The 136,497-nt window shown below is 44.1% G+C and overlaps 1 protein-coding gene across 1 annotated transcript; it reads left to right on the forward strand.

Annotated features, from left to right (window-relative positions):
• Positions 1–6,305: 6,305 nt before the first annotated feature.
• SCARF1 (scavenger receptor class F member 1) lies at positions 6,306–74,728 on the forward strand. The gene is made up of 11 exons (XM_040338386.1): positions 6,306–6,613; positions 21,922–21,983; positions 26,206–26,307; positions 36,438–36,963; positions 39,260–39,478; positions 42,955–43,083; positions 48,471–48,574; positions 58,321–58,438; positions 64,149–64,273; positions 64,440–64,577; positions 73,537–74,728. The coding sequence occupies exons 1-11, from the start codon at positions 6,501–6,503 to the stop codon at positions 74,589–74,591; spliced, it is 2,691 nt and encodes an 896-aa protein (XP_040194320.1). The 5' UTR covers positions 6,306–6,500; the 3' UTR covers positions 74,592–74,728.
• Positions 74,729–136,497: the final 61,769 nt, after the last annotated feature.

Raw genomic sequence — 136,497 nt, forward strand, 5'->3', positions numbered from 1 at the left:
GTGGACAGCCTTCCCAGCAGAGTTGAAGTTGTTATAGGTGCAAAGGGTGATCCAACTCAATATTGAACCCTACGGACAAAGACCGGGATACCATTAACCACTTCCATACCGGGCCTATTTTGGCACTTCTCTCCTACATGCATAAATCACAATCGTATCTTAGTTGCATATTTACGCTGGCCGCTAGGTGGCGCTTCCTTATATTTACGAGTCGAATATGCAAATTAGGTAGATACGCCGATTCAGAAACGTACGTACGCCCGGCGCATTTTTTTAAGTTGTTTACGTAAGGCTTTTTCCGGCGTAAAGTTACCCCTCATAAAGCAGGGGTAAGTCATGTTAGGTATGGACGTCGGAAACGTACGAACAGCGTCGTATTTTACGTCGTTTGCATAAGTCGTTCGTGAATAGGGCTGTACGTAAGTTACGTTCACGTCGAAAGCATTGGCAGTTTGCGGCGTAATTTGGAGCATGCGCACTTGGAAACGTTCACGGACGGCACATGCGCCGTTCGTAAGAAACGTCAATTACGTGGGGTCACAAGTAATTTAAATAAAACACGCCCACATCATCCACATTTGAATTAGGCGGGCTTACGCCGGCCCAGTTACACTATGCCGCCGTAACTTACAGCGCAAGTTATTTCTGAATACGGGACCTGCCGATGTAAGTTACGGCGGCGTAGTGTATCTGAGATACGCTACGCCCGCCGAAAGATACGCAAATGTATCTGAATCCGGGCCCTTATTTTTAAAAATGGAGTGACACTATTTTCAAACATTTTGTTGACTACAGTGAACCACGCCATTCCACTAATCCATGCCTGAATAATGTTGATGGATGCCTAGGGCAGCACCCTAATGAATTAGAAGGTGCAACTGGTAGTGATCATTGACTCCTCAACCACTACATTGGTATTACTTTAAATAAAACCTGTTTAATCTTTTAATCTTTTGAGCATTAACCATTAATTATTAAACATCACATTTTCCCATTTGCCCAGAGATCCACAGTGGGGCAGATTCAGGTACCGCTAAGCACTCCTTACGGAGGCGCAGCGTCCCGTTTTTGCCCTGCGCCCCCGCAAATGAACTGCACTACGCTTCATTAACAAAGCAGTAGCCACGTAATTTGCGTGGGCGCTCCTCAAAAATGCCCGGCATAAAGGCGCCTAATGTAAATGATCCCGTAGGGGGCGGGAATAATTTAAATTAGGCGCGTTCCCGCGCCGAGCGTAGGGCGCATGCTCCGTCGGGAAAATTTCCCGACGTGCATTGCGGCAAATGACGTCGCAAGGACGTCATTTGCTTCAAAGTGAACGTAAATGGCGTCCAGCGCCATTCACGATTCACTTATGCAAACAACGTACAATTTAAACTTCGCGACGCAGGAACAATGGGTATACGTAGCATTGGCTGCCCCTGCTATTAGCAGGAGCAGCCTTACGCGAAACCCGACGGACGGAAACGACGTAAACTGCGTACGCAGGGCTCGTGTAACGTTGTGAATCGGCGTTAGTATGCAATTTGCATACTATACGCTGACCACTACGGGAACGCCCCCTAGCGGCCAACGTAAGAATGCAGCCTACGATATGACTGGCATAAAAGCCTTATGCTAGTCATATCTTAGGCTGCCGTCGGCGTAACGAGGTTCCTGAATCAGGAGCATTCGAAACGCCGGCGCAAGTAAGCAATTGCGCTGCGTAACTATGGTTACGCAGACGCAATTGCTTCTTGAATCTGGGCCAGAGGTCCCAATTTCAGCAATGACTTGGAACTCTTGTTCTTTCATCATATCCCAACCACAGCGGCCAATAATGTGTGCTTGTGTAGGTTTGTGGGATGAAGAGGCTTGTACCTATTGGAATTAATCGGCATCTTTGTTGCTAGTCAATCGTGAATGAGGTTACTGACTCACAAGAACTCTTAGGCCGCGTACACACGGTCGGTTAAAACCGATGAAAACGGACTGAAGGACCTATTCATCGGTCCAAACCGATCGTGTGTGGGCCCCATCGGTCAGTTATCCTTCGGTCAAAAAATTTAGAACTTGCTTTAAAATTGAACCGATGGACGCCTAATCGATCGGTCAAAACCGATGGTTAGTATGCAAAAGCATCGGTTAAAAATCCACGCATGCTCAAAATCAAGTCAACGCATGCAAGTCAACGTTTTTTTCAGCACGTCGTTGTGTTTTACGTCACCGCATTCTGACACGATTGTTTTTTTAACCTATGGTGTGTAGGCACATCAGACCATCAGTCAGCTTCACCGGTTAACCGATGAGAATGGTCCTTGACTGTAGTGATGTAAGGTAGGGTGACCATACATCCCCGGTTTCCAGGGGCCGGTCCTTGATTTGAGGACACTGTCCCTGGACCAAGTCTGTCCCCGGTTTTGTCCCCAGATTGGATTTGAACAGGGGCTGGGGCAATTTCAAAGACAGTCAGTTCAGAATAATAAAAAAAAACACTCTTCCGCTCCTACTAGCTTAGGGGAGTATATTTTTTCCATTATCTGTGCCCCTTTCTGATAGTCATGTGCTGGTCGGAGCAGAGGGAAAATTTCTTCAGGTTTGAGTATATGCCCATTTAGCTCCGCTCGCATGTTCTTCTGCCTTGGCTCAAGTCCCGGCCAGCCGCCTGCCTGCTTATCTCCTTGCTTTCCCTGGCGGAGTGATCTTCAACTGTTCCCCACCCAGTAGTAGCCAGGGCCTGGAAAGTGAGACTTGACTGCGGTGGTGACGGGCAGAGAGTTGCTGATTGCCGTCATTACTAGTAAAAAAAAAAAAAATATGTCCCCGGATTTCATTTAACAAATCTGGTCACCTTAATGTAAGGGCCAACAGAAGTAACCTCAGAGCACAGCATGGGGCCAGGAATCTTACACATCTGGAAGTGTCAGAGTCTTTGGGTGGCAGTTTCCTTCTGGTACAGCGCCATTCAGCAGAAAAAGAGGTGAGCATTTACAATCTTCTTTCCGGGCACACTTTCTTAAGCAGTTTTATTATAGTAACAGAGTTTATTCTTTCAGCCAGAACATGACAGAACCATGCCACCTCCAGCACTGCCCTGTCCTCTCAGACTTTCAGTTGTCATTGGTAAACACAGAAGCCAGTAGAGAAAGTTTGCTGTACTACTCACTTTCTCTGCCGGTATCTATGGTTACCAGATAAAATTAATTATATTGCTACCAGTGGCGGCTGGTGTATTTTTTTTTCTGGGGGTGGCAAACAACCACCCCCCAGCCCCTGCTCAGTCTAGTCACCCACACCACCCCTGGGTGTCCAGCGGTCGGTCATCCACTTACCCCATCTAGGTTCTGGGCTGGCAGCATGGCGGCGGATGGGCCTCTTCTCCTCCTTTTGCATCACGGTGGCTTCTGCCATGCGTCTTCACCCTCCTCCTCCTAGGCATTGAATATGATCGCCTGTCCTTTCAGCCAATCGAGTGACGGGTCTCAGCACCCACTTCCTTTTTGGTCGGGAGGAGGATCAGTGTGAGAATAGTGCACTCCACAAATCTGGCCTTTATAGAAGAATGGCAAGAAGATGTGGGGGACACAGCAAACATGTGGAAGAAGGTGCTCTGGTCAGATGAGACCAAAATTGAACTTTTTGGCCTAAAAGCAAAACGCTATGTGTGGCAGAAAACTAACACTACACATCATTCCGAACACACCATCCCCATTCTCTAGATGTGCAAAACCGGTAGAGACATCCCCAAAAAGACTTGCAGCTGTAATTGCAGGGAAAGGAGGTTCTACAAAGTATTGACTGAGAAGGGCTAAATACAAATGCATGCCACACTTTTCACATATTTATTTGGAAAAATTATTGAAAATCATTTATCATTTTCCTTCCACTTCACAATTATGTGCCACTTTGTGTTGGTCTATCACATAAAATCCAGATAAAATACTTTTACGTTTCTGGTTGTAACATGACAATATTTGGAAAATTTCAAGGGGTATGAATACCTTTTCAAGGCACAGTATATCGACTGTGAGTCATTGCCTCAAACCTCTGGGTTGGAAATTTCCTGCTACGCCCACGTTCTAAGAATTTTATGCTAGAATTAATGAGATCAAGATGGCGGCTAGACTGAATAATATGCTTGATAAATATAATGAAATCTGGTGGCTCTGAAATACTCATACTGCTCAGAACTAATTAGCCATCATTGGAGAAGCCTTCCCCCTTACATTTCTCTATTTTGTGGAGAGGCATGCTGCTTTTTCTTTGGGACTGTCAAGCAATTATCTGGCTCTGCTTTGAATGCCTTGCAAATGTTTTGGACAATATGGGACTTGACCTAATTGCTATTGATTATGAGCCCTTAGCTTTGTCGCGTGTGTCCTCCTGGGTTCTCCCTATCTGGGTCTACTGGCCTGCACTGCATAGTATCCCACAGTATTGTATAACCTTGTTTTTGATAGGTATCATTCTGTATTTATAGTTCTTAATTATGTATGCTCTGCACCTTTGATGTTTTAGATATTAGGAGAGCCTGGTGCGCTGAGTCAACCCTTGCTTCTTGTTTTGGGGAACCCAACAGTGAGATTTCTCTTTCATAACTCCTGACTCTTGTATACCTAAAAGTTTTATGTGTTCCTGTTTGTTCAACTTTTCATGTTCCAGCACCACCTCTTGTATTCTTCATAAGATACATTTATCAGTGTAATAAACAAAGAAGCTCCCCATCACTATTACCCCACCCCCCCCAGTCAAGAATAATGGATGTGTAACACCTAACACTAATAAAAGGTGCCTATGAACTAGTGCCCAACACTCATCTGTTAAAGTATAAACACTCGGATATTAATAGTAGTAGTTAAATGGACCATTCACCCAAAACTGATAGTACAGGACTAAATCACCTTCTAGCTTCTTTCATCCTTTGGGGACTTCGGCACTAAGTAAAAAAATGTTTGGTTGTTTAAGGAGAATTTGTCTCCCATATACAGTATACTCACCTCTACCGTGCTCTCCTGCCATCACAAAATGCCTGTGGTTCCAGGTATGGGGAGGGGAAACAAGACCACTTGCCATGATGCAGTGCACAGTCTTAAACTTAAAGTAGTGGAATATTCAAGATTTTGAGTTATCCCTGGAACAGGAGGTGAATTTAAGTTGTTTTTAAGGACGTGTTCAGGGCATAAATATCTGAGTGGGGATTACATGTCATTTACTGTTGTGTCTACAGAACAGGAGGCAAAAGGAACATCTCCCCATTGAGACACAATACTCTATCCTAAACAAAACAAAAAATCCAAGTTTTAGCTTTAGCTATACTTTAATTCTCTAGCATAAGTTCCCCAAAAATGACAGAGTTTCCGAGTTGACAGAGCCTTTAAATAGGGGGATACCAACACAAAATATGTCAAACCCCATGCAAACTTTTTTTTTTAATTTCTGTGTACTTATATACCGTATATACTCGAGTATACACCGACCCGAAAATAAGCCGAGGCACCTAATTTTACCACAAAAAATGGGAAAACTTATTGACTCGAGTATAAGCCTAGGGTGTCCATCTGCATGCCTCACTGTGCCTCAATTTGCCTCACTGTGCCCATGCATCACTGTGCCCATGCCTCACTGTGCCCATGCCTCACTGTGCCCATGCCTCACTGTGCTCATGCCTCACTGTGCTCATGCCTCACTGTGCCCATGCCTTACTCTGCCGATGCCTCACTGTGTCAATGCCTCACTGTGCCTCACTGTGTCCATGCCTCACTGTGTCCATGACTAGACTTACGTTTAACATGGGATTATATAGAAGGGGTGCCCGGCTTTGAAAAATCGGTGCTTCCCGGCCATAGGTCCCCCAAACAGCAAACTTTGCACACTTGTAGAGGAGAATTGGAGATACATGTGTACCAAGTTTCGGTCCAGGGGACCTACGGCCGTCCGGTAATGGGTCCCCAAAATATGGGAGATTAGGAGCAAATAAGCCAAGGGGGTCATTTTCAGCACACAAAAATGTGCTGAAAAACTTGGCTTATACTCGAGTATATACGGTAGGTATAATTCAAATCATTTTTAACATCTGTTAAAAAGATTTGTTCAAAGGTATTCCTTTCTAAGGAATACATTACAAAGGGAATGAATCTTTCTTCTATGTAGATTTCCTGTACAAAACACAGCTACATCACAATACATACACAAAAACGTATCAATCACCTTAGCATCTATTCATATTGTTGTGTACTGGCATTTAGGTCTTTACTGCACTTCAGATCCTGTGTGTCATTGATCCCCCCCCTCCCACTGTTGGGATTCAATGGCAGGAATTCTGCATCCCCTCCTATACTTCCTCAGGAAAAATATGAAGAAGGAACTTGATCCCAGGGTATTCAGTGTGGGACAGTGTACGGAAGAGACAACTCTGCTCTAAATATGGTTCAAGAGTTCCAGCACAACCTCTGTCTTCTCTATCCCTATGGTGTCTAGGATCTTGAGTTCTTGGCTTTACATTGACTCCATGAACAGGGACCATGCTCCTTCACATCACAAAGCTGAGGCTGATGGTATTATTGTGGACTTGGCTGCCTGGATTGAACTCTCAGGATCTGGATCCCAGTGGGAAAAATGTCTGTATATCTGATGGGTAAGCATTCATTACTCCGTGGCCCCCACTTAATGTTTGTTCCTGAACTGGTGCTTCATTCTAGGAAAAGAAAACTGCATTTCCAGGAAAACAGATACTTCGTACAGTCTTTGGTTTTTCATATGTGGAATAACTGAGCATTGCAGAGTGTTTAGTATAATTAAATGCTGCTGTTATATGTTTCAGAAGTAGACCTCATTACCCTAATTGCAATGTACAATTGTCAGTACTTTTTCCAGTTATTTATTACAAGAGTCACAAACTTCTCTTGGCCTTATGTAGGCATGTATCTTGAATCTTTATTTATAATCTGGAAGATATAAAAAAAAAAAGAAATCTAAGGACTTGAAAGACATGAAGCACTGTACTTTTTTTAAAATGGAAAATGATTAATCATGAAATATAATGTGCACTTCAAAGCACCTGTGGAGTTCTTTATGACTCACAGAAACATTGAAGATTGTACGGAGTGTATAGAATATTAAAATAGGGCTGTTGTATGTTTCAGATCCAGACATCGTCTGGGCTCATTATCGTTATATAATTGCCATGTATTATTGGTAATATTATGTCTAGTTATTTCAAGAGCCATTGTGAAATCTGTAAACTTCTCTTGACCGTATTTAAGTATCTTTTTTTTTGTCATTTGAATGATAGAACAAAAAAACTTAAGGACCCTTCTGATATGAAGGAGTGCACATTATTGTTTAACTACCTCAATTCAGGGCACTTTCACCCCTTACTGCCCACAACATTTTTTGCTAAAAAAAAAACAACAACAAAATAAGACTGAAAATGTTGCAAAAAAAGTTTCTTTTAGTTTCTGTCAGTAAATTTTGTAAATAAGTAATTTTTCTTCTTCACTGTTATGCATTGATGAGGCTGCACTGATGGGTGCTGATGGGCACTGATGAGGCCGCACTTATGGGCAATGATAGGTGGCACTGTTATGTGGTGTGGCACTGATGAGCACTGGTAGGCGGGACTGATGGGTGGCACTGGTGAGCACTGATAGGCAGGGATGGACTGGCCATTGTGACTACAGGGAGTTTCCCGGTGGGCCAATGTCTCAGTGGGCCGGCTTCAGTGACAGCGGACCGCCGCCCCCCTCCGCTCCTCTTTCTCTCCCTTCCCGCACCGCTCACCTCCTCTCCCTCCCCGCACCGCTCACCTGGGGGGAACAGGGAAGCAGAGGGAGGACCAGAGGAGCAGGGGAGACGACAGAGGAGCATGGGGGGAGGGGACAGACAGCTGACTCAACAGCTATGGCCTGGTAGTGTCTCACTTCTGCCTAATCTTGTCCCATAAGGGGGGGCACCGAACTGATTCTTAGTCCCGGGTGAAATAATGCCTAGCTTCCCCACTAGTACTGCCTATAAGAGTACCAGTACCAGCTGTTCTACTCTAATAAAGTAGAATGGCTAGTGGCTAGTGAAGGGGGAGAGGGGGCTTGGTTGGCCGGGGGGGGGGGTGCGGGAGTTGTCCGGCCGCCATGGGAGAGACCCGTCAAAGTGGGCCAGTCTGGATGAAGTCCAGGGCCAAATTTTTGTCCCAGTCCAGCCCTGCTGATAGGTGGCACTGATGGGAACTGATAGGCGGCACTACTGGGCACTGATAGGTGGCACTGATGGGAACAGATAGGTGGCACTGGCGGGCACTGATAGGTGGCACGGATTGGCAGCACTGATAGGCATGAATGATGGGCACTGAAAGCCAGCACTGACTGGCATCACTAATGGACACTGATTAGTGGCACTGGTGGGCACTGATTGCTGGCACTTCTGGCGCCTTACCGTAATTAGTGGCCTGATTACATCTCTTGCTGTCCCCTGGGAGGAGATGCCGCTGATCGTCTCTCCTCGCCAAACACACTCTGTCAGTGTGAGGCGATAAGAGCTGATTACCGGCACTTCCACATTTATATGTGACCGGATGTGTTTGGACACAACCGATCACTTGGTTAAAGAGCCACGTCAGCGGCTCTTTACAGAGACCGGGTTTGCGCCGTGTCCTAGCAACACGGTGCGGCTGCAATCACCGTGCCAATGCGAACCCCTGGGGGCATGTGGGAGCAGCCATTCGGGTACGCCGTCATATGACATCCACCCAGAACGAGAGCCGCACCATCCCTCCGTCGTGTAGTTAAAGTACTGCTAATAGCAAAAAAACTAAATTAATTTTGCATAGGGAGGGTTATAACCCCTGTCAGTTCCTTTTTTGCCATCTGTGTCACATTAGATAGATATTGCTTTACTTCCTGTCCCAAAATCCAAGCAGGAAGTGAGAGAAAATCCCCAAAAGTTAAAACCTTGGTTGTCAATAGGGCCATCAGAACTAGTGTCACGATTGGAAGATTTCCCTTCTAATACTATTTTGGTGACATCCCAAATTTGGGATTTTATTTCAGTGCCACTTTCAGTGATAACGGTCACCAGGACAAAAAGAAAGGGTGAAACTCACAAATGGGGACTGCAAAAAAATCTAACAGGTGTTCTAATTCGCCTCCCCTCGTTCTAAAACTAAAAGAAGTTTTGCCTTTAGGTATACTTTAATTGAAAGGTGCTAATCATAAGAAGTATATTTTGAAATTATGCATCTTTGTGAAAGATTTATACAGTATATTGAAACCAGAAGTGTATCATATTGCAGTTTACTAATCCTTAAAGCGGAGTTCCACCCCAAAGTGGGACTTCCGCTCATCTGATTCCCCCCCCCCCCTCAGGTGCCACAATTGGCACCTTTTGGGGGAGGGGGGACAGGGTACGTGTCTTTGACAGGTATCTTTTCCCACTTTCAGGAGCCTCACCCGCGAGTGGTGATGTCACGGCTGGGGGTCTCTCCTCCTCCCTCCCCCGGCCACCGGGGCCAGTAGGAGAGAGAAGCGGGCCTCACGCATGTGCAGTAGGGTTTCCGGCGTGAAGCCGAAAGGCTACACTGCCGGGTACCCTTACCCGCAATGGTGGTGGCAGCACCCGACAGCTGATGGAAACATCAGCTGCGGTGCCGACATCGCTGGACTCCAAGACAGGTAAGTGTCCTATAATTAAAAGCCAGCAGCTGCAGTATGTGTATGTATATGTTTTTTTTGGGCGGAACATCACTTCCTGTCTTAGGGTGACTCCTGTATCTATGGAGGTCAAGTTGTGCACAATATTCCTGGTTGCAGGCTAAGTGTCATGCTCCCTCTGCAGAAGTACACACTCTTTTCCCTGCCTCAAGTGACAAGATAATTAAGTTGAGTGTCCAGCTGGAGATGGGGCTTGGGCAAAGAACACCAAATATCAAACTCAGCTGGCTCACCTTCACCTGCCCTCTACACCTTTTTGTAGGCCACCAGCTATGGACATCATCAATAATGTCCATCATGGCTGACCAACAGGAAGGTGAAGAGGGCTGGAGGAGTTGGGCCAAAGAGTGGCGACAATTGATGGCACAGTGGCTGCATTTGATGGCATGGCACAGTGGCGACAATTGATGGGCAACGTGGCGACAATTGATGGCACAGTGGCGACAATTGATGGCACAGTGGTGACAATTGATGGACACAGTGGCTGTGTTTGATGGCACAGTGGCGACTATTGATGGGCACAGTGGCTGCATTTGATGGGCACAGTGGCGGCAATTGATGGGCACAGTGGCGATAATTGATGGCACAGTGGCGACAATTGATGGGCGCAGTGGCGACAATTGATGGGCACAGTGGCTGCGTTTGATGGCATGGCACAGTGGCGACAATTAATGGGCACAGTTTCGACAATTGATGGCACAGTGACTGCGTTTGATGGCATGGCACAGTGGCGACAATTGATGGGCACAGTGGTGACAATTGATGGCACAGTGGCGACAATTGATGGCACAGTGGTGACAATTGATGGCATGGCACAGTGGCGACAATTGATGGCATGGCACAGTGGCGACAATTGATGGCACAGTGGTGACAATTGATGGGCACAGTGGCTGCGTTTGATGGCACAGTGGCGACTATTGATGGGCACAGTGGCTGAATTTGATGGGCACAGTGGTGGCAATTGATGGGCATAGTAGCTGTGTTTGATGGGCACAGTAAGGCTGCAATTGATGTTTTTTTTTTTCGTTTGCGCCCCCCCAAAAATGTGGCATGGCACAGTGGCGACAATTGATGGCATGGCACAGTGGTGACAATTGATGGCATGGCACAGTGGTGACAATTGATGGCATGGCACAGTGTCGACAATTGATGGCATGGCACAGTGATGACAATTGATGGGCACAGTGGCTGCATTTGATGGGCACAGTGGCGGCAATTGATGGGCACAGTAGCTGTGTTTGACTGGCACAGTGAGGCTGCAATTGATGTTTTAAAAAAAAGTTGAGCACCAGCCGCCACTGGTGGTATGAGTCATTGATTCTGGATACACAGTTGGCTACAAGTGGTATAATGAAATTGTTTGTGTAGCTATACCAACTATTGTAAAATTATACTTAAACCCTTTAAATGTGTGTTGGCAGTAAAGACATGTACTTTCTGTTTTAATAAGTCAATGCTGCATAAAACAATGGTAAAGGTTAAAGGGGCAGAGCTTTTAGCTACAAATGGAATGTTGCACAAAGCTTTAAACACAGTGAGCAAAGGTTAATTTATTGCAGACTGGCATGTGCTTTCATTAGTATGTATGGAATAGTTTACAGATGTGTGGGAGGTCTACAGCCAAACTTGTCCCAATCCAATCAAATAATACTTGTGTTTACTGTATACTTATTTATGTATGGTAATGGTATAGCATACACATAAGATAAGACTATAGATATTAAAAGTGTCTCCAAAAAAATTCAGATCCTATATTAGTTGTTAAACATGTGCATCTGGGTCTCAAAATCATATGTATTTTTTAAAGCCGAGCATAAATGTTTCCATTGGGGCTGGTATCGGTGGTAATACAAAGAATTCCTACTTATGCAAATGCTCCAATACCTGAAAACGATACTTTTGCAAAGAATCCATGTGATTTCAACAGAAATGCAGTGCGATTCCTGTCCGAATCACTTGCGGTTTACCTCACTGCTCCTATGTGAACCCAGGCATGTCATAGTGTCTTCAGCCTGGGTTCACACAGGAGCGGTGCGGGAAAGCACATGTAATGTGGGGTGTTTGTAGCAGCAGCACCCTTAGGGCTCGTTCACGCGTAAAGCTGGGGGATGGTAAAACCTTGCGGTTTAGTCATTATTTTTACCACCCCCAATCCCTACCCCTTTTAGCTGCTGAAGCAGCAGTCAAAGGTGTACACATGCCACAGCAGGACTTAAGCCCCCTGTTGCTTTTGGTGGGTGCCACTACCTGCCAATCACGACCCGTTCAAGTTAATGGGGCCACTCTGCAAGCACCCCGCAACTGCATGCTTCTGCGGGGTCCAAGGGGTTAAAGCAGGTGGTGAGAAAGCAACACAAGTCAACGCTGCCTGCTTTAATCCCTTGTTTGCTGTACTGCACAAGGTTGCAGGGCGCTTGCAGAGCGTGCCTTTTCACTTAACGCGGTTGTATACCCTCGGAATCTTTTGTTTTTGTTTACCCCTGTAAGGCAAAAGGCACCGCATCCTAGCTCATTATGAAATACTTACCTTAGAACGAGGCGTCAGTAACTCACCTGTTCCACCCCGAGGTAGCTAACATGTTTCCTTGGCGTGTCTTCCGGGTATCGCGGCTCCAGCCCCCTGAGTGGCTGTAGCTGCGATGTTGTCACTCCCGCACATGCGCGCGGGAGATTTCTTTACGGCAAGGTCTGGCGTCTGCCCGGCTTTTCAGCCGAGAATCCCCTGTGGGCATGCATATTTTTTTTACCTACAGGTAAGCCTTATAGGCTTACCTGTAAGTAAAAGTTAAAAAAGTGACTATACAACCACTTTAACTAGGTCATGCTTGGAGGGTGCTACATCCACCAACTATGACAGGGCATATAACTCCTGCTGCGGCTGCGACATGTGTACACCCCTGGCCAATGCAGCTAAAGGGGGTGCGGTTGGGGTAACTGAAGAAACTTTACCCAACCTCAACTGTTCTGTTACCACATAGATTTCTGAGGGCTGGTGCTTATGGCTGGAGTGTGCGCTCCCAAGGCATCAAACCATAAAAAATTATCCGGCAACACGGAACGTTCCAAGTACCAAATTATTTATTAGGCTACATTAAAAGCGGTGGAGTAAAATTTAGAGGCGCTAGCTGATAGTGTATGTACACTAAATAGATAATAAAATAGATAGATTGTATGCATCAAATAATCAAGTATAAATGAGTGAATAAATCAATAATATGTGAATAAATAGTGACCCCATCTACTCTCCCATTTACATCCACGCCCTCAACCTCAGTGCCGGGGCTAGGCACCCCATCAAGCAAGAGGCCATTTGGCGTTTGTTTTCTCTGTTTTTACCCAATAAAAACAATATTATTTTATGGCGATTTTCTCTCTTTTGCTTTAATTATCCCATGTGGCGTGGAGTATTGTTCTATCAAGATTACCGTGACTGAGGGATCTGGGTCTGGAATAATATCTTTATCTGCCTGATTGACCTCTTTTTAATTAAAGTGGTCCATTATTTGCGGTAAGGTGCCATCCATGAGCACTTTTGGTGGTCTTTCTTTATCTTGGTGAAGGTGGAAGATCCTCTGTCTATGGTTTTGAAGACTCATCACATATATATATGGACTTTATTTTTAGTTTTGGCACAATTATTCTTGTTTTTCTTTTTGTGCACATCCACATTTTGAATTTCAAATATTATTGTGGTTTCTTTATATATATGGTCACTATTTATTCACATATTATTGATTTATTCACTCATTTATACTTGATTATTTGATGCATACAATTTTATTATCTATTTAGTGTACATACACTATCAGCTAGCGCCTCTTAATTTTACTCCACTGTTTACAATTGCATTTATGCAATTTCACAGAGAGCAGCTTGGCTATTTACATATTGTTAATTTATTTATTTTGTTTATATTGGCGCGAGATTCCATTTCCATACATTAAAAGCGGCACAAAAGTGAATTGAGTTTGGTGGTCTCAGCCCGGCTCCCGGTGGGTGTGCTATGCGAGGTAAGCCTGCGCTTAGTACGCCCACCCCCCTCCCACAAAAACCACCACACTTACACGCACTCGAAATTGGGTTAACATGCACGCACTTTGACCGAGTGGTCTCTAAAAAAGAGAGGCGAAGGACCAACGGGGCTGGTTGAGTGGGCTAGATCCTCTCACTCCCTTATAGGGAGTCCCTCTGCCCTGTTGGGCTTCAAAGCGGAGCAGGTAGGGCGGGCTGTGTGGGAGGACCCGCTCACACACCCGCCATTGCCACCCGGGGCATGGAGAAAGGTGGCAGATTGCCTCTGGGGGAGGCCTGCCTACTCCCAACTCCTGCAGTCCGGCTCCTCTCTCAAGTACACGCACAAAAAAAATATACCTAAAAAAAAAAAAAAAAAAAAAAAAAGCGGCACAAAATAGCTAACATGTTTTGGTCGTGACAGCCTTCTTCAAAGTGGTTGGAACGGGGGTGATAAAAACATGCCTTAGCTATGGGGTTTTACCACCCCCAAACTGAAAATGATGAAGCCTTACTGTTCTGAGTGCAGTGCATCTGCAACTTTCCTGGGTTAGCTGCGCTTTTCCCTTTAAACTTCTATTATATCCTGCAGGTGTGGTGCACCTTCTGACAGCCCATCAAAATTCCAGCTTTCAGAAAAGGCACCAAACCCACAGGACATAATAGAAGTCTATGGCTAAGCGCAGCAAACCCACAGGAAAGTGGCAAGTACACTGCACTGCACCAGAGGTGTGGGTTAACCACAGAGCATCAGTGTGAAAGCAGCCTTAGGCCCTGTACACACAGGCCAGAATCTCGTCAGGAAAAAAACGTTGTTTTTCCTGATGAGATTCTTGGTAAGAATCTCTTGCCGCCCGAGTGTACAGACACTCCTTTCAAAAGAACCGCGGTTCTTTTGAAAGGCGAGAACGCAGTGACTTTCAGGTTTCTCATCAAGAAAACTGCCTAAAATCTTGACGAGAAAAATAGAGTGCCTGCTCTCTATTTTCTCGTTGTGATTCTCGCCAGTGTTTTCCTGCAGAGAAACCTGAGAGTGCGTATACTAACCTGTCACCATGGAAACCCGCGCATGCTCGAAATGACTTTGACGCATGCGCGGTAGCTTCCTAGGTATAGGTAGGGTGCAGAAAGATGGCGGCGACGGCATCGAATGTGACGAGTGCCTGCTCTCTATTTTCTCGTCGTGATTCTCGCCAGTGTTTTCCTGCCGAGAAACCTGAGAGTGCGTATACTAACCTGTCGCCATGCAAACCCGCGCATGCTCGAAATGACTTTGACGCATGCGCGGTAGCTTCCTAGGCATAGGTAGGGTGCAGCAAGATGGCGGCGACGGCATCGAATGCGATGAGCGCATGCTCGTCGTACGCGATGACGTCACCGCGTTCTTGCCTTTCAAAAGAACCGCGGTTCTTTTGAAATGAGTGTCTGTACACTTGGGCGGCAAGAGATTCTTGCCAAGAATCTCGTCAGGAAAAATTACGTTTTTTTCCTGACGAGATTTTGGCCCGTGTGTACAGGGCTAGCAGCTTTTCTATTTTTCTCAATGGGATTTTAGGCAGTTTTCTTGACGAGAAACCTGAAAGCCTCGTACACACACTCGGTATACTCGGCAAGAAAGCTCTGCCAGCAGTTTTCTTGCTGGTTCTTGCCCTGTAATCTGAGCGTGTGTACGAGGCTTTATGCTTCGTATACACGACCAGTTTTCCCATCGGGAAATTACAGCTTTTGGCCAGGAAACTGGCCGTGTGTATGCTCCATGGCAGTTTTCCCAACAGGAAAACCGCCGGGAATCCCAGTGGGAAAAATTAGAACATGTTCTCTTTTTTCCTGCAGAGATTTCCGGCGTTTTTTTTCCCAGCAGTTTTCCTATGGAAAACACTGGGGTGGAGCATACACACGGCCGAGTTTCCCAGCCAAATCTTTCATGGCAGTGTGTAGGGGGAAAAAGCTGCCGAGCCGGTTCTCGGCTTTCCCCTCGGTTTTCCCAGGAGACTTTTTACCGCCGGGAAAACCGATCGTGTGTACAAGGCATCATAGTATAATGCCTGGTTTATTGCTTCACACTGACCTGCAAATCTCTTCTTTCCTGCTGCTGGCACCACTCTGGAGACCACTAGCTGGGATAAGAGGTGGAATGTAGTTGGCAATTGGCATCACTCCGTATGGGACAGGAGCCAGCACTTAACCACTTAAGCCCCGGACCATTTTGTTGCTAAATGCCCAGGCCAGGTTTTGCGATTCGGCACTGCCTCGCTTTAACAGACAATTGCGCGGTCGTGCAACGTGGCTCCCAAACAAAATTGGCGTTCTTTGATCACCTCTGCGGTTTTTATTTTTTGCGCTATAAACAAAAATAGAGCGACAATTTAAAAAAAAATGCAATATTTTTTACTTTTTGCTGTAATAAATATCCCCCAAAAACATATATAAATTTATTTGTTTCCCTCAGTTTAGGCCGATACGTATTCTTCTACCTATTTTTGGTAAAGCGTTTATCGGTTGGTTTGCACAAAATTTATAGCATTACAAAATAGGGAATAGTTTTATTGCATTTTTATTAATTTTTTTTTTTTTACTACTATTGGCGGCGATCAGCGATTTTTTTCGTGACTGCGATATTATGGCAGACACTTTGGACAATTTTGACACATTTTTGGGACCATTGTCATTTTCACAGCAAAAAAATGCATTTAAATTGCATTGTTTATTGTGAAAATGACAGTTGCAGTTTGGGAGTTAACCACAGGGGGCGCTGTAGGAGTTAGGGTTCACCTAGTGTGTGTTTACAACTGTAGGGGGGTGTGGCTGTAGGACTGATGTCATCGATCGACGTCATCGATAAAAGGGATCACTCGATCGATGCAGCCGCCACAGGGAACGCACGGGGAAGCCGTGTTTACATACGGCTCTCCCCGTTCTTCAGCTCTGGGGAGCGATCGCGACGGAGCGGCTATAAATGAATAGCTGCGCCGTCGTCCCGGATCGCTCCCCGAGGTAAGCCGCACGCAGCGGAGGGGGTCCCGATCGGACCCCCGACCCGCGGAAAGGCGGGGACGTATATATACCCCCATCTGCCTGTCCTTGCCATTTTGCGGACGTAAATAGTCGTGCGGCGGGCGTTAAGTGGTTAAAGAGGAGGTATCGGCTTACGCAGCTCTCGCTCTCTACTACAGCTCCAACTTTACAAGTAGTTCCTCTGCATTGCACTCTGTTTGATGCTCTGGGATGATGGATCAGCAAGCCCAGACTGTGATCCACCAGTCACCTGTCATCTACAGGTTGCTGACCCCTGCCCTATATTATTGACATGGTTTTGTGATCCATGTCTTCCAAAAAGCTCATAAGTGTGTTCAGTCTTTTAAGTCATATACATTGTGTACTTCAAAGATAGTGTAGAAGATAAATAGAAAAACAAGTAAATAGATAAAAAAATAATGATGATAATAATAATCCTATTAGGTAATTTCCAGTACTCCAGGTTTATACCGTCTGATAAAGTTACAGCACATTGTAGAGATAGCTTTTCTCTCTGTGATAGAAGCAAGGGTCAGATGAGTTAACAGTTGTTCAACAGACAATTAACTCAGATATAATTTTCAGGAACTGGCTCAGGACATGCTTATTTAATTGGATTATTATCTGTAAAAGTATCAGGCTGCCTTAAACAGGAAAACACGGAGGAAATCTAAACACTTATAATCAGCTCCATGCTGAATACCTCAAAGAGCCATTGGGGTCAGTAAAAGTTCTACCTTCAGTCTCACTTCATTTGTTTCATTCATGTCGGTTTGTGATTCTGAATGTATTGGAGCCAGAGACAGCCAGGCAACAAACAATTTCAAAAGATGATCAGTAATATTTTACCAAGTATTTATTTTGGGTGTAATGGAGGTAACGGCCAAGGAGTCAACACAATAGGTTGCATACAAAACATTTTTTTTAAATGTAAACTAGAGAGTTAGCAATTTAAATAAGTAAATGTGCTGGAAGAAACTGTATCACAAGCAAAAAAAATGGAATTCAAGAGTCATTTTCCATTACTTGCAGGTGTATCCCTAAGAGCAAGCTTAAAGCGGAGCTCCACCCAAAAAAGGAAACTCTGCTTGTCTGTCTCTCCCCCCCTTTCTAGTGCCACATTTGGCACCTTGTGGGGTGAAGGGAGGAGCGGGTACCTGATTTTGACAGATACCCACTCCCACTGAGTTCGCGACGAGGAACCCAACCAGAAGTCTGGCTCTCGCGGCAGCCAGCCTATTGAGAAAGCGCAGGGTGATTCACACATACACAGTAGGAAACCAGCTGTGAAGCCACAAGGCTTTACTGCCGGTTTACCTTACCCAAGATAGCGGCGCCAGCACCCGAGAGCCGATTCAAGAATCAGGTTGGGTGAGGATACCGCGGGATGCCGCCCTGGACAGGTAAGTGTCCTCAAAGTAAAAGTCAGCAGCTACAGTATACGCTGACTTAAACATTTTTGGTGGGGGGGGGGGGGGCTGAAGCTCCGCTTTAATGACATTCTCCTGCATACACAGTCCCAGTCCAGCAAGCAGTAACTATATGGGTTAGAAGAGACACAGAAAGGCAAAGGTCCCCTGACAAAGATGGATTAGAACACCTGTCAGGTTTTTTTAAACTCCTGTTAGGGAGATTCACCCTCTCTATTTCTTCTGTTTACTATTATAAAAGAAAGTGAAAGTAAAAGAAAATCCCAAAATTTGTGTTGTCCCCAGAAAAGTAATAGAGGGGAAATCTTCCATTGGGAACACTAGTTCTGGTGACCTGGGAGCCCCAAGAGATTTCCTTCATTTACAGGAATTTCTTCTTGTTCCTGATTTAGCCAGGACAGGAAGTGAAATCTCCACAATGTGACACAGATCGCAAAAAATAAACTGACAGGGGTTATGACCCTCTTTTAGGCTCATGTACACTAGAGCATATAAAGTTTAGGAGCTTTTGCCGTTTTTTTTTGCCAAAGCTCCTAAACTCAACTCTATAAAAGCCTATGGGGCAGATCCACAAAAGAATTACGCCGGCGTATCTATTGATACGCCGCGTAATTTAAAATTTCCCGCGTCGTATCTTTGTTTTGTATCTACAAAACAAGATACGACTGCATCTCGGATCGATCCGACAGGCGTACGTCTTCGTACGCCGTCGGATCGTAGATGCATTTTTCCGCCGGCCGCTAGGTGGCGTTTCCGTCGAATTCCGCGTTGAGTATGCAAATTAGCTAGTTACGGCGATCCACTAACGTACATCCGGCCGGCGCATTTTTTACGTCGTTTGCGTTCGGCTTTTTCCGGCGTATAGTTACCCCTGCTATTATGAGGCGTACTCAATGTTAAGTATGGCCGTCGTTCCCATGTCGAATTTTGAATTTTTAACGTTGTTTGTGTAAGTCATTCGCGAATAGGAATTTGCGTAGAATGACGTCACCGTCGGAAGCATTGGCTTGTTTCAGTTTAATTTCGAGCATGCGCACTGGGATACCCCCACGGACGGCGCATGCGCCGTTAAAAAAAAACATTGTTTACGTCGGGTCACTACGTATTTACATAAAACACGCCCCCATCACAGCCATTTGAATTCCGCGCCCTTACGCCGCCAAAGATACACTACGCCGCCGTAACTTACGGCGCAAATTCTTTGAGGATTAAAAAAAAAAAAAAAAGTTACGGTGGCGTAGTGTATCTTAGATACGCTACGCCCGGCGGAATAATGCGCCGATCTACGTGGATCTGCCCCTTTGTGTCCATGTACACATAGGCTTTTATAAGAGTTTAGAAGCTGCTGCAGTTTGGGGAAGTTCAACCTCCCTTAACCCCCCTCTCCTGAATGCAGAAGAATCGCGTTCAGGATAGGAAAGTTTTGACGCGCGGCAAGCGGTCAACTTAGTTTGTGTGTACATGAGCCCTTTTTTGCCTGTAGTTCTGCTTAAGGCTGGGTTCAGTCTGGGGCAAGGAGCAGCTCACAGCAGGGGTCAGTTGCATCTCCATTCACTATTTTAGGTCAGATTTCAGTCCAAATTTTGGGCTGTATTCAGACCTATAATGGACCAAAAGACACCCAGGACTCCTGTGCAATTTGCGCCGGAGCCGCTCCGGAGATGTGTGAACCGGCTCCATAGAGAGCCAGTCACAATCTCCTGCTATGCACATTGGGGGGGGAACTTGCATCCAATTTGCAATATTCAGGAGCATTACGCAGACTTGGGGAAGGGTTGATTTGATTAATAGTATTAGGTTATTTTATCAAGTCTAGCATTTTCATTGTCTATGTGTCAGGGGAGCAAAAGACAGGAGAAGAGGGTGATTTAATAAGACTTGATTATATTTCTGCCTGGTTTAGCCTGATTTATGAATGCCTCCATAATAACATAGGCTGCCACTGCTAACCTTCTGAAAAAGCTATTTTCCCTGGCTGTAATGCTGATCCAGTGACTGCAGTACTTTGAAGAGTCACCAACTTTAAACATTTATATAGAATAGTAGCTCTGACCTAACTTTTTGCATTGTTCATAAACGACCTGGAGGATGGGATGAACAGTTCAATCTCTGAATTTGCGGACGATACTAAGCTAAGCAGGGCAATAACTTCTCCTCAGGATGTGGAAACGTTGCAAGAAGATCCAAACAAACTAATGGGGTTGGCAACTACATGGCAAATGAGGTTTAATGTAGAAAAATGTAAAATCATGCATTTGGGTGTCAAAAAAATAAATGCAATCTATATACTAGGGGGAGAACCTCTGAGGGAATCTAGGATGGAAAAGGACCTGGGGTCCTAGTAGATGATAGGCTCCACAATGGCATGCAATGCCAAGCTGCTGCTAACAAAGCAAACAGAATATTGTCATGCAATAAAAAAGGGATTAACTTCAGGGATAAAACAATACATTTTCCTCTCTACAAGACTCTGGTCCGGCCGCAACTGGAGTATGCTGTCCAGTTCTGGGCACCAGTCCTCAGGACGGATGTACTGGAAATGGAGCGAGTACAAAGAAGGGCAACAAAGCTAATAAGGAGGACTGGAGGACCTTAGTTATAAAGAAAGCTTGCGAGCACTGAACTTATTCTCTCTGGAGAAGAGACGCTTGAGAGGGGATATGATTTAAATTTACAAACACCGTACTGGTGACCCCACAATAGGGATAAGACTTTTTGCGGTAGGGAGTTTAACAAGACATGTAGACTCTCAATAAAATTTGAAGAAAAGAGGTTTAACCTTAAACTATGTAGAGGGTTCTTTACTGTAAGGCCCCGTACACACCATAGAATCCATCCGCAGATAAATCCCAGCAAATGGGTTTCAGCGGATAGATCCTATGGTGTGTACACTCCAGCGGATCTGTTTCCGCGGATATATCTCCCCTGGGATGGATTCCAGCAGATCGAATATTCCCTGACATGCACAACATATCCATCTGCTGGAGTCCATCCCAACGGATGGATCCGCTGGTCTGTATAGACTCACCGGATCCATCCGTCCGAAGGGATCCCCCGCATGCGTCGTAATGATTCGACGCATGCGTGGAATTCCTTATATGACAGCGTCGCGCACGTCACCGCGTCATAATCGCGGCGACGGCGCGACACGTCATCGCCAGAGGATTTCGGCGCGGATTTCAATGCGATGGTGTGTACACTCCATCGCATGAAAATCCGCCGAAATCCCCGAGAGGATTTATCCGCGGAAACGGTCCGCTGGACCATATTCGCGGATAAATTCTATCATGTGTATGGGGCCTAAGAGCGGCAAGGATGTAGAATTCCCTTTCACAGGCGGTGGTCTCAGCGGGGAGCATCGATAGTTTAAAAAACGATTAGATAAGCAACATACAGGAATGTACAATGTAATACTGACATATAACTTGATGGACTTGCATCTTTTTTCCACCTCACCTACAATTTAACTATGTACTTTGAAAGTGTTGCATCAGAACGATAGCCATTATCAGAAGAAGTTCAGCAATGGCATCTTGTATACTTCTCTCAGTGCAAAACTATTTTTGAAAATCCCTAGTCTGGTCATTTTAGTGTGCGGTGTTCTGTATGTGGCATCTGTGTGAGTACAGGGCCCCTGAGAAAAGGGAAGTGAAGGAATATAGAAATATGCTTATAATAGTGTTCAATGGAGCATCTTTCTTTTCCTCTGACTGGACTTTAATTCCAGGATGTCATCAAAACAAAATGGTGAAACTAATCTATTTCCTGCTTCTCCCTTCCCTTAGTGTCACCAAGGCCTTAGTGTGCTGCCCCGGCTGGAAACAGGAAGGGCGAGTGTGTACAGCTGGTAAGTAATGCAAATCTTAGAAAGTGAGCACAATAATGTGAGAAGATAGGATGCCACTAGCAATGATGACAAGAAACAAACTGTTCTGGACCACTGTGCACTTTACAGCCAATCTCAGTGTTCTCTTTCAGAACAAAGTATGTTGATATGAAGTAGTAATATACTATATAGTTCAGTGGTATGTGAATATTAGTAATAACAGCAGATCTAGAGCTAATGCAAATGTTGTCATAAAGGGTATTGTCTTCATAAAAGAAAATTCCATCCAAAACCAGAAGGATGTGATCAAGCTGAATAATTTGCTAGCTTCTCTTATGAACATTGGTGTACACACCATCAGACCAAAATCCCCGCGGACAGAGAACGCGGTGACGTATACGACACCGACGTTCTCTGATGCGGAAGTTCAATGCTTCCACGCATGCGTCGAATCAATTCGACGCATGCGCGGGATTTCGGGCTGCTGGTTATACATCATAACCAGCGGACATGTCCGATGAGTCATACTGACCATCGGACATGTCCGACGTACATGGTTCCAGCGGACAAGTTTCTTAGCATGCTAAGAAACTTTTGTCCGCTGGAAACCTGTCCGCTAGCCCAGGAATCCGGTCCGGTAGGCCCTACACACGGTCGGACATGTCCGCGGAAACTGGTCCGCGGACCAGTTTCAGCAGACATGTTCGGTTGTGTGTACGAGGCCTTAAGGGTCATTGTCCTGCTGGAAGGTGAACCTCGATCTGCCCCAGTCTCCAGTCTTTTGGAGGCTCTAACAGGTTTTCTTTTAACCACTTAAGCCCCGGACCAAAATGCTGCCTAAAGACCCAAGGGGTTTTACAGTTCGGGACTGCGTCACTTTAACAGACAATTGCGCGGTCGTGCGACATGTTGGCGTCTTTTTTTCCCCACAAATAGAGCTTTCTTTTGGTGGTATTTGATCACCTCTGCGGTTTTTATTTTTTACGCTATAAACAAAAATAGAGCGACAATTTTGAAAAAAATGCAATATTTTTTACTTTTTGCTGTAATAAATATCCCCCAAAAACATATATAACATTTTTTTTTTCCTCAGTTTAGGCCGATACGTATTCTTCTACCTATTTTTGGTAAAAAAAATCGCAATAATCGTTTATCAGTTGGTTTGCGCAAAATTTATAGCGTTTACAAAATAGGGGATAGTTTTTTTGCATTTTTATTTATTTATTTTTTTTTTACTACTAATGTCGGCGATCAGCGATTTTTTTCGTGACTGCGACATTATGGCGGACACTTCGGACAATTTTGACACATTTTTGGGACAATTGTCATTTTCACAGCAAAAAATGCATTTAAATTGCATTGTTTATTGTGAAAATGACAGTTGCAGTTTGGGAGTTAAACACAGGGGGCGCTGTAGGAGTTAGGGATCACTGTGTATGTGTTTACTAGTGTAGGGGTGTGTGGCTGTAGGAATGACGTCATTGATCGTGTCTCCCCTATAAAGGGGATGACGCGATCGATGCGCAGACACAGTGAAGCACGGGGAAGCCGTGTTTACACACGGCTCTCCCCGTTCTTCAGCTCCGGGGAGCGATCGCGACGGAGCGGCTATAAACAAATAGCCGCGCCGTCGTCCCGGATCGCTCCCCGAGCGGACCCGACCTCCGCATGTACCGGGGGGGTCCCGATCGGACCCCCCACCCACGTCTAGCAGAGGACGTACAGGTACGTGATTGTGCCTGTCCGTGCCATTCTGCCGACGTAAATGTACATGAGGAGGTCGGGAAGTGGTTAAGATTGCCCTGTATTTGGCTCTGTCCATCTTCCCATCAACTCTGACCAACTTCCATGTCCCTGCTGAAGAAAAACATCCCCACAAAATGATGATGTCACTACCATGTTTCATTGTGGGAATAGTGTGTTCAGGGTGATGTGCAGTGTTCATTTTCCGCCACACATAGCGTTTTGCTTTTTGGCCAGATAGGTAAATTTTGGTCTCATCTGACCAGAACACCTTCTTCCACATGTTTGTTTTATCTCCCACATGGCTTCTCAAAAACTGCAATTGGGACTACTTATGGCTTTCTTTCAACAATGGCTTTCTTCTTGCCACTCTTCCATAAAGGCCAGATTTGTGGAGTGCACTACTAATAGTTGTCCTGTGGACAGATTTTCCCACCTGAACTGTGGATCTCTGCAGCTCCTCCAGAGTTATTATGGTACCTCTTGGCTGCTTCTTTGAATAATGCTGTCCTTGCCCAACCAGTCAGTTTGTCAGGTGTGCCATACTCTTTCCATTTTCGGATGATGGATTGAACAGTGCTCCGTGAGATGTTCACAACTTGGGATATTTTTTTATAACCTAATCCTGCTTTAAACTTCTCCACAACTTTATCCCTGACTTGTCAGGTGTATTCCTTGGCCTTCATGATACTGTTTGTTCACTAAGGTTCTCTAACAAACTTCTGAGGGCTTCACAGAACAGCTGTATTTATACTGAGATTAAATTACACACAGGTTGACTCTATTTACTAATTAGGTGACTTCTGAAGGAGATTGGTTCCACTAGATTTTAGTTAGGGGTATCAGAATAAAGGGGGCTGAATACAAATGCACGCCACACTTTTCAGATATTTATTTGTAAAAAATGTTAAAAACATTTATAATTTTCCTTACACTTCACAATTATGTGCCACTTTGTGTCTATCACTTAAAATCCACCTAAAAAACATTTACATTTTTGGCCCAGTCAAAGTCCAGATCTAAATCCAATTGAGAATCTGTGGCAAGACTTGAAAATTGCTGTTCACAGACGCTCTTCATCCAATCTGGCAGAGCTTGAGATATTTTGCAAAGAATGGACAAAAATATCACTCTCTAGATGTGCAAAGCTGGTAGAGACATCCCCAAAAAGACTTGTAGCTGTAATTACGTTTTTGGTTGTAACATGACAAAATGTGGAAAATGTCAAGGGGTATGAATACTTTTTCAAGGCAATGTAGATGCACACCAGTATGGAAACAATTTAAGCATGTGGTCTCAAAACCCTTTCTATTTACTTCCTCTCTCTGGGGTTTCTAATCCAGCCACACAGAGACAGGAAGTGATGTTCATAAAAACCTTTGTGACATTAAGCAGCACAGCCACTTACAAATACAGACAGCAGAAGGCAGTAGATCCCTACAAATATAGAACATCTCTTTATACCCTTGTAAACTGAGGGCCAGATCCTCATAGCGAGTACGCCGGCGTATCTACTGATACGCCTGAGTACTTTCAAATTACCCGCGTCGTATCTTTAGTTTGAATCCTCAAACCAAGATACGACAGCATCTGGGTTCGATCCAACAGGCGTACGGCTTTGTACGCCTTCGGATCGTAGATGCAATACTTCGGCGTCCGCTGGGTGGAGTTCGCGTCGTTTTCCGCGTCGGGTATGCAAATTAGCTTTTTCCGACGATCCACGAACGTACGCGCGGCCGTCGCATTCTCTTACGTCGTCTCTAGTCGGCTTTTTCCGGCGTATAGTTAAAGCTGCTATTTTGCGGCGTATAGATAGACTTGCCATGTTAAGTATGGCCGTCGTTCCCGCGTCTAAATTTTTTTTTTTTTTTTTTTTTTTTTTTTTCGTAAGTCGTCTGTGAATAGGGATGGACGTAAGTCACGTCTAAGTTAAAAAAATTACGTCGTTGCGACGTCATTTCGCGCAAAGCACGGCGGGAAATTTCTAAACGGAGCATGCGCAGTTCAATCGGCACGGGGACGCGCTTCATTTAAATGAATCACGCCCCCCTAATCGCCGATTTGAATTCCGCCGCCAGAAATACACTACGCCGCCGTAACTTACGGCGCAAAATCTTCCTGGATTCGACTTAAAGCCAGGTAAGATACTGGCAGTAAATCTTTGCTCTTTAGAATGCAGGCCTACCTAGCAGCAGAAAAAAAATGTTAGCTGTAACAGAGTATGGTGCTATAGTAAGACCTAACACTGAAGTCCGAAGTGATAAAGTCAGCAGCTGACTCAGTCCAGCAGATCCAATTAATAACTGTAAATGTCTTTGTGTTTTTTGATACTTTCAGTATTTTTAAGGAATAGAGATTAAAATGAAAAGTAACAGCATAATTGTAGACAGTAAGACATGTTTGTTTATTTGATTTATACATTTTTTTGCTATTCTGCTTTATATCACAGTAATGTTTATACAGGAATGTGTTTTTAATAATGTCTAATGCTTGCTCTTAGCTATCTGCGAGGGAGCGGATGAATGCAAGAAAGATGAAGTCTGTATTAGACCAGGAGTCTGTCGCTGTAAGCCAGGATTCTTTGGAGCTGATTGCAATTCACGTGAGTACAGCCACTTCTTTTAGAGCGAAGTTATAACGGATTGGGACAATTTCTTTCTAATGTTTTTATGTTTGTTGTAGTATATCTTTATTTACCGTATTTACATACATAAAATGGATACAGCGCCCAGAGGCGATTCAGTTCGCATGTGTTGCGCTTTACAAGTCTCTCTCTCTCTCTCTCTCTCTCTCTCTCTCTCTCTACATAAACGTTTTCTTACAAAATAACCTGCAGAGAGCACCCATGACACTGATGTCACACTGATGTCATAGTGCATTATGTGTTTTCTACAGAAGTTGTTTGCTTTCAAACTGTCTCTCTCTAATTGAATTATTCAATGTACAATTCAAATAAAGAATGAAGAAACCGATGCAGTCAGCTAAAAGGGAGAGCTAAATCATTTTGCTCTCTTTGCAGTTTGCGTTGTAAAGGCTGTATTCAACAATGAAACTATAAACCAAAACTATATGTAATAAGGTACAGAGATGCTTGTTGGACATGGCAGACTATTAAGAGGAAGCTGTGGTGATTAAAGTAACCCTTTCTATGGAGAAACAAAAAGGTTGCCACTTCTGGCATTATTCTGAAAATGCTATTTGCCTGGCATTTGTTGACCCTCTGACTTCAGTACTTTTGAATTACACACAGTAAACAAAATAAAATAAAACACAAAAGAGCACGCTATATGGATGGCCAAGCTTGAATAAATGGGTGATATCTATACATGTTATCTCAAGTCCATGAATGGTATCAGATATCAATTAGATTGGAGGGCTTGGAGAACACCAGCACCATCTGCATCTCTCCTCCAGAAGCAAGATCTGGGTAACCCTTATCCCCTCACTTGGGGGATGTCTGCCACCTACTGGACAACTTGATATGTTGTCCAATTGTGTACCCATTCCATGTAAGTGCATTTGTTTTTACCTTTTATGTTGGTATAAAAAAAAAAGCTACTATTGTACACTGAGATAGTGGTGCTTCTCTCTTCTGTTTATTTTGTCTTTACATAGTACTTATTAGAATTGTTTATTTATGTACTTGTTCCAGGTCAGTTTCTCAAAGAATAGAAGATGTTTGGCTTGACAGCTATGTAACTAGGTAGCTAATGCAGCCTCTGGGCCAGATTCACATAGAGATACGACGGTGTATCTCCTGATACACCGTCGTATCTCTGAGTTGTGCCGGTCGTATCTATGCGACTGATTCATAGAATCAGTTACGCATAGATATGCCTAAGATCCGACAGGTGTAACTGTGTTACACCGTCGGATCTTAGGCTGCAATTCCAGGCCGGCCGCCATGGGCGTAGGAACCGGGGGGGACGGGTGGGACGCATCCCCCCCAGGAAATAATGCGGGGGGGACAAGTATGGTAAAATCCCCCCCAGGTTAGGATAGGGAGATCGTCCCCGGATCGCAGGCAGGGGCCGCAGAGTCCAGCTGCGGTCACTGCTTTTCTCCCCCTTCAGTGCCGATGTAGTGCCGATCCAGCCCCGACCCCTCCCCTCCCGAGCGGCGCACAGCTGATTGCACACAGACATGCATAGCTGTGCTGGTCGCTCTGCTGAATGGGAGAAAGGAGCAGGAAGGGGGCGGGGCCCAGACTGACACTCGTGGCCACACTACACCCGACCAGCCTGCAGAGCCAGAGAGACTAAGTTACATGTGATGGAGAGCCAGAACGACACAGTTGAGGTACAGGGGGGAGGAGGTAAATGTTACAGAGAGGGGGGGGGTGTTACAGTTTACAGAGAGGGGGAGGTATAGTATTCAGAGAGGGGGGGGGTGTTACAGTTTACAGAGAGGGGGAGGTATAATATTCAGAGGGGGGGGGTGTTACAGTTTACAGAGAGGGGGAGGTATAATATTCAGAGGGGGGGGGTGTTACAGTTTACAGAGAGGGGGAGGTATAGTATTCAGAGAGGGGGGGGGTGTTACAGTTTACAGAGAGGGGGAGGTATAATATTCAGAGGGGGGGGGGGGGTGTTACAGTTTACAGAGAGGGGGAGGTATAGTATTCAGAGAGGGGGGGGGGGTGTTACAGTTTACAGAGAGGGGGAGGTATAATATTCAGAGAGGGGGGGTATGGTATACAGGTACTAACCTGGCACTGGATAGTCATAGATTCATGCTTTTAGTGCAGCTGATGGAAATGGGGAACAGGACTCTTATCTATTCATGTCATGTATTTACTCTGGCACCAGGGCCGGTGCAAGGATTTCTGCCTACACAAGCGAAGCTCCATTTTGGCGCCCCCCCCCCCCCCCAACGGCCACCCACCTCCCTTGCAAAAATGTTTCTTTCAATAATTTTTTTATATAAAAAAACACACTAATTTGTGCTTTTGTAACCACGCCACACCAGAAATTCTTAGTATAATATACACCATACTACTAAATGTAAAACATACTGGACCCCTTTACATTACACAGCACCATACACCACTGGACCCCTTTACATTACACAGCACCATACACCACTGGACCCCTTTACATTACATAGCACCCTGCACCTCTGGACCCCATTACACAGACACCCCCAACAGTTCAGACCCCCCAACAGTGCAGACCCCCACAGTACAGACACCCCTATAGTGCAGACCCCCACAGTACAGACACCCTTACAGTGCAGACCCCCACCCGACACAGTACAGACACCCCTACAGTGCAGACCCCCACCCCTATAGTGCAGACCCCCACAGTACAGACACCCCTACAGTGCAGACCCCCATACCCCACAGTACAGACACCCCTATAGTGCAGCCCCCCACAGTACAGAAACCCTTACAGTGCAGACCCCAACCCGACACAGTACAGACACCCCTACAGTGCAGACCCCCACCCCTATAGTGCAGACCCCCACAGTACAGACACCCCTACAGTACAGACCCCCCTATAGTGCAGACTCCCACAGTACAGACACCCCTACAGTGCAGACCCCCGCAGTACAGACACCCCTACAGTGCAGACTAGAGGTAGACCGATATGGGTTTTTCTCTGGCCGATACCGATGCCGATATTCCAAAATTGGGGCGGCCGATGGCCGATATTTTTTTTTTTTTTTTCATTATCTCAGAAAATCTAGGTTGGGGAGGAGGTTATTGTTTAGGGTGGAGAGGTAAAGTGCAGCCTATCAGTGTCCAACAGTGCCACCTCATTAGTGTCCACCAGTTCAGCCTGTCAGTGCAACCTCATCACTGCCTACCAGTTCAGCCCATTAGTGTCCATCAGTGCCACCTCATTACTGCCCACCAGTGCCATCTCATAATTATTAAAAAAGAAAAAAAAATACAATCTTAGTCATTTTAAGGAGGGGGGTACAGAGAGGTGGTTGTGGAGGAGGGGGGTACAGAGAGGTGGTTGTGGAGGAGGGGGGGTACAGAGAGGGCTATAAAGCTACTTCTCTGTGCCCCCTCCTCTACCGCCACCTCTCTGTACCCCCTCCTCTACAGCCACCTCTCTGTACCCCCCTCCTCTACAGCCACCTCTCTGTACCCCCCTCCTCTACAGCCACCTCTCTGTACCCCCCTCCTCTACAGCCACCTCTCTGTACCCCCCCTCCTCCACAGCCACCTCTCTGTACCCCCCTCCTCCACAGCCACCTCTCTGTACCCCCCTCCTCCACAGCCACCTCTCTCTGTACCCGCCTCCTCCACAGCCATGTGTTGTGGAGAGGGTGGATGGTGCTAGGCGTGGGTGGGGATGCATTGTGGAGAGGGGTGGGTGGGGATGCGTTGTGGAGAGGGGTGGGTGGGAATGCATTGTGGAGTGGGATGGATGGTGCTTGGCGTGGGTGGTGATGCGTTGGAGAGGGGTGGGTGGTACCCGCCTCCTCCACAGCCACCTCTCTCTGTACCCGCCTCCTCCACAGCCATGTGTTGTGGAGAGGGTGGATGGTGCTAGGCGTGGGTGGGGATGCGTTGTGGAGAGGGGTGGGTGGGGATGCGTTGTGGAGAGGGGTGGGTGGGGATGCATTGTGGAGAGGGGTGGGTGGGGATGCATTGTGGAGTGGGATGGATGGTGCTTGGCGTGGGTGGTGATGCGTTGTGGTGATGCGTTGTGGTGATGCGTTGTGGAGAGGGATGGATGGTGCTGGGTGTGGGTGGGGATGTGTTGTGGAAAGGGATAGATGGTGCAGGGGATGCGTTAGAGAGGGATGGATGGTGCTGGGTGGGGATGAAGATGATTGTGTTGCATTGTGAAGATGGATGAGGATGACTCTGTGGGGATGAGAGTTACATTGTGAAGAGGATCTCCACAATGTAACTCTCATATCCACCCAGAGTCATCCTCATCCATCTTCACAATGCCAGCCTGTCAACCTCAGCCAGGTTTCCCTTTAAACAGGAGTTTAATTAAAGTCTGCAGGGGGGGGGGGGGGGGGCACAGTAACACACACAATTTCTGTGACTTACCCTCCATCCATGCTGCTTCCTAACATCAATAACATCATTAGCATGTGACAAACCCGACCGTGGCCAGCACTAGCTAAACTTCTCTTCTCTTCTCTCCTGCTGAAGGGAGCATGCTGGCTGCTTGTAATTTTTTTTTTGTGATGGACGCTGATGAGCTGACCAGCCAATCTGCATGCACCTAGCCCTATCAAGTGCCTGCAGATTGGCTGGTCAGCTCATCAGCGTCCATCACAAAAAAAAATTACAAGCAGCCAGCATGCTCCCTTCAGCAGAGAAGGAAGAGAAGTTTAGCTAGTGCTGGCCACGATCTCCTGCTGGGGGGAGTTACTAGTCAGGCAGCAGAGACTCGGTTTGTCACATGCTAATGATGTTATTGTTCTTCTGCAACAGCTCGCCGGGGGAGGAGGCGGGGCAGTGCGGTGCCAGTGAAACTTTTTCTCCCTCCCTTCTCCTCTACAGACGCCGTTCCTGCAACTCGAGCCCTGGAGCGGGACACCGGGCGCCGGAGGGCGGCGGCAACTCCGGACAGTAAATAAAAAAAAAAAAAAAGGTCATCTTTCCGCCCCATCCCAGGCTGCGGACCTGCCCGCCCCAAGCGGCCGCTTGGTCCGCCTGGTGGTTGCGCCGGCCCTGTCTGGCACTACCACTCTAACCTGGCACTACCACCTAACCTGGCACTACCACCTAACCTGGCACTACCACCTAACCAGGCACTACTGTATACCACCTAACCTGGCACTACTGTATACCACCTAACCTGGCACTACCACCTAACCTGCCACTACCACCTATCCAGGCACTACTGTATACCACCTAACCTGCCACTACCACCTAACCAGGCACTACTGTATACCACCTAACCTGGCACTGCCACCTAACCTGGCACTACTGCATACCACCTAACCTGCCACTACCACCTAACCTGCCACTACTACCTAACCTTCCACTTCCACTTATCCAGGCACTACTGTATACCACCTAACCTGCCACTACCACCTAACCTGGCACTACTGTATACCACCTAACCTGGCACTACCACCTAACCTGCCACTACCACCTATCCAGGCACTACTGTATACCACCTAACCTGCCACTACCACCTAACCAGACACTACTGTATACCACCTAACCTGGCACTACCATCTAACCTGGCACTACTGTATACCACCTAACCTGGCACTACCACCTAACCTGCCACTACCACCTAACCTGCCACTACTACCTAACCTTCCACTTCCACTTATCCAGGCACTACTGTATACCACCTAACCTGCCACTACCACCTAACCTGGCACTACTGTATACCACCTAACCTGGCACTACCACCTAACCTGCCACTACCACCTATCCAGGCACTACTGTATACCACCTAACCTGCCACTACCACCTAACCAGACACTACTGTATACCACCTAACCTGGCACTGCTGTATACCACCTAACCTGGCAATACTACCTAACCTGGCACTACCACCTATCCAGGCACTACTGTATACCACCTACCCTGCCACTACCACCTAACCTGCCACTACTGTATACCACCTAACCTGCCACTACCACCTAACCTGGCACTACTGTATACCACCTAACCTGGCACTACCACCTAACCTGGCACTACTGTATACCACCTAACCTGGCACTGCCACCTAACCTGACACTACCACCTAACCAGGCACTACTGTATACCACCTAACCTGGCACTACCACCTAACCTGGCACTACTGTATACCACCTAACCTGGCACTGCCACCTAACCTGACACTACCACCTAACCAGGCACTACTGTATGCCACCTAACCTGGCACTACCACCTAACCAGGCACTGCTGTATACCACCTAACCTGGCACTACCACCTAACCTGGCACTACTGTATACCACCTAACCTGGCACTGCCACCTAACCTGACACTACCACCTAACCAGGCACTACTGTATACCACCTAACCTGGCATTACCACCTAACCTGGCACTACTGTATGCCACCTAACCTGGCACTGCCACCTAACCTGGCACTGCCACCTAGCCTGCCACTACTACCTAACCTGGAACTATTGTCAATCACCTAACCTGCCACTACCAGCTAACCAGTTAATTTTTGCTAATGCCATGTGGGTTAATTTTTACTAATGTCATGTGGGTTGGTTTTTACTAATGCCATGTGGGTTCATTTTTACTTATGCCATGTGGGTTAATTTTTACTTATGCCATGTGGGTTGATTTTTACTAATGCCATGTGGGTTAATTTTTACTTATGCCATGTGGGTTAATTTTTGCTTATGCCGTGTGGGTTAATTTTTACTTATGCCATGTGGGTTGGTTTTTACTAATGCCATGTGGGTTGATTTTTACTGATGCCATGTGGGTTGTTTTTTACTAATGCCATGTGGGTTGATTTTTACTAATGCCATGTAGGTTAATTTTTACTAATGTCATGTGGGTTAATTTTTACTTATGCCATGTGGGTTAATTTTTACTTATGCCATGTGGGTTAATTTTTACTTATGCCATGTGGGTTAATCTTTACTTATGCCATGTGGGTTAATTTTTAATTATGCCATGTGGGTTAATCTTTACTTATGCCATGTGGGTTAATTTTTACTTATGCCATGTGGGTTAATTTTTACTTATGCCATGTGGGTTAATTTTTACTTATGCCATGTGGGTTGATTTTTACTAATGCCTTGTGGCCCACAGGGCATTCGTAAAAATCAACCCACATGGCATAAGTAAAAATTAACCCACATGGCATGTGGGAGTCCGAGTTTACTGAATAAGAATTTACCTGGCGAGTAAAAATGCTGTCCCCCCCCAGATTTGTAAGGGTTCCTACACCCATGCCGGCCGCTAGGTGGCGTTTCGCTTTATTTACACGACGATTATGCAAATGAAGAGATACGCCGATTCCGAAACGAACGACCACCCAGCGCTTTTTTTTACGTCGTTTTTTATGCCGTTTGCGTTCGCCCTTTTCCGGCGTATAGTTACCCCTACTTGTATGAGGCGCAGCCAATGTTAAGTATGGCCGTCGTTCCCGCAATGAAATTTTAATTTTTTACGTCGTTTGCGTAAGTCGTTCGCGCATACGGATGGACGTAATTTACGTAAACGTCGAAACCAATGACGTCCTTGCGACGTCATTTAGAGCAATGCACGCTGGGAAAATTTCCGGACGGCGCATGCGCTATTCGATCGGCGCAGGAACGCGCCTGATTTGAATAGTACACTCCCCCTAGTCGCGGAATTTGAATTCCGCCGGGGGATTTACGATACGCCGCCGCAAGTTTTGAGGTAAGTGTTTTGTGAATTACCCACTTGCCTCAAAAACTTGCGGCGGCGGATCTTAAATCACATAGGTTACGCGGATCTAAAGATCTGGCCCTCTGTGTTTTTCTTATGACCAGTATGACAGATTTTCAGAAGTGACTTAAATTAGATGTAAACCCAATCACTAAAAGTCTCATATATACTTCAACATGTTAATGTGATTTCAAAAAGTTTAATCCTTTTAAATCAATCGTTTTAATCAAAATAATACCTGGTAACCTACACCCAAAAGTACATGAAGGTACTTGTGCTGCACTTCCAGTTGAAGAACTCTGTTTATATATGAATGTGAGTTAGGGACCTTAGATTGTAAGCTCCTTGAGGGTAGGGACTGATGTGAATGTACAATATATATGTAAAGCACTGCATAAATTGACGGCGCTTATAAGCACCTGACATTAATAATAAATAATGACCAGATGGTGCTTCTGCAGGTACAGTATGTGCAGGCACCTCTAGGTGGAGCAGTTTTGTTTTAACTTTCCCCATAAAGGAGCTCCTCAAAATAGTTTGTGTTCAACCACAAACAATGGAATTAGAGCTCATTCACGCCAGCCTGCATGCTAAAATGTGAAAAAAATTGTTGACCATTTGCCCTTGCATTGAACCTGCTTCAAAGCCGAACTAAACTGTATCTGATCACGGCAAAGTGAAAATGCTATTTAATTCATATTTAATATTCAGATTTTCAAAACAAACTCACCCATCCATCCACTGTTGAGAAATCACTTTAAAAAAACACCATTGTGAATTTCAGTACATAGTTAGAGGGGTTGTAAAGGTACAATTTTTTTCCCCTAAATAGCTTCCTTTACCTTAGTGCAGTCCTCCTTCACTTACCTCATCCTTCCATTTTGCTTTTAAATGTCGTTATTTCTTCTGAGAAATCCTCACTTCCTGTTCTTCTATCTGTAACTCCACACAGTAATGCAAGGCTTTCTCACTGGTGTGGAGTGTCGTGCTCGCCCCCTCCCTTGGACTACAGGAGAGTCAGGATGCCCACTAACACACAGCTCCTTTCTCTATCTGCAATGTAGAGAACTTCCTGACTCTCCTGTAGTCCAAGGGAAGGGGCGAACACGACACTCCACACCAGGGAGAAAGCCTTGCATTACTGTGTGGAGTTACAGACAGAAGAACAGGAAGTGAGGATTTCTCAGAAGAAATAAGGACATTTAAAAGCAAAATGGAAGGATGAGGTAAGTGAAGGAGGACTGCACTAAGGTAAAGGAAGCTATTTAGGAAAAAAAATTGTACCTTTACAACCCCTTAAAGTCTAAAGTAGCACACAGAAGTCATTTAATTGTATGGACATTTATAGGCCACTTTTACATAAATTGTGCTCACTGCTCAGTCTAAAAAATCTACTTTCAACAGTCGAAAGCTTTACAACTATTTATGAGCCCTCCATTCAACTTATAACCAACTGCACATTCTGCATGTCTCAGTGCCAATCAGGCAGGGAGTGAAGGCACTTCCCCTTGCATGGAGCAAGTCCAGGTCTACATGCTAATGGGAGGAGATCCCAGCACTTACATTTACAGTATTGTAAATGACCCCTATGTCCAACAGGGCTTCTGTGCAGCTGTACAGTGTTCATAAGTGGCATGTCTGCCCCTGCTCCATTCTCCAAAAATTATAACTACAGTAAAACCTTGGTTTGAGGGTAACTTGGTTTGAGAGCGTTTTGTAAGACAAGCAATTTTTTTTATAAATGTTGACTTGATATACAAGTGATGTTTTGATATACTAAGAGTAGCGTCATGTCACAACTGAGTATAAAAGAGAAGAGAGGCGCCTCTAAATGTAGCAATATGGTTACATTTAATGAAGGTACAACATTTAGCAACTTCTTGCTCCACTTAGAGGCGCCTCTCTTCTCTTTTATATTCTGTAGCTCCTACTGGATTTTGCTTCTAATCCCCTTGTGGAGGCTGCCATTTGTGGATAGACATTTTATGGTTACACAACCTGGTCACATTGGTATAATCTTTTTATATGGCCTGTTAAATCCGATTTGGGGGTCTTAATCAAGACGATCAGATGAGATAGTAGATCCAGATGATAAGTAGGTGCTTTAATTATACAAACATTGCAATGGAGAAATACAACACAGATCTCGGCTACTATAAGCGAGTAAAAGTGAAAGTGTTTCTGAGCTTACAACTACGGGGTATACAATTTATACGTATGAATATTCATAAGATATGGGTATGTATCAAGTGTATTCTTTGGTTATTTTCTATAAGTTTTAATAATGTATTGTCTCCCTTTAATGTATAAAACTGCACAAACTGTTGGTGCTATATAAATCCTGTATAGTAATAGTTTGGCAATTAGTATTAATTAAAAGTGAAAAAATAACGTAAGTCTTTCCTCTTTTTTTTTCAGCTTGTCCTGACCAGTATTGGGGTTCAGACTGTAAAAAGAGGTGTTCCTGCTATCCCAATGGGAAATGTAATGGAGTGACCGGACAATGTATCTGCTATCCTAATCGCTGGGGTCTGGATTGTCAGCATACCTGCCACTGCAACCAAAGGGGAACTTGTGACCCTGTCACTGGATCATGTCAATGTGAGCCAGGCTGGTGGGCCCAGCATTGCACTAAGCAATGTTTATGTAACTTAGAAAGTTCTCACTGTAACCAGACGAATGGTCAGTGTGTATGCAACAGCGGATGGTGGGGCCAGAGATGCGGTATAAAATGCAACTGCAACAAATCACCTTGTTTGCAAACCAAAGGAACCTGCAAATGTCGAGAAGCATGGCATGGTCCCAGATGTGAATTCCACTGTGACTGTGTGCATGGGAAATGCAGTCCAATCAATGGTGAATGTGATTGTTACATCGGCTACCAAGGAAAGAGGTGTGCAGAACCTTGCTCTTCTGGAACTTATGGACCTAAATGTGAAAAGAGGTGAGTCCTGTGAGAAAGTCTAAGCTACACATAGACCTCCAAAAGAGCTGGGATGTTAGGCAGGAAAGATTCCACCTGATGCATAAACATATATTTGGAGCCCAAGAGTACACAGGATAGGCACCCACCACTTCCATCTCTTTAATGTCATGGTGAGCACTTAACTGTCAGAAAGAAATGTCCAACCAGTGCATTTAAACCATCATGATGGTGACAGTCTGCTATATCTAAGGGAAGACATACTGCCTGGGCATATCTGGCAATTGTTTTGAGGCTGGAAAAGGTAACAGGATTCTAAAGGAATTCTACTGGGCTCCTGCTTGAGTGAGACCCTCTTTTCCACCGTTCATCATCTGGGATCTTCTGTAGGACAGGGGTGGACTGACCATTCGGCCACTCGGGCACTGCTCGAGGGCCCCATGCCACTAGGGGGCCCCATCAGGGTTGCCAGCCTCAATAAAACCAGGGATAGTATGTAAAAATCTGCTTTTTATTTAAATAAAATAAGATTATAGCTGCCCCGCCTCTCCAGTACCTTTTCAGTGCGTGTATGTGTATGTATACTGTGTGTGTATATTGTGTGTCTGTGTATGTATGTATGTGTGTGTATACTGTATGGCCCCATAATCTATTGCCCCGGGGCCCCATAATCTCCTATTGCCCGGGGGCCCCATGAGTTGTCAGTCCGCCTCTGCTGTAGGGGTAGCAGTTCCAAGGAGGATGCTTTACAATTTAAAGCATAATTGAAGTCTACAATTTTTGTTTTGGACAGAGTGAAAAGTTTAAAGCCTCTGTCAGGTTTTAATTGCTGTCTGTGTTGCCATTGAGGAGCTTTTTTCTCACTTCCTGCCCCCCTCACTGAGGACATCTCTCCAAAAAGAAATATAAAACATTAATAGACACACTTTATTTGTTAGTAGAGTGCCGAAACTCTGTCAGGTTTTCATTGATGTCTGTCTTAGTACAGGGGAGCCTTCTTCTTGCTGCTGTCCCAATGACATGAGTAACAGGCTGTTAATGGGACAGGAATTCAAAAGAAACCTGCCCAATTGAGGATACAGGCAGGAGACTGGAGTTGGCCTTTAAGAGCTGTGTATTTGGCTTTGCTAGAGTGCTGGTGATGTCAGCTAGAGCAAATGGATTAATGATGACATATGGCAAGCAAGGCTGCTCATAAGGCAGTACAGCCGGCCCTCTTGTAGAGGCCCAGCCCTCATCTGTTCAAAAGGGGGGCCAGGGCACCTGCTGAGCAGGAAGGCCAGCTGTAATACCTTATTGCTGACACTTGTGGCTCTTGTGAATCCCCCTGCAGTGCTTCCGGCTTTTACTCCTCTTTCTCCCTCCAGCTGCCCTGCAGGAGGTATCAGTTCTTGGATCTGCTCCCCCTTGCACCTGCTCTCCTTCCCCCCTCCCCTGCAGCACCAATGGCTTCCCGCCTCTCCTTTCTGGCCGGAAGCTGCTTCCTTTCCTGAAGAAACACAGTGAGCAATTGGTACCATTCGCTCTTGTGTCCATTCATCAGTGAAGCATAGTAAACTGTGTGTGATCAGAAAGCCTAAGAGTGCTGCAGAAGCTGAGGCTACAGAGAAACGGACTGATGAATCTCTGACATCAGTCCCTTTCTCTGTTTCAAATGTGAAATATTAGGGTTCTGTTTATATATTTCACCAAAGCCCCCACCCCCACCCCCTTCCAACAAAGTAGGGCAATATATATATATATATATATATATATATATTCCAAAAACTATATGTAAAATAATTTTAAATTCTAAAAAAGAAGCTCCTAAGAGCAGTCAGCATTTGGATTTCTCTTCAGAGAGCATTTGACAGGTGGTGAAGAGGCATGTTATTTCCTTACCACCTGCTTTATCCCTGCACTAGCTCACCATGGCTGTGGGGTGCTTGCAGAGCAGCTCTATTCCGTTGAATGGGTATTGATCGACAAGGTTATAATTTCTGCCATGGCTGCAAAGCATAGCATTGTGGCCATGGATATTTGGCAAAAATATAATTTGATATTTTCGGAGAACAGGGTGGCCCTGTCGGCTAGGCTGTACCCTGTGATTTCTAATGGCGGGCCTGGTGAAAAACAGGTGGCTATAGATGGCTTATCCTGCAGCTGATTTTCTTACATCATGCATCCTCCATAGTCTGACTTACATACTGTATAACATGTATACCGTAGAGAAAACATTTACAAATCTGTTTATTCATTATGAATATATTTACATATGACAAAGCAACAAATTTGAAAATCACCCAAAATGTGCACATGTATTAAATCTTTTCTTTAGTTGTGGAAGATGTAAACAAGGACAGACATGTTCCCCACTGGATGGCTCTTGCCCATCATGCGAACCTGGCTGGAATGGTACAAGATGCGATACGCCCTGTTTGCCTGGATATTATGGAGAGGACTGTGCACAGAGCTGCCCGAAATGTCGCGGAAATGAAGTATGCAGCCCAGGGACAGGGACCTGTCAGAACTGTGATCCTGGGAAGATGGGACCCCGGTATGTCTTTTAACTGAACACAGCAACAGGTAACCTACTGTACTTATACAGCTCCAGAGGCATAAATGCAGATGATGGTGCCCCGTTTCAGAGTTATTATAGAGCCCCTTGCAGGATTGCCTTCCCAAATTCAAAATGTCAGGAATATAAAGGAGGGGCAAGAAGTGAGCATGGCTAATCTAAAACGGCATATTCCTAATAGATGTGTCACATCTCAGCCATGGCCCAAATTTAGGTTCCCTCACCCTGAACAGCCAGAAGTATATTTTTTACCACTGAGGCCAGCAGGTGCATTCATTTGGCGTTGTAATTAACACCCCTCTGCTGGGATCACCTTTTCTGCAAAAAACATTAGTTTTTAGGTATTTAGGCGCTATTTTTAGCGCTATACCGCCTGAAAAACTCCTCAGTGTGAAAGGGGCCTGCTTTCCTGGACCTCACCTAGCTTATAATATGGTGGCAATGGAGGTGATTTACTCAAGGCAAGTAGGCTTTTCACTTTCAAGATAAAGAGTCTTATGCCCCATACACACAAGCAGAATTTCCGCCAGCAAAAGTCTGATGTGAGCTTTTCATCGGAAATTCCGACCGTGTGTAGGCTCCATAAGACTTTTGCTGTCGGAATTTCCGCCATCAAAAGTTTGAGAGCAGGTTCTCAATTTTTCCAACGGAAAAAAATACTATCCCAAAATCCGTTTGTCTTTATGGAATTCCGACGGGAAAATTCGACGCAATTCGACGCATGCTCAGAAGCATTGAACTTCTTTTTCTTGCCTCGTCGCAGTGTTGTACGTCACCGCGTTCTTAACGCTCGAACGTTCAGAGAACTTTTGTGTGATCGTGTGTATGAAAGACAAGCTTGAGCGGAATTCCGTCGGAAAAACTATCCAACTTTTTTTCCGACGGAAATTCTGCTTGTGTGTAGAGGGTATTAGTGAAAGAGGGAAGGTTCTGCTGACCTCCATAATCCAATCTTGTTCAAGCTATTTTTTTCTTGTACGTGATTGGGTATTTTTTCAAGATATATTTTCATATCACTAACTAAGCTAAGGAAATTTTTCCTCGCAGCAGTATTCTCTGCACATTTGCCAGTGATGCTGTATCTCCTCTTTTCTTGTCCATGGAACTGCATGCATTGCTCAAGTGGAAGAAAATGTAATGTGCACATTACCTTCTGAATCGTTGCCTCCTCACTTAGAGGTTGATGGCATGAACATGTGCTGTTCTAGTGAGCCTGTGATTGATGCCCAGCAGGCCTCTTCTGAGTGCACCCTGACAGTAAAATAAGTGCCAGGGCTGTACCTTGGAACAATGATGCTCTTTCTCCTTGTTTACCCAGCTTCCTTGCTACAAAGGCTGGTGCCATTCTAAATCAGTAAAGCTGGCCATACACCAGTAGAATTTTTTTTCGAAAATTTGCATTTTTTTTTATTTATTTAGATTTTCTAATAGCTAGCAAGGTCAAATAGATGATTATTTTCGACTATAACTATGAGAAAATTTGAAGGGACAGGATGAAAATTCGTTTTCGCTTCTATTCTGAACAATGTTTTAACCATGATTGTAGTTTAAGTTATGGAAAAACAATAACTGTTGTAATGCGCATGGGTAGGTGCAGTGTGGTGGCAGAAAACACTCAGAGTTCAGGTGCAGAGAACAGAAATATATTGTAATTGAAGTTCAGCAATCCACAACAAGCCCGAAGGGAAGACAACCCAACCGGGAGCACTCACATGATGTAACAGCGAAGTGTCAGTAGCAGAAGATCACAGGACTGCCGACAGCGAGGAGCAGAATGTGCCCTGGCCGGTCCGTAGCTTCCAGGTAGGATGGAGTGCCTCTGCACTTTTCCTACTCCTTAGGAACCTCTCCATGATGCTAAGCACAGTCCCTGGCAGATGAATGACCTGTCCCTACTCTAACCACATGCAAAATGCACGCCAAGCCCAGGGGCCAGGGTCCTTAATAGACTCTGCCTGACCCAAGGTTGCCATTAGAGTCAAATGGACATAGGGCCAGATTCACAATCAGCGGGCGCAACTTAACTTTTCCTATTTAAGTTACACTGCCGCAAATTTTCTGCCTAAGTGCCCGATCCACAAAGCACTTACCTGGAAATTTGCTGCGGTGTAACTTAAATCTGTCCGACGTGCATTGCGCTAACTGACGTCACACCGACGTCATTTGCTTAGACGTTAACGTAAATGGCATCCAGCGCCATTCACGGACGTCTTACACAAACAAAGTTGATGTTTAAATTTCGACGCGGGAACGACGGCCATACTTACCATGGCTTAAGAGAACTAGGGCTAAGCCCTAGTTTTACGCAGCGTAACTTGACGGAAACGACGTAGATTTAGATCGACGGGCCGTTCGGGACGTTCGGGGATCGCCGTAAGTCTTCATTTGCATATTCTACACCGGCCGCAATGGCCTCGCCACCTAGCGGCCGGCCATGAATTGCATCCTTAAGATCCGACAGTGTAATTCAATTACACCTGTCGGATCTTAGGGCTAGCTATGCGTAACTGATTCTATGAATCAGTCGCATAGTTAGAAACAGAGATACGACGGCGTATCAGTAGATACGCCGTCGTATCTCGTTTGTGAATCTGGCCATAAGTTCCTCTTTACTTCCTCTCCCCCTGCAATGCTTCTGCGGTTGAGCGTCACCTACAGTGGAGAAAATAGACTGCACCTGCCTACACATATGCGGTAGGCAAAAAAGGAACCTTTTTATTATGTCTGAGATCCCATTCAAGTAGCAGATATGGATACAATTTTAAGGGCATTCAAACTAAATTAGTTGACTCAATGGTGGCAAGATCAAATACTCTGAAGAACATGCTTTCAGAATTTGGAGCAAAACATCAAATGAAATTCTACTGGTGTATGGCCTTCATACTGTATCGATAAATCATAATGTGTAATTATGCCTCTGAACAGACCATGATAGAGTTGTATAAATGTATGATAAATTCTGTATGTAAGAAAACTGGAGCGCTATATTTTAATGACCACTCCATATAACTAGTATCTTGGACCTCATTGATGCAAGGCATAATTGCTAATCAATTTAAAGTGCGGCGCTCATAAAACAAAATCAAAACAATCTCTGCGTAATAATATGGAAGTATTCAACATTATCATGCAGAGATTTATATGAAGATTATCTCACCTAGATTTTACGGTGGAGTTATTATCTTTGCATGGACATTTTAAGATAGATATACACTGGGCTGTTTTGATTTTGTTTTATGGGCACTACACTTTAATTGGGCTTACGTGTTTTTACATTTTTTGTGCTAGCTGCTAGTTTTTGGATTTCACCCTTTAGCGCAATTTTTTAATAATTGCTAATCATTAAGCCACAATGCAAACAATAAGTGTGGATGTCAAGTGTTTTTAAAACAACCATCTTTTTTACGACAATATTTGTCTAAAGGAATGTATAGTAATTGCGGTGCATTTTAAAGGTGTGAATTCAGCTGCCCAGAGGGAAGTTATGGGGAGAGATGTCAGCATCTGTGTCCACTGTGCATTCATGGGAGCTGTGACCCAGTAACAGGGGACTGTGTCTGTGACTTGGGACACTGGAGACAGAGGTAAGAGACTGATTGTTCATACAAAATCAAGTTAGGATGTTTGTAGGCAGGTGCAGTTATTCTATCTACCTGTAGGTGGCCTTGTGCTATTATTGCATGGGAAGGGCAGTCTCCTAAGGAAATTTGTCGCTGATGCCCCGTACACACGATCCGAAAATCGTACGAAAAATTAGGCTTTCGAATCGATCGTACGATAATCGGATCGTTAGTACAGAGCTTCCGAGAGCTGATCAGGACAGTTCATCCGATTTTATTCTATCGGACATGCACGGATTTTTTTTTCGTACGATGCCAGATCGTACGATTTTCGTTTAATCAGTACAGCTGTCGTTCGAAAATGCAATACAAATGCATTACAACACATGACATCACTTCCGATTTTTTATTCTGCCGTACGAGAATTTTCGTGACTTTAGTAAACTTGTCAGATTCGACGTGAGATTAGCATACAAAAAAAACGAACGATCATTCGTCCGATAATCGGATTGTCTGTACCGGGCATTAGAGATATTATACAGTGGGGATTATTTACGAAAGGAAAATCCACTTTGCACTACAATTTAAAATATTTTTTTTTGCTAGAAAATTACTTAGAACCCCAAACATTGTGGGCCATATTCTCAAATAATTTACGCAGGCGTATCAGCAGATACGCCCACGTAAGTCCGATCCTATGTTTAAGTGTATTCTCAAAATGAGATACACTTAAACATGCCTAAGATACGACGGCCTGCGCCGTTGTATCTTAGGCTGCAATATTTACGCTGACCGCTAGGTCGCGGTCAGCGTAGAATATGCAAATGACTAGTCACGCCGATTCTCTAACCTACGCTTGCCCGCCGTAGTGTTTTAACGTCGTTTCCGTAAGCGATACGCGGCGTAAAGATAAAGATGCCCCCTAGGTGGCGTACTCAATGTTAAGTATGGCCGTCGATCCTGCGTCGAAATTTGAAAATTTAACGTCGTTTGCGTAAGTCGTCCGTGAATGGCGCTGGACGTCATTTACGTTACAGTCAAAACAAATGACGTCCGTGAGACGTCATTTAGCGCAAAGCACGTCGGGTAATTTACCCGACGGAGCATGCGCATTACGATCGGCGCGGGAGCGCGCCTAATTTAAATGATCCACGCCCCCTACCAGGATCATTTGAATTAGGAGGGCTTGCGCGGGTGGACTTTACGCGACGCCGCCGCAAGTTTACAGGTAAGTGGTTTGGGAATCAGGCACTTGCCACTTAAACTTGCGGCGGCGTAACGTAAAGGACATACGTTCCGCCGCCTCAGATCTATAAGAATATGCCCCTATGTATTTTTTCTTCAGACACCCTAGAGAATAAAATGGCAGTCGTTGCAAAACTTTATGTCACATTTTATTTACAAACGCATTTTTTTTAATACACTTTTTTAAATAGAAAAATAAGAAAACAGTAAATTTAGCCCATTTTGTGAAAGATAGTGTTACACTGAGTAAATTGATACCCAACATGTCTTGCCTCAAAATTGTGCCGCCGTGGAATGTCGACAAACTTTGACCCTTAAAAATTTCCATAGGGGACGTTTAAAAATGTCTACAGGTTGCCAGTTTTGAGTTACAGAGGAGGTCTTTTGCTAGAAATTATTGCTCTTGTTCTAACAATTGCGGCGATACCTCACATGTGTGGTTTAAACACACATATGCGGGCACGACATGCATATTTTTACACTGTCCCCTTAACCACTTAAGACCCGGACCATTATGCAGGTAAAGGACCTTGCCCCTTTTTGCGATTCGGCACTGTGTCGCTTTAACTGACAATTGTGTGGTGGTGCGACGTGGCTCCCAAACAAAATTGGTATCCTTTTTTTCCCACAAATAGAGCTTTCTTTTGGTGGTATTTGATCACCTCTGCGGTTTTTATTTTTTGCGCTATAAACAAAAATAGAGCGACAATTTTGAAAAAAAATCTATATTTTTTACTTTTTGCTATAATAAATATCCCCAAAAAAGATAAAAAAAAAAAAAAAAAATGTTCTCAGTTTAGGCTGATACGTATTCCTCTACCTATTTTTGGTAATCGCAATAAGCGTTTAACGATTGGTTTGTGCAAAATTTATAGCGTTTACAAAATAGGGGATAGTTTTATGACATTTTTATTAATATTTTTTTTTTTACTACTAATGGCGCCGATAAGCATTTTTTTCGTGACTGCGACATTATGGCGGACACATCGGACAATTTTGACAAATTTTTTGGACCATTGTCATTTTCACAGCAAAAAATACTATAAAAATGCATTGTTTACTGTGAAAATGACAATTGCAGTTTAGGAGTTAACCACTAGGGGGCGCTGTAGGGGTTATGTGTGACCTCATATGTGTTTCTAACTGTAGGGGGGCGGGACTGGACGTGTGATGTCACTGATTCCCTTTCCCTATATCAGGGAACAGACGATCGGTGACACTGCCACTGTGAAGAACGGGGAAGGTGTGTTTACACACATCTAGGCACTTAAAGGGGACATACAGGTACATGCCTGTGCCCAGCCGTGCCATTCTGCCGACGTAAATGTGCAGAAGGCGGTCCTTAAGTGGTTAAAAAATGTTGGATCACTTCTATTCCTATTACAAGGAATGTAAACATCCCTTGTACAAGAAAAGAAAGCATGACAGGACCTCTTTAATGTGAGATCTTGGGTCAAAAATACCTCAGATCTCACATTTACACTTAAATGCAATAAAAAAAAAAAGTATTCCCCTTTAAGATCATTGGGCACAAGTGATGTTTGACGTTGCTTCTATCATCCACTCGACTAACAGCCTCTGAGGGTAAAGGACCGGATCGCTATCGGCGGCTCCAGTAAGCAGCGGAGACGACCTGAACGGAATGCGGCAGGAGGGGGGTAGGTACCTCTCCCGCTGCCGATAAAGGTGATGTTGCGACGAATCCGCAACGGAGACTACTTTTAACCTTAAGAGGTCCGCCCACCATTTCAGAAAATACCAGGGGTATGGCAGCTATCTGCTGCCAAAACCTGCCGTAGGGTTGTCCCGATACCACTTTTTTAGGACCGAGTACAAGTACCGATACTTTTTTTCATGTAGTCGTCGATACCGAATACCGATACTTTTTTTAAATGTCATGTGACAGTTTTCAAACCACAATACAGACTAAGGATATTTTCTTTAGAATTATGAAGAACTCTAACTCAAGACATTATAAAAGAATAAAAATGAGTAAAAATGAATAAAAATGTTTTATTTGCTTGTCACGCAGTAGTAAAAAACTCAAAGAATTTTCATAGAACATGTTGATAAATACAAAAAAAGTATTCTATTTAGGTATCGGGAGCATTTGCGCGAGTACGAGTACTCCCGCAAATACTCGGTATCGGTCCCGATACCGATACTAGTATCGGTATCTGGACAACCCTAAACCCTGGTATTCTACATCAAAGTACCGATGTAGAAGGAGGGCGGTTTGCAGGAAGTGGAACACCACATAATTTTGGTGTGATTCTGGTGAGTGTGTAGTAGGCAGAGGAACTCCCTTGTGAGTGACAATGCTTAGAACATGGTCAGGTTCCAGACAAGGAAGGATAGCTCAGAGAAGGCTCTTTCTTCACTTCATACGCTCCGCTGAGCGGTGCGGAGGCGTGGAGCCAGTGCAGGTTGCAGGAACATCTCTGCCTATTCAAAGAAAGGGATAAACCCCCCAGTAACAGAAGCCATTCTCTGGTAACATATACTGTAACCACTAACATTTTATATTATCTAGATTGCTTAGCACTGTGCCATTAATTGTTACCACTGTGCCATCAATTGTTACCACTGTGACCAGCAATTGTTACCACTGTGCCCAGCAATTGTTACTACTGTGCCCATCAATTGTTACCACCGTGCCATCAATTGTTACCACTGTGCCATCAATTGTTACCACTGTGACCAGCAATTGTTACCACTGTGCCCAGCAATTGTTACCACTGTGCCCAGCAATTGTCACCACTGTGCCCATCAATTGTTACCACTGTGCCATCAATTGTCACCACTGTGCCCAGCAATTGTCACCACTGTGCCCAGCAATTGTCACCACTGTGCTCAGCAATTGTCACCACTATGCCATCAATTGTCACCACTATGCCATACCAAACGCAGTCACTGTGCCATCAATTGTTACCACTGTGCCCATCAATTGTTACCACCGTGCCATCAATTGTTACCACTGTGCCATCAATTGTCACCACTGTGCCATCAATTGTCACCACTATGCCATACCAAACGCAGCCACTGTGCCATCAATTGTTACCACTGTGCCCATCAATTGTTACCACCGTGCCATCAATTGTTACCACTGTGCCATCAATTGTCACCACTGTGCCCAGCAATTGTCACCACTGTGCCCAGCAATTGTCGCCACTGTGCCGCTGGCTCTGATAGGCACTTCCACAGCCGCCGTTATTCAGATGGCCGGCGCTCACCAGGGGGCCGGCCATCTGAATATTCGGCGGCAATACATAGATTCATGCAATGCAATGCATGAATCTATGTATATTGTGATCAGTGGCGTGTGCGGGAGCCAGAGGGGGCGGCGCTCCAGCGCCCTCTATACACGCACCGCCACTGGAGAAGTTCTATGTTTTCGTTTAGGGTTGTCCCGATACCACTTTTTTAGGACCGAGTACAAGTACCGATACTTTTTTTCATGTAGTCGCCGATACCGAATACCGATACTTTTTTTAAATGTCATGTGACAGTTTTCAAACCACAATACAGACTAAGGATATTTTCTTTAGAATTATGAAGAACTCTAACTCAAGACATTATAAAAGAATACAAATGAGTAAAAATGAATAAAAATGTTTTATTTGCTTGTCACGCAGTAGTAAAAAACTCAAAGAATTTTCATAGAACATGTTGATAAATACAAAAAAAGTATTCTATTTAGGTATCGGGAGCATTTGCGCGAGTACAAGTACTCCCGCAAATACTCGGTATCGGTCCCGATACCGATACTAGTATCGGTATCTGGACAACCCTATTTTCGTTGAAGCCGATCTCCAAGCAGATATAAAATACACAAATGAATGAACTTCTGTTTTCATTAAAACATCAGTCATTTTTTATTTCAAAATTATGCAGCATAATTACCTAAATTTACTTGGTAGCATCCTCTTGTAACCCCCGTACAGCAGACTGAGAAAGGGGAGACAGCAGAACTGTGAACTCATGGTAAGTATGAGACCAATAATACCGCACAAGCAGATTCCTCCTAATGATTTCTATGTGCATTCATTATTAACACTGTAGATAGCAATGGATTTCTCCATGTTTAATACATGAGAATTTCATGTCAAAGTGGTATTTCAATTCTCAAAGACAGTATAATATCTTTGTGTTTTATTATACTTTAGCTGCAATGAAACATGTCCACATGGCTTTTTTGGATTCAACTGCTCAAGTGCTTGTGAATGTGATGGTGGTCCTTGTAACCCACTCTATGGAACTTGTCTGCTCAGTAAGTCTTTTTTCCCGCTATATTATTTTTGTCTTTATAATTACATTATATATGGGGGTGCATCTTCTGTCATTTCTGAGTTCTTTCAAGGAGTATGCATATATAGTGTAAAGTACAATTCTTTAAAGTATTCAGTTTATTAACCATTACTTTGTAAAAGAAGCCATTCAGTTTAGAATAGAAATGAAACGCAAAGCATGTACTGTATATACAACCCCAATTCCAAATAGTTGGGACGCTGTGTAAAATCTACATAAAACCAGAATGCAATGATTTGCAAATCTCATAAACCCATTATTTATTCACAATAGAAAATAGAAAACATTTCAAATGCTTAAGCTGAAAACATTTAATAAGTTCACCTTTTGGAACATGATACATGTTCTACCCTTTTTAAAGTGGTTGTTAGCACCAGTCATGAAAACTGAGCAAAGCACACTATCTGTAGTGTTTACCTCTCTCTCTCTCCAAACCTCTAAGTGTAATTTCTCTCTGGTGCTTTGTTTCCGCTGTTATGAGCATGAGTCCCTTCTGATAAGTTTTTCTGATGCATGAGATAACATCAGCTAAAATTTGTGATGGGGGGGAGATAAGAACACAGCTTGTCTATTCAGAATACAGCTCTGTATGTTCCTGTTTCTCTGCCTATGTAAAGGGGGGTCCCTTTCCTCCAATCAACTCTCACACAGTGTCCCAGAGCTATAACTGCAGTTCTCCACTTCTCTGTACTAATCACAGATGCATTAGGATTTTAGCAATTTGAAGGGTAGTAGACAAGAGAAGACTGCAGTTAAACAAGTACAAGAGGATTTCTTTAATCTCTGTGTATCATCTGCGACTATTCACTTCACTGGGTATATTTGAGGGTTTACAGCCACTTTAGGGTGGAATATGTAACATGTTCCAGCATCTGAAGCCTCTTTCCCCTGTGACAGCGGATGGGGGATCTTTTCCCCACCACACTGTCACTTTTTGAAAATAACGCACCTGCATAGGGCACCGTTCAGGAATGTTGTCCCATTCTTGCCTGATATAGGATTCTAACTGCTCAACAGTCCTGGGTCTTTGTTGTATTTTTCATTTCAAGATGCGCCAAAAAAATTTATTTGGTGAAAGATCTGGACTGCAGGCAGACCAATTAAGCAGCCAGACTCTTCTACTGCAAAGCCATCTTGTTGTAATACTGTAGACAGGGGCGGACTGACAACTCATGGGGCCCCCGGGCAATAGAAGATTATGGGGCCCCTGGGCTTACAGAAGGTCACCACGCCAGGAGGCAGTGCAGAGGCGGGGCAGCTAAAATCTCTGGATTTTCACATCAAAAGCATGTCGGTTTCGGACATATCAGGGACAGATGTAAAAAAAACACAGATTTTTACATACTGTCCCTGGTTTTACTGAGCCTGGCAACCCTGATGGGGCCCCCTAGTGGCATGGGGCCCTAGGGCAGTGCCCAAGTGACTCAATGGTCAGTCCGCCCCTGACTGTAGATGGAGTGTAAGGTTTAGCATTGTCCTGCAGAAATATGCAAGTTCTTGCATTTTTGGTGTGGGTCCATTGGAGTCTATTACATGCAAAATGCAATCTGCTGAGGGAAAGAAGTCCCTGTCACTTTCCAAAAACGCATAGATGTGAACGTGAACCATAGGAAACCATGTAAAATGGACTGTAGTGCGTTTCTGCAAATTGCAAAATGCAGCAAAAACGCATATGTGTGAACCTAGCCTAAGGAAACATTCCGGTGTATTTACTAAAGTCAAATAGACTGTGCACTTTGCAAGTGCAGTTGCAGTCATTTTCCTTAGTAAATGTAATGTGGTACAGTAACATTCTTTCTTTATGACTTTCCTTTCTTACATAGTTGGTGAGGTTGAAAAAAGACACAAGTCCATCAAGTCCAACCTGTGTGTGTGCTTTTATGTTAAATGTACATTGTATATCCCTGTATGTTGTGGTCGTTTAGGTGCTCATCTAATAGTTTTCTGAAATTATTGATGGTCCCCGCTGAAACCACTGTATGTCGAAGCGAATTTCACATCCTTACCGCTCTTACAGTAAAGAACCCTCTATGCAGTTTAAGGTTAAATTGCTTCTCTTCTAATTTTAATGAATGACCGTGTGTCTTATTAAATTCCCTTGCACAGAAAAGTTTAATCCCTATTGTGGGGTCACCAGTACGGTATTTGTACATTGAAATCATATTCCCTCTCAAGCGTCTCTTCTACAGAGAGAATAAGTTCAATGCTTCCAGTCTTTCCCCATAGCTGAAGTCCTCTAGTCCCTTTTTTAGCTTTGTAGGCCTTCTCTGGACCCTCTCCAGCTTTAGCACAGTGGTGCCCAGAACTGGACGGCATACTCCAGCTGCAGCCGGACCAGAGTCTTGTAGAGTGGGAGAATTATTGTTTTATCTCTGGAGTTAATCCCCTTTTTTATTGCATGCCAATATTCTGTTGGCTTTGCTTTTAGCAGCCTGGCATTGCATGCCATTGCTGAGCCTTTCATCTACTAAGACCCCCAGGTCCTTTTCCATCCTAGATTCCCCCAGAATTTCTTCCCCTAGTAAATAGATTGCATTCATATTTTTGGCACCCAAATGAATTATTTAATATTTTTCAATTTTCATTTGCCATGTAGTTGCCCACCCCATTAATTTGTTTAGATCTTCTTGCAAGGTTTCCACATCCTGCAGAGAAGTTATTGCTCTGCTAAGCTAAGTATCAAGTGCAAATACTGAGATTGACCTGTTTATCCCATCCTCCAGATCGTTAATGAATAAATTAAATAGGATTTGTCCCAGGACAGAACCCCGTGGGACCCCGCTTTTCACACCAGACCATTCCAAGTACTCTGTATTTTTCACCACACTATGGAATCACCCCCGTAGCCAGTTTTCAAACCATGTACTCACCCTTTGGTCCTTACCTAAACAGACTTTAGTTTGTACAGTAAACTTTTATGTGGAACTGTATCGAATGCCTTTGCAAAATCCAGATACACCACATCTACAGGTCTTTCTTTATCTAGATAGCAGCTCACCTCCTCATAGAAGGTTAATAGATTGCTCTGGCAAGAACGATTCTTCATGAATCCAAGCTGATTACTGCTAATAATACCTTTTTTATTACTAAAATCTTATTATCCCCTCTAAGAGCTTGCAAACTATTGATGTTAGGCTAACTGGCCTGTAGTTCCCAGGGATATATCTTCGCCCTTTTTTAAATATTGGTGCTACATTTGGCTTTTCTCCAATCAGCTGGTGCCATTCCAGTCAGTAGACTGTTCATAAATATTAGGAACAATGGTCTGGCAAATACTTGACTGAGTATTGACTTGACTTGACTGGTCCCGGTGACTTATTAATGGTACGTTTTTCAAGTCTATTTCTAATTCTATCCTCTGTTAGTCATGAGGGTGCTTTATGTGACATGTTATGAGGATAAACATTGCAGTCTTGGTTACTGAAACCCTCCGTTTCCCTTGTGAAGACTGAGGAGAAGAATAAATTCAAAACCTTTGCCATCTCTCCGTCTTTTTTAACTAGATTCCCTTCATCATCCTTTATGGGGACAATATGTTCTGACATCCCTTTCTTACTATTTATATACTTAACCACTTCCATACCAGGCACTTACGCACCTTCCTGCCCAAGCCAATTTTCAGCATTCAGCACTGTCGTAATTTGAATGACAGTTGCGCGGTCATGCTAACCTTGTACACAAACACATTTTTTAGCATTTTTTCCCCACAAATAGAGCTTTATTTTGGTGGTATTTGATCACCTCTGCGTTTTTAATTTTTTGCACCAAAAAAAAAAAAAGACAGAAGATTTTGAAAAAAAAAAGGTTTTCTTTTTTTCTGTTATTTTTTTGTAAATAAGTACATTTTCTACTTCAATGATAGGCACTGATATGGCGGCTGCACTGATGGGCACTGATAAGGTGACACCGATGGGCATCGATGAGATGGCACTAATGAGGTGGCACTGGTGGGCACTGATGATGGACACTGATAGGCGGCACTAATGGGCACTAAAAGTAGGCACTGATGGTCACTGATAGGTGGCACTGGTATGTGGCACTGATGGGCACTCATAGGCGGCACTGATAGGCACTCATAGGCGGCACTGATGGGCACCAATAGGCGGCACTGATGGGCACCAATAGGCAGCACTGATGGGTACTTATGGTGGCAGTGATTGGTACATATGGTGGCATTGATAGGTGGCATGGATGGGCACTGATAGTCACTAATAGGTGGGCACAGATGAGCATGGATGGGCACTGATAGGTGGCACTGATGGACACTGGATAGCACAGATGGGTGGCATTGCTGGGCATCATTGATTTGCAGTCTTTCACAATGGTGCCAATCAGTGCCCATTTGTAGGCACTGATTGGCACATATTTGGCATCAATTTGCATATGTGGAAGGCCATGTGGGATGTACCTGGCCATTCACATGCTTGGGACTTCCCTGGTGGTCCTGGCGGCTTCCCTGGTGGTCCAGTGTGGGCATCCGTGGGGGGGCTGCGCTGATAAACAATCAGCACAAACCCCCCCTGTCAGGAGAGCTGCCGATCGGCTCTCCTCTACTCGCGTCTGTCAGACGCGAGTGAGGAAGAACCGATCAGCGGCTCTTCCTATTTACATCGTGATCAGCCATGATTGGACACGGCTGATCACGTGGTAAAGAGTCTCCTCCGTAGGCTCTTTACCGAGATCGGAGATGCAGGGTGTCAGACTGACACCCCGCATCATCGATGGGCGCGCGCCGGCATGTTGTCCTGCAGGACGTCAATAGACGTCCAGTCAGGATTACAGAACCACTTCTTGGACGTCAATTGTCTATTGACCGGGCGGGAAGTGGTTAAAGAATTTCTTGTTTTTTTTTACTCTCCCCTGCTATGTGCCTTTGAGCGCCTGTGTCGAAGGAAGATTTCAACCAATATATCTGCCCTCCAGAAATACAATTCCTGCCTCCTCATTGACAAGCAGACCTATTTTATCACATTCATTAACAACTTATCATTCTGTCCCTGTCATCTCTTCTCTACCTTTAACTCTCTACCTCGTCCTCCACTGCTTCCACCCACCCACTAAGTCACTCACTTCCCAGGAGATCGCCAATCACTTCAAACATAAGATTGATACAATTTGTGAGGAGATCTCCACTGTACAGATATCTTCCTCACTTAACATTCCATGTCCACAGGTACAATCATTATTTCCTTCATTCAACTCCGCCACTATAGACGAGGTTGCTAAACCTTTCACTAATGTCCATCTAATCACCTGCCCCCTGGACCTTGTTTCACTCTCTGGCCCTAGATCACATTTTCAATCTCTCCCTCTTTTCTAGCATCTTTCCCAACTCTAAAACATGCACTAGTCACCCCTATACTTAAAATGCCCTCACTTAACCCCACCAATGTTAACAGCCTACACCCCATCTCCTTGCTCCTCTTTTCATCCAGACTCCTTGAATGTCTGCAACCGACTGAGCGTCCACCTTGCCAAGAATGACCTTCTTGATCCCCTTCAGTCTGGATTCCACCCTCAAACCTCCACAGGAAACTTCTTTCCTTAAACTCACAAATGATCTGCTAACAGCTAAATCCAATGGACGCTATTCTGTACTTCTACTCCTGGACCTCTCTGCTGCCTTTGGGACAGTGGACCACCCCTTCCTCATCAAAAACACCTTTGGTCTAAGTGACTACTATTCGCTGGTTCTTATCCTACTTATCTAACTGCACCTTTAGCGTTACTTACAATTCTACTCCCTCCTCTCCTCTTCCTTTCTCTGTCGGGGTCCCCCCAAGGTTCTGTCCTTGGACCTCTCTTATTGTTCATCTACACCTCCTCCCTGGGTCAGCTGATAGCCTCACATTCCTTTTGATACCATTTATATGCTGACGACACTTAAATCTACCTCTTTACCCCTCAGCTCACTCCTTCAGTCTCCTGTATGTATCACTTATTTACTAACAGACATATCAGCCTGGATGTCACACCACTTCCTCAAAATCAATCTATCCAAAACCAAGCTCATAATTTTTCCTCCCCCACAAGCCTCTTTCCCTGATTTCTCTGTCAAGGTCGATAGCCCGTAACAACATGCCAAGGTTCTAGGTGTAATCCTGGACTCTGAACTCTCCTTTCGGCCCCACATCCAATCACTGTCAAAATGTGGCCACCTCAACCTCTGCAACATTTTCAGAATACGCCCCTTCCTAACCAATAACATCACAAAGCTCCTTGTTCACTCCCTGGTCATCTCTCGACTTGACTACTGCAACTCCCTTTCCACTGGATTACCTTTACATAGGCTATCCCCCCTTCAGTCCATCATGAATGATGCTGCCAGATTCATCCACCTTACCCACTGCTCAATGTTTGCACACCTCTCTGTCAAACCCTCCACTCACCCAACAAAGTAAATTCTAAATATTAACAATAACTTACAAAGCCATCCACAACTCGGCCCCCAGTTACATCATTAACCTAGTCATCACTAGGCATGCGTTAAAAATATGGGATAAGATACACAAGAAGGAAAATTGCGATTACAACTCACCCTTTATACCTTTAACTGACACAAATTTCTTTTTACCAGGAGTAGAAAAAATGTTCGGTAAATAAATAATTCAAGATAACATACAATTAAAAGATGTAATGGAACAAAACAAACTGTTAACTTTTCAGGAACTAAAAAATAAAAAGGAAGGGATTTTGATTGATGCATGGCGGTACGCGCAATTAAAACATTTTTTTGAAAGACTCCCCCAGCCTATTCGATTAGAAGTAAATCTACGGCCCCTTGAAAAATTATGCAAAGGAAAGGCTAAAAAGGGGACAATTTCTAAGATATATAAGATCTTGAACGAGTCAAAATTGCGGGGTATTCCGCCATACTTTAAGAAATGGGAGGAGGAATTGGGCTCATATGTAAATGAGTGTGAGATCAATCAATTAATAAAGAGGGTACATGCTACGTCGGTAAACTGTAATATAACGGAATTAAATTATAAATGCCTGGTGCGCTGGTACCTTACCCCGGATAAGGTACATAAATACTCAGGAAATACATCACTATGTTGGAGGGGTTGTAATTAAGTAGGAACTATGGCCCACATTTATTGGACTTGCTCCAAAATTAGAAAATACTGGGGGGAGATAAGACAAAAAAATAGAGAAATAAGAAACGTTGAACTCCCAGACAACCCATGGGTATTTGTGTTACATGGGTCTCGAATGCCAACTAAACACTACCTGAAGACATTACTCCCACAGCTCCTGAACGCTGCAAAGAGGCAAATATCCCTACACTGGCAAGAACTGGAGAGTCCCACATTGAGGGGGTGGTGCAACAAAGTAGACGAAATTTACAATATGGAATATCTGAGATTTAGCGAAGGAGAGAATAGGGAGGAGTTTGAAGAGAAGTGGAAGGAATGGAAAGGGTATAAGTATACTATGGGCTATGCAGAAGTGATGGGTGCATAATATAATTTAATACCTAATGGCACGAGGTAGCGCTTTGTATGGGTAACATAGGAAATTTTATCCCGCGTTTGACCTGTTAATTTGATGGGGTACAGGACACTATAAATTAATCCGGAAAAAAAAAAAAAAAAAAGAGGTAGAAGAGAGAGGAGGAAGGGAGGTGAGAAAGAGAAGTACACATTAAAGAGAGAAGTTTGGAAGTTGTGATATATGGGAAGGGAGAGGTCTGGGGGGGGGGAGGGAATTGTGGGATACTTTTTTTTTTTTTTTTATTCCATAAATTTTTATTGAGTAGAAACAGTGCGAAAGACACGAAAATATACATTTTGTGTACAAAACAAAATAATAGACAATGCAGTACTGAAACTCTTAAAGGTCTGAACATTACAATAATCAAGGTGTGATACTTTTTATTAAGATACATTCATACTTAACAATCTTTTTGATATGTTGGGTATTAGGTATTTATGAGATGTGTAATTGGAAAATTAATAAAGATAAAAAATAAAAAAAAATAAGAAAGAAATGTGAACTGTGATTGAGACAGTGAATGAACGCAAAACTGAATAAGTCTCTCGACAGAGTTCTCTGAGGTGGAAAAAAAATAAAAAAATAACCTAGTCTCAAAATACCAACCAAATCAATCTCTACATTCCTCCCAAGACCTCCTGCTCTCTAGTTCACCTCTAGTTCACCTAGTGTCACCTCTTCCCATGCTCACCTCCAGGACTTTTCCCTAACCTCTCCCATCCTCTTGAACTCCCTACCTCCCTACCTCAATCTCCTACTCTACTTGCTTTTAAACGATCCCTGAAAACTCATCTCTTCAGAGAAGCCCACCTAACAACTGCACATTTATTTTGTCCATCAGCCCATCCCCCACAGTTAGTTTCTCTTGTATCTCTTGACCTCCCTCTTAGATTGTAAGCTCTAATGACCCGGGCTCTCTAATTCCTCCTGTAATAATGTGTATTGTAGTTGTACTGTCTCCCCTTAGTTATAAAGCGCTGCGTAAACTGTCAGCGCTATATAAATCCTGTATAATAATAATAATAATAATAACGCTTCACTTTGTAGAGCATTTTTGTTTGCACATGATTACAGTATTTATCGCGGTATAACGCGCTCCCGCGTATACCGCGCACCCCTAAAGTGACCCCCAATCCTGTGGAAAAAAAGTTATTTTTGTACTTACAGTTTTGGTGTCTTGCGCGGCGTCCATCGGCGGCCTCGTCGGGTCCGGCGTCCTTCTGCGGCTTCGGGTGTCCTTCTGCGGCTTCGGTGTCCTTCTGCGGGGGTCCAGTGTCCTCTTCGGCGGGTCCGGTGTCCTCTTCGGCAGGTCCGGCGTCCTTCTGCAGCGTCCTTGCGGCGTCCTCCCCACTCGTTTCCCGCGCCGAGTTTTGAATACTGCGCCAGCATATACCGAGCGCAGTACACTCGGGCAGGCTCGGCAACTGTCGCGCTCACGTCCTGTACGTCCAGGACGTGACCGCGGAAAAAGCCGAGACTGGCCGACTATACCCGAGTGTACTGCGCTCGGTATATGTCGGCGCAGTATTCAAAACTCGGCGCGGCAAAGCGAGTACTGGCGTATATCGCGCACCCACGATTTTGCCCTGATTTTCAGGGCAAAAAAGTGCGCGATATACGCCGATAAATACGGTATATGGTGGAAATCAGAAGGGCTATACCACATTTACTGAGCCCTGGGGAAAATAAATGCAACTGTACTTGCAAAGTTCGCAGTCTATTTGCGTGTACTAAAGCCACCCCAATGTGTCACAGATCGCTGGATCGATGAGGAAAGTAAATATCCTAGGAGGGCTGCAGTCAAGAGATGTAGAGATTTTATTAAAGAACAATATCACAAAACGTGACATTACCCTTTAACCTTTTGACATCCTTAGACTGGATTTCTTGACTTCAGGTGGTTAAAGCGCTCATAGTTGCAGCTTCCCTCCTGTCTGATAAGGACTTGTTCACACTATACGTACATGAAAACTGATGGGAACCAATGGGAAAACCGGCATTAGTTTCCATTAGTTTTCACGTGCGTCAGTTATGTGCCCTATTCACACCAATGTTGAGGTCAGGTCAGTTTGAAACCTGTATAGCAGTAAAAAAACAGATTTTAATCCATACAAACTCTAAAAATATATATTTTTAAGCTTTTTCTTGACATACTCTTTGTGACATAGTAGCATGCATTGATTAATGAATATATCTGATTTTCCTGCACAGCATCCAGCCAGAAAGAGGCAATAATCGCTGGAGTTCTCATTCCCATATGCCTGCTGTTCATCCTCTGCTGCTGCTGCTGTTGCTGCTGTGGGAACAATCAAATGGACAATAAACATAGGTAAAGAGTGTTCTACTTTCATAATCAAATTCTCTGACCAAGCACAAATCCTAGCAGGAAACCTCTTCACCAATTTCCGTGCTGACCTTATTTTTAGGCAGTCTGCTATAGACTGATGATAATAGTCTTTATAAGTAGTTTTAAACTTTACTAGTCACTTTCTGCCACATTGAAGCTGTCAGTTAATGGGAAATCAACAGACTTTCACAGAGATTAGTTCAGATTACATTACTACTTGCTAATTTAGATCCCAGCTGTCAAATGCAATTTGAAAACTTTGTGCTACTTTCTGTTTAAATATGGTAATTAAGAGATTTTTCAAAAATAGTACACAAATTGTAGACAGATTATGACTTCATAGAGTGATGCTGCGTACACACGATCATTTTTCAGCATGTCGAAAAAATGACGTTTTCCCAACTTCATCATTAAACCGATGTTGCCTACACACCATCGTTTTAAAAAAATGATCTAGCAAAGCGCGGTGACGTACAACACGTACGACGGCACTATAAAGGGGAAGTTTTATTCGCATTTGGGCTGCTTTAGCTGATTCCGTGTTAGTAAAAGACGATTTGCGCTTTTTTGTCTGTTACAGCATGATGAATGTGCTTACTCCATTATGAACGGTAGTTTTACCAGAACAAGCTCTCCCGTCTCATAACTTGCTTCTGAGCATGCGCAGGTTTTTTACGCCGTTTTAGCCCACACACGATAATTTTTTACAACCCGAAAAACTACATTGTTTAAAACAACGTTAAAAAATGCAGCATGTTCAAATTTTTTTTTGTCGTTTTTCAGAACCTGAAAAATTATGTGAAGCCCACACACGATCATTTTAAATGACGTTTTTGAAAAACAACGTTTTTTTCTTGCCGAAAAATGATCGTGTGTACGCGGCATAAAGCCCACAAGCTGGTGGAACATATCAAGACATCAATAACAAAAACTAAGAGATCCAGCTATTACACCATACAGTCATCTACAATACAAAGGATTATGTACAAGTTAAACATAGCAGTAAAAAACTCTTGTAAAAAACATACACATCAATCCTATGCAGAGGCCCCCATTAAGGGGAGGGAATAGAATCTCAACGTGTCCAACACCCACCAGCCAGCTGAAGTGGGTAGTGAATATATATATAAAGGGCTTTACAAAAGAGTGCTAAGGAAAAAAGAGAAAAAAAAGGGGGGGGGAGGGGAGAGACAAAGAATAGAAGAAAATAAAGAAAGAAAACAAAAAATGAGAAGACTGTTTGAAAAGCCTGACTCAGCACTGGGAAACACTTTTTGAAAGGTAAAAAGTGCTTTATTTATGCAACTATATAAATAAGCCCAAAATGAGGGACAAATAAGGAGGAAGGAGGGACATTGTTCCAAATCAGGGTTGGCAAGAGGAGCATATTTCCCGCGTACACACGACCGTTTTTCATGACGAGAAAAATGCCATTTTTTAAATTGGTCATTAAAAACCAAATCTACGTCGTTTTTCTCGTTGTGAAAAATGGTCTTGTGTACGTTTTAACGACAGGTAAAAAAACACGCATGCTCAGAAGCAAGTTATGAGTAGGGAAATTTGCATAATCAAGCCCAAAGGGTGGCGCCATTCGAATGGAACTTCCCCTTTATAGTGCCGTCGTACGTGTTGTACGTCACCGCGCTTTGCTCAAGCATTTTTTATCACAATCGTGTGAATGCAAGGCAGGCTTGAGAGGAATCACATAAACATAGTTTTTTTCCATGACATGAAAAACAGTTGTGTGTACGCGGCAAAGGAGTAGAGAGTGGCTGATATATTTTTTCAGAAATGATGCATTGTGGTGTATAGCGGCAAGGCACTATGCAGCCATGTAATCTCGGCATCTCAGAGGCTGCATACTGCCCCCCTAGCCCCTCTACTTCCTGATACCAATGTCACTGGTCCTGGGGTTCATGACTGAAGTCTGGGGGGGGGGGCACAGCTCATCCCAGCACCCCCTAGATCTGATCCTGTCACCAAAGAAAGCCACGTTTGTTCTGAAAAAAAAAAAATACCAACTTTATACACTCACACACATAGTCCAAAAATCCAATTTTGATGATTTACTGCTCTCTTTATACCTCTTTATATTGTGTAACATAATTAATGATGCTTTTTATGGAAAACATCAAAATGCGCTTTTTAAAAATAGCTGTGAAGCAGCGATTTTATTTGTAAAGCTACTGGTATTTTGAGATGCAATATATATATTAGAAACATTTTCATATAAATAAATCATATCATCTGCATACCAATGGGAATATTTAAGTCTATGCATATTCATGCAGTGTGCAACAAGTTGACATGATGACATTTGCTTACATCCAGTCTGAATCATTTCAGAGGATACTTAGATATCTGGCCTGTTTTACTTTTACACAATCTATTTATCTCTTCCCTGGGGGAGCCTGTACAAATCTGGGGTAGAATATAAAGTAAAAGTAAATATGAAACTAATACTGAAAAAAATAATAATTTAGCATGGTTTTGACCCTGTTATATCGCATATACAGTAATAATTATAGACAAGTTTATTTCTCAAATGTTAGTTTTCAATGTAACAAAAAAAAATCTAATGCTCCCATCTTACATTTGCCCAAATTGGAAGGAAAGGTTACACATTTAGAAAATTGTGTAAAACTGCCACCTAGTGGTAATTTAACAAACTACATCATTTACATCATTTACTATTCAGCTTTTTTCAAAATATTTGTGGAACAAGGTTGTATATAATTAACAATGAACACTGTTATATTATCAATAAACATTCACAAAAGCATTAATTACCCACTTCCAAATGTCAACAAATGAGATAAAGACTGGATGTTTTTCAGACTCAAGCCATCTTTTAGAACAAAGTGTAAAGACACTTTGATATAGGTCAGGTAACATGCTTTGAAGTGTCACTTTGGAGAGTCTTTTAGGAGTATATTTTATTGGAGAAATAAGAAAATAAGACATACAACACCATTACATTTTTTTTCTGTTGACAACAAGCAAATATTTAATTTAGCAGAACCTAATATTTTTTGGTATTGACTAAAATTGACCCAATATGCAATGGATTTGTTCATCAACAGCAACAAGAGAGTCTTATGCCCCGTACACACGACCAGATTTCCCGTCAGAAAAAAGTTGGATGGTTTTTCCGACGGAATTCCGCTCAAGCTTGGCTTGCATACACACGGTCACACAAAAGTTCTTTGAACTTTCGAGCGTTAAGAACTCGGTGACGAGAAAAATAAGTTCAATGCTTCCGCGCATGCGCCAAATTGTTTCCGAGCATGCATGTTTTTTTCCCGTCGGAATATATAGACAAACGTTTTTTCCGCTACGAATTGTTTCCGTCAGGAAAATAGAGAACCTGCTCTCTAACTTTTTCCGGTAGTTTTTCCGTTGGAAAAAGTCCGATGGATCATACACAGGGTCGGGATTCCCAACCAAAAGCTCTCATCTGACTTTTTCCAACGGAAAAAACAATCGTGTGTGCGGGGCATTAGAAATCCAGACATTCAGCATCCTCACCAAATTTCTGGAGCACATAAGGTAGACTTAAAGAAATGATATAAGAACCTCACATACTGTACATTGAAAAAGTTCTTCTATGATTGTATATTCAATTGCAGCCTATGGTATGTCTTGGTCACAATAGTCAGGAAAATATACACAATCAATAAGTAGATCTGTCCAGGGACCTAGGTGGCTATAGTTGCTAGCGGTAACCATTGAATTCTGCCAACCAGGAATGCTCCCTGCGCCCCCCGCTGGCAGAATACAATAGCACAGCAGGAGGAATCCCCCATCAACACTGACTATGTTGAAGGGGTATTTCAGCGTTTTTCTTTCCTTCCACCCATGAAGGAAAGAAAATCAAATCTATGGCCAGCAGGTAAGCTTTATGCTATTTGATATTAGCTATTTGCTCTTCTGATGAAAGAAGCTGTACTTTTTCCCAGCCTAGTAAAAACTGCAAGTATCCCAATCAATTTATACCTAGCAATTGTATAGTGCATGGGTTCCTACTTTGGAAAAACGATATCAATTGATAAACTTAGAGCAGGTATGCCTTGAAAGTAACCCCTTCTTTAAATGTTCAAAGATACACCAGAAGTTGTGTGTTAATGTAGCTCATTCATTGCACTACACTTTAACAATCTGTTGGGGTGTAATTCTATATATGTGTGGAGCTGCGGTGGCTCAACGCGATTGGCACTGCGCTGACAAGCCATTCACCTCTGCAGCTAGGGGTTCGGATCACGCTCTCGGCTACATGTGAATTGAGTTTGGTGGTCTCAGCCCGGCTCCCGGTGGGTGTGCTATGCGAGGTAAGCCTGCGCTTAGTACGCCCACCCCCCTCCCACAAAAACCACCACACTTACACGCACTCGAAATTGGGTTAACATCACGCACTTTGACCACGCGGTCTCTAAAAAGAGAGGCGAAGGACTAACGGGGCTGGTCGAGCGGGCTAGATCCTCTCACTCCCTTATAGGGAGTCCCTCTGCCCCGTTGGGCTTCAAAGCGGAGCAGGTAGGGCGAGCTGTGTGGGAGGACCCCCTCACACACCTGCCATTGCCACCCGGGGCATGGAGAAAGGTGGCAGATTGCCTCTGGGGGAGGCCTGCCTACTCCCAACTCCCAAGTCCGGCTCCTCTCTCGAGTACACGCACAAAAATACACTTTAAAAAAAAAAAAAGAAAAAAGTAATTCTATATAATGGCACACAAAATATAACAAGGGAGTTATGGGAACACAGGAATACATCTTTGACAACACGGGGAAAAGTACCCAATGTACAATTAAGTCACAATATAATCTTATTACACATGCACTAGCTGGAGTACATGATGTCAAGCAGCTCGTCTAGCACATATGCCATACCACATTACATTAATTGTTTTTTTTTTTAAAGCCTTCCCCTTGATCTCATGAAATTTCGGTGGAGCCTTTTTCTTTCTTTTTCTTTTTCAAACAGATAACGTAATGATGCATGCGCAAGATAGGCATGCATCATTACCAAGATAGGCATGACATCATACGCTCTATTTCACGCATGCACAGTACAATAATACTACAAGATCTCATAGATAACCTATGAGATCTCCATCAAGGCATTGATTACATTGTGACATGTCTCAGAAGACTGCGGGGAGGGAGAAGAGAACTTCTGCTCGGATCAGGCAAGCTGAGTGAAGGTAGGAATGGGTACCTGTCAAAACTAGGTACCTGCTCAATTCCCCCCCCCCCCCCCTTCTCCAAAACATTTTTTTGACTTGCCAAATGTGGCAGGGGAGGAGGACTTAAAGCAGAACTTTCTCTTTTAGGTGGAGTTCCGCTTTAAGTATTGGGCCATCATGTGCCAGCCAAAACCACAGAGTCTTGGTACCAAGAACAAGCAAAAATGGATGATTGTATGGAAAGTAAAAGATGTAAAAATATGGTTAATGCTTGATATGGAAGTTCTCAGTGGGACTGGATCACTTACCCACATCCTTATTTTAAACCCTCCACAACACAAGTCTTGCCCCCTCATTGAAGCATAACGTCTCAAACACACCCAGTCAATATTATCATGTATATTCACATCAGCATTTTATGTATGTTATAATTCATTATGATTTGTTGTGTTTTCGAAACTTTATGAATTTACTGGTGCCCAGTACTTATTAGCATTTGCTTTTCACTATAGAGTGTCTAATGGAGACGAAGGGTGTTTATCAAGAATGAAGCACAATTTCCAGGGTGCCTTAGTGAACATAAGCTCCCTCTTGCCGTGCTGTTCTGTTGGGAACAATAAAGTTTCCTGGGTTACTGGTAAGAAAGTCTCAACAGTACCGTATTGTTGATCACTTTAGTTTGTGACAACAATCAACCATATTTATTAAAATGTAATAAATCAAGCAATGTTTATTTTTGTCTAAGTGTGAAAGAGAAGTTGAAGTTATGCTTTTTCAGCTCCTGCTGTTTTTATTTATTTCAGTTTCTCACCATGATACAGAACTTCCTTTCAACCACAGTTTCATTGAATCCCCCTCCACTGGCTGGATCTCCGAGAACTCATTTTCTTCATTTGAGTCTGATGAAGAAGACCCAGTCTACTGTGTTCCCCCCAGAGAAGGTGATATAGAAGTTTCTCTAATTACAGATAGAAGCACATTACTAAACAATATTTTCAGTATATTGTGAAAGTGTTTAAAAAAGGTACACAAAAAAATCACTGGCTCTGGTGTTGGTAATTGATTTGCCTTGCAAACGTATAGATATATTTAATATGGTATGCCAAGGTTGCTCCCCGATAGTCAACATACCACAAGCCTTAAAGTGGTAGTAAAGTCTGCTTTGTCACTTTTACCTACAGGTACGCTCATAATAAAGCTTACCTGTAGGTAAAATTAATATCTCCTAAACATGCACCATTTAGGAGATATTCCCATGTTTTGCAACCGGTGACATCAATGGTGTATGCACACTGCACTCTGAATCGCAGGCACACTGAATGTTCCATCAATCCAGAGTGCTGTGACTCTTGTGCATGCAACATCGTTGCGGTTTGGCCAGTCAAACACCCAGAGCCTGCTAACCCGGAAGGAAGACTGGGTGAAGATGGAAGCCCTGACAGTGGTGAGAGCATGCTGCTGGAGGGATTCGTTTAACAGGTAAGTCTATGCAATGCATACTAGTACATTATGTCATTAATTTGCAGGCGGACTGGAATTTTTTTTGTATTCTTATTTCAGTAACTACCACTTTAAAGAGGAAGTAAACTTCCTCTGCAGACATTTACCTATAGGCAAGCCTATAATAAGGCTTACCTATCGGTAGTGTACTGTTTAGGAGATATTTACATTACATGCCTCGGGTGCTGTTCCTTCAGAGCCTTGTGTCGGCTCCTCACAAACCTAGAAAAAAAAAACGGGGAAGATGTCAGCTGTCTCAGCGGCGGGCGTGCCTTTGTCTAAGGCCTCGTACACACGATCAGTCCATCCGATAAGAACGGTCCGAAGGACCGTTGTCATCGGTTAACCGATGAAGCTGACTGATGGTCCGTCGTGCCTACACACCATCGGTTAATGAACCGATCGTGTCAGAACGCGGTGACGTAAAACACAACGACGTGCTGAAAAAAACTAGGTTCAATGCTTCCAAGCATGTGTCGACTTGATTCTGAGCATGAGCGGGTTTTTAACCGATGCTTTTGCATACTAACGATCGGTTTTGACCTATCGGTTAGGCGTCCATCGGTTAAATTTTAAAGCAAGTTCCTATTTTTTTGACCGAAGGTTAACTAACCGATGGGGCCCACACACGATCGGTTTGGACCGATAAAAACGGTCCATCAGACCATTTTCATCGGATGGACCGATCGTGTGTACGCGGCCTTACAGGTTTTTTAATTTTTTTAAAATTTTTTGGGGGGGGGGGGGATTCAGTGAGATTCTGTCAAACAGTGTGAAAAATAACAAAGCCAACTCTGTAAATGCAGAGCATGTGTACTTTACCTTCTGGGGACCCATGTGTTCAAACTCCAGAGGGCAGTACATATTAAGTCCCCTCAGTCCCCATTCACATCTAGGCGTTTTGTAGCCTGTAGTTCGACGCCGCTGCCGCCAGAGGGATGAAAAGACATTGCCCTCTATGGAGATGGTTCACATCTCCACGCCGAACGCCTGCCGCCTGTCGCCTGCCGCCTGAAAAAGGGTCCCGGACCTTTTTTTCAGGCGGCTTTCGGCGTTCGGGAACCATCTCCATAGAGGGGCACATCTAGGGGCACATCTAGGCGGACAATCACGGCGTTTTGTCACCGCAAATCGCGGTACAAAACGCCGCTATTTGCCGCCGCAATTCGCGGGACAAAACGCCGCGAATTTGTCTGCCTAGATGTGAATGGAGCCTTAGTCTTTCCTGATAAGTATTATTCTTCAGACTTTGTACTATTTTTGTTGCCTGTCTCTGGACTTGTTTTATCCAATCAGTATCTTTTTGTAAAGCCCAATACACACTATAAGAAAATCAGAGGAACAATCATTTGGTTTTCCCCAATGTTTCACAGCATATTAAAACCGAGGATGGTACTACTATCCAAAAATTCTCGAACGACAGAGGCTTTTTTTGTTGTTTCTAATTATGTGCAGTCTTTCGTATCAGAAATGTTTGTTTGGAAAGTCTAAATCAGAAGTCGAAAGTTGTGTACACACTATACGAAAACTGAACGATTGTGCCACTGCCACGTACAGATTTTTTTTTCCAATTTTCTTATTGTGTGTTCCCCTACTTTAGGGAAGTCTCTAAACCTGGACACAGTGGGCCAGATTCACGTAGCCCGGGCGCAGCGTAACATAACCGATTTAGGTTACACCGCCGCAAATTTTCTGTCTAAGTGCCCGATCCACAAAGCACTTACCTGGAAATTTGCGGCGGTGTATCCTAAATCCGTCCGGCGCAAGGCGGGCCAATTCAAATTGGGCGGGTACCATTTAAATTAGACGCGCTCCCGCGCCGGACGTACTGCGAATGCCCCCGACGCAAATTTCCTGACGTGCTTTGCTCGAAATTACGACGCACCGACGTTTTGTGAATCGCGACGTGAAAAAAAGACTTGCGCCGGAAAAAATAAAATTTAAAAGCGACGCGGGAAAGACGGGTATACTTTTACATGGTGGAGTAATTTTCCACTTTGTAAAAGGTGCCCTATCTTTGCGACGGCAAACTAACACTTGCGGCGACGTAACGACGGGAAAAAGTTTCGTGGATCGCCGTAACTGCTAATTTGCATACCCAACGCTGGTTTACGAAGCGAACTCCCCCCAGCGGCAGCCGCGGTACTGCATCCTAAGATCCGACAGTGTAAAACTATTACACCTGTCGGATCTTAGGGATATCTATGCGTAACTGATTCTATGAATCAGTCGCATAGATAGAAACAGGGATACGACGGCGTATCAGCAGATATGCCGTCGTATCTCTTTTGTGAATCTGGCCCAGTGTTCTAAATAAGGTCTTATTAAAGCTTTACATAGTGAAATCAGGACCCCCTTCCTGCAGTAATCCCTTAAGGCCCGGTTGACACTCCTGCGACTTAGGATGCAACTAGTGAGACCCAAAGTCACAGGACATGTGAAATGCCATGTATCTCTATGAGAGTCGTTCCAATTGACACTACTGAGGTCGCTGCAACTTCAGAAAAGGTTCCCGCACTACTTTGATCCGACTTTGACATGGCGTTAATGTCAGAGAGTGTAAAAGTCTTATTAAAGTCACTTCAAGTACATCACAGCGTCGGACTCCAAGTTGCACTGAAAATGATGCAACTTCGAAGTCAGCTTTTGTGAACTGAGCCTGGGACACACTACTAACCCCAGCGGGTTGAACGAAAAAAGAAAACTGTCAGCTCTGTTTGAAACTGCTGTACTAACTATCCAAAGTAAGTACATCAGTGATCTCACCGCTGAGCTTTTCTGTTCTGACAGGGGGGTCCAACCACCCCCCAACCCCTGCCAGAACACTCCGATCAGCTGATCGAAGGCCAGTCAACTGCTGGTCTTCCAGCATCCTCATCCGACAGTCATTTCAGCATACACACAGACCGAATGTCGGAATTTTTTTTTCTTTTTAACCGGTCTCCCGACATTCGGCCGTGTATACGGGGCTTAAAGAGGTTGTAAAGGTTATTTTTTATTTTCTAAATAGGTTACTTTAAGCTAGTGTTGGTTCACTTAAAGCGGGAGTTCACCCATAAAAAATGTTTTACCCGTAGATTGATGCTCATTTTGTCTAGGGGAATCGGCTAGTTGTTTTAAAATCCGAGCAGTACTTACCGTTGTAGAGAGCGATCTTCTCCGCCGCTTCCGGGTATGGGTCTTCGGGAGTGGGCGTTCCTTCTTGATTGACAGTCTTCCGACAGGCTTCCGACGGTCGCATCCATCGCGTCACGAGTAGCCGAAAGAAGCCGAACATCGGTGCGGCCCTATACAGCGCCTGCGCACCGACGTTCGGCTACTTTCGGAAAATCGTGACGCGATGGATGCGACCGTCGGAAGACTGTCGGAAGACTGTCAATCAAAGTAGGAACGCCCAGTCCCGCAGCCCATACCCGGAAGCGGCGGAGAAGATCGCTCTCTACAACGGTAAGTACAGCTTCGATTTTAAAACAACTAGCCGATTCCCCTAGACAAAATGAGCGGGAATCTAAGGGTAAAAAATTGTATTTCCGGGTGAACCTCCACTTTAACTTTTCCTTCAATTTCCCTTCTAAATTTTTTTTTTCTCTGTTTTCTTTGTCTGAATTTCTCACTTCCTATTCCTCCTCAGTAAAGTGTTCAGTAAGCTGAGGAGGAACAGGAAGTGAGAAATTCAGACAAAGAAAACACAGAAAAAAAATATTTAGAAGGGAAATTGAAAGAAAAGATAAGTGAACCAACAATGCACCATCTTAAAGGAACCAATTTAGAAAATATACATTAAGACGAACCTTTACAACCCCTTTAAGTGATGCACTCCAGAATTCAGTGTGCTTTCTTTGTTGCCTGCCCACACTGTTTTCTCACTTTGCAATCATGTGAAACAAGCCCCCCCCCTCCCCCAATATTTTTGATGTAATTTAATTCATTGCAGAAAAATTTGCGGACCTTGCAGTAATTCTATAAGCATTCAGACTTTGACTACTACTGTGGTCAGCAGGGGACGTCATATTGCTCCCCAAGCCCTACTTTATAGCAGTTATTTTTTCCAAACATAGCATTGATTGATGGCCAAAAACCCAAAACACCTGTATGCAGTTTGGAATAAATGGCTCTATAATATTACGCTGTATCTGTGCTATAACCCAGAGTTTATAGATTCACAGTTGGACCAGGGGCATAAAAAATGTATTTGTAATACTCGTAAAGTACCTTTGTTAATCTTTTTTTTCCATGCACCCAGGGGACTAAGAAGTCCCAGCCAGATGTATGCTATAGTAAAAAACAATTCCATCTGTTTCATTCAACAATTTTTGAACAATGTGGGCGATACTTAGTTTAGATGGGAATGGGGCTTAACTCAAAGTCAAGATGTAAGATTTAGGCCCAGATACACAGAGAGCGGGCGCACATTACGCCGCCGTAGCGCAAACAATGTACGCTACACCAACGCAGCGCAGAGAGGCAAGCATGGAATTCACCAAGCCAGTGCTCCCAACGCTGCCCTGGGTTTCGAAGGCGTACGCCGGCGTAGGTGGAAGTGGGCGTGAGCCATGCAAATGAGGCGTGACCCCATGCAAATGATGGGCCGAGCGCCAGACAGATACATATCACGAACTGCGCATGCGCCGAGACGTGGACACATCCCCCTGCGCATGCTCACAACCACGTCGAAACAACTGCCTAAACTACGCCGGATCACTGCGTACGGCGTGAACGTAACCTACGCCCAGCCAGACACGTCCAACGTAAAATACGCTGGCTTGTGTTCCCTGGTGCAGACCTTTGTATGTCTGCTGCTGGGTTACACTTCCTTTATGGGGAATAACTTTACGCCGGACGTACAACTTACGTGCACTGCGTCGGGCGCACGTATGTTCGTGAATCGCCGTATTTCACTTATTTGCATATTTGAATGGCTAATCAATGGGAGAGCCACCATGCGTCCAGTCTAATAGGTAGATTCAGTAAGAGTTAGGCCGACTTATCAGTAGATAAGCCGGCCTAACTCAGAATCTACGCCGACCTATGTTTAAGCGTATGCTCAAACAGAGATACGCTTAAACATATCTAAGATACGACGGCTTGCGCCGTCCTATCTTAGATTGCAATTTTTCGGATGGCCACTAGGTGGCGCTTCCATTGCGGTCGGAGTAGATTATGTAAATTAGTTTGTACGCCGATTCACGAACGTACGCCCGGCCACCGCAGTCGAATTACGCCGTTTCCGTAAGGCCTTAGGCGGCCTAAAGTTATTCCACCTATTAGGTGGAATAACAATGTTAAAGTATGGCCGCCGTTCCCGCCGCGAGGTTCGAATTTTTTACGTCGTTTGCGTAAGTCGTCCGCGAATCGGGAGTTACGTAGTTTACGTCCACGTCGAAATCAATAGGCCCGTACGGCGTACTTGAAATGTAGGCGTACTTGAAATGAGGTCAAGCCTCATTACCATTAAACACGCCCCCCTCCAACCCATTTGAATTAGACGCCCGCCGCGTTTACACTACGCCGCCCTAAGTAAGGAGGAAGTGCTTTGAGAATCATGTACTTGCCTCTCTTACTTAAGGCGGCGTAGTGTAAACACGCTAGGCTACGCTGTCTTAAAATTGCGCGCCCGTACCTGAATCTACCCATAAATGTGCGCCCACCCTACACCGGCAAAGGCAAGTTACGTCGGCAGGATGAAGCCTGTTTTTAGGAGCATCTTAGTTTGTGGGTAGGGCGCACAGATACGACGGCGCACATTTGCACTTACGTCGGCGTATCTTGTTATACGTCGGCGTAAGTGCTTTGTGAATCTGGGCCTAAGTCTATGTACAGTGCAACAGGTTTTTGAAAGTTGAAAGAAAAAATATTGGGAGGGGGATCTTCAAAAGAGCCCTCAATAGTGGACAATGTTGGTCCAGTACCTCATCCTGAGAAATTCATACACAAAAACAATAAATACTAAGCTGAAGGACTATATCGGTACCAAGAAGCAAAAAAGTATCAAAAAAGTTTATTATACAAAATAAAAATGTTGAAAAAACATGATTGTACATATATACCAGAATATATTTTTATTTTGTATAATAAACTTTTTTGATACTTTTTTACTTCTTGCTACCAATATAGTCCTTCAGCTTAGTAGTTAGGGTTTTTGTGTATGAATTTAAAAAGTGTCAATGTGGTACTGCTGTGAATGCATCACAAATAAATTATGCTTCATCATTATCCCTTAATATTGTTTCGTTAATCCAGTAATCAGTCTCTTTGATGTGCACAGCTGCAGTTGTATTATTTATAACTAAGGCAGTGAAATAAACCAATAGGGGGAGCATTTTAAGTGCAGAGCTCAATCAAAGAAGTTTAATAATATGAAATGATCAAGTGGCTGCACTTCATGGGTGTGTGCATAGTTTATAAAGGAAATCAGTAAAAGAAGAGATATACTTTGAAATATTACTTTTTAAGCAAAAAGGACCATATTTTCTTTCTGTTGTTCGGTAATATGTTTCTAATATAAAGCTAACACCACCCATATTTTTTTTATTTTAGATGGAAAAAAAAAGGAGTTGCATTTACTTCCATGTTTATATTTCAGTCTGTAACCTGTGAGATATTTTTCTCACTTTCTTTTCCTCTGACACCATTGTAGGAAATGGGGGGATAGGGTGTCACCAGCATAGGAAAGCATAGAAGTGATAAAAACACTGTCAGAAGTTCTAACCCTTCTACACACTACTACATATTTGTTCTTGTCTGTGTCCCTGTTGGAGAGGTATCCCATCATTTCCTGTTCTGACATACACAGCAATACAACTTAACTACTTGCCCTGTAGCAGTTTTATTGCTACAAGGCGTCAGCTGTGCGCAGGATCATGTATATATACGTGATCCCACACTTCTGGGTAGCGGGCGCGAATTATGCACAGCGTGGACCGATCAGCGAGTACCATGGACTTGATGTCCGCCGGCACCCGCCGATCGTTCAGCTACACAGGCAGAACAGCAGTTTTCCCATGTATACAAGGCAGATTTCCATTCTGTCAGTAGAGAAGGCATGGATCCTGTGTTCCTGCAAAGTAGGGACATGGATCCATGCCTTCCCCTAGTAAAATCACCTCCCACACCGTATGCAAACACTGGCTAGGAACACAGGTAACCCTTTGATCACCCCTGATGTTAACCCCTCCTCAGAAAGTGTCATTAGTACAGTGACAGTGCATATTTTTTAGCACTGATCACTGTATTCGTGTCACTGGTTTCCAAAAAAAGTGTCAAAAGTGTCAGTTAGTGTCCAATTTTCCACCACAAAATCGCAGTCCCGCTATAAATCGCTGATCGCCGCCATTAATATTAAAATAATAAAAAAATTCCATAAATATATCCCATAGTTTGTAGATGCTATAACTTGCAGAACTCTACAAAGAGAGTACTTGATCTGCCAGCCATCCCAAGTGATACTTAATGTACCCCTAAAAATACTGTTTGAGTATGAGCCAATGCTCATAGCATAAACTGTTAAGAGTGCAGGAGAACCTTGTCTTCAAACACCAAAGAGAAAGGGCCATCTGAGATAAGTCTCACCTCCTCGTTGTGGCAATGGTAAGGTGTGATAATACTAGCTTAATATGTTTTTAATTAGGACCCTGATTTATTATAAACGCTAATATATTCATTTAAAGAGGAAGTAAACTCTGATGGGTTTTACTTCCTCTTTGTTTCCCTGCAAAGGTAAAGCATAATGGACTATTATGCATTGCGCACAGGTGCCGCCAGTCACGGCATGACCCCAGCTTGAAATAGGACAGGGTGCCCTTTCAAGGTGGCCCATGCACAGAAGACCACATTGTTCGGGGACATTGCAAATATCTCCTAAACTGTGTAGGTTTAGGAGATATTTCAAGCACCTACTGGCAAGCCTTAATCTAAGCTTACCTGTAGGTGAAAGTGGTCTGTAAGAGTTTGCAACCACTTTAAAAGAAAACACATGGGAGACCATAGATGAATTCAGACTTTTTAGCAAATCCTCTACCCGTGTCAGAGAAAGTAAAGAAAATGCCCATGAAAAAACAGCTACAGAATTTAACAGAACCAGTCTAACATTAGGATAAATGTAGTCAACTTGAAGAACCTGAGGCAACAAACATCCCTATTATAAATTCCTATATATATATATACTTGTTAAAATAAGACTGCATTTACCTTATTGTTTTATATTTTATTTTTTTGTATTAAAATTGCCCTTTGCCCTAAAAGTTTTCCTGCCTCTAGTTTGCTAATGGATAAAGAAATGTTTTATATTGGATATTTTTGCAGTATGTATTTATTAGGGGTACATTCCTAATACCCCGAGCTATACCTTTGGAAGAATGCCTGGACATTTGAAATAATGATGACTCTTCTTCTGCCATACAGGGTTATCTGTTGCTGACCTTGATGGATTTCAAGAGATAAGTTCTAAATGTAATGTGTTTCCTGAAGCAATGGCTCTCAGTGCAGAAGAGGCCTGCCTTCCATTTTCTATTCCCAGGACATCAAGTATTGCCAAATCGAAAAGACCATCTGTGTCATTTGCTGAAGGGACCAAATTTGGAAGTAGAAGATCTTCCACAACTGATACACCTAACCTTGCCAGGAAGCCAAAACTAGCCATGAGCCTCCCAAAACTGCCATCTATACAGTCTCAGACACTTAGAGGAAATGAGTCACAGCAGTATGACGATAGCACTGATAATTATGACATAGTAAGCCCTAATCCAGAACCAGAAGATCATCCAAAGCTTCAGAGGTGTGCTCCAGCTGGGAGACGAAGGACAATGTCTAATGCTCAAAAGCCAATCTTTAAAGCTGAGTCAACAGATTCTGGATTAAAAGATTTAAGTGCAGAAGCAAAAAAGAAAAGTCATAACCTTACAACTGTGTATGTGAGTGTCGGTCCACCTCGAAAGTCTTACAAGCCTCGAAGAAGGTCAGAGGGCAATATGGAGGGGGCGGTCCAGGCTGTTCTGAAACGCTTTGGCAGTTTTCAGAAAGGTATTCCGAAACCTGTTAGAAAAAGCTTGTTGCAGCATTCAAATGCCAGACTTTCACAGATAAAGACCACTTGTGAGGAAGATTTAATAGTCACAGATAAAGATTTTCCTGTTAGTAAGTTACTGGACAATGCAAATAAGAATTCAGTTATTCAAACATCCTCCATCCTAAATAAAAATGATCCTGAAGATGGACATGGATCTGAGCGGACTGGTAGCTCTGGGAAGCTGGAAAACATGTATTCTAACTTGCAGGAACCATTAATCCTGCAACAAGCTCCGAATAGTGAACACATTTACCAAAGTCCAGATGAAAGGGAAGATTCAGAGCCAAAGTATGAAAATGTTCCCGTATCTAAAAGTTTTGAGGACAATGAACAGGACCCATCTTCTCTTTATGAAGATGCTCAAATGACATGTGAAACTTCCAGCTCTTAACGGACAATTTGTTGTATATAACAAACAGTAATTACATATTATTATTTGTGGTTTTATATCAACAAAAATGTATGTGAGCTGTTTTCTCATTTTTTTAAAAAAACAAAAACTGATAATAAAATTCTCTTGATCCCTTGGTGGGGCCTTTTTGTGAAATGTGTAGACTTGTATTTACAAATCAATATTACCACAATTCACCAGCGCTAGGATCCATTACACATATACCAACTGCTGTATTACGACACCCAAACTTAGTGTCAAACAATATTGATTACCACATTTACAGCACTGTACCCATATCACTTCCAGGAGTACCATGTGGGATGACGTCACTTCATGCTCTCTCCGATGGGTTTCATCATCCGGCCGTTTTCAAGCACACTCTTGACTGTGGAGCTGGCATCCCTCAGGATGTCTTAGTTTACTGCTTTGTTCGCACATTTGATTTTGGTGAATGGAGGTGAGATTGATAAATGATTTATTGCAACTCTGAGGGTCCATTAAAGCTTATTTGGGTAGAGAAATGTTGTTACAGTACTTATTTTGAGTTTTCATAGGAATAATAAAAATACATTGGCAGGGTGGATTAAAAAAACAAGACTCATTCTAAAACCAAACTATATTGTTGGTTTGGGGGTTAAGCTAGAACCCTGAAAGAAGAATAAATAGATTTTGGGGAACTATGCCTTTTTTGGTAGATTTGAGATAATGTGGAACCTTAATGTTAGAAAAATTGCTAGTAAGTAGGCTTTTATTGCAGAAGAGACTTTGTATGTCTCTTCTGCAAGATATATATATATATACTGAATATGCTTCTTACCTGCTTGCCAATAATATTTCTTCTCAGCATGCAATGGGTTCTGGGATGAATGTCCTCCCGGGCTGGCCAAGTAAGATGCTTGAAGACACTAAGGGCCAGATTCACATAGAAGAGAGGCGGCGTAACGTATCGTAGATACGTTACACCGCCGCAATTTTTCATCGCAAGTGCCTGATTCACCAAGCACTTGCGATGAAAACCTACGCAAGGCGGGCCAATTTAAATGGGCGTGTGCCATTTAAATTAGGCGCGCTCCCGCGCCGGACCTACCGCGCATGCTCCATTTCCGAACTCCCGTCGTGCATTGCGCGCCGTGACGTAATTTTTTCGAACGGCGACGGGCGTAGCGTAATTCCATATTCCCGGACGGCTTACGCAAACGACGTTGATTTTAAAATTTTGACGCAGGAACGATGGCCATACTTTAGACAGCAATACGCTTGCTGACTAAAGTTAGGGCACCTAAAACGACGACTAACTTTGCGACGGGAAACTAGACTAGCGGCGACGTAGCGAACGCGAAAATCCGTCGTGAATCGCCGTAACTCCTAATTTGCATACCCGACACTGGTTTACGACACGAACTCCCTCCAGCGGCGGCCGCGGTATTGCATCCTAAGAACCGACAGTGTAAAACAATTACACCTGTCGGATCTTCTGGCTATCTATGCGTAACTGATTCTATGAATCAGTCGCATAGGTAGAAACAGAGATACGAAGGCGTATCAGCAGATACGCCGTCGTATCTCCACTGTGAATCTGGCCCTAAATCTGGAAAAAGACTAGTGGCAAGGAGGGAGCTTGCAGACATCTCATCTCTGGAGGGGAGATGATTTTAGGGGACTTTATTCCCCATTTAAAGTAGAACTATGGCCAAAAGATTAAATTACACGTTAGGTAGGTTGCCTATGTTTGTGAGACTGGGCGCTCTTTTTTTTCTAAGTACCTCATGGAACATAGGTAAATACTTCCTTACAGCAGAACCATTGGAAAGGCACTTTGTTAATATGATGACAACACTCATTTGTACTTGTACCGCTGAAGCATCATCAGCCTTTAAAGGCATAGCCCACCTTTGGAATGTAAAGACTACAAGTTCTCTTTGCTACCACAGCAGAGGGACTTACCAAATTATGCCAGCACAAGTGTGATGACATCACCGAATTTGTATTCTATTGTTTTTTTTTATTGTTTTAGTTTTTTCGATTCAGTACTCTTTTTTTATTCTTTTCATAACAATACAGATTATACATACATTTTGTCCAGATACATTAGCTTATTTTTTGTTTTGTTTTTACAGAAATTTTTATTGAACAAATCAGCAGTACAAAACACATGCCAACAGGCATACGTCAAATAGCATGACAACAATTATTGACAGTGAGGTTTGTCCCTTATAGAGGGGTTACCCCTAAATATACACCATACAAAATATAATTCCAGTCATTGGAAACCCTACAAAGAAGATGTGTCGTTCAGCTAGTATTAATCAACGCTCTATACCGCTTTAGATTCTGTTGTTACTTCCTTCAATCCTATGGCTGAAGATCTGTATCTCTGTAAGAACCTGTGGCTGGGGTATAAACAATGCAGGAGGCCTGTGCTTTGCACCCATTGTAGTGCTCTGCAGGCTTCAATGGAGAAATGTAATTGATTCAATTTTATTTTTATTAATGTAGGGACATTTATAGCATTTTTGCAAAAGCTGGACTATGCCTTTAAGTAACATTTAATTTTCCAATCTAAGTATACTTTTTATCTTGCTACTCAATCAATGTTCTGTAACATTTTGTTTTGTTGACATTGCCATGCAAATAGGTGGGAGAAATAACTCAAAGACAGATCTGAAACCTTTAACAATATTTGCAACAATGTCAACAAAGCAAAATCCTTTGATGTCATGCAACAGAATTGCACAAGTTTCTATTATTCTTTGAATAAAAAATTACCCCATGTCTCTGAGGCCTTGTACACACAAAAGGTTAAACAGAGGACAATGGTCTGATGGACCGTTTTCATCGGTCAAAACCGATCGTGTGTGGGCCCCATAGGTTAGTTAACCATCGGTTAAAAAAAAGCCAACTTGCTTTAAATTTAACCGATGGATTCCTAACCAATGGGAAAAAACGATCGTTAGTAGGCACAACCATCGGTTAAAAATACATGCATGCTCAGAATCAAGTCAAGTCGACGCATGCTTGGAAGCATTGAACTTCGTTTTTTTCAGCACGTCGTTGTGTTTTACGTCACCGCGTTCTGACACAATAATTTTTTTAACCGATGGTGTGTTGGCGCGACGGACCATCAGTCAGCTTCAACGGTTAACCGATAAAAACGGTCCATCAGTCCGTTCATCGGATGGACTGATCGTGTGTACGCGGCATTACTTGGTCCTCTAACCTGTACAGATATGTAGAAGGAGGTTACAGACCAATGTGCCACTAACACTTACTTGGGTTTACTTTAGGTGTAAAATAACAAACATGTGTATACTTACATCTTCTGTGCAGTGGAATTGCACAGTCAGAACAGCCCTGAACCTCTTGTTCTCAGGTGCCCCCACTGGTGCATCTGGTTCTTCCCCTCTGCTGAGTGCCCCCATAGAAAGCCACTTTCTATGGGGGCACTCATACAAGCTTGCTCCTGAACCTCGCTGTATATGTCTATTGATAGAGACAGCAGGACTTGGCCTGTCTTCCACTTCCTTGTCATTGGCTTTGATTGACTGGGTGTACACAAATTTATCTTGAACTATTATCACTAAAGATTGTTTTGGACACTGAGCACCTATGTAGTATATCAACTGGACTGTGGACTGGACTTTTGTACACATTATATTTTATTCACATTTATATATAAGTGATTTTTGATACATGTTAACGCATTAAATTTTTTTGCACATTAATTCATATAATTTCACTTTAAACCATTAGGTTAAATTGCAATGAACTTGGATTTGCACATTTGTCAGGGAGGAGTGTGATTGGTCCCAAATTTATTCTGCAGCAGGATAATGACCCCAAACATACAGCCAATGTCATTAAGAACTATCTTTATCGTAAAGAAGAACAAGGAGTCCTGGAAGTGATAGGTTGGCCCAGATAGAGCCCTGATCTCAACATCATGGAGCCTGTCTGGGATTACATGAAGATACAGAAGAATTTGAGGCAGCTTATATCCACAGAAAATGTGTGGTTAGTTCTCCAAGATTTTTGGTGACCTCATCAGGAGGCCCCACCCCCTTATGATGTTACCGCCCAGGGCAAGATGGGGGATTCCAATAAGCCCCCTGCCTGCAGTCCCCCACAACCACCGCCCAGGGTTTCGGGAAGAGGTTCTTGTCCCCATCAACATGGGAACAAGGATGCTTTGGGATGGGGGGGGGCACAGTTATTAAGTCTATGAAAGATGTCCATTTTCTGGCTTGCAAAGATTTGAATCAAATTAAATCCTTTGTCTTGTGCCAGTACACACGGGCCGAATATCATGTGGCATCGGCCGGTTTCTATTATATTCGGCCCATGTGTACAGCAGCCGGTCCAATAGAAGCCAGCTGTTCACCTGGCTTTTGTCGAAGGGGTATGACCGAAAGATGTAATTTTGGAAAGTGCAAAGAATTGCCTTTCATAGGTAAATGTTTAAGAAAATAATTCAACCCCAAGATTGTGTCAAATTATTTTTTTAATTAAATAAAGAAATTTTGACAAAAGATTAAATTATTTGTTTGTAATCAACAAACACGGGTTCTCATTTTTCTTTTCAAGTCAGGCTTTATTTGTGAACATACTAAGGCTTAATTTAAGGGTATAGGGACAATTTTGCTTAGGGTCCATTTACACAAGGTGTGGTGGGACTGCATTGGGCTGCTATTCCAGCGCAGTCCCAACGCAGCCTCCCCACAATGAGCAAACAGTACTTGTTTTACAGCACAGCGCAGATCATTGCATGTCGGCCCAACTTTATGAAAAGTTACTATTTATTTAAAAAAACAATTTAACAGTGCTGAGATCAGGGAATCAACACTGCGCTGGTCGGCCTGGACTGCACCGCATATCATTCGCTGTGTTGTAATGCATCGACTGATGTGAATGGATCCTATTGGTCATTTGGAAGGACAAAATCTTAATTGTATATTTTTTAGGTGTGATTGATGTACAGCAGATTTTTAATATGACAAGTAGTACTTCAGGCTAAGCCTAGTTTATCTCCTATGGTAAAATCATACTAATGCCGCGTACACACGCTCAGAATTTCCGACAACAAATGTTCGATGGGAGCTTGTTGTCAGAAATTCCGACCTTGTGTAGTCTCCATCGGACATTTGCTGTCGGAATTTCCAACAACAAAAATTTGAGAGCTGGTTCTCAAAATTTACGACAACAAAATCCGTTCTTGTAAATTCAGAGCGTGTGTAGACAATTCCGACGCACAAACTACCACACATCTTCTGAATCAACCATGAGATGGAAGCGATCGGTCTGGTAAAACTAGCACATTCGTCACGCTGCAAATTTTTTAATCTTTTAATGCAGCGCATTCTCTTCTTTTTAATGCTAGAATAATGAAGTTGTTCTAAAGAACAGTAATGGACTGAAAAGCACTAGGCTGAAAAGCGCGAATCGTTTCTCACAAACTTCTACTAACACAAGATTAGTAGAAGGAGCCCAAAGGGTGGCGCACTTGGTATTGAACTTCCCTTTTATAGTGCCGTTGTTTGTGTTGTATGTGGCCGCGTTCTTGGCAATCGGAATTTCCGTCAACATTTGTGCGACCGTGTGTATGCAAGACAAGTTTGAGCCAACATCCGTTTGAAAAAATCCACGGTTTTGTTGTCGGAATGTCCAATCATGTGTACGCGGCATTAATTGTTATGGAGTTATATTCCAGTCAGTTTTTCTTTACACAGTGATGAAAATTATGTTTTATTGTATGACAAATTTTTCAGCAAAAAAAAAATATAAGATCCGCTCCATCACCCGTGTATTCTGTATTTCCCAATACAAACCAAGCTGATGAAACAGAGCTGTTACTGTTATGTAAGTGTTGACTTTTTTCAAAAGTCAATGGCTAAACTATCTGTAGCACACCCCCTGACAAATGCAGATAATAGTGACACATGAGTATCACAAAAGGGCAGAGATGTCAAATGCAGGCTTTCAGCTTGGCTTTAGATTCTCTATGCAGTGAAAGAAACAAGATGGCAACACCCAATGGAGAAATAACAAGGTCTTGAGGAAGGGACTGGATTTTTTGCTCACCGCACGCTGTGCTTTTTGCAAACTGAATATCTGGCAGCAGTTTCTGTAGTTGCTGTTCAAGGAAAAGTTGTCTTGCCTTTCTTTTCCCAGATTGTTTCTATGTTTTAGTGCATTTTCTAACATGCATTGTAGCGTATTTACATGCATTTTCATTATTCTATTGGGCATCAAAGTGAATAACAATGCACAGCAGAGAAATACATTTTTAAACCGAATAGCCTTGGTTCTTAAAGCAAAACTGAAGTTCAACTGTGACAAACCACAAGCAGGCATGTTCTTTATCGCAGAATAGACATGCAATGTGTCTTCTGCATTAACATACACCGACCTACCTGCTCGCAACAATTTCCAGCATGTAAGCTGAACTGCACATGCACAGCTCAGCTTTCATTGCCGGCATACTCCCTGTGTGCCGGATGACTGACCCCTATGCATTAGCAGGAATTATGCCATCTGGTACCTGCCATTGAAGGTGCCTGAAGACTGGCACCCAGAAAAAGATGCCGGTGCCAGCAAGGGACAGGGGCTGTTGAAGGAATGGTATGTTTAGCTCCACTTTAAAACACAGGCAATGTGGCCTTAGTGTTTTTCAATTTCTTCTAGTCTGCCTAGTTACATAATCTATCCTTTTATTGCCCTGTTTCTTTTGCCTTTTCCTTCTTTTATTTATAATGCCGCGTACACACTACCGTTTTTCATGCCATGGAAAAAAACAAAGTGATTACTCTAAAGCCTGCAAAGCGTGGTGACGTACAACACGTACGACGGCACTATAAAGGGGAAGTTCCATTCGAATGGCACCACCCTTTGGGCTGATTATGCAAATTTCCCTTCTCATAACTTGCTTCTGAGCAAGCGCATTTTTTTCCAAGTCGTTAAAGCCTACACAACCTTTTCATAAAGAGAAAAACTATGACGTGAAAAACGTATAGAAAAAATAGAGCAGGTTCTAAATTTTTAATGGCCATTTTTCTCGATTGAGAAAAGGGAAAATGTTATACTTACCTAATAGTAAATTTTCTTTCCTGATTCAAGCATGACAGCATATACGTATGGGAAGGCTCCGCCTCCCTGCCCAATCGAGACCAGTTATACTATAAAAGTAGGTCTCCTCCCTTACCGCAGTATTCTCATAATTTATTATCACTGCGAAAGGCCTTTCTTGAATACTCACAACCTTTTATGTTTATGTTTTTTGTTTTTTTTTGTTTTTCGGGAGGGGACCTATATGCTGTCATGCTTGCATCAGGAAAGGAAAATTACCGTTAGATAAGTATAACATTTTCCCTTTTCCTGACACAGCATGACAGCATATATGTATGGGATGTACCAAATCACCAGACCAGACTGGTGGGTAATGCTGTACTATTTATTTTATACATATACTATTATGTATCTTTGCTTATTTGTGACATTACTTCATGTCACTCCCTGTAATACCGCGCGACCAAACTGTACTGTTGTTAAAGCCGCCGGATCCACTTTATAGTGGTTTAGAAATGTATTAAAGGTCGCCCAAGTTGTGGCCCTACAGATGAGTTCGGGGGTGACTCCCCTGAAATTCGCCCATGATGGGGCCATCGCCCGCGTGGAATGCGCTTTAAGCCCTGCTGGAGGATCTAGATGTTTCGCCACATAAGCTCTCCTTATGACCTTGACTAGCCATGACGCCAGCGTCCTTTTAGATGCTGCCAGCCCTTTTCTGTGACCTTCATATATGACGAATAGGTTTTCCATCTTTCTGAATGTTGCCGTAATCTCTATGTAGGTTTCTAGGACAGATCCAACATCCAAACTATGGGGTGTCCCTGCTGTGTCTGCTAGAAATGTTGGAAGTACCAAATCTTGGTTTATATGGAATGAGGTATTGACCTTCGGTCTATAGTGTGGTAGAGTTCGAAACACCACCCTGTCCGTCATTAGACAAAAGTATGGTGGTTTGCAGCTTAGGGCCTGCAAGTCCGACACCCTTCTGCCGGAGGGTATTGCCGTGAGAAACACTGCCTTTGCTGAGATGTTTCCCAGCGTTGTAAACTGTCCTTTATTAAAGGGTTCTTGTGATAGAAGGTCTAACACTAATTGAAGGTCCCATGGTGGGACATACGATCTTTCCACAGAATGAATTCTCGCGCATGCTCTCAGAAATTGATGGATCAGACATTACAATGCCCATTTTACTCCCGACAGTGCTGATAGGGCTGAGACCTGTACTCTCAGTGTGCTGACAATGAAACCTTTGTCTACACCCGTCTGAAGGAAGCTTAGAACTTGTGGTTCTGAAGGTGTTCTGGGATTAAACTGTTGTGTCTCTGCAAAAGATTTGAATACTTCCCATATTCTTGAATAGGTTTGGTTAGTGGTGGATGTTCTTGCCTTCAATAGTGTCTTTACCACCTCTGTGGTAAGTCCTGCTTCTGTTAGCCTTTTCCCTTCAGCCTCCAGGCAGCTAAGTGTAGGGTTCCCAGGTCTGTATGCATTACCTGACCCTGTTGTAATAGGTCGGGAATATTCGGGAGAGGCATGGGTGGGTCCACTGCCAATGACTGCAGCAGTGGGAACCACGGTCTGCGTGACCACATTGGGATTATTGCTAAGACTGTCCCTGAGTGTGTTCTTACTCTGTTGAGTAATCTGAAGATTATGGGGATCGGAGGAAATACATACACTAGCCTTTGTATTATTACTCTCTTCTCCTGGATCTGTGTCTGGAATGCTTTCAACGCACACAAGGCCGCTCTCAACTCTATGACATTGGAAACTTCCTTCCGTCTGTACTTCCACTTGCCTTGCGCTAACAGCCCTTTGTGGTGTGCTCCCCACCCTGATGCTGAGGCTTTCGACGTTATTACGTGAGGAGGATCTGTTACTAATTGGTGACACCTGTGAAGGTTTACTGGATCTTTCCACCAGTCCAGGGACCTCTTTATTTCCCAAGTCAAATTATTTTTTTGTCTGACTGATCGTCTTTGCCATTGTTTTGAGGAGACCTTTCTGAAATATTCTCATTCTCCAATGTGCCCACTTCACCATTGGGATTGTTGAGGAGAGTGTCCCCAGGATACTGAGGCAACTTGACGCCGACAGGTATTGTTTCCTGGATACACTTTCTAACCTGTTCAGTAGGGTTACCATCTTCTGTTTGGGAAGTTCCACCGTGTTTTTGCGGGTGTCCAGGATTGCCCCTAAAAACAGTATTCTCTGAGTCGGTTCCAACTGGCCCCTCTCCCAATTGATAAGCCACCCGAATTCCTGCAGTGTGTCTATTAGCGTTTGATGATGATTCAAAAGGACTTGTGGGTCCTTTGTTGTTAATAGAATGTCGTCCAAATAATGAAACGCTAGTGAGGATGCTAGGCCAAATTGAAAATGCTGGTCTGCCACCGCGAATCTTAGGTACTTGTGCAGTTGTGCATGTACTGGGACATGCAAATATGCATCCTTCAGGTCGAGGGATAGCATCCACTCGTTCTTTGTGAGGGCTTGCGTTACTGACTGCAATGACTCCATCTTGAAACTCTGAACTGAGATCGTCTTGTTGAGTTCTCTCAGGTCCAATACGGGTCTTAAGTCGCCTGTCTTCTTCTGAATTAAGAAAAGTGGTGAATAGAAACCTTGCCCTTGTTCTTGTACTGGCACTGGTTCCACTGCACCCTTGTGAAGTAGTGTTTGCACATATTCGAATATTAACTGATGTTTCCATCTGTCTTGAGGTAAACGTGTGGGGCAAAAATGTGGGGTCACAGGAGGGAATAGAAATCTCCAGCGGTAACCTGCTTGGACAACTTCTGTTACCCAAGACTCCTTAAATTGATCCGTCCAGACACAAGCAAACCTGCGTAGTCTGGCCCCACTGCTCCTGCCTGGACGGAGAAACCTTCAAAAGGGTTTCTGCTGTTCCGACGTTGCGCCTGACTTTGGCATCCATGCCACTGTTGACTGAGGTGGCTTTGTGCTATTTCTGTACTCTTTGAGAGGCCTAAAGGGTCTGAACTCCCTTATTTTATTGGAGTATTGCTTTCTCCCCGGGAAGCGTCTCTGCCTTGGCTTTACATCTTGTGGGAGCAGCCCTGATTTGCCCCCTGTCACCTTTGATATTGCTGAATCCATCATATTTCCGAACAGAGCAGTCTCGTTAAAGGGGATGCGTCACCAATTTATTTTTGATGAGGTATCTGCCTTCCATGGCTTAAGCCATAGAACTCTTCTTGCCATGACCGAAGACTGCATGGCCCTTGCTGAGCAATGTAATAAATCAATTGCTGCTTCTCCAACGTAGTCACCAGACTGTATGATATTGTCTATCAACTCAATGGATGCTGCCATGTCTGCACCCCACTGTATCTCCCCCTTTATGTATGTGCTCTGTCTTAAAGAGATACATACGCATAAATCTATTGACAGGTGACCCCTTTCTGTCCACCTTTTCCCACTCCTCCTGAATCACTTCCTTTACCTCCTCTATGAGAGAGAATGATAGCGTTGTCTTCTTTAATTGTGGGTAATACTTTCTCGCTTTCGCGGGTTGAGCCACTTCTTCCTCCCACTGAAGTGCTTCTCTCACAGCTTTTATTAACGGTTGCACTGCCGAGTATCTAAAACTTAGCTTTGTGTCATCCAGTTGGGAATCCTCCCCAGAATCCGACTCTGGGGATGGGTCTCTAGGTCTTTGGGTCGCACCTTGACCCTTGCTTGTCCCTCTGGGTCCACTGGCTGTTGGTTTTGAATTACGTATAGATTCTTTAACCGTTTGCTTTATTATTTGGATCATTTCAGCCTTCTCAGCCTCCTTATCTGTTTCTGCTTCAAGCAAACAGGCTTTACACAACATTTTCAAAGGGCCACTCTTCCACATCCTACACAGAGATCATCTCCATGCTAAGTATGTTCCATTCTGTGCCGGCTTTGATCGCAGGCTTTAGAGTGTGTTGCTGATCTCTCAGAGCTTGAGGCATGTCTGTGTTGTGTCTCCTTGCTCTTGGAGGAATAATGTGGCAACTGCGGGCTGAAACAGATTAACAGCCAATCAGTAAATGCACTCTTTTTAAGGATACGTCATGCAGACATACATACCTACCTGCCCTCACCTTAAGATACGTGGCTGGTCTCTAGGAGAGCTCATGATTCTGAAATTCATAGATAGTCCTACTTAGTTACTTGTCATATCATTGGTACATGAAACTTTCAGTGTGTAAGTTTCCTACCTGTATCCCGATTCGCATGTTGTAGCAACTGGTAACTGTGCTGGTGCACTAACCTTGTGCTGTGCTCTGTGTACAAGCTGTTCTTAGAGTTTTATCTCGTGCGCTCCTCTTTCTGGGGCCCCCCCCAAGCGTCTCACCTGACCGGAAGTTCTTCAGCCGCCATCTTGCTTCACCCGGCCGGCCATCCATAGACTTGTATGTCACCGGAAGTCCTGTTTCCGCCATGTTGCTGTACCCGGAAGTCGTACCACCGACATTTTGCGAGTGGGCAGCCGTTCGCGTTTGCTCTGGGATAGTTCTTCCTAGACCAGGTACCTGCACACCATTTTTTGTATCTTGCTGGGGGTGAGGTCTCCCCCATATAGGCGTTCAGGTCTGCCTGTACAGCGGGGAGCTCCGACACAGGAGAGGCATGAACCTGTGTGGCTTGGCCGGAAGTGTCCAGCAAGGTGAGGGAAAAGAAAAATTCCTGCTTTCTAGCAGTAGCATAACCGCCTGTAGCAGTGAGGAAAAAAAAGAGAATACTGCGGTAAGGGAGGAGACCTACTTTTATAGTATAACCGGTCCTGATTGGGCAGGGAGGCGGAGCCTTCCCATACGTATATGCTGTCATGCTGTGTCAGGAAAAATGCTCTAAAGCCTACACACAATCTTTTTTAATGACCAATTTAAAAAATTGCATTTTTCTCGTCATGAGAAACGTTGTGTGTACGCGGCATAAGTCTTTGCATTATATATTAATTTGAGACTACTTACAAAACTTGGTGCTGACCACTGCTCAAGGCTTTAGTGAAATGTAACTCTTGCATTTCCTTAGGATATCCTGTTGACACCTGATAATATAGTCATGATATGTGAAGTGCCTTACAGTCTGCATCATTTAAAAAAAAGAAAAGCCTCTAGTTCTAAGAGGGGACATAATTCTGCTATTTATAAAACCACTCTTGAATGTGTTTGGCATTATTATCCAGAAATATGGTAAAGTCACAACAAAACATTGTGGCATCACAGACAGAGTGCACCAATTCCTGTAAAAAAAGGTCTTATCTTGCTTGGCTATTCATTTGTACAGAGCAATCATAAGACCTACCGACTTTGGACTTCCTTATAATTATCAATATAGGCAATGTTTAAAGAGACTCTGTCACCGGATCAAAGTTTATTAGTTACTCACCACAATCGCCAGTCAGGTTGCAACCGTATTAGTTTATTATACTGCTAAAAGCGTTTCCTGAAATCAGTAATCAAAATGTCATGAGTATTTCACTCTTCCGGGACTAATTTGTTCCGGCTGCTCACTGCTCCTTCAAATTGGGAGTTCAGATTAGTGTAAGGTGACCAGATTTTAAAATTAAAATCCGGGTACATATTTTTTTTTTTACTAGTAATGGCGGCAATCAGCGACTCTCTGCCCGTTGCCACCGCCGCCCAGGGCTGTTTTAATGAGAGGGCACACCTAAGCACTGCCCAGGGGCCCCAGCTGCATGGGGGCCCCTGCCTTTTTCCCAAAGCAACTGGTCCTTGAACCCGGGCTGCCCCTCTACATCCCAGATATTCCCCCAGCACTCTGACCCCTCTACACTCTAGATATCCCCTACCTCCTACCTACTTGATGTCTGTTTACCTGCACTGTCTCCATTGTAGGGGCCCCAGAGCATTACTTTGCCCAGGGGCCCATGATGCTATTAAGGCGCCCGCCTCACAGCCTGTCAAACCTTACTCTCCAGGCCCCGGCTACTACTGGGTGGATTTTCCCTGGCGGAAGATCACTCCACTAGGGAGGGCAAGGGACTTAAGCCAAGGCAGAAGAACATGTGAGCGGGAGCGGAACAGGTGTGCACCCGAAACGGAAGAAATATTCCCTCCGCTCCGACCACGATCATCAGAAAGGGGCACAGATAATGAAACAAAATACAAACCTCCCCCTTATTTTTATTTTATTCTGCACTGACTGTCATTGAAATTTCCTCAGCCCCTGTTCAAATCCAATCCAGGGACAAAACCGGGGATGTCTGGTCACCCTAAATTAGTGGTCCCCTCACAACCTCCCAGATATTGATAGGACAACAGAGGCAGTGTGACTGAAGAACCTTATTGATCTGTAATTGCTTGCCCTCACTATGTCCTTTGAGCTACGGTGATATGCATAGATCAATGCCATTGTTTTCTATGTGCCTTGTTCACACAATACATGTGCAATGGTGTGTGCTGTGTAAGGCTACATGCATACTGGGCATTTATCCTGTGTGTGTCCAAGATTTTACACTCTCTAGTTTGAGTAAATCAAGCCCAGATTGTCGGTTCTCGGCTCCCGCTGCAAACAAAGATTGTCTCTGGACAGCCGCACTGTGAACAAATTGTAGCATTTTATTAAAAGAAGGACAGCACTACAAGTCACAGCAAAAATAAAACCTGACTACTGACGCGTTTCGCACTGAAACTAGTGCTTAGTCATTTAGCTATGACTAAGCACTAGTTTCAGTGCAAAATGCGTCAGTAGTCAGGTTTTATTTTTGCTGTGACTTGTAGTGCTGTCCTTCTTTTAATAAAAGGCTACAATTTGTTCAGAGTGCGACTGTCCAGAGACAATCTTTGTTCCTGCTTTGCTAAGTGCATTGCCTGCACCTGAGTTGTCTGCAACGGAGGATATTTATTCATCTGGGTTCCCACCTGGAGCGGCTATTCCCTTTTCTCCCGCTGCAAACACATGACCTTCTCCCATCCCATCCCATCATGATCTCACAGTGTACGTGGAGTATTGTGGAGTCCACAAAAGTAAAAGTCCCCAGTCCCCATGAGGGGTGATGATTCTGGGAGGACGGGTAAATGAAGCCCTCAGATCAACCATGATCATTTTGTCTGTGATCATGCCCCCCCCCATCATATTACACCTTCATACCACAAGGCCAGCTATGGAAACATAAGGTTTGGAGGTAAAGGGAATGCATTAAAGAGGAAGTAAACCCTCCTCTAGAAAAAAAAGAGCCTGCAAGACAAAGGCATAATGAGCTAGTATGCATGCAGCGGTTCTCGTTCGCCTCTTCCGACGCCGCCATCTCTCCCAGAGTGACTTCTGGGTATCGCTGCTCCAGCTCTGTGACTGGCCAAAGCAGCGATGACGTCACTTCCGCGCATGCTCACAGGAGCCAGCAGTGACGGCATGATCGCCTTCACTAACGGCGCCCTCATTTCTTGCACCTACAGGTAAGCCTTAATCTAGGCTTACCCGTAGGTCTAAGTGGTCTGTAAGGATTTACAACCACTTTAACTGGTGCAATCTTCATAAGATTTCTTTGTCAGACTGTGTGTACACCCAGCACATGAATGGCTAATGCTGCAGCTTCTGCACACTATCACAGGTATAATACCTTATGAAGATTGCACCAGTAAATGGGTTCCCTTTAAGGCTAGATTCACACTATAACTTTCTGTTTCCATGGCTGGCTTTGTGGTAGGAAGGTGTGATGAATTGGGTGGGAGGTGATCACAGGCAAAATGTTCATTTATTCTGAGGGTTTTGCAATAGAACAAACCTTCTGCTTTTTCCTATTTTAGGGTCCTTTCACCAAGCAGTTCCATCTGCTCAGCAGGGGATCTGTACGCTAATCACAGCTGAGCATGCAAGTGACAGGTCCGTGTCCGCTCCACTTGTGCAGAGCGGACACGGACACAGCCCGTTGTTCTCTATGGGGCAGTCGGATGTATACGGACCACCTGTCTGTTTACATCTGACTGTCATCAGATCCGATCCACCAGACACTGATCACCGTATAAATGTGAATGGTCCCAAAAATGTGTCAAAAGTGTCCGATGTGTCCACCGCAATGTCACAGTCACAATAAAAATCGCAGATCGCCGCCATTACTAGTAAAAAAAAAAAAAAATGCCATAAATCTATTCCCTATTTTGTGGACGCTATAACTTTTGCACAAACCAATCAATATACACTTACTGTGATTTTTTTTACCAAAAATATGTAGAAGAATACATATCAGCCTAAACTGAGGAAAAAATATGTTTGTTTTTCTTAAAAATTGGGATATTTATTATAGCAAAAAGTAAACAATATTGTGTTTTTTTTCAAAATTGTCGCTCGTCTTTTGTTTATAGCACAAAATAATAAAAACCGCAGAGGTGATCAAATACCACCAAAAGAAAGCTCTATTTGTCAGGAAAAAAAACATAAAAATTTCATTTGGGTACAGTGTTGCATGACTGCACAATTGTCATTCAATATGCGACAGCACTGAAAACGAAAAATTGGCCTGGGCAGGAAGGGGGTGAAAATGCCCTGTATTGAAGTGGTTAAAGAACTGATGTCTGAATCTGGACTCTGAGAGAACCCTACATAGAAGTAATTCATGTGGCCTGAGGAAAACAAAAGATAAAAAACATATAGGGCCAGATTCACGTAGAAGTGCGGCGGCGTAACGTATCGTAGATACGTTACACCGCCGCAAGTTTTCATCGCAAGTGCCTGTTATACAAAGCACTTGCAATGAAAACCTACGCTGGCGGCCTCCGGCGTAAGCCCGTGTAATTTAAATGGGCGTGTGCCATTTAAATTAGGCACGCTCCCGCGCCGGACCTACTGCGCATGCTCCGTTTCGAAATTCCCGCCGTGCTTTGCGCAAAGTGACGTCATTTTTTCGATCTGCGACGTGCGTAGCGTACTTCCGTATTCCCGGACGTCTTACGCAAACGACGTGAATTTTTAAATTTCGACGCGGGAACGACGGCCATACTTTATACAGCACATACGTGTGCTGTGTAAAGTTAGGGCACCCAAAACAACGACTAAATTTGCGACGGGAAACTAGACTAGCAGCGACGTAGCGAACGCGAAAAACCGTCGTGGATCGCCGTAACTCCTAATTTGCATACCCGACGCTGGTTTACCACGCGAACTCCCCCCAGCGGCGGCCGCGGTACTGCATTCTAAGTTCCGACAGTGTAAAACAATTACACCTGTCGGATCTTAGGGCTATCTATGCGTAACTGATTCTATGAATCAGTCGCATAGATACTCTGAGAGATACGACGGAGTATCTCAGATACTCCGTCGTATCTCCTTAGTGAATCTGGCCCATAGTGAAGTACTGCCGGTACTATGAATGATGGGGTGAGTATTACCGCGCTTACCACAAGAGTGGGGGAAGGGGGAGAGAGAAGGGGTACAGCTGCTGCACTGGATGGTGTATCAAACCAGGAACAAATGAAGAATAAAGGGGTAGTGCTGCGCTATGAATGGGGAATGGGGTAACGTGCAAAGGAAGTGTGGCAAATCCTTATATATGGAAAAAAATATACTCTGACTAGTGAGGTGACGTCGGCGAACGCCCTGTTTTTATATGCCTGTTTTTTATCACAACAATGTGAGTACCCAGTGTTTTATTTTGTTTGAATAAACTCCTTTTTTTAAACGATACTACACTATTGGCACTTTTTATCTCCCTGGATGCGAGTCACTGTCCCTGTTTGGATGTGACTATCGAGAGGGATCTACCCTTCCCATTACAGCCCATTTGGATGATAACTTATGTGGACATGACCAGAAAAGTGTACCTGGGTCTTTATGCTGTTACCTTACAGCAGTAAGGTAAGGGGACATCCTCACTTTTTCTGAAGAAAACACCTGAAATCAACCTTTCTTCACGTCACTTTGGCATCTACACCAGCACTTTTATTTTGGACTTTGCCTGTTCCGTTTACAGTTATCTGCTGCCTGGACATTTAATCTAGTCTATTACAATCACCGTTGTGTGTTATACTTGGCACGTTGTATGTTATACTTGGCACGTTGTTCACCCCATTGTGTATCAGTACATTTTTTACTACTTTATATGACACTTGCACTGTCACTTTGTAATACTTCACATTTTGGCAGCTAGCCTTGGCTGCATTGTAGCACATTTTATTTTGATGTTATTTACTTATTAGAATTTACCACTACCATTCTTTATTATTGTTACTTATGATCACTAGTCAGAGTATATTTTTCCATACATAAGGATTTGCCACACTTCCTTTGCACGTTACCCCATTCCCCATTCATAGCGCAGCACTACCCCTTTATTCTTCACTGCCAGTACTATATTCAATACATAATACATAAACACCACTCACGAGACGACTCTGCAAAACAGGCATCAGTTAGTTCCAGGTTCGCCGCTAACGGCATGCGTTCCACGGACACCGGAAGTTACGTCACTGTTTTCTTTTTTATTATTTAATTTGTTTATGTTTGCAATGAACTTGTGTAAAAGTTTTATCCTTATGAGTTTCCAACCAATGAATTTTCTGTATTCTTAAAGTCCTTAAAAGTATGTTTTTAAAGTTGTATTTGTTAATAAAGTTTTTGTCAGTACCTGGAAAAAACAGGAAGTAATGTGTTTTGAGGGAAGTCAGTGTTTTGATTGCACCAGATGGTTTCTGTTTCACACCATTGGGTAATTGTAAAGGAGGTAACGGCTCCTTTCATATAAATTAATCAGATCTGGATCTGAAATCATATGCAAACCTTGGCTTGTCATGTAAAAGTCACACTTGGTTCTGTCCCTCCCTAATAATCCTTTAATGTAATCAGTGGTGTCATTGACCAAAAAGAGAGGTCCAAAGGTGGAGGTCATCTTGTCATTTACAGGAAATGTCAAGCTTTGCATAACATTTTGTCCTCTATCCTTGGATCCAATTTTTATTTTGGCATGCAAGGTTAACAACATATTTTTGACAGCTGGCTGCAAGATGAATGATTTTTGTGTAGCTAGCGATTATACAGAGAGTGGAGTTTTCCAAGGTTATCTTTATTACAGATGCTGTGCAAACTATCATATAATACAGATGGGGGAGAGTTTGTTTATACCATCTTTCCAATATTTATACCAGCGTTTCCCAACCTTTTTACCCCAGAGGACCTCTTGAAATAATTTGGCAGGTCAGCAGAACCCCTGCTAAAACCAGTTATTTAGGCATTAGTAGGAAAAATGCCCCTTACATTGGTTACCAGTGGGGAAGAATTCCACCCATACACGTACATAAAAAGATCACTGGTGCAATGCAGCTGGCATAGCCAAGTGGTGTTGGCCCCCGGAAATATGCAGGCACCATCAAATAGCAGATCAATCAGCCACAGCTCAAGGAACCCCTAACAATTCCTGAGGTAACCCTAGGGTTGTAATTTTTTCTCCATGGGGAAAATTTGTGCATGTATACTGCTCCGACTTCCTTCACAAAGTTAAAATCCTTGTGTGCACAAGCCCTCAACTGCTTGAGTTCCATGTGCTGTTTAAATTGGCACAACTGCTCCTAGGGGGTCCCAGCCACCTTCAGTTCTGGAACCGTTGGATGTAAGTGACAGTTGAGGTCTGGAATTAAGCCTAGGAGATGAAAGATACACTCCAATTGTGCTACAGGACATCAAGCCAGTTCCAGCAGATGTTGGAAAAAAAGGTGATCCACATTCTTCTGTGTTCATAGAAGCATGAACAAAAACAAGGAAATATTATCTCCGACAGTTAAAACGGATCTCCCACATCCATACATTTTTTTTCCTAGTAGGTCAATCGTTAATAGTAAAGATTAGAAGAAATCACTTATTTGGTGACCAGAGTCCACTTATTACCGATTCCGTCTGCGATTTACACTTATACTCTAGTCGCAGCGCCGTTCCCATTTTAACTGTGGGCATTGGAAGCCCACAAGCAGCCACTTGCTGGTAGCGCCGCTCAATCCCGCTCATGCGCACTAATTACGGGGAGTAGCGGCATCAACTACTGTGTTGCCATCACAATGGCAGGCGTCGTTATGCAAAGTTACCGCCCTGTTTTGATGTAAACACAGCATAATGTATAACCTCACCACACACAGCTCACAGCTTACTTCCTGGTTTGGAAATCGCGTGAGATTTGGTATGAAAGCTTTGCAATGAACACTGGGACCTATGAGAGAAGCTCCCAGAGCACACTGCGTGGTACGGGAAGTGACACAATGCCCGAAGAATACCCGCAGTTGTGCAGACCGGAAGCCTCATCAAACTAAAGGTACTGTACAGATCTGAAAATTAAAAACCTCAGTTTTAAACATTTGTAATGTCGGCAGTACAAATAGGCTAATGTTGCAATTAGGGTGGAGCTCCGCTTTAATTCTTACTTTTCCTAAAGTAATACCGTATTTTCCGGCGTACAAGACAACTTTTTAACACATGAAATTCTTCTTAAAAGTCTGGGGTTGTCTCATACGCCGGTACTTAACATGCAGACTCTCAGTCAGACCGCGGCTCAAAAGCCGCACCTCCACCTCATACTGTTCCGTGATAGGCGGAACACTCAGCTTCCCAGCAGAGCCTCTGTTCAGTGTTCCGCCTATCACAGATGCCCTCTCGTCCTCAGTCTAGGACGAGAGGGCATACGTGATAGGCGGAACACTGAACACAGTGTCTGCTGGGAAGCTGAGTGTTCCGCCTATCACAGAACAGCACGAGGAGGAGGAGCGGCTTTTGAGCCGCGGTCTGACTGAGAGTCTGCATGTTAGGTACCGGCGTATGAGACAACCCCCGACTTTTAAGAAGAATTTAATGTGTTAAAAAGTTGTCTTATACGTATGTCGGTCTGTGCAGCCGAGCCGCCTTCCTGCAGTATGTATGTGGAAGGCAGTCGCCAAGTGGTTAAAAACAATATTTTTTTATCATTTCTTTTGCATTGATACATGTTCCCCAGGGGAGTACCCAGGCTCCCCTACCTTTTTATGGCCAAAAACTTGCATATAAGCTTTAAAAATGGGGACTACTGATTTTTCAAGTGCGGGTCCTATAGACTTTATTAGGTTTCTGGGTTTGGGTAGGAACTTTTTCCCTTGTGCGAAAGTTCTTCTGGTGTTGAACCGAACCCAGGGGTGTTCGCCCCATCACTAGTAATTGACTACTCTGTCTTTTTTCTGCCGTCACTTTTCTATGCTTCTATGCAGGGCCGTTTGAAGGAATTTGGGGGTCCCAAGCAAAATGGGGGCCCCCAAGCACCCCCCCGCACGCAAAGCCTACGTTAGCGATACACTAATTTTTTACACCCATGTTCTTATTCCTCCCCCCCTCCCTAGTCCCTGGGCCAGATTCATGAAGAGATATGACGGCGGATCTCCTGATCCGCCGTCGTATCTCTGAGATCCGACGGTCGGATCTATGCGACTGATTCATAAGAATCAGTTCCGCATAGATCAACCTTAGATCCGACTGGTGTAAGTGACTTACACCAGTCGGACCTTAGGCTGCAATCTACCGCCGGCCGCTAGGTGTCGTCGCGTTTTTTTACGCGTCGGATATGCAAATGAGGAGAACCGCCGATTCAAGACCGAACGCCCGCCCGCCGCTTTTTTTTTACGTCGTTTGCGGTCGGCTTTTTCCGGCGGATAGTTACCCCTGCTATATGAGGGGTAGCTAATGTTAAGTATGGCCGTCGTTCCCGCGCCGAGATTCAAATTTTTATGTCGTTTGCGTAAGTCGATCGGGAATACGGATGGCCGGAATTTACGTAGCCGCCGAAAACAATGACATCCTAGCGACGTCATTTGGAGCATGCGCACTGGGAAATTTCGCCGGCGGCGCATGCGCAGTTAAATCGGCGCGGGAACGCGCCTGATTTAAATTGTACACTCCCCCTAGCCGCGGAAGTTACGATCCGATGGTGCAATTTTCGAGGTAAGTGCTTTGTGAATACTGCACTGGCCTCGATAAATTGCACCGGCGGATCGTAAATCACATAGATTACGCGGATCTAAAGATCTGCTAATCTATGTGAATCTAGCCCCCTATGTTTTTCTATTCTCACCTCCCCTTCTTCCCTGTAGGCAGCCGCTGTAGCATGGCGGAGCACCTCTTCCTCCTGTCAGTCCGGTGTTACATCATTATGGGTCCCCAGTCCCCTCTCAGAAAGTACCCGGGCCGGGTACCGCGCAGTACAGGAGAATCAGTTTCCTGTGAGCACTCAGTGTGTCAGTCCGGCCGGGAACAGGAAATTGAATCTCCTGTACCACGCACGGTACCCGGCCAGACTGACAGGACTCCAGGAGAAAGGAAGAGGAGCTTGGCCACACTACAGCCTGGGAAGAGGAAATTGGGGGCCCCAGGCCAGCTCGGGGCCCCAAGCAATTGTTTTTTTTGCCTGTCCTGTAGCGACGGGCCTGCTTCTATGTACAGTGGGGCAAAAAAGTATTTAGTCAGCCACCAATTGTGCAAGTTCTCCCACTTAAAAAGCTGAGAGGCCTGTAATTGTCATCATAGGTATACCTCAACCATGAGAGACAAAATGTGGAAACAAATCCAGACAATCACACTGTCTGATTTGGAAATAATTTATTTGCAAATTATGGTGGAAAATAAGTAGATAAAAATAAGTATGGTGGAAAATGGAAGACATACAAGACCGCTGATAATCTCCCTCGATCTGGGGCTCCACGCAAGACCTCACCCCGTGGGGTCAAAATTATCACAAGAACGATGAGCAAAAATCCCAGATCCACACAGGGGGACCTAGTGAATGACCTGCAGAGAGCTGGGACCAACGTAACAAAGGCTACCATCAGTAACACACAACGCCAACAGGGACTTAGATCCTGCAGTGCCAGACGTTTCCCCCTGCTTAAGCCAGTACATGTCCGGGCTTGTCTGAGGTTTGCTAGAGAGCATTTGGATGATCCAGAAGAGGATTGGGAGAATGTCATATGGTCAGATGAAACCAAAGTAGAACTGTTTGGTAGAAACACAACTCGTCGTGTTTGGAGGAGAGAGAATGCTGAGTTGCAACCAAAGAACACCATACCTATTGTGAAGCATGGGGGTGGCAACATCATGCTTTGGGGCTGTTTCTCTGCAAAGGGAACAGGACGACTGATCCGTGTACATGAAAGAATGAATGGGGCCATGTATCGTGAGATTTTGAGTGCAAACCTCCTCCCATCAGCAAGGGCATTGAAGATGAAAACTTGGCTGGGTCTTTCAGCATGACAATGATCCCAAACAATGAAGGAGTGGCTTCGTAAGAAGCATTTCAAGGTCCTGGAGTGGCCTAGCCAGTCTCCAGATCTCAACCCCATAGAAAACCTTTGGAGGGAGTTGAAAGTCTGTGTTGCCCAGCGACAGTCCCAAAACAACACTGCTCTAGAGGAGATCTGCATGGAGGAATGGGCCAATATACAAGTGTGTGACAACCTTGTGAAGACTTACAGAAAACGTTTGACCTCTGTCATTGCCTACAAAGGATATATAACAAAGTATTGAGATGAACTTTTGATATTGACCATATACTGTACTTATTTTCCACCATAATTTGCAAATAAATTCTTTACAAATCAGACAATGTAATTGTCTGGATTTGTTTCCACATTTTGTCTCTCATAGTTGAGGTATACCTATGATGACAATTACAGGCCTCTCTCATGTTTTTAAGTAGGAGAACTTGCAAAACTGTTGGCTGACTAAATACTTTTTTGCCCCACTGTATATAGTGTGGGTGACAGTTCTGTTTAACCTGCTCTGCATTGTGCTGCATTTCTTTGGATGCACCTTGTCCTATGGGAGATGTGTTGCATTGTAGATAAAGCAGGTCAGATGAATCGTTTGCTGCATAAGCAACGGCTGTGTACACAAGGCCTGAATCTGACAGTTTAGATATCTGTCTTGTGATTAAAAAGGTGTGATTAAGTAGTAACATTTTTGTTAAGGACATTGGTGCTAAGTCAGCGTATTTTACACAGAAAAAATGTCCCTCAAACTTTCAAAATGAGGAATGAATTGCCTAACTTCCCATTCTCTCTAGCTTTTTTGTAAGTAGTCTCAATATTTCTTTACAATATCAGTAGTTTCTATTCTGACTAACAATATTCGCTTTGGTGTAGATTCTGATAATTGTTATAAGCCTACTGAATAAAAAACAAAAAAAAAAATGCTTTAAATAGTAAAAGCCCTTCCCTGTTACTTAAAGTGGAAATAAACCCATTGATTTAACAGTTTCAAAAAACAGTTAAATTCCCGGCATGCCGGAAATGCTAACTGCCACATTGGTTGTGTTCTCAAACAAACTGTCAAACCATCCAATGGCTGGTGTCATAACTGGTCACATGTGCAGCATAATGGCACGTGAAGATTAAACAAAGGTCAAGATGGTAGCTTCCTTGGCAGCTGAAAACAATAGGAGGGTTTACTTCCACTTTAACCCCTTTAATGTATAATTAAAGGGTAATTTTCTTCTGGAGGGAGTGGAGACAGTTTAGAACACCTTTTAGGTTTTTAATCACTGTCTGTGCCCCAGTTAGGGCAAATTACCCCTCTATTTGTCATGTTTACTATTGTCACTGAAAGTGAAAGAAAATCCCAAATTTTGGGCTGTCCCCAGAACAGTAATAGAGAGGAAATCTTCCAATGGGGACACTAGTTCTGGTGACAAGCATGAATTCCCTCACTTTGGAGGAATTTTCCCTCACTTCCTGTTTTGGCTATATTACAATAAGATGAGTGCTTAGTGTAAAAATCACTCGTATAATTACATATAAATTCTTGGTAGAATAAAGAAACCAAACACAGACAGAGAGTATATAGTTCATATGGTGATGATGTAGGAAGTGTGTGTATAATCACAAGCTCCTTCTTAAATCATAAAAACATATATAAGTTCATAAAAATATTCAGTGTTCCAATCCTTTAGGTACTATAAATCTTTCGAGAAAGATAACATGACTGTAGCATGCAGATCTAACACACAAGACACCCGGGGATGTGCATCCAATGCCAGGGGAGTGGGTAATCTTACCTCGTATCGTGGACACACACGCCGACAACGATGGGTCAATCAGGCAAAGATCATCCTGCTAATTCAACGGACCCTCTCGAGGACACTGTGCATCTATGGATAATCCAGTCCCCCTGCGGATGTGATGGGATACACGTCCCCTCACCCTCGCCTGCTGTTACAAGCCAGAAACCAACAGGGATCCTCCCTGGAACTTTGAGCCTCATGTAGGCAATGTTTGCAGTTTTGGGTATAGACCGGCTCCCGGTCCACCCCCGGTGTTTTTGGGGGTGTCGGGTTTCCGGTAGGAAAAGCACACAGTGCTTGGGAAGTTGTACTGTTTTCTATATGTTATGTGTGGTTGGCTCTGGCTCTAAAAACGCTCATCAAGTGGGACTCATTTGGGACTCATTCACCCTGCAGTTAGCGATTCTCCCCTGGGATCATGGCGTCACGTAATCAGAGAACGATGTCGGTGATATCCTGGAATGTCAGAGGCCTCAACTCCAAATTTAAAAGGGCACGGATGTTCCGGTATGTCAGGGCGCACAACCCTCAAATACTGATCCTTTAGGAGACCCACTTGATGGGTGGCAAACTGATGGTTTTGAAAAAGCCCTGGGTTCAGAGAACTTTTCATGCCACGTATTCTTCATATGCCAGGGGGGGTCTCAATTCTGATAAACAAATCCCTCCCGTGTGCACTTGAGGCGGTCCATACTGACCCCCATGGCAGATTTGAAATTGTGGTACTGACAGCCTGGCAGCAAAGGTATATTATTGTAGGAGTTTATATCCCACCACCTTTCAAACCGGAAGTGCTGTACACTATTTTGGAGAGGATTACCCCGTACTGTCCAGCTAAACTGTTAATCCTAGGAGACTTCAATAACACCCTCTTCCCTGATCTTGACAGGCCCACGCCATCGCGGTCCTCTACTGGGGACCTGCTGGGGTGGACACACTTGGCAGGGGTTACTGAGGTTACATCCCCAGACTAAAGCATACTCATGTTTTTCAACCTCATATAAAACCTCCTCCAGAATTGATTAAGCGTTTGCAAATCAACTTATGTTAACTGACATAGTGGAGGCAAAATACCTGCCTAGCGGGCTTTCTGATCACTCCCCCCTCAAGATCACTATACGGACCCGAGAAAAACGCAGTGGCTCCATGTGGCGCCTTGGGGCCCACTGGATCTCCCATGATGACATATCAGGGCAGACTCCACAAACACTGCGTGAATTTTGGGACCATAACGCGGGGTCATCCTCTCCTACCACGGTATGGGACGTCTTCAAGGCATTCACTAGAGGACACTATATGTCAGCAATTAAGGCAGTGAAGGTAAATCAACAAGCCAGCACCACGCGGTTGGAGGAGGAGATCGAGGAGGCATCGGCCGATTACGGGTCTGACCCCTCGGTCTCCAATTTTGAACGGCTTCAGTCTACAAAAAGAGATCTCCAACTCCACCTCACTGAGGTCACTCGCTTAGGGTTATTTCACACCAAACAAAGATTCTTTGAGCAAGGGGATAGAAATGGTAGACTGTTAGCAATGATGTCCCAGAACGACACCCCCATGACCCTGATCCCCGAACTGGTTTCTCCTACAGGTGAGTCTATTACATCCCAGGAGGATATCCTAAGGGAGTTCCAGACCTTTTATCAGACGCTATACAGTACCACGCTCCCTCTGGATATGGTTCCTGGCGATATGGCGCCTCTCCTGGACCCCCTGGCTCTGGGGTGGCTATCAGATGAGGAGAGGTCCCATCTGGTCAGGCCTATCACGGCAGAGGAAGTACATGCTATCATTAACTCATTAGCACCTGGGAAGGCCCCGGGTCCTGACGGTCTACCGATTGAATTTTACCGGTCTCATGCAGACCTCCTGGCCTCCCTGCTAGCAGACCTGTATACCCAATGTCTGGAGGGGGGAGCGCTCCCATCCTCCATGGCAGACGCGCACATTATGGAACCGGTGGCAGAGGCACTGCGGGTCTCGTCACACATAAAAGGACTAAAAATAGCGTGGCTGGAGGAGAGGGTAGCTCTGTACGCGGATGACCTCCTACTCTTTCTGAACGACGCGGACTCCTCCCTTAGAGGAGCGTTGCAAGTATTGTCGGATTTCTCGAAACTAACAGGATTACGGGTGAACTGGACAAAATCCCAATTGCTAGCTATTGACCCTGAGGCAAAACAACTGGCCCCGCCAGATCTCCAATTGCAATGGGTAGACGAAATGGTGTACTTGGGGGTGCGGGTCTCGAGGGACGCGTCCAGCTTTATCCCCCTAAACCTGGAGCCGGTGGTCCAAGGAGTCAAGGCCAAACTAAAAGCCTGGGAGAACCTTCCTCTATGCTTATTAGGCCGCATTAACTTAATTAAAATGAAAATCATACCTAAATTTACCTACCTATTCCGTAATTCCCCACAATGGATACCTTGCTCATTTTTTACGAAACTGAACAGAGTATTCTCCTCCTTCCTCTGGGGCCCAAACCACCCTAGATTTAAATTGTCCACACTGATGCTTCCGGTGTCGCAGGGGGGTTGGCGTTTCCGGACTGTCAGGAATATTTTCTGGCAGCCCAGCTGGTCACGCCAGTTTGATGGCTAGTGCCGGATGCATCCAACCTGGCAGCAGTTCTGGAGGCGGCGGTGGTCGGGTCTGTGGAGGCCCTAACACATTTACCCCTTTGGAGTCCCAGGGCTCTGTCCGATTTGACCGCCTCCATGCACACGAGAGGGCCTGGAGGGCGGGACTGGGACTTGAGCGATTTCCACGAAATGCAGTCTCCCCACACGCCCCCCTATGGAACAATCCTACCTTATCCCATCTTTACTCGCTACCAGACCCTAAAATATAGGCCAAATGTGGTATTAAACTGATATCTGACCTCACCACCGGCACGGCTATACACCCTTCAATCATCTAGTATCTCACAATAATGTGCCTCCCTTGCATCTATTTCACTATATGCAACTGTCTCATGCGTTTAAAGCCTAAATAAAAGCCAACGACGCGCAAATTGTGCAATCCGATCTAGAGAGGGTCATTAGATATGAATGCACCAGAAAGCCGACCTCGGTCCTCTATGCGCATCTCCTTAGGCCCCGTACACACGAGAAGATCGATCCGCTGAAATTGATCCGCGGACCGGTTTCAGCGGATAGATCCCCTGGTGTGTACAATCCAGCGGATATTTTTCCGCTGATTTTTTCCCCCGGGGATGGATTTCCAGCGGATCAAAATCTCTTAATATGCTAAGAAATCTATCCGCTGGAATCCATTCCAACAGATTGATCCGCTGGTCTGTACAGACTCACCGGATCAATCCGTCCGAATCCATCCCCCGCATGCGTCGTAATGATTCGACGCATGCGTGGAAGTCCTTATATGGCAGCGTCGCGCACGTCGCCGCGTCATCATCGCGGCGACGCGTCACTGCGGACGGAATTCCGCTGGGATTTTGATCTCATGGTTAGTACAACCATGAGATCAAAATCCGCCAGAGGATTTATCAGCGGAAACGGTCCGGAGGAATGTCTATTGAAATCGCCCCCCGATGTGCAGGAACTACTTTTGAAAATTGGTGCCGCGCCGCAAATCGTACCGCTTGGGACAGTGCCAGTGCCGGCAATAGGCTGCGATTTGGAATGCGATTTGAAATGTCAAATCGCTCCGATGTGAACGGGGGCTTAGCTCTACTTTAATACAAACTAGTTTTCATACAACATAAGGACCTGTGTGGAATGGCTTGTGATTGCTTCAAGCGGGTTTTGCATTTGCCTAGCCAAGTCTATAGAAATTTAAAACCCATTTGAAGCAGGCTAAATGCAGGTCAGAAGGAGATAAAGAGCAGGTGAAATGTACCTGTCCATGGATTCTGAATGATCTCTTTAGTGTCTCAATTTGATGTCAAACTGGTGCTATGGACACAAGCCAAAAGGCCATTGACACAGGCCCTGAGGGCTCCTTCCATGAGCCTGGATGTGTTGTGCATCGTATCAAACCTGCACACTTGCGTGTGTTGTAAAGGGCAGTGTGATTTTACAACTGTTCACTTTTTTTTAACTTTATTAAAATGTCCAAAAACGTCCAAAAAAATTCATTCTGTGCACCACAGCATGTTGTGATGTGCTGAAGTGCATAGCGTGTGGTGCTGTGCATTATGCTGCTTAAAAATGCATACATATAGCGTATATATATATATATATATATATATATATATATATATATATGTAACTATTGTTTTCTATGTGCCTTTGCGTTGAGACTGCATTGATCTATTGATCTATGCAGATCAATAGATATGGTGTTAATGGAACCAAAGGAGCATACACTGCAAGCAACCTCATATTGTAAACACATGGACTGGTCAGAAAAATCCAGAAGGGGGCGCTGTGTGGCCTGTTTTCCAATATCCTATAGAAAACAGCTTTACACAATGCGCTTAGGGCTCTGTTCAACAACAACCTCTAAAAGAAGTCATTTTAATCTCAAATCTTTCCAAGAGATTTGAATGAATAAAAATACGGCTGGCTCCTGCAAATAGTCTGGGTTTAAAATTCTTCTCTAGTCCAGTAATTTGTAGACTTTGTGTTCTATGAATTCAGATCAAGGAATAATGTACTGTTTGGAAAAAGGAGAACATCTGTACAAAAACAAATCTATTCTACTCAGAGCAAGCCAGCTTTATGGCAGTTCTGTAAAGATGTATATGCAACAGAGTTACCAAAACATGTAACCTCTAGAACTGTCTTGTTACATTATCATTGCAGGCAAGGAATACATTGAAGTGTCCTGCTGAAAATTAAAGCAAAATTACAGGTTGCATATGCATTTTAACCACTTGAAGACCAAGCCTTTTCTAAAACTTTTGTTTACAAGTTTAAATCAGTATTTTTTGCTAGAAAACTACTTAAACCCCCAAAACATTATATTTAAATTTTTTAAGCAGACACCCTAAAGAATAAAATGGCAATTGTTGCAATTTTTTTAATGTCACACGGTATTTGCACAGCGGATTTTTAAACGCAACTTTTTAGGATAAAATACACTTTAATGAATAAAAAACAAAAACAAAAAAAACACAGTATGTACCCCAATTGTTTTTTGTTTTTTTTGTAAAATATGAAAGATGATGATGTTAAGAAAAAAAAAAATTGTTTACTTCCACCCAGGACCGGAAGTGAGGTCATGACATCGCTCCAGTCCTCCAAGGCCATAGAAGTGAGCAAAGATGATCTAGTCTTTTATCACCTCTGTGACCAGCCGGCTGCACCATCAGATCGCTTCTCGGCACACTGGTGAAAACAGTAAGCCCAAGAAACACCAGCGGGAGGGGGGGGGGCATCAGATGTCCCCTCCTGAGGTATATGAGCCACTCAGAGCACTTTCATGAAAAATACATCCATCTGCTAAAGAAAAAGGTAAAAACTACGGTAAACCACTTGCAATATCGTCAGTGGCGGCTGGTGCTCAAATTTTTTGGGGGGGCGCAAACGGAAAAAAAAAACAATTGCAGCCTCACTGTGCCCATCACATGCAGCCACTGTGCCCATCAAATGCAGCCACTGGGCCCATCAAATGCAGCCACTGTGCCATCAATTGTCACCACTGTGCCATGCCATCAAACGCAGCCACTGTGCCATGCCATCAAACGCAGCCACTGTGCCATGCCATCAAACGCAGCCACTGTGCCATTAATTGTCACCACTGTGCCATACCATCAAATGCAGTCACTCTGCCATGCCAACAAACGCAGCCACTGTGCCATGCCATCAAACGCAGCCACTGTGCCATCAATTGTCACCACTGTGCCATGCCATAAAATGCAGTCACTGTGCCATGCCATCAAACACAGCCACTGTGCCATGCCATAAAACGCAGTCACTGTGCCATGCCATCAAACACAACCACTGTGCCATCAATTGTCACCACTGTGCCATGCCATCAAACGCAGTCACTGTGCCATGCCATCAAACACAGCCACTGTGCCATCAATTGTCACCACTGTGCCATGCCATCAAACGCAGCCACTGTGCAATGCCATCAAACGCAGCCACAGTGCCAATTGTCCCCACTGTGCCAATTGTCGCCACTGTGCCCTTTGCCACCACTGTGCCCTTTAATTGTCGCTACTGTGCCAATTGATGCCACTGTGCCCTTTAATTGTCGCCACTGTGCCCATTGATGCCACTGTGCCCATTGTCACCACTGTGCCCATTGATGCCACTGTGCAAATTGATGCCACTGTGCCCTGTATAATGCCCCTCCCCCCACCCGGCACTTACCTTTCTGGGGGTCAGCCATCCTCCTTCCACGTCCCTCGATGTCTTCTCCCGCCCTCGATGATGCTTCAGCCAATCAGGTTACCGGTAACCAGAACCAGTGAACCTGATTGGCTGAGACGCCTGTCAGTCTTATCTAAGGAACACACCCCCCATACGTCCCTTAGATAAGTTTCCGGGAGCCGACTACAGCCTAAGGGCTGTACTCGGAAAGCCTATCAGAGCCAGCGGCTCTGATAGGCACTTCCGCATAGCCAACCAGCTGCCGTTATTCTGGTGGCCGGCGCTCACCGTCTGGCCATCTGAATAGTCGGTGGCAGCGGCCGGCAACAATAACATAGATTCATGCAATGGATGAATCTATGTTATTGTAATCAGTGGCGGTGCGAGAGCCAGAGTGGGCGGCGCTCCAGCGCCCTCTATAGACGCACCGCCACTGAATATCATATTGGGGTCGGTAAGTTAATAAATAGTTAGTTTGGGACAAGCTGGCCCAAAGAACTATTTCCATTGCTAAACAATATGGCCGCTGTGTTTGATATAATATACCGTAAAAGCATTAGCTACATACAGTATGTGCCGCGGTGGGCAACTTCCCATCTGCTGCTGGAATTAAAGTGATTGTAATGTATTTTTTTCTTTTTAAACAAACATGTCATATTTACCTGCTCTGTTTAATGTAGTGCCGATCCTCCTCTTCAGGGGTCCCCTCGCCGATGCTTCTGGCTCCTCCCTTCTTCTGAGTGCCCCCATAGCATTCTGCCTGCTATGGGGGCACTTGTGCAGGCTTGATCCCGAGCTGGGCTCTGTGTGTCCATTGACACAGAGCGCAGCTTGGCCTTGCCCCCCACTATCTCCTCACAGGGTGTGATAGACAGCAGCAGGAGCCAATGGCTCCAATTGCTGCCTCAATGTCCAGTGGGGAGAAAGAGAGCAAGGAGACGCTCAAGTAAGAATAAGGGGAGGCTGGAGGGGGCGACCTGTACAAAGAAGGGGCCAGATTCACGTAGAATCGCGGCGGCGTAACTTATCCTAGATAAGTTACACCGCCGCAATTTTTCATCGCAAGTGCCTGATTCACCAAGCACTTGCGATGAAAACCTACGCCCGCGGCCTCCGGCGCAAGGCGGGCCAATTCAAATGGGCGTGTGCCATTTAAATTAGGCGCGCTCCCGCGCCAGACCTACTGCGCATGCTCCGTTTCCTAACTCCCGCCGTGCTTTGCGCGCCGTGACATCATTTTTTTGAACGGCGACGCGCGTAGCGTACTTCTGTATTCCCGGACTAAAGTTAAGGCACCAAAAAAAAACTGTAACTTAGCGACGGGAAACTATACTAGCAGCGACGTAGCGAACGCGAAAAACCGTTGTGGATCGGCCGTAACTCCTAATTTGCATACCCGACACTGGTTTACGACGCAAACTCCCCCCAGCGGCGGCCGTGGTACTGCATCCTAAGATCCGACAGTGTAAAACAATTACACCTATCGGATCTTCTGGCTATCTATGCGTAACTGATTCTATGAATCAGTCGCATAGATAGAAACAGAGATACGACGGCGTATCAGGAGAAACGCCGTCGTATCTCATTTGTGAATCTGGCCCAAGGTTTTTTAGCTTAATGCTGAGAATGCATTATGGAAAATAACTTTCCGCCTTTAGGACCACTTTAAAGAAAGTTGGGCTGATCAGGTCAGTGGAGATCACTGGAGCAGTGGTGTTTACTTCATTGATTTCCAGCTTCCAGAGGGATCAGCCAGGCATAGTAAATACCAGGGATCTCCAAACTTTCTAAATAAATGTATTGTCCTTCAGACTTTAGGGGGCTAAACTGTGGCCAGTGGGAGAAGAAAATGCCACAGAGTCAGAAGGTACAACAATGGAAGAAAGAAAATTACAAAGCAGTAGTCAGTAAGAGCAGGAATAGTACCCCATCATTGATATTAGTTGAAAGAATAGCAGCCTATAAATGGTGTCTGTGGGAGGAAGAGTGTCCCATCAATGGTGATAAATTGGAAGAATAGTACCCCATTGCTGGTGTCAATGGGAGGGATAGTGCCCAAACATTGGTATCAGTGATAGGAATTGTACCCCATCATTGATGTCAATGGGAGAAATTATGCCCCATTGTCGGAGGAATTATATGCCACTGTTAGTGTCAGTGGAAGGAATGTGTCTTCATTGTTCGTGTCAGTTAAGAGAAAACGTGCCTTGTATCAGTTTGGGGGAATAATGCCCAAACGGGCTGGATACAGGCAAGTAAATGGCCACAATTTGGAGACCACTGGTAGATACTGTACACAGTTACATTGGTCTAATGCCTGGAATTATTCTTTAAGGCCTTGTACACACGACCGAACATGTCTGCTGAAACTGGTCCGCAGACCAGTTTCAGCGGACAGATCCGACCGTGTGTACAGCCTAGCAGACAGGTTAACAGCAGACAAAAGTTTTAAAGCATGCTTTAAAACTTGTCTGCTGGAAACCCGTCCGTCCGACATGTCCGCTGGTTAGTACACCTAACCAGTGGACAGAAAGTATTTTACTTCCTGGTTTGGTGACGTGGCGGCGTCAACGTCACCGCCACGTCACCGCGCTGTCTGTCCGCGGGGATTTCGGTTTGATGGTGTGTACAGCCATCAGACCAAAATCTCCCAGCGGACATGTCCGTTGAAAACGGTCCGCGGACCTTTTTCATCGGACATGTTCTATCGTGTGTACAGCGCCTAAAGTGTCACATAATGAGACATCATTCGTGTCACTACACTCTTCTGAAGGCAATTTGTTCCACTAGATTTTGGTTAGGGGTATCGGAGTAAAGGGGGTTGAATACAAATGCATGCCTCCAGTGGCAGCTGGTGCTCAAATTTTTTTGGGGGGCGCAAACAAACGAAAAAAAAACCCATCAATTGCAGCCTTACTGTGCCCATCAATTGTCGCCACTGTGCCATCAAACGCAGCCACTGTGCCCATCAATTGTCGCCACTGTGCAATCAATTGTAGCTACTGTGCCATCAATTGTCACCACTGTGCCATCATTTGTCGCCACTGTGCCATCAAACGCAGCCACTGCGCCATCAAACGCAGCCACTGTGCCCATCAATTGTCGCCACTGTGCCATCAATTGACGCCATTGTGCCATCAATTGTTGCCACTGTGCCATCAAACGCAGCCACTGTGCCCATCAATTGTTGCCACTGTGCCATCAAACGCAGCCACTGACGCGTGACAGTGTTAACCAGGGAACGCACACCCTATGTCTTTGTAGTGTTAACCAGGGAACGCACACCCTGTGCGCCCTCTGGTTAACCATTTGGAAGCCGATTAGAGCCCGCTGGCTCTGATAGACACTACCAAAACAAACCCACAGCTGTTATTCAGATGGCCGGCGATCAACAGGGGGCCGGCCACCTGAATAGTGGGCGGCCCCCTGTGTATTGTATTGTATTGTTGAGTGACGGGTGCAGGAGAGAGGGGGGCGGTGCTCCTGCACCCACTATGGACGCACCGCCACTGCATGCCACACTTTTCACATATTTATTTGTAAAAAAAAATGAAAACAATTTATCTTTTCCTTCCACTTCACAATTATGTGCCACTTTGTGTGTCACATAAAATCCCAATAAAATAAATTTACGTTTTTGGTTGTAACATGACAAAATGTGGAAAATTTCAAGGGGTATGAATACTTTTTCAAGGCACTGTATATTGAGTGAAGATTCTCACTCCTTTAGTAGATCCGCCTGAATGTCTCAGTGCCTCTCAGTTGTAGATTATATTTGCAGCAGCACCACCTCAACTTTTGTTGTAGTCTGTCCATTTAAAGTGATAGTAAACCATCATTTTAACACACTTTAAACTGCTATGGGTAACAGATTATATTCAGCCTCTTCATGTTTGAAATGTTGCCTTTCTGACATGTTTCATCTGGTCCACTGTTTGCTGGCTCCTCTTTCCAGATTCAGGGTGGTTCCTTGGCTTGCAGAGACCTATGGAGCCTTGTCATAGTCACCCTTAAGTACATATTTCTGGGACAGGATTACAGGCTGACATGATGACACTGCCTGTGCCAACATGCATAGGCAACCCAAGAACACTACATATAAAAGACATGTGTCTGCCCCTGCTCCAAGGGTTAGTGATTGACTCACAGGGGCCACACATGTGCAATGGCGCTTTAAATTGTGGGCTATGTATTCTAAAGGATGGGCTTCAGATTACTTTTTATAACATTAGGATGCTCTCTCCACTACCAGAAATTCAGGGAAGTGGCACAGAGGAAGCCGGAGTCTGCGTTTGTAAACAGATTAAGTTGTAAGGGTTTCTGGACTTTTTATGAATCGGTCCACACCAGGGGCGGACTGACAACTCATGGGGCCCCCGGGCAATAGAAGATTATGGGGCCCCTGGGCTTACAGATGGCCACCACGCTAGGAGGCAGTGCAGAGGCAGAGCAGCTAGAGCAGAGGGGGAGAACTGAGTCATCAGCAGTGTTTGATTTCTCAGTTCTCACTGCAGACCCGGTGGCGGACATCGGATCAATGTTGCATCCACCTAGGTGAGTATAGTTGTTTTGTTTTTTTTTAAATCCCGAACCTCTCTTGTAAGAATGTTGAGCTGAGATGAGAAACACAGGAAATACCCTCACCCCCCACATTACTAAGTACAAGAGTTCTGAATCGGTATTCTGCTTTTTATAAATACAAAACCTTTTAAACCGACCATACAAATGAAATCAGAGCCACTTCCTTGGAGCATTTAACAAAGACCTATGATTAAAATGAACACTCCATTAGAATCAATAGGGCAGATGTCAGCATTACCAAAACAAGTTTTTCTTAATGTAGCGATAGCGGACTACAATTACCAGTTATACAGACTACCCTCCATCATTCTCCATCTATGCCAATGTCCCTCTAGTGCTGGGTTCCAGTAACTGTCATCATATCTGTGAGACAAACAAGGAGGATTGTGGGACTAGTAGTCTTTGGATCAGCCATTTGGATGTTGTGGTATTACCCCTGGACTACACATCCCAGATAGCCCTGCGCAACCTCTGGGAGGAACTATAAAAAGGATCAGCAAATCCGCCCCGCTCTGTTTTTTTCCTGGGCCTCACCAAGTGCACACCTCTCTGCTGCTAAGAGAGAGGGCTGCGGACTACCACACGGTGATCGAGTAGCTCCAACCCAGCCCCCGGAGGGGGCTCTGCAGGCCGTTCGTCAGACATCCACACAGCATCAACCCAACAGACGGACCCAACAGACGGACCCAAGGACGGCACCTGGTGTAGCACCTGGTTACCTCCAAGTAACGGTGCTTTGTTAAATTTAGAGGGGGATCAGAGAGTTAGTTAGCTCTGATCCAGTTAATATATTCAAATTGGGTCTCTGTCTCAGCTTGGCTGTGCTGTGGGCTTATTCTGTTGCTCCTGGGGTGCTGTTCCCACCCCGGGACGATAGGTGGCAGCAGTGGAGTTGAGGTTTGGGTGCTTTTCCCCAGCAGCCTATCATGAGGGTTTCTCCTCGCTGTGCATGCTGGAGGAGGGTATTTATGAGCCAGACGCTATTGGTCTGGGCTCTTCCTCTTCGAGTGTGGCACGCCGGCACCCACCCTTAGGGTGACAGCATTACGGCGCCCTGGCACTACCTGAATGAGATCCAGTCCAAAGTCTGTTAAGGAGGATTACCTCCGCTACCTCAATCCTAAGGAGGGTCTGTGGCAGAGACTTTTCCTCTAAGTTCCGAGTGATACCATGGCTGCCAGGTCAGTGAGAGAGGCCTGTCCAGGTACGCTATACCCACTCCAGCTGGAGTGGAGAAGAAGACTAATGCCGCGTACACACCATCACTTTATGTGATGAAAAAAAACGACACTTTCTGTGAAGTAAAAAATGACGTTTTTGAAACTTCAATTTTCAAAGACGAAGTTGCCTACACACCATCGTTTTCTCACAATGATCTTGCAAAGTGAGGTTACGTTCCACCACGTTTTACCATTGAAGCTTGCTTCATAAGTAGCTTCTGGGCATGCGTGGATGAAAAAACGTCTTAGAAAACAACGTTTTTTGCTACACACGGTCAATTTCTGTGAAGTAAAAAGTGCACTTTTGAAAAACAACACATAAAATTGAAGCATGCTTCAATTTTTTTTGGTCGTTTTTTACAAGACATAAAACGACGTTTTCCCCCACACACAGTCAATTAAAGTGACGTTTTTAAAAACGTCATTTTTTTTCATCACATAAAGTGATGGTGTGTACGCGGCATAAGTGTTGTTGGAAGCAGGACTGTTTCCCTTTTGATACGCCTGAATCTGCTATTTCTCCTTCTACTTCAACTCTTCTATCACCACAAAGTTTTATTGTTTTTACCCGGCTGGGTAATAAAAAGCGCAGAAAAAGACACCTGTCGTGGACATTCCGTTAATGCTACATCCACCATACACCCTTAGATGGCAGAGAAGCCATGAGGTAACATGCCACCCAAAACAAATCAGCAGCTCCTTCGGAGTAGTGCTACATATGTATATTGTGTTTGTACTTTAGGGGATTGCTCTACTGAGTTTGGCTGTTATCGGAACTCAAGTTGATCAATTCCCCCTTGTTGTATATATATACCACTGTGCTTCAGTAAAAGCTAAGATAATATACAGTATTTCACAAAAGTGAGTACACCCCTTACATTTTTGTAAATATTGTATTATATCTTTTTATGTGACAACACTGAAGAGATGACACTTTGCTACAATGTAAAGTAGTGAGTGTACATCTTGTAAATTATTTGCTGTCCCCTCAAAATAACTCCATTAATGCAAATTGTGAGAAAAACAATTAGCGCCATAATGCTAATAAATTACTCCTATAATGATGTGAAAAAAAATCAAATATACCCCTCTGAGAGTCCACTGTACACAGCTGCTGAACACTTATAGTGATACACCACACCTATTGCAATATTAATTTTGTGAAAATAGTGCAGCGCTGCGTATCTATAAATCTTATATAAACAAAAAATTATACATTCCATAAAACAATTTATGATTTTTTTTTATAAAAAAACAGTTCATATGTAGGTTTCCAAAGCTGTCACCGCTGTGTAAAATCCTATTTTAATGGATCCAATATTCAGTGCACACCACCACCTGATAAAATGCCTGCTCACCTCAAGGATGAGTATAAAACTCATAGACAGATCCCTCTTTGTGTGCACCACAATCAATCCACTTTACCACTGGTAGTAATTCCTACAATCCCCAAACTGCACCTCTGTGTGGATAATCAACGTTTGAATTGTCTCCAAACACCACCTTCCTCCATTCGCTTTTTAATAATCAATTCAACTTATATTTCCAAGGGTTAAGGACATGAAACAAAAAAACACAAGTACCATAGTGTTCTCTGCTTTTAAATTTATTAAAAAAGACCACCTAAAAAGTTACACTTACAAGAAATAACAATAAAAACAGCATGTATCAAATCACCAGCTCATTCACCGCAGATCTAGACTCGCAGTGCTTCGCCTGACATCACAGATTCGACTCCTCCCCCTCTAAACGCGCGTCGGCCTCTCATTGGCCTTCATCAGTAGATTGATCGATAGATTCTACTGATGAAGGCCAATGAGAGGCCGGCACTTTTGTTGCCAGAAATATAGACATTAATGGCTGTGTATTGAGTAATTTTGAGGCAACAGAAATTTACACTGTTATACAAGCTGTACACTCGCTACTTTATATTGTAGCAAAGTGTCATTTCATCAGTGTTGTCTCATAAAAAGATATAATAAAATATTTACAAAAATGTGAGGGCTTTACTCACTTTGTGAGGTACTGTATATATATATATTTGACTTGTGTTGAGTGTCATTTAAAGGGGTTGTAAACCCTCCTTATTTTTTCACTCTGATGCATCCCATGCATTAAGGTGAAAAAGCTTCTGCCAGTCACCGCCCCCCCAGCCCCCCATTTTACTCACCTGAGCCCTGGAAAGTCCTGCATTGAGGACGCGCTCTTCCTCTGCCTGGGGTTCTCGGCTCTTGATTAGATATATTGATAGCAATGCAGTCATTGGCTCCCACTGCTGTCAATCAAATTCAATGACCAGGCGCTGGGGGCCGGGCCGAGTCCTGCAATGGTGGCCGAATGCTGGACTCAGGAGTGCACCCACAAGATAACCCCCCTCGGGAGAGCGCTTCCCAGAAGGGATTATCTGATGCGCTGAGGAGCCAAGAGAGTCGACGGGGGACCCCAGAAGAGGATGTTCGGGGCTACTCTGTGCAAAACGAACTTCACTGTCGAGGTAAGTATGGCGTTTGTTATTTAAAATAATAAATACAAATCTGACCTTTAGCCCTGGTTCACACTGGGCTGTGGGAGTGAAGTCGTGCAAGTTCAGCTGAACTCGCACGGCTTCACTCCCGCTGGCAGTCCCGATTTCGGCCGCGATTTAACAGACATCTGTGCAGGTTTCTGCACAGATGTCAATGTAAATCGCGGCCCGAAATTGCAAAAAGTAGTACAGGAACTACTTTTTGAAATCGGTGCAGCGCCGCAGATGCGGCGTCGCACCGATTAGGACGGTGTCATTGCCGACAATTGCCGGCAAATGCCACGTGTGAAATCGCATCTCAAATCCAAGCAAATCGTACCCAGTGTGAACCTGGGCTTACAATCACTTTAAAGGTGCCTGCAAAAAATGTCTGAACCCAGAGTACCAGGTGGGTTGGAGTGTTCACAGGGTCGGGGTGATGTCGATGAACAGGTAAATCAAAGCAGCCTTCTAGGAGGCCATGCTACATGTGCATTGTGCCTGTTTAACATCAGTAAAGAATGCAGCAAGTACGGTGCTTTCAATAACAAAAGTCTTCTCAGTAAAATAAAAGGATCAGCAGGAAACAATGCTTGCTTATGCAACAGGCTAAGATGGTTTACTCATGTCCAGTTACAAGCTACTCTATGTAGAAAAACAAGCTTTTTGAAACAACAGCTTAATCAGATTTCCTATGTTTGGCCAATGTTTTTTTTAACATGTGAATATAAAGTCTTAAATAGATAAAATATGTAAAAAAATCAACATGCATACTTTATTTCTTGAAATTTACAAACATTTAAATCAGCTAAATACCTAGGTTCCAGGTGTATAAAAAAAAAGTGTGCAAAGTCTTTACGTTTCCTTAAGCAGCCACAGTCTGAGAAGAAAGCTTGTCCCCTGCCAGCTTGCTGTGGGGAAGTATCCTTGGGCTGCTTTCACACTGATCAATCTTTCTTCAGTTTTTGCATTAAAAAAAGCAGAAGCGGAGCTCTTCACACTGGTCAGTTGTGGGTCCGTTGTGTTTTTTATAAGTTCTGCTTGCTGCATTTTTGGTGCATGTTTGGTGTGGTCACATGTCCTTTTTTCACAGTGTGAATGCTCTCAGAAGTTGCCCAAAGGGTGGCAGAATCAGCTGAAAAACCACGTGATTTGGTGAATGTTGGCTGAAAAATTTCTGCCGTGTGTATGCAGAACAAGTTCATGGCCAATGCCCCTTGGGACAAAAATCCACGGAAAGAAGGTGCCAATGATCATCAATTTCATATGTAGATTGAAACACGGTTAACGGGAACAGCTGTGTAAGAGCCAAACTCTACTACTAAGGTGTGGTTGTGGAAGACGGTTTTATGTCACGGATCATACACCATGGCAAGACTGAGAATGTAGTTATACTGCATCAGCAAGGTCTCTCCCAGGCTAAGTTTTCAAAGTATACTGGGGTTTTAAGTGCTGTTCAAGCTCTTCTGAAGAAGCACAAAGAAACAGGCAATGTAGAGGACATAGACGCAGTAGTCAGCTAAGGAAACCTAATGCAGCCGAAAGACATCGCGGGAGATTTACTAAAACTGGTGCACACAGAATCGAATGCAGCTGTGCATAGGAACCAATCAGCTTCTAACTTCAGCTTGTTCAATTAAGCTTTGAGGCTGGGTTCACACTTGTCCGACAAACGGTCCTACATTGGGAGCCTCATGTAGCATGATGTGTGAAAATCAATGTTTCCCTATGAGAGCTGTCTTAACTGGTCCTACACAAGTCGGTCCGACTTTGAAAATGCTCCCTGTACTACTTTTGGTCCTACATTGATCCTACTTCAACCCATTGAATATCATTGAAGTCGGACCAAAGTAGTATCCTGTTCATGAAAGTAGGATGGATGTAGGACCAATGTAGGATAAATGTAGGACCGATGTAGCAGAGCAAAGTAGGATGAAAGTAGTGTAGTGGTGTGAACCCAGCCTCAAACCTAGAAGCTTATTGGTTACTATGCACAGCTGCACCAGATCCTGTGTGTACCAATTTTAGTAAATCTTCCCCATCATGCTTACTTCTCTTCAACATCGGAAGATGTCCAACAGAGCCATCAGCACAGAACTGGCAGAAACCAGTGGGTTCCAGGTACACTCATCTACTGTCTATTGAAGTCTGGCCAGAAGTGGTCTTCATGAAAGAATTGCAGCCCAAAAGCCATACCTTCGAGGTGGAAGCAAGGCTAAGCGACCAAACTATGTACAAAATCATAGGAACTAGGGTGTAGAAAAATGTCAGCAGGTGCTGTGGACTGATGAGTCAAAATGTGAAATATTTGGCTGTAGCAGGAGGCAGTTATAATATAATAATAAGCGGTACAATAATAAGAGTCTGCAGACAACAGTGAAGCATGGTGGAGGTTTCTCGCAAGTTTGGAGCTGCATTTCTGCAAATGGCATGGGAGATTTGATCAGGATCCATGGTGTCCTCAATGCTGAAAAATACAGACAGATCCTATCCGCATACCATCAGGGAGGTGTGTGACTGGCTCCCAAATGTATTCTGCATCAGGATAACAACATACAGCCAAAGTGATTAATAATTATCTTCAGTGTAAAAAGGATTTGAGGCAGCCTACATCCACAGAAGATCTGTCATTAGTTCTCCATGATGTTTGGAACAACCTACCTGCTGAGTTCATTTAAAAAGTGTACCTAGAAGAATTGATGCTGCTTTAACCACTTAAGCCCCGGACCTTTAGGCAGCTAAATGCCCAGGCCAGGTTTTGTGATTCGGCACTGCGTCGCTTTAACAGACAATTGCGCGGTCGTGCGACGTGGCTCCCAAACAAAATTGGCGTCCTTTTTTCCCCACAAATAGAGCTTTCTTTTGGTGGTATTTGATCACCTCTGCGGTTTTTATTTTTTGCGCTATAAACAAAAATAGAGCGACAATTTTGAAAGAAATTCAATATTTTTTACTTTTTGCTATAATAAATATCCCCCAAAAACATATATAAACATTTTTTTTCCCTCAGTTTAGGCCGATACGTATTCTTCTACCTATTTTTGGTAAAAAAAATCGCAATAGGCGTTTATCGATTGGTTTGCGCAAAATTTATAGCGTTTACAAAATAGGGGATAGTTTTATTGCATTTTTATAATTTTTTTTTTTTTTACTACTAATGGCGGTGATCAGCGATTTTTTTCGTGACTGCGACATTATGGCGGACACTTCGGACAATTTTGACACATTTTTGGGACCATTGTCATTTTCACAGCAAAAAATGCATTTAAATTGCATTGTTTATTGTGAAAATGACAGTTGCAGTTTGGGAGTTAACCACAGGGGGCGCTGTAGGAGTTAGTGTTCACTTAGTGTGTGTTTACAACTGTAGGGGGGTGTGGCTGTAGGACTGACATCATCAATCGAGTCTCCCTATATAAGGGATCACTCGATCGATGCAGCGCCATAGTGATGCACGGGGAAGCCGTGTTTACATACGGCTCTCCCCGTTCTTCAGCTCAGGGGAGCGAAGCGAACGAATAGCCACGCCGTCGTCTCGGATCGCTCCCCGAGGGAATCCGACCGCCGCATGTAGCGGGGGGGGGGGTCCCGATCGGACCCCCGACCCGCGGAAAGGCGGGGACGTACATGTACGCCCATCTGCCTGTCCGTGCCATTCTGTGGACGTACATATACATGCAGCGATCGGGAAGTGGTTAAAGGCAAAGGGTGGTCACAACAAATATTGATTTGATTTGGATTTCTCTTCTGTTCATTTACTTTCCACTTTGTTAATTAACAAAAATAAACTATTAACACTTCTATTTCTAAAAGCATTCTTAATTTACAGCATTTTTTCTCACCTGCCTAAAGGTTTTGCACAGTAGTGTACATACGCAAAAAATGAGCACATAACCTGCTTCCTATAGGGGCATTCGCCGGGGGGAGGAGCCAGGAGTGCTAACAGGGAACCCCAGAAGAGGTGGATCGGAGCTGCTCTCTGCAAAAACCTTGCACAGAGCAGGTAAGTATAACATGTTTATTATTTTAATTAAAAACATTCTAAGCTTTACAATCACTTTAATTAATTCAAAGACTTGTTACAGCAAACAAGCCACATTTTATTTAGCACACATAAATCTTCATGTTTCTTAATCATTCAGAATTTCAGAATTTTTAATGGTAACATGTGGTCACACCCCTTTAGCACCTGCTGTGTTATATACAGTATATGTATAGGCTTTTTGGATTTGAGATTTGAGCACATGTATATCTTGCTTCTATTGCACTGCGGGTCAGAGGCCAGACCGTAACCTGCAGCCCTCTTACACCTTGTGTCTATTTGCCCCATATTGGCACTATATCCACTGGAGCAAGTGTGTTTTGCAGAGCAGAGTAGGGACTGGCCAGCGAGGGATTAGTTTGATGCAGTTGGCCAGCTTAAACATGTGTAGCACCCTCCTAGGTAGGTGAGAGTATAGTTTTTTATCTTTCTGTTTACTAGGAAGATGGCCAGGAAAAAACTTAGAGTGCTCTCTGCCTCTCAGAGAGCAGGATCTATTTGTTAGGTCTGCTCATTATGCTCAGGTGCAGTTCAGCTTGTTTGACTGTCCCTCACTGGTCCAATAGAGAGGCATATTGGACAGTGGGAGGGGACCTGACAAGTAAGTGCACAGGCTTTGTTACAGTCCTGGCAATTGGCAGAGGAGAAGTGCTGCTGGGATACTGTAGATACTGTAGTACTGTAGTAAAGCCCCAGGCACAGTTAGTTGAGCCAGGGAACAGAGTCCAGGAGGGAGGGGACGGCTGCCCTCTCCTCCGCAGAGGTGGTTGCACGGCCCTAAGCGGTCGAACAAGGGGGCCTAGAGAGAGAGAGAAGCTGAACCCGAAGGTCCTGCAGAGCTGACTGGAAGGGAGACACCAACAAGGATCTGATTCTGCCTACTGTGAGTACTGTAACCGCTCTGGTGAACGGAGTGAACCACAACTGCGGTTAGCAAGGATTTCAATGATCTTCTTTATGTGAAAATTCAGTATTGGGCCCTAGGCGTCACTCCACACAAACAGGAGTTTGGGGGTTCTCTACATCATCTCTCTCTCTCTCTCACATAAAGAAAGGCGTTGAGCTACTAAGGATGGATGCATTACAACATGCGACCAGAGCTTAGCGTTTAAAATTATAGTATACACTTTAAAGATTCCATAGCACCTCTATATGCAAGTGATTATCAGTACGGGACCCCAGGGGTCAATCCAAGCAAACAGGAGTTTGGGGGTTCTCTACATCATATCACTTAACATATAGAGATGTATTAGGCCACTAAGGGAGTTGGTATCAAATACCATCAACTCTTAGCATAAAAAGGTTAGAGCGAACATGTTCAGCAAGTCAGCGTAAGGCCCATAAGCAATTTACACTTATGTCAAGCACGTAGTAAATAGGAGTTGTTTAAGACGACAGGCAATATAGCTCGTAGTAAATAGGAGTTGTTAAGACAACTAATAGTTGCATATGACAGGCAATATAGCTCGTAGGAAATAGGAGTTGTTAAGACAACTAATAGTTACATATGAGAGGCAATATAGCTTGGGTAATTTGTGAGTAGATGTCCCTTTAAGATATTCCTTAGCAAACATTCATAGGCACAACAGTCTATCCCAAGTAGTATGTTAATAGCCACAAGCCATAATAAATATCAGCAATTGTTTTAGGTGGAAAGTATGCAGCAGATGTTTCTAAAGAATTACAAGTGACACAATTGCTACTTATCTGTTTGCAGGGCTTCAGTGTAGCAAGTAGGGATTCTGTAGAGTAGGGTGTCAGCAAGGAAGGTCTTAAAGGTTGTCCGCGCCAATGACAATCTGGCAGGCATCCAGGGTAAAGGATTGCTGGTACCTGTAGTTCGTTGTAGCCTTAATAGTGGGATGCCTTCAGGTCCAGGGAAGGATGGTAGCCTAGCCGACTATGGCCGACAATAATAGAACACTGTTTCTATGAACAGTGAATGCCTTTATAGGCAAGGGAGAGGTGCAGTGCATTAGCTGATACGAAGCAGGTGTATGGAGAACAGCCGTACACCACGGCGCACTTCTGCGTTCCAAGCTGGAACGCACGCAGCGCCGGGCAATGACGTCATTGCGCAAGCGCCGAATGTGAGCAAGTGAGAGTTGTCCTTAGCCATTGTAAATAGCTCTAGTTGGAGTATCCCACTAATCCATTCTCCCATCCAAGTTCCCAAATACCCTGGACTGGTCATTGAGTAACGAGCAAGCAGGACTAAGGGTGGGACAAGTGGAAACCCCTAGCAACCAACTGGAAACTATGAGCAACCAGCTGCAGGTAACCAGGGAGAGGCCTATGAAGTCAACACTCAGTAAGCCCTACGGGGACAGTGTTACACATATATTTTAGTGAATGGCACTAAAGACACATGCAGATACATTTCTTTAGCTCCACAACCTACCTGCCCGGACACTTTTAACCAGGCAACCTAATCAACCAACATATATTTTATACATGCACCCCACCTGAAAACTGGCTTTATTGTTGCCATGTTAAAAGACAGTGATGTTATATTACAAGAAAGCAGCTAGTAGGGAGGCACACTTTAACATTTTCACCTTGGTGCTAATGGACCTTGTCCTGGACCTCCAAAGTATGATATCCCATTGATTGCTTATCCTCAGTCAGTCGTGTTTTAATAAAACAGCATTCATTACATTAGCCTATAGACCTTACTTGTTGGGCTTCATAATGCCACTAAATTGGTGATAACGCTAATGCATAAACAATATTGACTGATTATTTTAAGTAAAGTTTAGTTGTGACACAAATTTGGGCTGGAGTGCTATAAAGGACAGCGCTGCTGTTTGAATCCTAATCTTGGCCTGGATGGAACAAAGAAGGAGGGGGGAGCCAGTAAACCCACTTGAAGATATGAGGATGAAGGAGATTAAGAAAAAGAGGAAGGATCAGAGAAAAATAAAGGCTTAGCTGTAAAACTACACCTGCATGAGCAATCCCAATGCACAAAACAGACACATGGTCATATTTTTTCTTTGGCACCCCCTAGATTCAAAATTATTGCCAAATATTGATTTTTCCAGCAGGATGATATTAGTTATATTATTGTCAAAAGGATGAAATCATTCCTCAGCAAAAGGAAGTTGTTTGAACTTATTTTGCTGCAGCAGGAAATTCAGCAGATATTTTCCCTTCTCCCTCCATTCGGCCTCCCAAGTAACCAGGCCGGAGACCCTGTAAGTTGTTCTCTGTCCCTACATCCCCCCTAGTAACCTTGCTTGAACTAGCTCCAAGGGGCTCAACCCTGGCGTCGCAAGCCATGGATCCCATAGTTTAAGAAATTTCCCTGCGTTTCCTCTGTGCTGGTAAATGTACTTTTCCATCAACAGTGTTCTATCCATATGTTGTACCCAGGTCTTGACCGAAGGGGGCTCCCTCGACTTCCAGTGTATAAGAATGAGTTTTCTCACCTGGAACAATGCCCTGGCGAATGCCACTCTAGTGACTTCCTCCGCTATCGCCCCCTCCAAAACGCCCAGCAGGCAACACAGTGGGTCCAGTGGGACAGCGGTCTGGAACACCGAGTTTAGGGTCGCCAGGACCTCCGACCAATATCTATGCAACTTGGGACAATGCCAGAGCAGGTGGACCAGATCTCCCTGGGCCGCCCTGCACCTTCCACACAACGGGTCAGGGGCCCGGCCCATTCTGAAGAGTCTAACCGGAGTATAGTGCACCTTGAGTAAGATGTAGAGTTGGGATACCCTTTGTGACACATTTAGCGAGCAGGCATTCACAGCCTGTAAGGCCTCCTCCCATAGTTCCCCCTCAATAGGCCCCAAGTCTGTCTCCCACTGTTCCGCCACCCTCATAGGATGCCCCTCCAGGAATGATGACAGGAGCATGTTGTAGCAGTGTGAGATCATGCCCTTGGTATCCTGCGCTTGACACAGCGCACGGAAAACCGGTGTGGGGGACTGAACCCACTCAACCGCTGCCCCCTGAGCCCTCACTGCGTGCTGCAGCTGTAGGTAGTAGAACTGTATAGTGTGTGGCAGGTTGAATCTGGATTGCAACTCACTGAAAGGAAGCAGGGCCCCCCCCCCCCCCCAAAGACATGTTTAAGATGCGTGACCCCGAAGGAACTCCACCTGTGACCCTGCTCAATTTTGGCCAGCTCCTCATAGGAGTCGTTCCCCCAAATAGGACTTAACTCGGTGAACCCCGCCACATCTTGAAGCTGCTTAGCCTTATTCCACACCTTCTGAACAAGAGCATATGTAGGCATACGTTTATTGGGTTTTTGGAATTTGCAATCCTCCAGCCCTTCTGGTATCGTGGCTGCCCCCGAGCCCCGCAGCATAAGTTTAGCCGCCGAGGCCCCGGGCTGCGGCCCCGTGGCCCCTATCTTGAGTTGTGCCGCCAAGTAATATATCCAGGGATTGGGTAAAGCCAGCCCCCCCCCTCCTTCGGGCGCTGCAGCTGTTCTAATTTAATCCTGGGGGTTTTGGTATGCCACAGCAACTGCCTGAAAAGAGAATTAACTACTCAGAATATTTTAAGGGTAATTGCCATGGGTGTGTTATGCAGAAGATATAGCAGTTGAGGCATCAGTATCATTTTGATAAGGTTAGTTTTACCTGCTAGAGACATTTTCAGTTTATTCCAAATTTGAATTTTATCTCTGAATTTGGACAGCAGGGGGTACACATTCAATTTACAGTAATCCGTTATTATGGGGGATATCCAGACCACCAAATATTTAAAAGATGGCACCACAGGCACGGGGCACGAAGGGCTACTCCCAGTCACGGGCGCCCCATCGAGGAACATCAGAGCCGACTTGGTCCAATTAATTGTAAGACCCGAAAAGCGGCCAAAGTCTGTGATAATGGCCATGACCTGTTGCAGGGATCCCTCTGCATCCTCCAAGAAGAGAAGCATGTTGTCGGCGTACAACATGATCTTCTCGTGCACGTCGCCGTATCTGAACCCCCGGACCGCCTCACAGCCCCTCGCCTGGCATTTTTTAAACCATTAAAATTCGGTCTAAGTGTGTTCCTCCAAGCACTAATACACCCCATTGTCATGAATGCAGCACCCACATTTTCATGAATGCAGCACCCACATAGTCATGAATGCAGCACCCATATTGTCATGAATGCAGCACCCACATTGTCATGAATGCAGCACCCACATTGTCATGAATGCAGCACCCACATTGTCATGAATGCAGCACCCACATTGTCATGAATGCAGCACCCACATTGTCATGAATGCATCACCCATATTGTCATGAATGCAGCACCCACATTGTCATGAATGCAGCACCCACGTTGTCATGAATGCAGCACCCACATTGTCATGAATGCAGCACCCATATTGTCATGAATGCAGCACCACACATTGTCATGAATGCATCACCCTATTGACATGAATGCATCACCCTATTGACATGAATGCAGCACCCCACTGCCATGAATGCAGCACCCCACTGCCATGAATGCAGCACCCCACTGACACCAATGCAGCACCCCACTGACACCAATGCAGCACCCCATTGTCATGAATGTAGCACCCCACTGCCATGAATACAGCACCCCACTGCCATGAATGCAGCACCCCATTGCCCTGAATGCATCACCCCACTGCCATGAATGCATCACCACACTGCCATGAATGCATCACCCCATTTCCCTGAATGCATCACCCCACTGCCATGAATGTATCACCCCATTGCCATGAATGCATCACCCCACTGCCATGAATGCAGCACCCCCACTGCCCTGAATGCATCACCCCATTGCCCTGAATGCATCACCCCACTGCCATGAATGCAGACTCATCATTGCCATCAGTGTAGCCTGATTCATGTCCATCTGCAGCCTTGGAGGAGACAGGGAGGGGGGCGGGACAAGCGCCAACAGACATACAGGAGAAACTCTTTTTCCTATGATGGACAGAACAGTCGTCCAATGGCAGCGCAGGACATGGGACTTCCTTTTACACAGGACGCTGTGTAAACAGGAAATACTTCTCCCCTGTATGCATGGCACTCGTCCCGCCCCCTCCCCCTCCAAGGCAGCCAGCACATATATCTTTTATGTCCCCCAGCGCTTGGGGATTCGTTGGGGGGTCACAAAAGATATACATGTGAAAAATTACCAGGCGGGCCGTCCAAAACCCAAACGCAGGCCGCGATTGGCCCGCGGTCCGGACATTAGACATGCCTGATCTAGATTAACTAACTAGATACAACTGATTATGTGCGCTGCATTGGCCAGAGCCATTTATTTAATTGTTTTCAAAGCTGAGTTGCATGATGGCAGCCCATAGAAAGGAAATGGGGTGGCTGTAGAGACTCACTACGTTGGGGGTCAGTAGGAAGAATACTCTATGCGTTGGTGGTCAGTAGGAAGAATGTTCTATACATGGGTGGCCAGTAGGAAGAATACTCTATACGTTGGAGGTAAGTAGGGAAAATGTTCCTTACTTTGATGTTCACTGGGAAGAATGCACTTTTTTTTCATCAGAAAAGAGAAATTTTATTTTGTCGTTCACAGTACAAGATATATGCCATTCAGTATACAATATTAAAGGAGTATAGCATTGGTCATTCCATGACATTCTACCGTGTCATAGAGTGTATACAGAAACATGTAAACCAAAATGACAAAAATGTACATATAAGCAGACATATTGTAACTAAGATAAAAAAGTAACAGTTTAATCTGTCTAAACCCTCAGAACCCTGAGATTAGACCCAAAAACAAATATCCACGACCCACCAAAGTCACCAATGCCAAATGCATGGGTGTCTGCAGGTAGGGGCAAGGGGGGCCAATTGCCCCCCACCCTGGAATCATCAATAAGGTAATGTAGTTGCCAGCTGCAGTGTCCGCCACTGACTTTTTTCTAAAGGAAGCCGGCTGCTCTGTCCTGACACTTCTGATGTCCCTCCCTCACCCCCGGCCCAATCATTGGATGAGATGGCTCGGCAGCTTGGTCTTTCTGCCGCTCCTCTTCAGTGATTGGCTGCCTGCCTGTGTACATGTTGTGTAGATCCCGCTGGCGCTGGTGCCATCCACTCAGTACAGTCAGTGGCCAAGCCACCAAATGGTACGCTGCCAGTGCCTACTCATCATCACATCCCAGGAAATCCTGACCTGAAGTGAGTGGCATATACAGTTGCAAGCAACAGAAGAAGAAGAACCGCAGGTAACAGCAGTTAGGAGGAGCATTTTGATTTATTTATTGTTGGAAAGTTGGACAGCTATTACTGAAAAGATATGTCTGTGTATGTTAGGAGATAGTTCATCTTCCTAACTTTGTATAGGCTGTTTTCATTAAGATCAAAATATGGCAACAACAGATATATTGCAATACATATAAAAAGATGTACATTCTAGGCTATATGTTTATGGACATGGACTGGTGGTACGCCTGGCCTGAGTAACTTCCAATACAAAGTGAAGCTGAATTATCTCTTATAGAGATCTTTCCAAGATATATGTGTTCTATAAGAGATAATTCAGTGTCACTTTGTATTGGAAATTACTCAGGCCAGGCATACCATGCCCATATAGATATAGCCTAGAGAATGTACATATTTTTATGTAAGACAACCATGGCCATGTGGGATCCTATGTGACACTGGACTCAGTCAGCTGCTATTCTGGATTACTTATTGTATATCCTCACCCCTGTAGGAGCATGTATACTATATACAGGGAGTGCAGAATTATTAGGCAAATTAGTATTTTGACTACATCATCCTCTTTATGCATGTTGTCTTACTCCAAGCTGTATAGGCTCGAAAGCCTACTACCAATTAAGCATATTAGGTGATGTGCATCTCTGTAATGAGAAGGTGTGTGGTCTAATGACATCAACACCCTATATCAGGTGTGCATAATTATTAGGCAACTTCCTTTCCTTTGGCAAAATGGGTCAAAAGAAGGACTTGACAGGCTCAGAAAAGTCAAAAATAGTGAGATATCTTGCAGAGGGATGCAGCACTCTTAAAATTGCAAAGCTTCTGAAGCGTGATCATCGAACAATCCCAGAAGCGATTCAGTTCGCATGCGCCGCGCTTTATAAGTTTCAATCAAGCGTTTCATTCAAAATAGTCAACAGGGTCGCAAGAAGCGTGTGGAAAAACCAAAGCGCAAAATAACTGCCCATGAACTGAGAAAAGTCAAGCGTGCAGCTGCCAAGATGCCACTTGCCACCAGTTTGGCCATATTTTAGAGCTGCAACATCACTGGAGTGCCCAAAAGCACAAGGTGTGCAATACTCAGAGACATGGCCAAGGTAAGAAAGGCTGAAAGACGACCACCACTGAACAAGACACACAAGCTGAAACGTCAAGACTGGGCCAAGAAATATCTCAAGACTGATTTCTCTTTTATGGACTGATGAAATGAGAGTGAGTCTTGATGGGCCAGATGGATGGGCCCGTGGCTGGATTGGTAAAGGGCAGAGAGCTCCAGTCCGACTCAGACGCCAGCAAGGTGGAGGTGGAGTACTGGTTTGGGCTGGTATCATCAAAGATGAGCTTGTGGGGCCTTTTCGGGTTGAGGATGGAGTCAAGCTCAACTCCCAGTCCTACTGCCAGTTTCTGGAAGACACCTTCTTCAAGCAGTGGTACAGGAAGAAGTCTGCATCCTTCAAGAAAAACATGATTTTCATGCAGGACAATGCTCCATCACACGCGTCCAAGTACTCCACAGCGTGGCTGGCAAGAAAGGGTATAAAAGAAGAAAAACTAATGACATGGCCTCCTTGTTCACCTGATCTGAACCCCATTGAGAACCTGTGGTCCATCATCAAATGTGAGATTTACAAGGAGGGAAAACAGCACACCTCTCTGAACAGTGTCTGGGAGGCTGTGGTTGCTGCTGCACGCAATGTTGATGGTGAACAGATCAAAACACTGACAGAATCCATGGATGGCAGGCTTTTGAGTGTCCTTGCAAAGAAAGGTGGCTATATTGGTCACTGATTTGTTTTTGTTTTGTTTTTGAATGTCAGAAATGTATATTTGTGAATGTTGAGATGTTATATTGGTTTCACTGGTAAAAATAAATAATTGAAATGGGTAAATATTTTTTTTTTGTTAAAGCGGGAGTTCACCCATTTGTTAAATTTTTTTTTTTTTCCCCTTAGATTCCTGCTCGTTCGGTCTAGGGGAATCGGCTATTTGTATTAAAATATGAGCAGTACTTACCCGTTTTCGAGCTGCATCTTCTTCCGTCGCTTCCGGGTATGGGTCTTCGGGAGCGGGCGTTCCTTCTTGATTGACAGGCTTCCGAGAGGCTTCCGATGGTCGCATCCATCGCGTCACTCGTAGCCGAAAGAAGCCGAACGTCGGTGCGGCTCTATACTGCGCCTGCGCACCGACGTTCGGCTTCTTTCGGAAAATCGTGACGCGATGGATGCGACCGTCGGAAGCCTCTCGGAAGACTGTCAATCAAGAAGGAACGCCCATTCCCGCAGCCCATACCCGGAAGCGACGGAGAGGATGCATCTCGTAAACGGGTAAGTACTGCACATATTTTAAAACAAATAGCCGATTCCCCTAGAGAAAACGAGCATGAAGCGAAGGGGAAAAAGTGCCCTCTAAGGGTGAACCCCCGCTTTAAGTTGCCTAATAATTATGCACAGTAATAGTCACCTGCACACACAGATATCCCCCTAAATTAGCTAAAACTAAAAACAAACTAAAAACTACTTCCAAAAATATTCAGCTTTGATATTAATGAGTTTTTTGGGTTCATTGAGAACATGGTTGTTGTTCAATAATAAAATTAATCCTCAAAAATACAACTTGCCTAATAATTCTGCACTCCCTGTATATATATATATATATATATATATATATATATATATATATATATATATATACTGGAATTATTTTTTATTTTTTATACTAGTAATGGCGGTGATTAGTGACTTGACCACTTAAGCCCCCGACCATTTGGCAGCCTAAAGACCAGAGGACTTTTTACAATTTGCCACTGCGCTGCTTTAACTGGTAATTGCGTGGACATGCAATGTTGTACCCAAACAAAATTTGCGTCTTTTTTTCCCCACAAATAGAGATTTCTTTTGATGGTAAATAATAAAAGTAATGGTATCTGCGCTGTGTGAACTAAAGAGGTGATAAAAAAAAAAACACAGAATCAGTGAGTGAACCACTGGGGGCTGAAAAACCTAAATGGTGAAATGGGTGAAAACAGATGTACTAACATACAACATGAACTGATCGTGCAGAAAGGGGCTCAAACAAGCATATAAAATACAGTGTGCACCAATAAATAAATACTCCCAAAGAGTAAAATGCAATGGTGAAATAGCAAAATGGCAGACACATAAATAAAGTGGCGGATGAATAAAATATGACAAAAATAATAAGAATGAAAGAAAAAATATAACTAAAATTGTAACAATCAAGTCTTTTCAAAAGTGCTCCCAAAAAAAGTCCAAAATCCAGTGCTGATGAGAACAAGCTTCAGTGCAAACACCTCTTGTGATTCTTATCTGCTGACCTCACGGCTATAGCACGGACAGCCAAAACAAAACACCATAGGTATATATTCAGGCAGATGCAGCAGAACTTGAAGCTGAGTGGCTCCGCATCTCATTGACATATGGAGGAAAATAGTAAAACAATCATGGCATAATACTGTGGGATGCTATGAGTACAGTTGATGAATCACATGGACATGCACTCACATAGAGGCCATGAACAGTGGGCCTATCTCCTACGAACGCCGAGTTCGTAAAATCCTGTATGGGTTCCTAAAATCTCCTCCTCCTGGTGAACGAACGTGGACGGGTGTATACCTCAGTGGATATGGATATAAGAGGAGAAAGGAAGCCACGTAGCACAGTACCGCAATGTAAAAAAAGGGGATGCTTTAATAAAAATAAGTAAACTCACATTTAAAACCAGCACAGGATCAGATACGATACGAGCAGCGAGCTCGTCTCCCTCCGTCTGGACGTGTATGCTCTAGTGCTGGTATTTGATTGCCTCTGCGATTTTATTTTTTTGCGATATGAATGGAAAAAGATCGAAAAATTAAAAAAAAATTATATTTTTTACTTTTTGTTATAATAACCCAATAAACTCAAATTTAGTCATACATTTAGGCCAAAATGTATTCAGCCACAAAAATGTCAATAAGCGTATACTTTTGGTTTTTATTTTTTTTGTCCCAAGTGATTGAAAAATGACAAAAAAATATATATTTTTTATACAAAAAATGTGGCCTTCGAAACTGTGATAGGTAGTGAGGAGTAAATTCAAAAATGTTCGCCCTTAGAAATCCTGAAGGCAGTGATTGGTTTTTGGGGCCCCATACGCAGCTGGGCTCTCAAAAAAACTCACACGTGTGGTATCCCCGTACTTAGGAGAAGCAGCAGAATGTATTTTGGGGTGTAATACCACATATGCCCATGGCATGTGTGAGCAATATATAATTTAGTGACAACTTTCTGCAAAAAAATAAATAAAAAATAATTATTTTTCCCACAACTTGTGTCAAAATATAAAATATTCCATGGACTCGACATGTCTCTCAGCAAATAGCTTGGGGTGTCTACTTTCCAAAATGGGGTCATTCGGGGGGGTTTTGAACTGTCATTTTATGCACAAAATGTTGAAGCTTTTGTCACCCACTCTTCTAACCACTTGAAGACAAAGCCCTTTCTAACACTTTTTGTTTACATGAAAAAATATTTAATTTTTTTTGCAAGAAAATTACTTTGAACCCCCAAACATTATATATTTTTTTAAAGCAAAGGCCCTACAGATTAAAATGGTGGGTGCTGCATATATATTTTTTTTTTCACAGTGTATTTGCAGGATTTTTTAAACACATTTTTTTTGGAGAAAAACACGCTTTTTTTTTATTTTAATGCACTAAAACACACTATATTGCCCAAATGTTTGATGAACTAAAAAAATATGATCTTAGGCCAACTACATGGATACCAAACACGACATGCTTTAAAATTGTGCACAAACGTGCAGCGGCGACAAACTACATACATTTTTAAAAGCCTTTACAGGTTAACACTATATTTACAGAGGAGGTCTACTGCTAAAATTACTGCCCTGGATCTGACCTTCGAGGTGAGACCTCACATGCATGGTGCAGTTTACATATGATGCCAGACTGACGCTTGCGTCCGCTTTTGCGTGAGAGCAGGGGGGGACAGGGGTGCTTTTTTTTATTAATTTATTTATTTTTTGCTTTTTATTTTATTTTTAAATAGTTTCCTTTAATTTTTTTTTTTTGTTTATAATTTTTCAGGGAATGTAAATATCCCCTATAATAGCAATAGGTAGTGACAGGTACTCTTTTTTTGAAAACATTGGAGTCTATTAGACCCTAGATCTCTCCTCTGCCCTCAAAGCATCTGACCACACCAAGATTGGTGTGATAAAATGCTTTCCCAATGGTGCTGTTTATATCCAGCGAAATCTATGATTTTAGCCATTCTGGATTGCTAGCCACTAGAATTGCTTTTATACGAAAGCCGACCGCTGACTGAAAAGAATGATACCAAGATGATACCTAAACCCGCAGGCATCATTCTGGTATAACCACTCAAGGTCCAGCAATATACCAGTACGTTGCTGGTCCTTGTTGGGCATATATTGTAATCTTTTTTTTCATGCAGCCTGTGGGCTGAACAAAAAAAATTGATTGATCGGTGGGTATGCCCACCATTAGAATACCTCCCTTCATCCACCCACTTCTAATGATGGGCATACATGCACCATTTATATATGTCGAAGCATGGGGGCATCCGCTCACAAAAGTTAGGAGCAAATCGCTCCTCCACCCCTGCTGCCCCAATGCTTCAGCATATATGCTCTTTTTTTAACTATGGTGGTGAAATCACCTCCTACAGCGTTGGAGTCACGGCTTTATGTATCGTGGGAGAAAGCGCTGTTGCTGTCAAGATAAATAAATCTGCACTGCATGAAGAATAAAGGGGTAGTGCTGCGCTATGAATGGGGAATGGGGTAACGTGCAAAGGAAGTGTGGCAAATCCTTATATATGGAAAAAAATATACTCTGACTAGTGATCATAAGTAACAATAATAAAGAATGGTAGTGGTAAATTCTAATAAGTAAATAACATCAAAATAAATGTGCTACAATGCAGCCAAGGCTAGCTGCCAAAATGTGAAGTATTACAAAGTGACAGTGCAAGTGTCATATAAAGTAGTAAAAAATGTACTGATACACAATAGGGTGTACAACGTGCCAAGTATAACACACAACAGTGATTGTAATAGACTAGATTAAATGTCCATGCAGCAGATAACTGTAAACGGAACAACAGGCAAAGTCCAAAGTAAAAGTGCTGGTGTAGATGCCAAAGTGACATGAAGAAAGGTTGATTTCAGGTGTTTTCTTCAGAAAAAGTGAGGATGTCCCCTTACCTTACTGCTGTTACCTTACTTTACTGCTGTAAGGTAACAGCATAAAGACCCAGGTACACTTTTCTGGTCATGTCCACATAAGTTATCATCCAAATGGGCTGTAATGGGAAGGGTAGATCCCTCTCGATAGTCACATCCAAACAGGGACAGTGACTCGCATCCAGGGAGATAAAAAGTGCCAATAGTGTAGTATCGTTTAAAAAAATGAGTTTATTCAAACAAAATAAAACACTGGGTACTCACATTGTTGTGATAAAAAACAGGCATATAAAAACAGGGCGTTTACCGACGTCACCTCCGGTACCTCTAGGTGGACTCTTTGTATCACTCAATACTACTTTATATGACACTTGCACTGTCACTTTGTAATACTTCACATTTTGGCAGCTAGCCTTGGCTGCATTGTAGCACATTTATTTTGATGTTATTTACTTATTATAATTCACCACTACCATTCTTTATTATTGTTTCTTATGATCACTAGTCAGAGTATATTTTTTTCCATATATAAGGATTTGCCACACTTCCTTTGCACGTTACCCCATTCCCCATTCATAGCGCAGCACTACCCCTTTATTCTTCATTTGTTCCTGGTTTGATACACCATCCAGTGCAGCAGCTGTACCCCTTCTATCTCCCCCTTCCCCCACTCTCGTGGTAAGCGCGGTAATACTCACCCCATCAAATCTGCACTGTAACTGAATGGCGTACCTGCTAAGCAAATGATGGTTAACAATAAAACAAAGTAACATTACAGTATAACAGTAAGACCTGCAGAGCAAATACAGAAAAATAGTAAAAAATAAAACATTTTTTAACGCAATATGTGCCTAAAATATATATATGCCGAAGCATGGGGGCATCCGCCCTCAAAAGTTAGGGGGAAAATCGCTCCTCCGCCCCTGCTGCCCCCATGCTTCGGCATATAGGCTCTTTTGTTTAACTGTGGTGGTGAATTCACCTCCTACATCGTTGGAGTCATGGCTTTATGTAACGTGGGAGCAAACGCTATTGCTGTCAAGATAAATAAATCCGCGCTGAAGCTGAATGGCGTTCCTGAAAACAAAAAATGGTTAACAATAAAACACAGTAAACAGTAAAGTATAAAAAAATTACATACCTGAAAAGCAAACATGATAAAACATAATAACAATACAACACTGCAGAATAAAATACAGTAAAAAAAGAGCAGAACAATAGAGAGAGAATAGAAAGAGAGAGAACAATAAAACGACAACTATTTTTTTTTTAAATGTTTGTATAATTTTTTGTGTTTTTTTTTTTTTGTAACTGTAACTGTAAAGGTTCGGTTCCAGGTTCGGGTCTCTCAAAATGCGATGGCTTCTGTGAAAGTGTGTCCTAGTCTGTGAAAAGCTGTACCCTACACTAAAACTGCACTAGTGTGTGGTAGCGTTCAAAACATTTACCAATGCAAAGACCAGGATTGTCAGGACAGGAGGGACAAAAATAGTGGGTGTCACGCCTATATCCACGCTTTCTACAGACACAACATTTTCTTTGGGGGGCTTGTTGGGTAGGGGTACTAGGAAAGACATACGGAAAATGCCTCTCATGCAGCCGGCTTACTGCATTTGGTTGGGGATGGTGAGGTGAAGCACCATCTGGAAACAAAAGGGCTCTGACGATCTCTTCCTGGAATTTAAGGAAGGATCCAGTCCGTCCTAAAGCTCTGTATATGCACATGAGCGTTCAGCAAAGCCAATTAAAATAAATATAGAGACACTTTTTTGTACCAGCGTATAGCCTTTCGGGCAACTAGGTACAGCACCAACAACTGGTCGTTGAGGTCCACCCCTCCCATATTCTAGTTATATTCGAGGACACAGGGGTTTCTCCACAACACCAGTCGCCGTAGGAATTTGGACCGTTGTATCTGCGTGAAAGGAGGACAGAACGAAAACATTCTTATTATCCCTCCACTTCACAGCGAGCAAATTATTACACTTGAAGCAGGCTCTCTCTCCCCCAGCCTAAGACGGGAATCTACAAGCCTCTGGGGTAAGCCCCGAAGATTAGGTCGCACAGTGCCACATGCCATAATTTGATGATCAAACAAGTGACTAAAAAGTGGCAAGCTTGTGTAATAATTGTCCACAAACAAATGGTACCCCTTTCCGAATAAGGGTGACACCAAGTGCCACATAATCTTGCCAGCGCTCCCTATGTAATCTGGGCAGTTCTCTGGCTCTACGTGACTATTTCTTCTACGTGACAATTTTGAGGAGCTGATTGTATCCATGGTCTCCACGAGGATGACAGTTTGTTGTCATTGAAGTGCATGAACATGGACATATGGTAAACTGGGTCAATGGACCAATATGACCGCGACTTACTCATTTTAGCAATGCCCATCCTCAAGGGATAGGCCCAGAAAGGTCTTAAACTTGGAAACCGTAATTGGTTTCCATTCTCTGGCAGGGGAGGACTGGGGATTAGCAGCGATGAATTGACCAGCATACAAATTACATTGGTCCACAATAGATCTATAGAGATCGGGTACGGGTGCTGCAGAAGTGGTGGGCTCCCAATTAGGATTGGCGAATTCTGCAGGAAGGACACTATGGGCACGACGGGCCTGTCTTTGTCTTCTTGGTGGCAGCGGGATACTACTTGTGCTTGCCACCTTGAACTGCACTTATGGGACTCGTCACGTCACCACGAGATACTGCAGTGCTGGATGTACGACCAGGGTGTACTAGGCCGCTGGTGCTTGCCAGTTCACCAGAAGGATAAGCGGCACTAGTACTTCTCTGCTCCATACGAGAGCCCTGCGGTTCTTGCACCTCAACAACAGCAGAAGAAGAATGGGGTCGTGTACACCTGACCTTGGCAGAGACCACAACTCCGTTGTCAGTGCTATCTGTCATGGAGCCACTGTCATCTACAGGATCGTATTCTGAGCCTGAATCTGACAGATGAGTGACTTCCTCCGCAGTACCTGTCATGCTCAGGAACGTGTAGGCCTCTTCACTAGTGTACCTTCGATTTGCCATTATGGGCTCTAAATTTACTGGTACACTAGTAAGATTCACAGGAAAAAAAGCACCTAGGATGTCAGCAACTGTATCAAACGCTACCAAAAAGAGCTGTTAGCGAAAGCAGTCCTGACTCTGCAAACGCTGCAGTTATGTGTTTAGTGTTTTGTAAGTGACAGTGATCGATCGATACTGCACTTGGGTGGGCTGGGCAGAGGGGCAAAACGCAGGTGCTAACAGGTATCTGGGCTGATCCCGCTAACACTGCAATTTTGGTAACCCTAAATTGCTGGAGACACTAGTATAGATCTGATCAGATCAGATATTGATCCGTTCAGATACTATACCACTAAGGGAGGTGTATGGTGCGTGCGTGCGTGGGTGGGTGTTAGCGCTACTGGCACAAATCTGACCCTGCCTGGGGCGACACAGACCCTATCTGACACTAAAACCTAACTGATATCACTAACTGCCCTAACACTTTTTACAGCCACAAATGACACCTAATGCAGTGATCAGTAAAAAAATGAACACTGCAATCGGTGACACTGTGACTGGGGGTGCAGGGGGTGAAAAGTGTGCAGTTGGTGCACTTACTCTGAGATGTCTTCTCTCCTTGGTGCCGGACGAAAAGACCGACACAAGGAGAGTGACATCACTTCCTCTGCCTGTGTTTACACTTTCACAGGCAGAGGAAGTATACCATTCGTCAGGAGCGATCGTGAGGGGGTGGCCATGAATCCGTGGCCTCCCCCTCATCACGGATTGCTCCTGGAACGATTCCGACCCCGTCCGGCTGGGAGGTAGGGACGTACATCTGCCTGCCCATGCCATTCTGTTGACGTATATTGTTGTGCGCCGGTCGTCAAGTGGTTAAAGATGTGGTTAAAGATGTTGTAAAGGCAGAAGGTTTTTTATCTTAATGCATTCTATGATAAAAGTAACTTTTGTGTGCAGCAGCCACCCTCCAGCACCCCCTAATACTTACCTGTGCCCCATCTCTCTCCAGCGATGTCCACCAGTGCCTTGGTCATCCAAGACACTCCTCCTGATTGGCTGAGACACAGCAGCAGCACTATTGGCTCCTGCTGCTGTCAAAGTCAGTCAGCCAATGAGGAGAGAGAGGGGATGGGGCCAGGCCGGGGCTCCATGTCTGAATGGACACAGAGAGCTGTGACTCGGCTTGGGTGCCCCATAGCAAGCTGCTTGCTGTGGGGGCACTTGGCAGGAGGGAGGGGCCAGAAGCACAGAAGAGGGACCCGAGAAAAGAAGGATCCGGGCTGCTCTGTGAAAATCCACTGCAACAGAGCAGGTAAGTATAACATGTTTGATATTTTTAGAGAAAAAAAACAGAGACTTTGCAATCACTTTAAGCCTGGTACACACTACAGGTTTTTTTGGTGCAATCCAGTGGGTTTCACGAAAAAAAACTGACAGCATGGGTCAGAGACACTGCACTAACTATGCATGTTTAGTCCAGCGACCTATGTGTTGCTTTTCTCATACAGCTCAAAGTAGGGAAGGGAAACAAAGTGATTGTTCCCTCTGACACAGCCGATCAGCAGGTATCGGCCATGAATCAATAGCCACGATCTGCTGAAGGACTCTCACTGTGTCAAATCACAGGGCAAAAGTGGGGTGGTGTGTGTGTGCCCCCAAGCCCGGAAACTGCTTCCAGCATACAGGTTATTGTGCCTGTACGGACCGCTCCGCCACAGAAAAAGTTAAACACATTTTTAACACTTCCCCAACTGCAAGTCTAAGAGGCTGCGATCGCACTTGTGCGACCTCGGATAGGACTTGTGTGACCCAGAGTCGCAGGACATGTGAAATATTTCTACAAGAGCCATTCCTACTGACACTACAGAAGTCGCTGTGACTTCAAAAAAGGTTACTGCACTACTTTGGTCCAACTTTTGATGCCACATTGGTTGCTCCAAAGTCGCCTTGCGCTCCTCCACCATCTGTTTGAGGATGCCCCAAAGATTAATAGATTTTAGGTCTGGAGACATGCTTTACCCTCACCTTCTTTGGCAAGGCAGTGGTCGTCTTGGAGGTGTTTTTGTGGTCGTTATCATGTTGGAATACTACCCTGTGGCCCAAACTCCGAAGGGAGGGGATCATGCTCTGCTTCAGTATGTCGCAGGACACAGGACATGTTGGCATTCATGGTTCTCTCAATAAACTGTAGCTCCCCAGTGCCAGCAGCACTCATGCAGTCCCAGACCATGACACTCCCACTACCATGCTTGACTGTAGGCAAGACACACTTGTCTTTGTACTCCTCACCTGGTTGCCACCACACGCTTGACACCATCTGAACCAAATAAGTTTATCTTGGTCTCATCAGACCACAGGAAATGGTTCCAGTAATCCATGTTCTTAGTCTGCTTGTCCTTAGCAAACTGTTTGCAGGCTTTATTGTGCATCATCTTTAAATGGGACGACAGCCATGCAGACCAATTTGATTTAGTGTGTGACGTATGGTCTGAGCACATACAGGCTGACCCCCCACCCCTTCAAACTATACAGAAATGCTGACTGCACTCATACGTCTATTTCCCAAAGACAACCTCTGGATATGAGGCTGAGCACTTGCACTCAATTTCTTTGGTCGTCCATGGCGAGGCCTGTTATGAGTGGAACCTGTCCTGTTAAACTGCTGTATGGTCTTGGCCTCCATGCTGCAGTTCAGTTTCAGGGCCTTGGCAATCTTCTTATAGCCTAGGCTATCTTTATGTAGAGCAACAATTCTTTTTTTTCAGATCATCAGAGTTC

Source organism: Rana temporaria, chromosome 2, assembly GCF_905171775.1.
Source record: "Rana temporaria chromosome 2, aRanTem1.1, whole genome shotgun sequence".
NCBI lineage: Eukaryota > Metazoa > Chordata > Amphibia > Anura > Ranidae > Rana > Rana temporaria.

Bases quoted from the DNA above. Each gene is read 5' to 3' on its own strand.
- SCARF1 (XM_040338386.1), top strand. From the start codon at position 6,501: ATGCTCCTTCACATCACAAAGCTGAGGCTGATGGTATTATTGTGGACT. The intron at 21,984-26,205 runs GTAAGTAATGCA...GCTTGCTCTTAG, and splicing joins AGGGCGAGTGTGTACAGCTG to CTATCTGCGAGGGAGCGGAT. The intron at 64,578-73,536 runs GTGATATAGAAG...TCTGCCATACAG, and splicing joins CTGTGTTCCCCCCAGAGAAG to GGTTATCTGTTGCTGACCTT.